Raw genomic sequence first — 144179 nt, forward strand, 5'->3', positions numbered from 1 at the left:
TTCTTCAGCCTATCAAAATACAGCGATTTATGTAAAAAAAAATTATGCATTTTTTGTAATTAATTGTCTAGAAAAGCGCATTGGGGTTTACCTGTTAGGCCTACCTAGTATATCATCATCATCATCATCATCATCATCACCTACAGCCACTCAACATCTACTACTGGATAAAGGCCTGTCCATAACTCTTCCACTCGTTTCTAATTTGCTCAACTCTCATTCATCTCACCTTACGCATTTTTATAACTTCGTCTACCCATCTTCCCTGCGATCTTTCTTTTACACTTTCGCATTCTCTCGGGTACCCCTCAAGCACGTCTTTTGTCCAAATTTTGTCAATTCTTCTAGCCACGTAGCCCGACCATTGCCATTTCAATCTCTTTACTCTATCCAATATCTCCACTACCCCTGTCATACTTCTCACCCACATCTTTCGCTTCCTGTCTTTCCTCTTTATACGCCGAGCATGCAACATTCCATACTTATTTGAACAGCTTACCTACTTAACAGACTAACACAGCTATACAGGGAAATTAGGAAAGTAGGATTAAAAATGTAAATAAGACCAAACTAATGTTCAATAGTTATTGCATGATTGATAGCATCTCATAGCATATCTTGATAGCATAGACGATAAACCAGCAGAAGTAGTAAGCAATTTTTTTTTTATATTTAAGTCAAATATATGACATGTCCAGTAGTAAAGATGAAGAGATAAAGAGACGTATGAAATTAGAATGGAGTGAATTTGGCCGAATGAATGCGGCTTTTAAATCAAAAATTCCACTCTGCCTAAAGAAAAAGATCTTCGATCAACGCGTTTTGCCAGTGATAATGTTTGAATGTGAAACTTGGACACTGGACACCTGGTAAAACATAATATATAATTTCGAAAGAGACTTTGTATATATGTATGTATGTTTGTTTGTTTGGTTCGTAGAATCCGTGACGTTCAATTTACTAAAAAAAACAAATGAATACTCAAATAAATTTCGTAAAATGTTTACTATTCGACTGTTCATGTTTAAGCGGTTTATATTATATACATATGTAGGTCAATATCGAGCGAAGCCAGGTAAAAACACTAGTTAAAAATAAAACAAAAGCGTTGATGATTTTTTTTCCATTTAAAGAGTCAACCGGTCGCTGAAAATTTGGCAGTGCACTGCCACCTACGTACGATCCACTGCCTCCGATGAATTTTTGCCTATACAAAATCGTATAGCATGCACGTCGACGGATGTATGTATGTATGTAGTTCTACGTCAAAAAAAATCTTTAGAACAATAATGAGACTGTTCATGTTTAAGCGGTTTATATTAAATAGATAAATACCGAGCGAAGCCGGGTAAAAACACTAGTTAAAAATAAAACAAAAGTGTTGATGATTTTTTTCCCCTTTAAAGAGTCAACCGGTCGCTGAAAATTTGGCAGTGCACCTGCGATGAATTTTTGTCTATACAAAATCGTATAGCATACGTATAGACAAAATCGCCTGATAACTCAATTATCTTTACGGAAACAGTTCAAAACTGCTGTAGAGATAAGAAAAGAGATTTATGATCAATTTTCAATTGAAATTAGTGATGTAACCTTAAGAAGACGACTCAGAGAAGCTGGACTGTAAGCTCGGAAACCTGCGAAAAAACCATTACTTACGAAGAAAATGGTGAAAAACCGATTAGAGTGGTCGAAATATCACAAAAATTGGACGACATCGGATTGGCGACAAGTGATATTTTCTGATGAGTTGAAATTCAACTTCTTCAGCTCCGATGGTTTTCCGTATGTTCGAAGAAAAGTTGGAGAAAGATTCGACCAAAAATGTACCATGAAAACAGTGAAGCATCCCCGAAGCCACATGGTTTGGGGGTGTTTTTCTTATTATGGAATTGGTGGAATACAGTTTCTGCAAGGTTCCATTAACGGAATAGCATATAAAAAAATTCTAGAAGAAAGTTTTATCCCATCAATGGAAAACCATCTTTCAAATTCTGATGATGTCATATTCCAAGATGACTCTGCCCCTTGTCATCGAGCTAAATTAGTGAGTATTAATTTTATTTAATGGTATTGAATGTAATTAATAATATTTCGGTCAAAATACTGAAATACTTTTGTTGCTTTTTTTTAGGTTCGGGTTTATTTGCAGGAATTGGGTGTAAAGACATTAACATGGCCTGGGAATAGTGTCGATTTAAACCCAATTGAAAATTTATGGATGGCTATTAAATATAGGATTAGTAAAACAAATGTGTCTAGCCATCAATCATTAAAAGAGACCATTGACAAAGTATGGTATGAAGACTTCCCCATCGACATTTTAAGAAACTTAATAGATTCTATGCCTAACCGTATAAAAGCCGTCATAAAATTAAAAGGAGCCGCAACAAAATATTAACTAAGTTTTATAATTTGTAAATAATACCATGTGACTAATAAAATTAAAAGTTTACGCTCAACTGTGTTTTTTCATTCAAAATTTCATTCAGCTGTGGAGACTGCGTTTGGTCATAAAAACCGGCTCTAACTAAAATTCTCCCTAACTTTTTTTTGTTGTTTCTTTTCTTAACGATTGTCGTTAAAATAAAAGACTATGATATAATCTACCATTTTAATAACTTTGGGTGTTTATTTTATTTAATATCACTGATATTTCACGCAAAATCACATTTTTCTATGGTGTTCCGGTTTCTGAAACCGCGACTGTAGATAAATATCGAGCGAAGCCTGGTAAAAACACTAGTTAAAAAGTGTTGATGATTTTTTTTCCCATTTAAAGAGTCAACCGGTCGCTGAAAATTTGGCAGTGCACTTTCCTTCGATGAATTTTTGTCTATACAAAATCGTATAGCATGCACCTCGGTGGATGTATGCATGTATGTAGTTCTACGTCAAAAAAAATCTTAACAACAATAATGAGACTGTTCATGTTTAAGCGGTTTACGTTATATAGATAAATACCGAGCGAAGCCGGGTAAAAACAATAGTTAAAAATAAAACAAAAGTGTTGATTTTGAAAATTTGGTCGCTGAAAATTTGGCAGTGCACTGCCTCCGATGAATTTTTGTCCATACAAAATCGTATAGCATGCACCTCGACGGATGTATGCATGTATGTAGTTCTACGTCAAAACCAATCTTTAGAAAAATAATGAGACTGTTCATGCTTAAGCGGTTTACGTTATATAGATAAATACCGAGCGAAGCCGGATAAAAACAATAGTTAAAAATAAAATAAAAGTTTTTATGATTTTTTTCCCATTTAAAGAGTCAACCGGTCGCTGAAAATTTGATCGACTGCCTCCAATGAATTTTTGTCTATACAAAATCGTATAGCATGCACCTCGGCGGAAGTATGCATGTATGTAGTTCTACGTCAAAAACAATCTTTAGAAAAATATTGAGACTGTTCATGCTTAAGCGGTTTACGTTATATAGATAAATACCGAGCGAAGCCGGATAAAAACACTAGTTAATAATAAAACAAAAGTGTTGATTTTGAAAATTTGGTCGCTGAAAATTTGGCAGTGCACTGCCTCCGATGAATTTTTGTCTATACAAAATCGTATAGCATGCACCTCGACGGATGTATTCATGTATGTAGTTCTACGTCAAAACCAATCTTTAGAAAAATAATGAGACTGTTCATGTATAAGCGGTTTACGTTATATAGATAAATACCGAGCGAAGCCGGATAAAAACAATAGTTAAAAATAAAATAAAAGTTTTTATGATTTTTTTCCCATTTAAAGAGTCAACCGGTCGCTGAAAATTTGATCGACTGCCTCCAATGAATTTTTGTCTATACAAAATCGTATAGCATGCACCTCGGCGGAAGTATGCATGTATGTAGTTCTACGTCAAAAACAATCTTTAGAAAAATATTGAGACTGTTCATGCTTAAGCGGTTTACGTTATATAGATAAATACCGAGCGAAGCCGGATAAAAACACTAGTTAATAATAAAACAAAAGTGTTGATTTTGAAAATTTGGTCGCTGAAAATTTGGCAGTGCACTGCCTCCGATGAATTTTTGTCTATACAAAATCGTATAGCATGCACCTCGACGGATGTATTCATGTATGTAGTTCTACGTCAAAACCAATCTTTAGAAAAATAATGAGACTGTTCATGTATAAGCGGTTTACGTTATATAGATAAATACCGAGCGAAGCCGGATAAAAACAATAGTTAAAAATAAAATAAAAGTTTTTATGATTTTTTTCCCATTTAAAGAGTCAACCGGTCGCTGAAAATTTGATCGACTGCCTCCAATGAATTTTTGTCTATACAAAATCGTATAGCATGCACCTCGGCGGAAGTATGCATGTATGTAGTTCTACGTCAAAAACAATCTTTAGAAAAATATTGAGACTGTTCATGCTTAAGCGGTTTACGTTATATAGATAAATACCGAGCGAAGCCGGATAAAAACACTAGTTAATAATAAAACAAAAGTGTTGATTTTGAAAATTTGGTCGCTGAAAATTTGGCAGTGCACTGCCTCCGATGAATTTTTGTCTATACAAAATCGTATAGCATGCACCTCGACGGATGTATTCATGTATGTAGTTCTACGTCAAAACCAATCTTTAGAAAAATAATGAGACTGTTCATGTATAAGCGGTTTACGTTATATAGATAAATACCGAGCGAAGCCGGGTAAAAACAATAGTTAAAAATAAAATAAAAGTGTTGATTTTGAAAATTTGGTCGCTGAAAATTTGGCAGTGCACTGCCTCCGATGAATTTTTGTCTATACAAAATCGTATAGCATGCACCTCGACGGATGTATGCATGTATGTAGTTCTACGTCAAAACCAATCTTTAGAAAAATAATGAGACTGTTCATGTTTAAGCGGTTTACGTTATATAGATAAATACCGAGCGAAGCCGGATAAAAACAATAGTTAAAAATAAAATAAAAGTTTTTATGATTTTTTTCCCATTTAAAGTTCATGCTTAAGCGGTTTACGTTATATAGATAAATACCGAGCGAAGCCGGGTAAAAACACTATTTAAAAATAAAACAAAAGTGTTGATTTTGAAAATTTGGCAGTGCACTGCCTCCGATGAATTTTTGTATATACAAAATCGTATAGCATGCACCTCGGCGGATGTATGCATGCATGTATGTACGTATGTATGTATGTATGTATGTAGTCCTACGTCAAAAAAAAAATCATATAAATCATCCACACGGCATACTCCGTAGAGACATACATACACAGACGTGTACGTGTATATTACGTCGGGGATAGTCGGTGGGGGCGAGTGGTTGGCGCGAGATGAGTCTCCCCGCCGCGTATAATGAATAGAGCGTAATCGCGTAAATATAATATCCGAGAGAGGTGCGCGCCCTCCGCCGATAGTGCAAGTGAGCCGAGCGTGTCGTCACAGCCGAGAGCCTCGACTCGAGCGGGGCGCGGGGGTGGATAGAGGGAGAGAGAGAGACATACATAGAGAGAGATGGGACGAGAGGGATAGAGAGAGAGAGGGATGAAGGGATAGAGAGAGAGAGGGGGTTGAAGGGATAGAGAGAGAGGGATGAAGGAAGAGAGAGAGAGAGAGAGAGAGTTGTAGTGATGAGAGTGCTAGAGGCGATGGGGAGGAGGTCGGCTAATTATAGCGGCGGCAGCTGCGAGCCGCTTTGATCGATAGCGGGCTGGTTGTACGCTGGTCGACAGGAGAGTGCCCTGCGGATCGTACTCCGGCCGGTGGGAGGGATGTTGGGAGGGAAGGAAGGAAGGCGGCGTGACAGGGTCGATAGGGTCGCGCGCGCGCACAGGGCGCCCGCTTAGAATGGAATTTAAAAGCATGCGGGGGCGCTTCGGCGAGGTCACAGTCTGGGCCCAGGGTGGGTTCGCGTAGAAGGGGGAGGGCGGGCGGGCGTACATGAGGTCCGGGGTAGAGACGGGGTGCGTCTCCGGCTTCTGTGTACCTCGGCGACGGCTCACATCGCCACAGGCGGCGGTGGTGGTGGGACGTGTCCGACATTTTCCGCTCCGGAAAACCTACCCCCCCCCCTCCCCCCGTCCCCGCTCGACGAAGTCCGCTCTATGAGAGGGCGCGTGTCAGATTCGATCACGCGGTGATGCTGCGCGCGTGAGACATGGCAGCCTGCGGCGCTGCGCTGCTCGCGCTCACCGTGGCCCTCCTGCCGCACGTGCACCGGGGGCCCTTCGTGCACGCAGGGTGAGTACCCGCCCACCATATACAACTCAGTGGGCGTAGCCCTTACTATACACACAACAGACCCCCCCGCACCTACCCCCACAACTCCGAGGCTAACGTCCGCCCACTCGATTTCAATTTACACACATTCCGAGCGAAAACAATTCTAAAAGCGCGAAATAGCCGAAATCGACGCCGGACGAATTCGCTCGATTCGTACGACATGTACAAAAATATAAGTCGAATTTCCCGAAAGGGCATATAGTGTCGAGTGTGTAATTAGTAAAAATTAGTAAAAAAAAATATCGAAATTTTCCGAAACTAACTGCAACCAACTTGCACCGAATGCGTTCAATTTGTATGAAATTATTAACAAAAAAAAAAAAAAAAGTGTTCAGTGTGTACATATAGTGTTATAGTATTATTGAACTTATCAATGAGACGTTTACTATTTGATTATTTCAACGCCTACCCGTTATTGTCGGCGTTAGTTTGTATGTAGCGTAAGTGTTGTCGGTTCGCAGAATTCGTGACGTTCAATTTAATTAGCAATTTAATTTAATTTAGTAAGACATTTCCCATTTGATTATTTCAACGCCTACCCGTTATTGTCGGCGTTAGTTTGTATGTAGCGTAACTGTCGTTGGTTCGCAGAATTCGTGACGTTCAATTTAATTAGCAATTTAATTCAGTAAGACATTTCCCATTCGAGTATTTCAACGCCTACGCGTTATTGGCGGCGAAAGTTTGACATAACGTAAAATGTAGCGTAACGTAACGTAACGTAAATGTTGTTGGTTCGCGGAATACGTGACGTTCAATTTCATTTACAAAACAAATGAACATTCAAATATTTACTTTTAGATTGCTACATGTTTGAGCGGTTTATAATACATTATACGGAGCGAAGCCGGGTAAAAACACTAGTACCACTATACATGTAGTATAATTAGTGAAATTTTGTTTAAAAAAAAAAAACACACACACACACACACACACTTCGAGTGCTTCAGTTTGTATGTATGTATGTATGATGGTTTTTAGTTTTTTTGAGTGATTTGGACCGTCTTGCGACCGGTTCGTCGTCATCGGTTGAACCGGTTCGTGTGCGATTTTTATCGTTGTATATGTGTGTGTGTGTGTGTTATGCGTACCTCGGTAGTACTGCGGAACGTTACCGGTTACGCCCACCGGTGCTCTTTCGCGGCGATCTCTCGGATCATATATACATATATATATACATATATACATGTATATATATATATATATATATATATATATATATATATATATATACATGTATATATAGTACTTTGTATTATTATTGTTATCGTCTTCGTTGTGTGCGGAGTAAAAACAATTTTTTTAAACAGAAATCATGCGGAAATTTTGTAATTTATTTTTTGTTTGAATTTTTTTTTCTTTCACAATGCAAAACAATTCTGTATAATTATTGACACTCAATGAAGAAATTGTCAATTTGTCATATTTACTTTCATACAAACAATACATTCCATCATTTCATTATTGATATTTTTATGTATTTATTATTGTAATATTTATTAAATCATATGTAAATGTATAATATTAAATACTGATTATAAAGCCAAATGAGACTGGTTTTATTCATTATTATTATTAATATTATTATTATTATTTACCTGAACATTTTTTATTTATATATATATGTATGTTTGTAGATTGTATGTATTATTATATTATACTATATTCACTTCAATTTCTTATTGTGAATGTTAAAAATTAAAAAAAAAAAAAAAAAAGGAAATTTCTATAACATTTCTCTTCTTAAATTCTAAACGATTAAATTCGATTATATCTTATGTACATATTTTATTGAATCATTATTAAATCGAGTTTGATCGTTGCACTTACTATATATTGTATTGGTTATTTTTATAAACATTTATTATACATGAATCAAAATTTTTATCATCATTTCGTCTATTAAAAGCATTATTTATGATATCATCTTTTTATTTTTTCATCTTCATTATCATCTTCACACCATTTCCCGTTTGATCCTTTCATATACCTTAAGAGAATAAAAGAAAGCGTTGACGACACAAGTATAATCATTACAAGCATTGAAAAATTCTCACTTGATTTGTTAACGTATATGCAATCATAAGAATCACACATTTCACAATCATAAAAATCATTTATTCTTTATACATGATGTTGCTGATACACATAATCATCCATTTGAGACAGGTTTTATACATATATTGTATGTATAGAGCGAGTATTGCGGCAGATTTTCCGACGGAAAACACACCGCTGCTGTATGTAATAAATGACTTGCGAATATCGGCCAGGTAGTCGGTTTGGTTAATTAAACCGGTTTAAGCCGGTTCTGTTAACGGCGAATGCAACTGTCCGATAACGATGCACAAAGGCTTTTCGCCGGCTGACATTTCCCGGAAAACACAAACCACCCCCGCAACAACAGAACTTGCAGATATTGCGGTTCGCTTTCAATAGAGAGTTTTCCCGCAAACAAGAAAATCTCGCTAGAATTTTCCTAGCGACAACGGCGAGGCCGACAACAACGACGATAAAGGTAAATCAGTTTTCCGACATGTAGATCTACACATGCACATATGTGCATTCTGCATTTGCACACATCAGTTTTCATTCGATATCGCATTCTTTCGTGCGAATCTGATTGAAAGTTGGACATATTATACATACATACATGTTAATGTACATATAAATTTGAACTTACATTTGCACGAATCATTGTAAAAGATCAAATTGTAAAACACTGATGTGTGTGAACTGTTTATATACAAATTATTATATGAAAATACGAACGCTTACTCAATGTTGTGAGGCTTAGATGTTTTCACGGTGAAGAGATCAAAAGGCATACGGTATTGTGAACGAATTTCTATTTTATTCTGAGAAACGTATTCAACTTTTTTCTTTATTTATATAAAGAAAATAAATATCACATTTATATGTGATATTTATTTTTATATGCCCTAAGCCTCTTTTTCTCTAGACGGGGGAAAATTTTATTTACTTCGTTGTGATTTAAGCAGTTCCTTTAATAATAAGCATCGCAGAAATGCTTTGATATTGTGTCGCTTTTGAACTCATTCAATGTCGATGTAATTTAAATTGAGACTTTTACAATACAACCTCTGAGCCCACATAATGGAATTGTACAATTGACAACTTTTTCTTCTCGTAATTTATTTGATTTTGAAAGGCTTGAAGTTTCTTTGTCGCGTATTTGAAAAAGCGAACGTAAAATCGAATAAAAATCAAACATATACTCTGTTTACATGTTTATTGGGGCGGTTATTATTACAATAGATTAAATATATTATCGTAAAATTTGGTTGATTCATGCAAACGAATCTTATTTTAGATATATATATATATATATATATATATATATATATATATATATATATATATATATATATATATATTCTATATAATTACAATTTATTGAAGAGCTGGTGGTTTATAATTGAAAGATAAATACCTTCAATGGGCTACACACGGCCTTGCGAAATACGTCTGATATCTAAATTACGATACCGGTAAATACAATATAAAATTCGGCAGTCGTATATTTCTAAGAATTTGGAATTGTAAGCAAACAAAAAAACGTATAAAAGCTCATTTTTTGTATAAAGCTGGCATAAAGCTGGCATTTATCGGATGAATGAAAGTTGAAAAAAAATCCCACGACTTCTACGACGCGTTTAAAATTTAAATTGATAAACAAAATTTTTCATTTAATATAAACAAACAAAAATTAGTTGTTTCGTATACGATATTATTTTTAGATGAATTCGTTTAAGATATTTTCCCAACTGATGGTTAAAAAATTAGAATTTGACTCGTATTATTTTGTTGAAATCTTAATAAAATCAGCCCAATTTTTCGTCTTTCTGAGCGCGTTTTTATCATCTTGAATGTATGTTTGTACATATATAAGTACATATATGTATGTGTGTGGATATAGATTTTCCGCGGCTATAGGCGCGTGCGAATTTTCCCGCTATGTGGGCGTAGCCGTTCGTTTTGATATATCGCGGAAAATTCGCCGAGTTTTTCCGCATTAAAGAGGAGAGAGCTTTTTGTACCGCGGTCACGTCACCAGGACGGGGACAGTGGGTGGGTGGGTGGAAAGGGGGAGAGCTTTTGTGCGCAAAGCTCGACTTATTCGACCGAATTTCAATAATTACGCACGAACGTACGCGCACGTTCCCGGCCTTTTCACTGTCACTGACGACTACTGTCTGAATCTTGAACGAAATTTCCAATCGAATGTGACTTATAGAATTGCGATGATTTGGCGAAAAAAATCAGCCGCTTTTCGACAAAGCTTTTGCCAATGGTGGTGAGGGCGAGATGAATGTGGGGGATCGATAGGTTTCATTTGAAAGATTTAATTTTCTTCTTGGGAATGTGTTCTGATTATATTTATCTACAAATTAGAATGCACAACGGCAAGTAATAACACTAAGATGTATGGGAAATAGAACATTTTAGTCTAACGTCTTATTTATGTTCAAACTTATTATAAACTTCAGGCGTTGATAGTATGTAGAAAGTTTTTGAGAATCACAATAACTATTTTGCCGTGGAAGCAGATCTAATTGACGTTTTATAATTCAAAGTAATTCAATAAAGCTATTGTAAGGTAATTATATATATATAACTGATATGATCTAGTAAAGTGGATCTAGTAGTAAACGAAAAATACATGTGTACATTTCGATCGATCTGTACTAATAGTAACAAAATTATAAGTAAACTCACATTTCGGTTGAAATATCTTCATCGTGTTTTTCATATCGGTTAGTAATAAATTTGATAGACTGAATATTTCAAAGAAAACCATGAAAAATTTCACATTGAAATGTCATATATTAGAAATAGAGCTTTCATTGCCACTTTACGTATACATAAAATTTAAATCAACTATGAATGTTTGGTTTAATTTTTAATAAAAATGTTTGTATATAGATGACTATACCGGTAGGTATAATACAAAGAAGTTGATATTAACTGTTTGGACGAAATAAATATTATATATGTGCGTGAAAATTTTCGCAATCGGATTTTTTCCGGCAAATATAAAATCATTAATTAGTCAAAATATTTTTAATCCGGGAATTAGAAACCCTTGAACGAGGAGGGATTATTATCGTCGGTGGAAATTAATTCAGTATTTCATACTGCTAATTTAATCATGGAAATCCGCCGACAAAACTATCCCTTTGTATAATATAATGTCGTCTGTAAGAAAATTCATTCTTTCAGCACGCACATAATATATTCGCATTTTGCAATAGGGCACCTGAAAATTTCAGCGTAAACAACGGTCTATTACTTTTTTATGCGGAAAATTTAATATGAAAACACAAACAAATTTTTATTATTAAACAGTTGAAATTTTCACAAGAATTTAATAAATAAATTTAGATGTTAGCAAAGTAGGAAAAAAAGATCGATCAGGCTGACGGGAAGATGTAACGAATTTTTTTTTAATTTAGATTTAAACGGATCGCTCTTTTAGCTTAAGCTGGGGAGGATTATATAACGTAAACAGTTTACGAGGGCGTTCTTTTTTTCAGGAAAATTTTAATTGAGGCGTTTAAATATTAATCAAAATTAACACTCATCCGTACGAAAAATAAATGCTGCTTCTTATTAAATAAAATGTACGAATGTCCAAAGGTGATAAAAATGTAAACAATTGACTATACATACATATTGTACATAGTATTGCCTATGTATTCGGTAAGATTTCAAAACTGCTTACTGCCTTGATAATTTAATTTTACGATTAAGATGCAATTTAGTAATGAAAAATCTGAGAAATTTTGATGACGAAAAGCGGAAAATCCTCCCCACACGGCCAAATTGAATTTATTCAACATTCTCTAATAAACGAAACGACTCTAATGGATTGCATTAACATAAAATCTCGCCACGAGCGTTCGAATCATAACGAAAGCTTTCAAATTTGAACCGTAATAACAAACTTCGTTTATGTTTAACTTTACAGCGTGTAATTTAATCGCATTTCGTTAACCGCTGCGAGCGACGGCAATTTCGTTTATTTGCCAAATACAAATACATAAATTAGACATTCATACTTCATATGTATAATATATACATATGAATGTACGCGCATTGATAAGAAAAGCTCGACATTTAAATACGCGATTAATTTCGAACGAGATGTGATCGCAAAATATATTCATACATCAGCGAATTTGATAATAGATATAACAAAAATATATATTGAAAGCTAAATATAATAATAAAGGAAATAAATTATAAATCAGCAGTAGACAAAATACATTTTGAAACACTGTCTTGGGTAATATGAATATATTTCTTAATCAATTCAAGCGCAAACCTTTATTTATCTCGAAACCAAAGGGTTTTCATAAATATAATATAATGACGAGAAATAAATTATTTATTTCTACCAGTTTGTAATGAAAAAGAGCATCGCCGAGAATATGAAAGAATATTCGGTAATTTTTCATTTTTTAACCTCAATTTAAAATCAAGTGTCAATGATCTTTTAGCAATTTGATCTAAAACTGTATGCTTCTCTATACTTTCATTTGAATCGAACTCATATTTGGAACGGTAAAATTTCCAAATGATTTTATTTGGATGATAAAAATAAATATTTAGGTCAAAAATATCTCGTGGGATTTATTTTTGTGGATTATGCGTTTAAGCGGAATAAATCATTTTATATTCGCAACTCGAAATAAAAACAAAATTGATTATTTTTATGGGTATACCGTTTTAAAAGTTCAAAACAGATTGATACACTCTAAAAAACATTATTATTTCGCCCACGGCGTGAAACACGAAGCTGGGGGGAAAAAATTGTTTGCGTGGAAAAAAATATGAAAGCTTCACGTGGAGAGCTTTTTTCAGATGTACTGTATACATATGTACACATACATATATTTATGTATGTATACAACATGCCAGTGCGAACGAGTGAAATATAAGCCACACACGTTTCGTTGGAAAAAATATTATTTACGTATTTTACTTACACGTATATATGTACGTACGTTTTATTATACATACAATATAATACCACGAATGTTAGTCTGGCAACTAGTGAACATGTATCATTTTTGTATTAAAAATAATATAATGTTGAGGTAGTTTAATTTCGTCATTATTATATGAGACGACGTACTAGTCTCACTCACATTAGATAGCATTTAAAATCTTATAAGTAAAGCAACAAAATAATATGAATTTACTAGGGAAAATTACAAAAATCCAACTCATGTTGATATTAATTACATATAAATAGACATTAGGTAAAATGTAAATCTATGTACATGTGTAGATTTATATCTTCTGGTGATTTTTGTTATGAACCTTGTACACCACCAAATAACTTCGCAATTTTGGTTTCCTCCCGCCGATAAATGATGAAATATAATGTATAAAATATTAACCTTGCCTGTAATCAATGATGAAATATATGTAATTCAATGTAGGCACTGCGCAATATACATATGTACATGCGCATGTGCATGGTGCATTCACGCTGAGCACAATGTGCAGCGCGCTGAGCCATAAGTACTAAAAATACATATGTACATATTTTTGAACAAAAATTTATTATGCTGATTATTATTCTTATTACCAATAACAATTTCGTATATTTCTGCCTAAAAAACGCACATACAAATATCTCATATTCATTTCAAAATTGTTCCGGGAAAATCTTAAATTAAAACGAGTATGAAAGAAATATTTCGCTTTATGAAAAATGTACTCGTGGAAGCCGGCAATTTCAATACTCCCGATTTATACTTTAATATAAAGTTACAAAGCGAGTTTTAATATCGGACGCTATTGTAAGTCAATATTAAAATATTTCATATTAAAATATTTACATATAAATATGTATATTAATATATCTACGTATTAATATCGTGCGAAAAAGTTGTATCATTTAAACCATGTCTGCGTGCCGTGTCGTATAACTGTGTACTAATTTCCAATCGATCAAAACTAAATATATATATATATATATATATATATATATATATATATATATATACATATGTATATATGACTTATATACTTACCGCTTACTTAAATAGAATCAATCACAATTTCACGTGTATTCATCGAAATAATTCATATGGGAAATATAATACAAACAAAAATTACAGTCTAATTGAAGCGATTTTCTATCATTAAATAAATTGTATACGCAATTGCAACTTTTACAAACAAGTCAGAATGGTATTAATGCTAATTTGTTTGCTTTATATTATACATATGTACTTCATTTAGATGCCTTTGAGCTTGTCGGGCTTTTGTTGAAGATAATTGCTATAAAGAGATACAAAAGATAATTATTTCGTGGGTAAAATGAATAGTCAATCGACTCCTTTACATGGAATACAAGTCAGATATTGTCAAATAATTAAAGCTTTTGAGAAAATCGAATGGAAATTTGGCACATAGGAAATTAAGATAGAAAAGATAATTATTTTGTGGGTCAAATGAATAGTCAATCGACTCTTTTACATGGAATATTTGTCAGATATTGTCAAATAATTTAAGCTTTGGAGAAAATCAAATTGGAATTCAGCGCATAGGAAGATACTTTTAATCAGTTGATCAAGCATTTGAAGCTTAAAAAGATCTACTAACCTATAATCACAGAACGATAAATATATCATATTTATTTCTTAACGTTTTTTAAAGGCGTTTGAGATTAAATGGCTTTACTATTATCTTTACTTTCTATCATTTATAATGTTTACAATACAGCTAGGTCTATTTAAAAGACTACCGTTATCTATTTTACACATTTTTGATCGGATTTATAATATTATCTTATTTTAATGTTAGTATTTGAAGCTAAGTTTACAAGATTCTATGCCTTGCAGGTTTTATCATTACGCTTACTTATAAATCCTAAATTACATTTTATTCAAGAGAAAATGAGCTGGTAGCGACTATTGTTTAATAGTTTTTGGATTTATTTGAGAGGCGTATTATTAAAAGTTTTACATTGAAGAATTCAGAGTTAATTAGAAGAAGATTTACGATGTGTACAAATGTTATATATGGATTCCGTATATCAATGCAGTTACATTTATAATGCATTTGGAATATGCTATATTTAGTTTCGTGTCGGTTTTATCTCAGCTAGACGTGCAATTGCACCGGAAAGAGCAAAGGTATTCCGAGACGGGGCGCGTCCGGGGAAAATCTCGGGAAATCATCTCTTCCGCTATCAAAGCTAGCTTTTCCGCTATTTTCAATTTTCCGAAGGCGCGCGTCTGTGCCCGCCGCTCGGCCGGAAGCTCTTCTGCTCTTCGAAAAGCTCATTGCGATTTTTCCCGTCGACAATAAGTCGATAAAGCTTTACGCGGGACTTCAAACGTCACATCCGGAAACCGAATAGCTTTATCATTTACCAGTATTTAACTTCGAATTATTTTCTTAAAATAATAAGGACCGTTTTATGTGAAATATTTTTCGGGAAAATTCGGATTCGGGTACATTTTAACTATACTTCCATTTAAGCAATCGTTTAGATAGCCAAACAAACAAACATTAATCTTTATACAATAGATACTGTCTCGGGCTGAAAAATCAATAAAAGTGAAACATGGTAATTTCAAAGTTATTGAAATGATTAAAGTTAGAGTAAAATAAGATACTACATACATTTATACCAAATTTAGTGGTTCTGAAAAGGGTGGTTACAAAGCCTACGAAAAACAAAAATTTATATTTTCGGAATATTACTAATTATGCAATACTAAATGTGACCAACCCACTTTATCTATGTATTTGAGGAATATAAGAAGGATAAAAAGCAAAATTCGGTAATTAAACATACACACATACACGTTCACACATACCGACTATGAAGGCATTTTCGATACAAATTGATTGCATTGTAGGGAAATTAACACAAGACAAAAGCTCTATTTCCAGTTGTCGGATTTTGTTCAATTTTTACTTACCTCTTATTAATTTATTACTTAAAATCAATATAAACATTAATCATATTAAATATCAAAATAAAATAAAACTTCTGATTTACAAATTCTGACCAAAACTTTATCAACTCTGAAGTTAGTAAATAAAGAATACAAATATAAATTTTTGGCTTGATACATTAAGGGGTGTGGAAAAAATCTTGCAGTCACAACATTTCTTAGGAAAAAAGAGGAAAAATCCCACTTCGGGTTTATTAAATTTTGTGATTTTTTTTCATCACAATACAAGCAATATTTAAGGGGTCGAAAAAATAGTGGAAGAAAAATCCAACAAGAGTAAACTGCCACTTCCTGTTGATAGGTGCTCACCAAATTTTATACATAACTTAGTATTACGCTTAAACTTATAGATGTGAAATTTCAGTTCAATAAACCAAAAGGTTTCTGAGAAAAACACAAAAAAACCTCGATTTTCTAGAGTAATAGTACTTACTACTCCCGGTTGAGGTAAAAAGATTTTTAAAATATTAGAGTATAAAATTTATAATTTCTATTACAAATAAAATTCTGATTTGGTTAGCGGTTTGGGAGAATTCAAAAACGTATACACCTATAAGGTACCATTTCCGGTCAACTTAGAGATTTAAAAAAAAATCACGTTGTATCGATAAGAATTTCAGTAACCGATACTAAGTTTCAGTACGATAGGATGAACGGTGTTTAAAAAATCCCTAAAATACACCCAGATACACACATTTACACACAGGCACACACATTTGGTCTAGATCATGAAAACGTGATCAGTGATCGAGTCTGAGTTCGAATCAGTCGAAATCTCGAGTTCGAATTTTCGCATCACAAAACTTCATCTTTTGTTACTACGTACATAGATAAAGTAAAAAAATTTCTATTACGCATAGTAAAATGTGTCAATACTTTCTAATAATGTTTAAATTCAGGAAGATTCGTCAACTCGGCGTGAACAGAAGCCATTTAATTTTCTCCGCAGTGAAACCGTTCACGTCCGAAATTCCGGTACATAAAATAAAACTGCAAATACATATTTACGTAATGGAAATTCCAAACCATGCAAATTTTACAGCCTATCGGAAAAACACTTACTTCATAGCCGCCCGTATTTCTACCGCACCCAGTGATGCGAACATCGCCTACAATACAAAGTTTCCTTTTATATGTATGTACGTATGTACATAACATACTGCGATCGATATTTAAAATTCCATCAGAATCTTAATCATCGCACGAATCCGATTCTAATTCTTCACTCGTTTATGTTTTTTATATATATATATATATATTTTTTTTTTTTTTTTTGCCCCATTTCCAATCATTAAAATGGTGATTTTTACCCCGGTTAATTTAGCAACCTTGAAGCTCGACCATGCGATCTATGCACACACGCTCATAAATCAAATATATGTACGTGAAAGTATTATTAATACGAAAATAATTCAAATCGTACACACGGGTATTATTAAAATGAAAATCTATTATGCGCGAATGTGGGCTTTTACGTGTTAACGCTAGGAAGCGCACACCCATAAGCTAAGTATGAAACACAATTCATCATATTTGCTGAGCTTTTGCAATACTTTGTCACTGTCACAAGTCAAAATTTGTGACACGCATACATGTACATAAATTTTGAGTGTATGTAATATCGCACCGCTATCTAGATGGGAAAAAATCGCATCAGGGCGACGAAATAAGCTGTACGATAGAAGTACTGCACTTAACGACTGAATGATTGCGTAAGTTGTAAAATAAAATAATAAAATATATGGAGGAATGGTTCGTTAGTATTTCTGCGAATTATTATACAGTAAAGAGACGTGTGCGGACGTTTGGCCAAATTGACAATTGGTCGGCAGACGCTTGGACGAACGGTCACTAAGCCAAAAGACGTTTGGGTGAACGGACATTTGCTTTAGTTTATTTATAATTGTTTTGTTTTCCAGCCACTACGTGGTAATATGTCATACCTGTCGTTACTGGGACAGTTGGGGCTTTATATCCCTAATAATTATGTGCATGTTAGACATCAACATTTGATAGTTGTACCCCCTGCTCGCACAGTTCTTTTTCGAATGGCTCCTATTCCAAGATATATTCGACTTCTCAATAAATCGTTGCTCCTGAGTCTAAATTTGATATTTTCCACCTTAGTGAGGATAAATTATCGGATATTATTCTAACATATTAGTCGGGTAGCCTGCGCTCATCATTATTTTCATAATTGAACATGTTGTATGAGTGTAATTTTCTTCTTAATTTTCTGATGTTTTGTTTTTGCAACTGGTTCTGATTTATTGGATCTAGCTGTGTAGTCAGAGCAAGACATTCGCTACTGTATATTTATTCAAAACTTAATATAAATAGATAAATTATTCTGAAATCACTTCAACGTATCATAAAAATGTGATATTTTAGACAAATTTAAGCATTAAAAACTTCATTCGGCCAAATATCCGTACGGCCTAGTGTCCGTCGAATATAATATTATATTTCCAATAAAAAATAAAATACATGTATGTACTTAATTTATTTAGATATCGTCTTTGCAAAAGATTTACTATTGTATTTTACATTTACTTTGTTAACACTATCGGAATTGAAAATAGTTTCATTTATTATGGTCGTTTGCAAAACTTCGTCATCAGTCTTGTTCTTTCTAATGATAGCGTTTGTATACCATTTTACAAATTGGTATACAAACATATGCATACACATATGTAGTTCTTCGTCAAAATTTTCACAAAGAATTGTCGGTCAATAGAAATATTTTAGTAAAAACAGCAGTTGAGTAATAAACAAATTTTATTTAAATATGATAATACTTCCACTAATAATCTTTTCAACGAGAGTTAATCGTCAAAATGTGAGAGCCAGGAATCCTTTTGAGACTATGCTAGACAGACAACCCCATCTTTAGGAATGTACCTATGCGTTATATAATATTATATATGTTCATATGTATAACGAACGCCAAACTCGTGTCAAAGAAATTCCTAATTATAAGCCTACTTTATATAAAGCCTAGAAATTTGAACCTCTAGCATAACATCCCTTTTGAAAGCCTATTGTTTAAATCAAACCTCGCATATACTGTATAGATATATTAATTTGTCAAACCTCTTATGGATCATACATCTATTGCATAAATACCTGTATATAATCTTCGTATCAGGCTTTTCAATTTCCGAAGCGGTTAATTTGATACTTCGATTGTATGCGGTCTTAGAAAGTGTGAAACCCATACAAAATTATCTGAAAACAATTTAAATCGTTTATTATAAATTGTAGTTTTATCGTGTAGTAAAAACGTACGCTATAATAAATATCGTATTTTTAGGGCTGCAAAATGTTGCCTTTACAAAATGAACACGTACAGCTAATGAATGATATATTGATTACTTATACATGTACATAAATAATGTAAAACCGAAAAGAAACAAGAAAAGCGTACCACATTTCAGTATTTCAAAACGAAATTGATAATTATCGTGATGAATTATCAAGTTGACATTGTCGGTTGAAAAATTCGTAAAAAATACACAATCGTTAAATTGAAGTCTCGAAATTGTGACCTTTTGTTGCCGAGTCACTGACAAATATGCGCAGTGTGTACACGCAAATTATGCAATTATTCGAATTAAATAGAATGTACCATAATGAAATAGCGAAATTAGCGTTCCCATTGATTAACTATCGAGCTATGTAATTGCAAAATTTGTCGCGGTGAATACCAACACAGTTGTACTTTTCGTATACAAATATTTTATATACGAAATCGAATATGATGCAATATTTTAATTGAAAAATGTATATTTTTTAACGTTGATACACAGCCCTAGATATATTTTTAGTGTGGGTTTATGATTTATGACCGCTCTGACCTGCGTGATCCCTAAAGTTGCCCACTAATGGAGAGATTTGTCTGCAGACAAATCGGCATACATATTTATGGCGATTTGTTTATCGTGGCTGTTTCTCAGCAACGAACTTTGGAAGGACTTTGTTCACAATTGCGATCCTTTTTTATTATTAATATCATTAAATAATTTAGCATATTTTATTGAGCAATGAGCTTTTCTATTTTTAATGTTATCCCATTAGGCAAAAGATTTTATGTTCGAAGACGACAGATTTGTATTTTATATCTGTTAGTGTTTCTACCAATATTTTCTTCAAATCAGGTAGCCAGAGAAACTCGGGACAAGTTTAATGACAAAAAAATGAGTATCCAATTTTTTTTAAATTTAGTTTGACATATTGTTTGCAAGCTTTTTATTAGTTTCACTAGAAGTTTGTTAGCGAGTCTATGTGAATTCGTGAGTCTATTTTAAACTACTTCCACTCATGATCGATTCGAAACTTTGCAAGAATACGAAGGTTGGCTAATAATATAATAGGCTAATGAGGCTACACGCTAGAGGAATAATAATCATGAACATTACATCACAATTGTCTGTCACATGACATTCTATTTGCTGAACGGTACGATTAAAAAACGTTTTAATATTGTATTAAGTTTTGAATAGTTAAGTTTTTTAATAGTTAATTAATAAGTCGAAGAAATTAAATTTAATTATTAAAAAAAATCCAACTTGTTCAACCCAAACTTTTATATATATTACCTATGTATATTCAGTCGTATAAATAAATTCGTTTAAGACAGCCATGCTTCCCAGCAAACAAATTTTGTATAAGGGCGAAAACACACAGCACGGAACGTGGCACATGGTTTTTTTTAGATACTTTTAAACATCCGAAAAAAATGTGGCATGCCCAGCACACACCATCCCAAAATCACCACCTGCAGTGTTTTCGATAAAATTGTTTCCTTGCTTGACAGTGGTCGAAAACTGTGTATCCCATATTTGAATAAATGTAGGAGAACCCACATAGCGGGGAGTCAAGCACACGAAGTGCCGTTGTTCCCCGTGTGATTATGCCCTAAATTTATTTATATCAATATTTATCCCCCACGCTAGTATAAATATTTACTATATATAAGAAAATTATTCTAAATAGGATAGTCATTTAGGCCGGTATTATAATTATTTTTTACATTTTAGAATATTTTTTAATACTAAATATTTTTTATTTAATAATAACAATAGCGAGTTTTTGAAAAACTATTTTACTATAATTTAAAAATCAAATCATTCGACCATAAATGCTTACGCGATAAGCATATACATATGAGCCGCACAACCAATCAGCGTGAAGTGGTCCACGTGGACTAAAACCATTGACCAATGGATGCATTTTAAGCATCCGCTATAGTTATGCCGATAATTCGTGCGCATACATTAAATCCATATTTGAAATTGGCGAAAGTCCAATTTTCTTCGTTTCGACAAATATCTCGCAAAACATTTAAAATAATGTTTTGTGTTTAAAATTATTTAAAAATACTGGTGACCTGGCCTGCCTTTTATTCCGTTTTTCCGAGATTCTGGACATATCGAATTAAAAGTGATAACAGTTTGTGAATTAAACCAAACGGAAAAAGCATTTTTGGAACTGAAAATTGAACTTTCAAATATAACGGCTCATATCATCATCATCAATTACAGTATTTAAGTTGAAATATTTAGTAAAGCAAGAATTTTTCGGTACTATTAATTCGCACCCTTGCAAAATATGTACATACATACAATTAAATTTTCAAATAATTTACTAGCTTTTGTATGAATGTGAGCGAATAAAAAACTTTAATATACGTATTTACATAAAATTAACAAATTTAAATAAAAGCTCGACACCATTACTTCAAGCACGAATATATTTAAAACAGTATGTGTTTAAATTATCAACAACAAAAAAACATATACATATATAACAGTTGTATATACATATAATGGGCATTAATAAAAAAGGCAAACTACTGATGCCGCCCCCATTTTTGGCAAAGTTGCTGAGCGCCCCCTGCGATCGTCCGTGAGCCTCGTTGGCCGGCACGACCCTGCACGCCCTCACACACCCCACACACACACGACCCACCATGAAAAGTGTGATAGTGTATTGGTCGCGTAATAATGCACGGTAAATAAAGTAAGGGCGGGCGCCCAGCTTACATGCAATTCACGGGAATTTGCGTGCCGCTTAATAATTTATACACGCCATGAAAAATTATACACCGCACACCTACTCGTATTTTAATTAACGTATTAAGTTTGATAAAGGCACACACACACACACATTTAAGTTGCAAATTTATTATATGCTATATAATACAGGGAGCGATGTGTGCCACGTTGCAAATCGATATCGTTGAATGTGCAATTAAGTGGCAATAATAAACAAATTCATTGTGAGCTGGTCAAATACTTTCAGTCGATCGGGTATTATAAATTTATATGTAAAAAATGTCACTTGGGCACGAGCGATCTAATTTGTGTAATGGTCTATCAGATTGGTTGGATTCGCGCTAATGACTTGACTTGTCGGTATGTGTGTAATTTTCATTTGGAATTTGTTCTTATCAGTCGCGTAGATAGGTTAATCAGTAAAGCGTTTTGATGTTGATTGAGCCTCATTAGTAGTATTGTAGGGAGTTGTACGATTATATCAGATGTATGTACATATGTATGAACATTTTTATTTTTGAATGATTTCAAATACAAAAAATGGGTATTGAATAGCACAATTTCAATTTAACAAGGCACGACAGGAAACTAAACATTTATTTTAATTTTATTTTACAAAATCAGTTAATCAAGCACACTCGTCTAACAGATTGCTCCAAAGCGACGAGTGTGCTAAGAGGTAATAAGTAATAAGGTACATAAGAGGTGTAATAAGATTAGCTGACGTAAATACATACATACATAACTGAGCGAGTAAAAAGATTGGAATTGCAATGTAGCTAAAAAGAATGGATGAAAAGTGTTCAAATTGCACCCAAGAGAGTGTAAAAGGGTGCAAACAAGATAGGCGGGGTTGGGATCGTGAGTGTTGAATAGTGTTATTGATGATGATATATTTTTAGAAATATAATAGAAACTTTAAAGCTTTTCTTTGAAGACATGTGATTATGCTTCTACGTGCTAAAGATATATTGTTTCCGAATTCAATAAGACGAAGGATACAATACAATATAATCAAAACGAATCTGGCTCATCTTATGTATTTGCCTCTTCTTCTTGTTCCACAAATTTGATTTGTAAAATTACGAATTCGATTTGTAAAATGACAAATTTGATTTGTAAAACGACGAATTTGATTTGTAGAATGACGAATTTGAAATGTAAAAACTGTAATATTATGTATAAATATACACAATTCAAACATCAAATGTACATAATTACTAGATTGCGCGCAAAAATTCTAGAAATACATACATATTTCCTACACGATACAACCATAAACGTTAAACGGCATGTTAAAGGACATTTCAATATTGTATTGAGTATTAAATAGTAGTAGTTGAAAATCTATTGTATTTTCTGAGTGGCATGATTAAAGAACATTTTAATATGTACGCCCCAAGGTTTTATTAAGCCTTTATTAGTCATACAAAAGAAATTCTTCTAAGACAATAATGCCTGTCTGCAAATAGGTTTTGCACATCGTTTACTATTTAAAATTTATACTCCACGCTTATATACATACATTTATTTATTTGATTTATTTAAAAAAAAACGGAATAATAATAAGTTTAAAAACTGTAGGTATACAAACCACAAAAAAATCACACGAATAATAAAAATAATGCAAGATTGTTTTTAATTTGTAAGAGTGCTTCTATTGAACGTCTGCGGTATCATTGTGGTTTAAAATAAAGTTTTAGTTTGCGGTTGGAACTTGCGGTAGTAACCTATCTACCCATTTTCCGAGGAGGATTTTCAGCTCGTCGTAAGTTACGCTGTCGCAGCACGAAGGTGACGACGCCGCATTTTTATTGCCCGTCGGGTGGTTATGGCCGACTTATTTATGAGCGGAAAACCATCGGTCGCCGAGTGAGGTTTCTCTATAAAATTTATTATTGATGGAATAAAATAGAGGGCCCGTTTTCCCACCGTCTTGATTATGTCCGTCCCTAACGCATAAAGATCACGTGCCGGCCCTGGACTGCCGGGTTAAACGTTCCCGTTGAATAAAATAAGCGAGTCTTTCTTTCTCTCTCTCCTCGTCTATCTTTCATCTCCGTTTTCCTCTTTGTATACCACATATATGTAATACAACAGAGCTGATTTCAAAAAACAAAATGGTGCGTCAAATTATTCAACCGACCCTAATGCGAAAGTTCGGACGGACCAAAGGGTACGAAAATATAACCCACATTTTATATTATACATACAGTCGCGCAAAATGTATTCAAAATATTTATATTTGAAATTTTCGTAGTTGTGATTCCTCAAATTTTGAATGATCTATTATATTCGAGCAATTGACCGTACAAAACCGTATATAGACTTTTCCGGACGGATTATGGTAGATGGAAATATGTTTCCTATTCAAAAAATATTTTGCTTTTCCCTCAAAAGGTGTTATCAAATAACCAACTGCGAAACATATTATATTTCTAATATGAAATATTTTTTATATTAAAATGAATATACATACATATGTACATATGTATAAACGTTCACTATTCAAATCCAAATGTTATATTAGGTACACCAAAGTTGATATATTAATACATGGTATCTTTACTTACAGCGTTAACATTCAGCATTCCAATATATGCTTAAAATCAAAGTTATAGTTTTTCTTTTAGTAGATGCTTTTATTTGAATTAAAGCCACTATAATTATAGCAATAGTATCAGAGTAACAAAAAAATCACGATATTTACTTACAGGGAGCATGGGACTAAACAATCTTTACTAAGTTTTACCCCCTGAATTCGAATATGACAATAATATTGACATACAGGGCTTTTTTCTCGGCATTTTACATGTTTCAAATGAATATTATATATTATTATTATCCATGGCTATATCCTAGTGTATTCCTATTAGCACTTTTTTAAGCTATTAAATGGGATAATACACAATCCTCAGGTTCTTAATGAATGTAAGTTGTATGCACCTAGTAAATTCAGGGACCTGAGGAATCGTGATTTGTTTTCTCCTCCTGTGGCTCGCACAAACATGTTGGCAACGTCTCCAATATCTCGAGCAATATATCTGCTCAACTGGGTAGCTGGTGAAATTGACCTATTCTATGTAAACTGTACCAAACTGGTTGAGTGGTTGTTGAGCAACGCCAGCGGTTGATTTTATCAATTATAAATGTCAATGATTTTTCCATCAAGATATAACAGGTTGTTATTATTATGATTAAGGTTATTATTATTATGATGTTATGATTGTATGACTGACCACAGTGACGCGTTAGAGCTCTCTGCAATATCATTGCGGCTAATATTTCAAAAATAAAAAAATAATATGTATAATGTATAATATAATTTGAATATAATGTTTTCTAATAAAAAATCTTGACACTAAGTAAGTTCTGGCACATTTTTTTTCAAAAAAAAGCCCTGTTGACATAATATTCAGATAAAAAGTCAATCCTTATAAACGTGTATAGTTAAAAAATGAACGAAATAAGCTCATGATATTACGGAAAAAAAATGTATATTTTTGAGTTTTAAAATGTGCTAGATAATTAATTATAAATATTTGTTTCAAAGCAATAAAAAATCTGAATCATTAGAAAAAATATGTGACTATTTTTTTTAATACTCACTTTTGGCACGGCAATACTAGATTTTGAATTAAATACTGCAAAAGCCGAAAATCTGTAAAAACTTAATATTTTTTTTAAACACTCGCGTCTTTTAAACGAGAGCAAGCCAACGAAAATCATTGTCATGTTTGAATTTAGTGCGTCCCACTTAGTACAGATTAATTAGTCTCCGCTCCGATATATTTACTTTATTTTTTGTTTGCTCAGCGTAATTGAAATCAAAATCAAAACAAATATATCGTAATAATATGATTCTGTTTTGATAAAAATTTTTTAGCTGAAATTAATATACATAAATAAAACGTTCATATTTATTTTTAACATTAACATGCTATTACTGATTCCCGAAACTGTACACGTTGTAATATTTTTATACCGTCATTCATGGCTATTTTTATATACCGATTTGATTTAGAGAGCGAGTCTGATCCTTTTGAAGTACCAAACGTATTAATAGTATAATAAAACATTTCATTTGACATTTTCTTTGTATAGACTTTTAGGGACGAATATTAAATTAGGCCGTCGATAAAAAAAATACACCCGCCTGAAACATCTCCCGACAAAGAAATACGATATATCTGTGTATGTAAATATACATATACATTAATATATACGGAAATAATTTCATCTCATATTGAATTTATATACTTATGTTCATATGTGTGTATATATATATACACATTGGTGTATTTTATCGTGCAAACGCACACATTCCGAATTATAACATCAAACGGAGTCATAAATCAACCGAACGACGATTCATGACAAATCGCAAATCAGATAAACATGAAAGTACAAATCTACACATCAACCGATTTGATTGATCGTCTCTGTATGTGTGTATGCATATGTATGTATATCGCTATTAAACGCATGGAGGGCGATTTCGCGTCAATGCGCCATGCAATGGTGTTCGGAAAGTTATGCAACCGTTTATTTCTCGAGCGTCGCAAATATCGATATAAGAGCTTTGAATGTGGTGAAGATTTTTATCACGATTAATTAAAAATGTAAAATAGCCCGCTGCATCTGAATATTTAAATAGATTGAGTTTTCTTGAAGAATATTATATACATATAGAATCACTTATTTCATGGTCGCCAATATTATCTTTTACATTTACTTTGCGAATTTAATCAATAAATTGTATTCACTGAATGAAGTCATATATGTACATTTATAAGACTAAGAACATTTTTGGAAATATTTTGACTCAAACCTGCAGACTGACTATATGTCACTAAGCCAAATAAAAAAAAACATGCTCTATTCAACAATATTTGCATTTTTGCAACGAAAAAAATAGTCTTTGAATTATATTAATTTTCATTTGAACAAATATTTAAAGAGTAACTCAGTAGCTAAAGCTTTGATATTTGAAATATATTTTTGATAAAGTTTGTTTCATAATTCATTTATTTTGTTTTGTAACATATTTATTGTAATCATTGGAACTGACAATAGTTTCACTTATATCGATTATTTACGTGATATCCTACAATTTTCGATACATTTTTAGGAGCATTTCGATTATGCATTAGGAGTATGCGGATTAACTGTAGGCTTATTTATTTATGTTACGAAGCCTGTTCTAAAAGATGATATAAGTATCATTGCCATCTGATATATGATCTCGGATTTATGGTAATATTAAAGACGATGCGTATTTGTATTATATTATATAACCTAAACGCTAACCAATGGACGAATGTAGTTGCATATAAAAGTTCGTTCGATTTTAAAAAAATATTTGAATGAATTTTGAATTCAGTAAGTTGTCTGAAAAACGGTTACCGGTAATTGAAAAAATTCGATTTGTTTTCGACACGCCATTCGTTCTATCTCTGGATTATACATATTCAGGTGTCTGTCAAATTTCGACACACGCCTATTACACTGTCGTATGCATGTTCACGTCGAAACATCGAAGAGAATACTATGGCACGCTCGGGAAAACCACCGTAAATAGGTGGTATAACTCCGATATACACCAAGCCGATAGATATTTTCCGATAAAAGCCAGTTGAATTATGCATGAAAAGCTTTTCCGACCCGAGGGGTTGAGGGAAACGCTAGGGAAAATGGTCGGGAAAATGCACTGAAGGTATTTAGCACGATCGCTCCGACGTATGTACATCGACAGCGATTAACTCTTTCCCATCTGAATTGAAAAGTCGGCCGGATTTTCCTACTATTTTCCTTTTTTTTATCTATTTCCGTAGATATACACTGCGATGCGGCGGATGAATAGACGAGGAGGTGTCTCTTTATTTAGCGCGAAACGTAGAGTTACGACATTGAAAGTCTACGTGCCCATTTAGAGGGATCTTGTGTTGATGCCGGTTTACTTTTTGTTTTATAAATAGATTTTCTGTTGGATTCTTTTCTTTTTCGTCATAAAATACGGTAGTAAAAACTTGTGCAGATCTTTAAAGGAAGGATGGCGGAATTCTGCACCGCCGTCAGCTTGTCAAAGTTTGCAAAAATTATGTACCAATTTTTATTTTCATCAAAACTATACAAAAATGTTCCTCGAACAAAAATGTATAACTTCATTTCGTTTGTAAATAAAAATGTAAATAATTAAAGTAGAAAAAATAAATTTCACTCATTTTGAACTGTCTAGTAATGACAAATTTTCTCTAATGAGCCTCTAGACTTACATTCTAATTCCTGTTATTAATTAATTAATTGTCACATTTGGTATTGAGATAAGGCGCAAACAAACATGTAATTAGCTCGTTGTGTATGAACAAGCAAACATTATATGTAATTATGGGGGATAATTCCGTTTGTTTTTATATATAAAAAAATGTAGGTGTAAAAATCGATTAAATTTACACTGCAATCACTTACACACAAATGTGTAATATATCAATTTTATAATGTAATACAAAACCGTCACAACTTTATAAAACAAAATGAAATTATGAAATTTTTCTGGTAAATAAATTAATTTTGATTCCATGACATTATTACGAGACGACAAAAAATCATTCATCCATCAAAAATTATACACAATTTTATATTTATATTAAATTAACGCTACTGGGACTTTCAAATTTCAATTATGCTCATTTATTCATTTCAGTTGCTAAAATTCACAATCTAAAGCGGGTATATGTAGTTATTTGCAAAAGTTAACACAATAAATAGTCTTGGAAAAATAACGTCATGGATTATTAACCAAGTTTTCACCTCACAAAGGTACATAATAAAAATTATATATAGCTGGTTTTAAATGTAAAAGTAAACTGTATTAATGACCAATCTTTTATAGTGAGTAAATTTACGGAGACTTTTATATATGGAATAAAACACACTTCTCTTACTAGTGATATAAAATATGTACGCCGTCGTACGATAAACAGCGTAATTTGTTTTCAAATTCAAATCTTTAACTTTGATTAGACGGCTCAAAAGTCCACGAAACAAATTGGCCCATCATACATGTACATACATATACATATACGTTCGTATATATTGTTACGACCCTTTTCCGGCGAAATTTCATCGCATTTCCAATTTCGAGAATCCGCTTTTGTATTTTCTTTATCCTCTCCCTCTCTCTGCCTTTCCGGTATTGCACCTTTTCGATTCGATTTTGCGAGGGTACGAATCTCCACCTACGTATACATCGAACGTATCGGTCGCCAGTCAAATGCTCACAAATTCTTTACTTTTTTTTTGCCACGTGAAAATATATTTTCCTGGAGAAAATGGAGGCGAGAAGATTTAATCGAGACGAGCTTTCTCCCCTTAAAGCTCTAAAGGGGCGTCTTTAAAAAATTCACTTGAAAAGTCTCGAACGCTTTTCAAACCATCCCCACGCACTCGAACGATCGCACCCTCGGGTTACTCTCAAGTACCGCAACGGCGAAGAACAAGCAATACTCGAAAAATATTATGGCATCCGATAAAGGAAAAAAGCTTCGAGGATTTTCCAAGCAAGCCTCACTCACCCCTTTCCCAAGTTCGACAATAACAATTTGAGTAATTAATATGCTTGCACAAGATTTATCACAATATTTCGGTGCCCCCGATCGGCCTATATTGCATACGAACACGCCACACACACACTCCATACGCGCGCATTAAATTAACCCTTTAAATGCCCCGCCTCGGTAATACCGATTTGCAAGGTTAATTAGGTAATAGAGAATGAAATTATGCGCTTAGTTTTCAAAAGGAAATAATTTGCGTTAAATTTTAACGGCCAGTTTGTGCTATGGCGTATTTTAAATCGAGCGTTGCGGCTTTGCCTTGTGATGGAAATTTTTATAGTGTATGACTTAAAAGAAACTTGATGATATCGCTTTTTCATTTACATGATTTTAATGTTCAATTTTAAGACGTATTCAAATAGTTTAATGTACATAAGTTCTGATTCTTGATTAATTTATGTTTTAACCAAGCAAACATTACTCGTATAACTCTTACTGTATATATATATATATACATATGTATTTGTAAAAGGCCTTTTCAAAGAGTCAATTTTACTGTCGTTTCAAAATTTGCGTTCACAAACAACAAATTAAATTATATCATGCTTTAATAATAAGTACAAAGATATAAAAATAGCCGTTTAGAAGCATATTCTTCAATTGTGTCGTAAATGGGATAGTGAATTAATACTTAATGCGTGCTAACTATTGATAGGTTGAGTTTTTTTATTAAAATTTGTAACATTTGTTGCCTCACAATGCAACTTTTTAAGGAAACTGTTACTAAGTGGGTTCCCAAAGTCGTTTCCAATGGTAAGAAAATTTTTTTTTTCAAAAAAATAAGTTTCGTAGAATTTCAACTAAAGAAACCTTGTCAAAGGTGAAAATAAGTCTAGACTGAACTATTAAATATAATATTTAACTTAATAATTCAAGGATTAAATTGTGATACGTTAATAAAGCCGACATTTTAGCAATTAATTATAATTATAATACCTTTTTGGCAGTTCGAAAACTCCCTATAAATTTGAAATACCTTTCTAATAATAACGTTCTTATAATAAAGTGAATTTTAGAATTGATGAAGGCATCATTTTGAAAGGAATCTAATTTTATCAAATTAATAATTCCAACAGATTCGATGACGTGTTCGAACAGACAAAAGCTAAAATAGAAATTTAATTAAAATTCACATATGATTGAAACATTCCAATTGGAGCGAAAATTAATATGAAGGATGATATGAATATAACACTTTTTGAAGCTAATGTGAATTCGAAATCCGACAAGAACTGACAATTTATCCAATTATCTCGATGTAAGTCTAACTTTAGTACTGTGACGGTTCCAATCTAAAATTGACTACTTGCTCATTACTCTCACGAATTCAGCTCTTGGCTTTATACTGTTGATGAATATTATATGACAGCGGTTTGATTATAATTTGGATACATTGCTTTAAATAACATGATATGTATCGTAATATATGTATGTACACATTTAGCTAGCAAACTAGTAAAGCCAACTGATCAATCAATCATGCACACTCGTATTAACAGACTGCTCCAAAGCGGCAAGTGTGATATACAGATTAATTATTAATTATATGTTTAAATTAAACACTACTTCTATGGTTGAACACTGTACAGAAGTATTGTAAGTATTATACAAGCAAATACAAACAACGACTAATATCCACAAAGACATATTTGGAAAAATTGCAGCATTTATACAAATCGGTAATAATGTGAAACGTAAAGGAGGTTTGTAAAAAATCGAGATGCTGAATAACTTTAATTTTTGACAGGGATGCCAATATGTTGGAACCGTTTCAATAAAATCAAATAAATTGGCAAACTCTCATATGAAACGATTGGCTTTGGAGTCACGTACACAAAGTCTGAATAGTAACACACAGCAGGGATAGAACCCGTGACCACATAATTGAAAGCATTATATGCTAACCATTAATCTGTGCTGCTGGTTAGTAAAAGTAAAATAGTAAAATGTTTAACTATCGTTTTGAAACGTACAAGCAATGCATTAAGTGGTGTAATTGTCGAATTGATACAGCTGGAAAAGCGTTCGACTTCATTTTCAATAAAAGCCGCTTATGTATATTCGATAAACAAAAACGCAAGCCGCGCTGAACCGGGCGAATCAAATAGCTACCATTTAAAAATAAACACAAACAATCAAATATTGAATTTTGTCGTCGCGTTTGGTATTTGTGCGGAAAACTACCCGAGTCGATTGCCGTGATTTTTCCGTCGCGTGTCACTAATGCGTCCTCGATGGCATGTTTTTCCGAAAGTCGTGTTTTCAAACGTCCTCGCTAAGTGCGAAGGTTTTTATGTCAGCCATTTTCATTTCTTTTCTTTTTTTACTGTACTTTTCACCTTTGCATATAAATACATTTCCTTTTGAAAATTCGTCGAATGCGACTTTTTTTCAGGAGCTTTTCCGAACGCTTCGGATCTAGCGTTCACCTAAATAAACAAACTTGAACTGTTTCGAAAGTTTTTCCTACGTTATTGAAGAAAAATAGCTTTTCGACACGCTAAAACCATCTCCACTATAGTAAATGCACCAAATAATCAACATTTAAAACCATACTAGGTTTGAAAGAAATTCATGTTAATTACTTGTCTATGTCTGGTTAATATATTTTATTAGATAAACTTTCAGACCTTTTATATGAATCCAAAAAACAAAAAGTATTTTTATGAGGGAAAATTTTATTTTGATCTGGATACAACAAATAGTTTCATTTTTATTTATCTCTTTTTAACATATTTTTTTTCCTGACTACACAACTACTAAATATTATTATTTGCTTCTCGCTTAGTTGCAATATGCATACATATGTATGTATATCAAAAACTGTTACAATAAATGTTTGCCGGTTAAATCAAACAGTTTTATTCAAACAATACATAGGTGGAAGCTATTTTTTCGCCGTTTTTATTGTATAACTTTTATCCAGCGTTTTCAGTTTTATTTTAACAGTTACGATTTTAAATGTTCCATTCAAATATTTGTTTGAAACAGTACTGCAATAAACATTGTCTGTGACTAAAAGTAGATTTACGAGATTGTTTGTTTTTCTTCTGCCTACTTTTATACGATCGCAATATTGAATCAATATCGGTATGAGAACATTGATCACATTCGACGAAACGCGCAGTATTAAATCCTCATTTTCTTTTAAAGTGGACTTTTCGGTTTTTGGAATCAGACGATTCAATTTCGTCAAATGCGCAGAGGCGGAGGAAATCAAATACGACCAGGAAATGAATCTGGGCGACCGCGTTATCCAAAATAGAAGCATCTCGCTCACTGGCACAGCGAGACTAGCTATTTTCCTTTTAAAACGAATGCCGTTATTTATTTTGATATTTTAATATAGCTAGATGGAGTTGGCGTTCTAGAAGTTTTCCCAAAGTCCACGGCGCACTCGCTACAGCTGAGGGATGAGGGACGGTAATAACGTTTCGAAACGGCAAAAACTTGTTCACAATTCGACAGAAGGGGGTTTCAGGAGAGCGAGGGGTGGTGGGAACTGGGCAAAAGGGGGTGGCAGGGTGGGTTAAATCGTGACCGAACACAATAAAGCGTACCGAGTTACGACCGCAAACTTTTTTCATATACACAGAACAACAACAATAATAATATACGCGAAATCGCCGAGCAAAAAGCGACCCTCGTAACCGACCCTTGCTGAAAATTTCCCCCGACCCTGGCGAATAATATCGAATCGGCAATGCGAAAAGGCTGCATCGCGTCGCACCCTCTTGCGGATATTTGTATGTATGTACATATGTAAAATATGTATCATGCATACATACATACATATATAGATCTCTCTCCTACGCTTTAAAGCAGGCCTTTGGCCTAATTGGCAATATGTACTCACTTTGACTTGGTTAACGGATTGCATAAATGCATCAACGCTGGTACGAGCTGCCAAGGACTATTTACCGTTGAGCTGAATATCGGATCATGATATCGGAGCTGAATTTCGAGGGAAATATTTCGTGATGGTAAATTTTGTTAAGCCCCAATTAGTAACGATTTTCAGATTTTCTTTGATATGACAGAAAAATTCGAAAAGCATTAAATAAAAATATTTTTAGTGCAGTTTTATATTTACAGTATGGCCTATTTTTTTAATATGGATTTCATCTTTTCAAAAGAAATGCATATTTTATATTGACTTGGCTTCTTTTTGTAGACTAGCCACGTTAAATTTTAGATACATATATATTATATTGTACGTTAAAACTACTTAAATGTAGTTTTTAAGGAATATTCTTATTGCCGTCTACAACGAATTGAACCTGAATATGATATTCAAATGAAAATTTGTATGAAAAATATCAAAAATAACGCAAGTTACAAATTTATAGTTATTAAAACTTGATACGCGAATGATATTCCGAAAAGTAGACAATATTATCAAAAATATACGGATTCTAATTTAATATTTCAGATTGTATGAAAGTGGTTCATGTTACGAGTGTCGAAATTATATTTATACATGGTTAAATTAAATCAGTTGCTTCCTGAATAATCTGAATTCTCCAAAATTTAATTATGGACAACGTTCAGTATAACATTTCATGAGTATATCAAATATTTATGCCATACATTTCATGAGCCTAATATAAATTATCAACACGTTTCCGAGTCTGAATATAATTAATTAACATCGTATTTGACATTCGTTTGAACTATTTACACGGTAAAATTAATTCTATCGAAATGTTGTGATGTTGATTTCGAATTCCAAAATGTGCTAATTCTGAATTCGATATATATAAATATATACATAATTGCACTTTTGTCGGACTTCCCGATTAATCATGCTCGTCAACTATGTACTATTGAGGCTGATATCATGATGACCTCTTTCCTTCAGTATTCACGCGAACCATTGTGGGTTGGTTTCTAAGGGTTCTTAATTTATCTGTAGACAAATCGGCAAACACGTATCTGGCATTTTGACTATCGTCGTGGATTCCCAGAGACCAGCAACATGTCTTCCAACAGATATAGATATTTTTAACATAAACTTTTGTTCAAAACACAATACAATCGATAGAGACTCGACTTCCATTACATTTCTACCTGCCATTTTTTTCTACACTTGCCTTACTGTGCTAAAACAATCTTCTAAGCCACTATACTATGCTGGACTCCAAACATCCAGTTAAAAATGTGTGTTTTAAATTAAAATAATGCAAATTCTTAAAGCTTAATTTTTGTAATTAGCTAATTAAAATCGTTTTATCGAGTATTTAAAGTTGAATAATTTAAAATAAGTGCAAGAAATAAATAAAATAACAGCTAAAACAGAGTTTTCATTTTAATGCGGATATTATTCACACACAGACCGTTGAGAAAATAATTATATCTGTCGATATTGGTCGATGTTTTTATTTCGTAATAGCATAATTCAAAATATATAGGGTTTGATGAGAAATACATAAAATATGGAGACCAGCATTTAGTATATTTGGAAAAATAAAATAAAATATAAATCCTCGCTATCCATCGCAGGGTGGCAAGTGTTAAAGCTGTCGGAAAGGTTCTGTCGGCAAACAAGTCTGCCGATTATCTGACGAAAGACAAATAGTCAATTCTAAAAACCATTTGATCGAACAAAAAATATTTTTTCGATAGTAGTTTTATTAAGATAAAAAAGTGTGTATTAAAATTTTTTCAAACGATATAGCATATTTTGTAAGTCAAGTGTTTGAAAGGCAGTATAATCTTTTGTAAATATTACACCCCAATTACCTGATAGATTATGCCATATTGTTAAAAAAGGCTTAATAATTGACAGATAAAGTCGCTTAAAGTTTCGCGATGGGAAATAAATTGCTTTTGTAATCAGATATTTATCTATCAGTTAATAGACTCCACTAGACACGTCCAGAGATGATTAAAGTATGAGGAAGCAGTTTGAATTTTTTACGTTAACCGTTTCACGTGCACGAATGCACCGTAATTGCTAATTACACCGACGAACACAATTAAGGAGATGTTCAATTTGCACACGGGCCATAAACTCTTACCTCGGTTCGGTTAATAAGCCCGGGTTCGACATGATGAAATCGATCCACGTACAGGTTATTACTCATTTAATTACCATTTAGAGCGGTAAATTGGGGATTAATATACATATGTATATGTACATATGTATGTATATACAGGAAGACAGCGTGAGGAGAGAGAGATGGAAATATCGAACCACGACGATTGATACCTGTCTACTCCCGTCTATCCGCAATATTACAGAAGATTATGGTTTGCGGGATTGGTTATTGTGAGCGTGGACATTGATTTATAGACTGTTCGGTTGAATGCTTTCGGTCGTCGCTTATTCGGTTTTGGGCGAGTTTCGGGTGGATTTGGGGCGGGTTTTTAGCGTGGGGGTGGGTGGGTGGTGATTAATTCAAATTACACCTGCTCTTGCCTGCTGACAGGGCGACCGGTTCGCATTCGCAGTCCTGTTCACTAATAATAATAATATAATAAATATTTTGGACAGCCCTGGGGGGGTTTCGGATCGGTCTTTTAAACGAACGTGTACCCACTCGTTAGTAGGGCTTCGAACAAGCTTGTCGATTTCGGATCGATTCAAAAGTTCTTGGAACCCATTATGGGCTTATTCGCTCACTTGAGTACTGTGCGAGAGTATGCCACGGTGATTGATGGGGACTATACCCTCTTTACGTCGATAATACGGTGTATTATGTAGGAGTGGAATAAGTCCAGATTTCTAAAATAATTGAGTTAAGCTGTTTACAAACAAGCTTAAGTTTTAACGATAAGCAAATAATAGCATGTTGTTCATCCTTCGAATCAAAATCAAAACTCACAACATATTACATATGTACATGTAATACAGACGTACATGGCATCGAATATAAAAATAATTGACCGACTATTGACCGAATAAACACTTGGCCGACGGGCACTAGACCGACGGACGCTTAGCCGAACGAACATTTGGCCAAACGGACACTAGGTTGATATTTGACCGAATAAAATTTTTAATTATTTAAATTTATCAAAAACACATTAAACTTTATTGATGTCAAAGTAGTTTTGAAATATTGTATCTGTTTTTAGTAATTACACAATTTTGATACATAATCGGCCTAATGTCCGTTCGTCCAAAAGTCCATCGACCAAATGTTCGTTCGGCTAAGCTTCCGTCGGCCAGAAGTCTTAAAATTGCTACATTATAGAATAAGAATGGCGTTTCGTAACAATAGTAATAAGTATCCAGCAGAATAGCTTGGTGGTTGCGTCAATGCTAACTATCGAGAAATTCCCGGGTTCGAGCCCTGGGCTGACCCCTATTTAAAATAATTTACTACAACTATTTTTACAGTTCTGCTGATCAGAATTGGATATTTGTGACTCCAAGTCCATCGTTTCCTATCAAAGTTTGTCAATTCAATTTGATTTCATTGTTGAAGTGGTTCCTCAAAAAATTGGCAAAAACCATTCTACTTACTATTTGTCACCACTATTTGTATATGATTTCAAATTTATAAACTTTAAATTTATATATGTATGTACAAATTTAATACCATAGGTGTCGCTCAGGGGCGGCCCGTAATGGCTTTGTGGTATAATATAAATTTAAAAAAGCCTGATAAATTACAGTTTTGTACATATGTATTTACATAGCTCTACGTATAAGTACATTGGTCGAATCGACTTCGGTTCCGGTAATTATTTGAATATATTTATGAGGTATGATATAAAGCTATCGCTTGGTGAATAATTCATTATACTATTATGGAAGTGTAAAAAAAATATTAAGCCGTATTAGAAAATTCTGACATAAAAAGCTATGAGTCCCGTGGGCTTGTTTCCTTATTAAAGTGAGTGCATATAAATTTCGATCTCAATCAGTATAAAATATTGCGATATAAACGTTTGCTGATATTTTCAAATAAACGGTAAACACAAATGTTACATTTCGTATAAATTATTAACGTTAATAAATGGTTACCTTTGGTATATTCAATTTCAAAAGCTGAAAATTGGATTTGGCGTGTACATTTCAAAGCACTCTATTCCTCTCACTGTATTTACCTTTATCGAATGTTTGCTGAGTAGGCTTAAATAAATATGCAGAATGCTTATTGAAATATCTACGCTTTTCATCAAATATGAATCATGCAAATATCAGTTTTAAAATGCGATCCTTTGAATAGAGAGAGCATTTTAACAATTTTGTACACCAATAATAAAATATAAACAATACAATCAAATATGAGTTGAATTAAATTCAAAATTGACAAAAATTGACAAATAAATTTAAATGATAACCTACCAAATCATTAGTACAAATACTAAAATTTTCAACTTGATGTGCATACAGGATTTCCCACAACTGCAGAAGTTATAGTTATATAGCACTGAAAATCGAACATCTAAAGATTGCGTTGAAAATCAATACAGCGAAAATTGCATCCTGCATCTGCATCCTCTCGATCTCGACATTACAAATCTGCATCCTCTCGACTTTACGAGTGATGCAGTAAAGTGCAAAGAATATGATTGCGTAAGATTGCAACGATAGTTTTATTACAGCTTCCAACTGAAGTCACATATAAACATATAACACATATGTATATGTATATGCAATATACATATGTACGTATAATACACGCGAAATAATAACTTGGAATACTTACTATTTTATATATATATATATATATATATATATATATATATATATATATATATATATATATATATACATATATATATATATATATACATATATTATAAATGTGTACAGGTTTCCTTGATCGTAAAGTCAGATTGTATTCGTCACACTTTTACTTTGTTCCAAAGTCCAATTGGTAGAGGAACGGGGGTTAAAAAAACATTAAAAAATCCAATACCCCTACCCGCTATTACGAAAGTCGCACGAATTCGTGACGCTTTGTTCTACAAAATGAATGCATAGGCGATTTTGCACGTAGATATGCAACACGAAATGGCGATAGTTTTATTATTATTATTTTTGTGTCGAAATGTTGTCGTTTGGCTTAATTTATAAAAAAAATCCTTTTTATTTATGTATATATTATACTATAGGTACGTAAAAGTCTTTGTATGATGGCAATGCACTCGTGTTGATTAAAACATAAATACAAAATTCATACTATATATAAAATCATCACGTGCCAAAGAATTCAAAGAGTATAATATAAATATATTTTACGTATTTTGAAAAGAAACTATATACTTTCTACTATTGCTAATGCTTCCGTTTGATGCATTTGCCTCCTTCAATAGAATGTCTCTATTGCAGAAATTCAACCAAATAACTTATAATCTAACAAATAACAATTTCCAATTAAAATAAGTTGTCTTATTTCCAATTAAAATTACTTAGTCTTATTTTACTCTTCTTCATAAATGAACGGATTTCCGTTGAGATATTTTAATATGAAAAACATATCTACATACCTTAAGAAATCTGAAATATGCTGACTTTTCTTTTGACTTGATTTTCTCTCTGAGGCTAAATCATACACAACTTATTTGTATATGTAGATGTGAAAACAATGCTTTGTGTATTCAAGCTATTGTTCTGGTAATATTCAAGTTATTATTCAAGCCATTTATTATTCAAGGTATTCCCGTGCTCAAGCTATTCTTCTGTCAAACTATAGTTTTCAACATCTAGTGACATCGTCTTTCACGAAAAATAGTGATCGACAGCACTTAAATATTTTGTACATACATAAAAAATCGGATATATTTCATGTATTTGTGTTTTAGAAAAAGCAACAATAACAAACTTTTATAAATTTCCCTATATATTTTTTCCTTTATACGAATGTCAAAACAATGCTTTTATATTTCTATGTATTATCTCGACCGAACTATTCTTCTGTCTTTCATCTGTCGAACTAGTTGTCATCATCTTTCACGAAAAATTGTGATCGTTCGCACGTTGGTTAAAAAAACAACATCATAAAGACCTTTTAGAAAACCCTATATAATAAATATCCTTTATATGAATGTCAAAACAATGCTTGATGCTTCTATTCTTCTGTCTTTCATCTGTCAAACCATTATATTCGTCCAATTTATTATTTCAGATAATGAAAGTCTCAACACTAATTTCAGCCGTTATTAGTAGCGTCGAATTGTTTTTTTCATATAATGATTGACATCGGTTTCTAGTATAATACCCTCTCTATACTGTGGTGGATTATATTCTAATTATTATATATAGTTTTTCTTTTGGCACCCCCGTATTAAATATTATCGCAACGAATTAAATCATGGGAAAAACTCAAGTGTGTATAATAACAAGTATATTAAAATATCACACGATACGATCGTAGTTTCGAATTAAAATGGCGTCGTGTAAAATATGCATATGCGAAAATAATAAAAAATCGTACCCGTTCTGGTACGTACGGCTAACGTTTCGCGTTCACGAAAATCGCTTGATTTATACACGGATCGTACCGGTTAACCGATTAACCGGTTGATTGACATTTTTAAGCGTTAAAAATATGCGATCGCGTGCAAATTTCATCCGATTAAATTTGAATAAAAGAACATTTGTTTAATAATTAAACGAAAACAAGTGGAAGTGTGCTTGCGACTTTCGAATGTGCACGCTCTGTCGTGCTGCTTTCGCTTTAAAAAGATTCAAAATGCACGAAATAAATCGTGCTGGATAAATCGAACAACGTTTTCACCTCGGAGACAAGCTCGGGTACAATCGTAAATATAATTGAACATTTGCCGAGACCCTTTTTATGCGGAAGAGAATACGCCCCTTTTAAAAAAATCTTGAGATATCAATGTATAATGAGATATAAATGTGAAAAGTTTAATCGACGTCTTCTACATAAATATGGTTTTATAAAACCATAATTAAGAATTGGTTTCGTCACAAGAAAGTGGCTTTTATAATTTCCGTTTCTGTCATTTTCTTAAATGAAGTATATCTTTTTAATTAAATAATGTCAAAAACACGAGAATCGAGTGAAGGAAACTAGGCTAAGATCATTTTTATTCATCCTGCGTTGGGATAGAAAAAAATTTCAAACAAAATTAATACGACGTCCAATCGAGATTAAAAACATACAGTGAGATTGGTTCTATAAAAAAATCCATCAAAAACGGGAAGAAGAGGGAAAAAAAACATTGTCAAGATCTCGTTCTAACGATCATGTCTTTGAAAATTCCGAAAATGTACCTTCTGAGCTAGCTGGAGACGAGAAAAGGCATTGAAACGCCGAATTTTCTTCACGAACCGTAAGAAGACGTCTGATGGAAGCTTTCAATATGTTTTAATCCTGTTTATGCGTTCTTCAAACATAATATTTTGATTAAACTACTACTAATTAACATTTATTGAAATACCAAAAATAATACTTTTTACATCAAAATGAACTCCAATGTACGCATTAGGTATGCATATGTATCGTCGGAATATTATATGCTGTCCATCATTTAATATAACCATTTCAATTTAATATAACCCTCTCATTCCGCAGTGTTTCAGACAGATCTGAAGTAAATATTACACGGTAGAATACCGCCAAAATCAACCCACACAATTTAACAGACCTCATCTTGGAAGTTTCAGATGAGCTCCGAGTTCCGAACACGTCAACAGACGATTAGTTTGAAAACTCTTCCATCTCGTAATCTCTCGCTTTAATATTCGCAATCAAGAGTAGATTTCGCACGATAGCGTGTACGTGAGTGGATGCGTTCATGCGATCTATATTCTTATATACGTTTATATGTGTATATGTATAATATATCTATTCTTGCCGAGACTCTTTATACCTTTCACGCCTTAATTGATTTAGCTCCGTCTAATAAAAACGTTACGAACCATCGCGTTTAATTTCCCATTTCGCACATTAGGCGATCGTACAAATTGAACCCGACTCTATAAGAGCTCGTTAAAAACGGACACGTTCGTAAATCTTTCCAGGGTGGGGAAGGTGAGCTCGAAAAAAAAAAAGAAAAAAAGCAACACGTAAACAAATAGACCGGACGGATAGGAAGGGGCTAAGTTCGTAATCGATGAGGAACGGTGACATAATGACGGCGATTATCGTCGAACAGAAACGACAATTAGGTGGAAAAAGGTTGTAAAACAAACGAAACGACACGCGAAATGCGACCGTCACGCGATTTTCGCATTTCGACGCGACATTTCGCGTTTCGAAATCCACTTTCGTCGCAAAAACGAGTCATTTTGATTGGCGCGATCGATCTAATTTTGTTTCTATATACATGTATGTATGTACATATGCTGTAAATATATTGTGCATACACGTAGGCGTGTTTGTGCAAATGTGCGATAGTAATATTTCCACGAGTGTTCGACACGCTCGTATGATTGCTAGGTTTAAATTTTGATCGCGAATCGCGAATTCCGGATGGAAAGCATCGAATCATTTCGATACTACTCAGTTACAATAAAGATAATAACAGATTTATTAGGTCAGTGCCTAGCACAACAGAAAGAAACAGCATTACAGCGTATACAACCAGCAGCGTGGCTCGGCTGTGTTGGTATTAAGCACCGAGAGAATGTGTCGGGTTCGATTCCATGAGCTGATCTCAATTGAAAATAAATTATTTTGAGCGAAATCTTAAATGTTGCTGGTTAGAATTGAATATTTGTGATTCCAAGTCGATCGTTTCCTATCAGAGTTTGCAAATTTTACTGATTGCATTGCTGCATTCAAATTGGCAAAAACCATCCTACCCACTATTTCACCACTATTTGAATAAAATTTTAAAAATATATATTATCTCTATCATTCTGTAATGTCACTGTGGCAAAAATATGTAAATAAATAATAAAACATTGACACTGAAAAAGTTTCTATAGAATAACAATGAAAATAATACAATAAAAATAAAGAATAAAAGCATTGAATAATGCTACGTATGTATAATATAATCAAAGAAAAAATATCAAACAATATAAATTTAAGCAAAAAAATAATTTAAAAAAGCAAAAGAACAAAAAGGATCAATATGAGGGAGAATATTGTTAAAAGTAGAGCAAGATCTACATATGTATGTATATGAAAAGCAATTACAGGAATAGTTGGTAGAACAGGGATTAATGTGAAATAATGAAGAATTACAGAGAGATCTGATTGGGCATAAGAATAGGATCTTACTTAATAAATAAGGAATATCAATTACATAATTCAAAAGCTTAACCAAAAATATAAATATACATGTATGTTTATACATATGTATTTACAAGTAACTGAATACATACATATATATACGTACAAATATTATGCACATGCTTATTATAATCAGCTTTATGTATGTGTATTAAAAATAGCGTGTTTGTAACGTATATGTAAAGAATGGTTCTCATTTTGTCGAAAAAAAAATTATTTTAGTTTTCCAATAGGTACATACGAGTTTGCTAGTGGAAATTTCATAATCTAATTTCCACATTATATATATATCATCGTCATCATTATCATTTACACTGCTGGATGAGGGCCTGTCCAACATTCTATTTGCTTCCATTTGCCTCTGTTTTGCCTAACTCTCGACAATTTCACCCCACAAATTTTTCTAATTTCATCTACTCGTCTTTGCGGCCTTCCTTTCACCCTTTTACAATCTCTTTGGTACCATTCTAGCACTTATTTTTTTCATTGTTCTAGCTATGTAGCCCACCCATTATCATTTCACGTCTTCACTCTCTCCATGTCTTCACTCTCTCCACTGTGTGAACTACACGTGTCATACATCTCAACCACGTATTCCGTTTCCTATCCCTACTCGTTATACCGAGCATACACCCTTTCATACTTCTTTGAGAGCATTGGTCTCTGTATTTATTATTTTTTACTTCTAGACATGTCTATTATTTACCTTTTATCCCTAAATATAAATAGTTATTGACTACTTCTACTATTTTATCATCTAATGAAGTAAAAAATATTGCGTTCTTGATAAATTTCAAGATTGAAATTTCGACTGATTTGTACTTGGTTGCAATCTCTGTTACGATTCTAATGACTTTTTTAGACAATGATTTTTATTATATTATATTAGGAATGTAGAATAAGTTTCCATATTCTACATATGTATGTATGTATGTACATATATAATATTATTACAAATTTATATATTTTATATTAACAGTATAAATCTTGATTTACTTTTACGAATACCAAAAAATAAAATTCGCCCTTAAATTTAAAATAAATCCTGTGGCTGGAACACCCCCAAAACATTTTAATATGCCCATGCAAACATACATACATATGTACATTTTTATGTATTATTGTATATATAATTTACATAAAAGATATCTTATTTATCTCTCGCAAATTCGAGTTTTTAAGTATAATCATATTATAGAATGGTACCCACTCTGTCTCTATGAGACTGTATAATCGTTTGTAATTGGCCAGGAAAGCGCATTGAGGTATACATATCTGCTAGGCTTTCTTGACATGTACATACATATATGAATAAAATAAATACATAAATAATAATACCTCTCACTGCTAATAATTCAGAATAATAATAATAATTCAAATGAAAGGTTATTTATTGAACCATTCAATCAAAATTAAACTTTAATCGCTGACTCGCCCCAACACGTTGTACATTTAATTCATATACCCGATGCATCATAATTTTGACACCGCGCTTTAAACAACACGTCTCGTTTATCATCCGACAAATTGGCGCACTTTTGACCTGTCAATTTATCTGCATTACGAAACGTACACGATCGAGCTGACCGCGTCAGTAATGTCGGGATTAAACGATCACTCATTTGTAAACCGCACTGCCCAGCGCTAATAATCCATCCGATTCAATGTGTCAATACCGCACTTAATGATTGATTTGTCAGCCAGAGATCATGGGGATCATCCACACTATCGCATATCTGTTTAACCTCACGTAAATACATACATATGTACATATGAGCCTTTTGCGGGATCTCCGCTTGTACTGACTCGTGTGGATTTTTTGACGCTAAGGGTGAATGAGAATGTACATATATATATATATATATATATATATATATATATATATATATATATATATATATATATATATATATATATATATATATATATATATATATATATATATATATATATATATATATATATATATATATATATATATATATATGTATATATATATATATATATATATATATATATATATATATATATATATATATATATATATATATCATATCTATTATACATTTGTAAGTATAAATTCGACATGATATAAGTTGATGGTGTAATGACTGTTCGTTAAAATTTACTTTAAATTCATCTTTTGATATAGCGATGTTTGTCATTCCAATGCATCGTATCGGTACGATTGTCAAGATGGACCTGAAATATGTTTATTTGATTTTCGTTTTAGCTTTAACAGAATCAAGAAGATTTATAATTACTAGGTATGTAATATATTCAAACTAGTATCGACTAGACCCGATGAAATAACATCCGGTGCATTTTTGTAATAATAATTATGTACATATGTATAATTATATAAGAAAAGAGCATACATTATTTACACTGAGCAACAAAAAATGACGTTTTTAATTACCGGAGTGGAGACTAATTCAAACATAGCAATGATTTTTTCTGTTTTCTTCTCGTCCTCTGAGATATGAACATTTTTTACAGTTTTTAGCTCAAAATCTAGTATTGCTGTGCCAAAAGTGAGTACACATAAGAATCAATAGTCAGATGCTTTTCCTATTGGTTTTGATTTTTTATTGTGGCAAAATACTTATAATTAATTATCTAGTGAAAGTCAAAAATATACATTTTCAAAAATATATATTATATTTTAAAAGTCAAAAATATACATTTTTTTACGTAATATTATAAGCTACTAATATTTGGTAATTTTTCATCTAGCCACGTTTTTTAGAATTGGATTTTTTATTGGATTATGTTATTATATTTATTCTACCTCTTAATTATAATTATTTTCCGATTTATCTCAATTTCTTCAATGGATATTTTAATTTAGTTTTGTAGAATTGGATTTTTTATTGGATTATGTTATTATATTTATTCTCTACCTCTTAATTATAATTTTTTTCCGATTTATCTCAATTTCTTCAATGGATATTTTAATTTAGTTTTATAAAAATATGTAGATCAAATTAATATGATGTTTTCCGTTTTAAAACTGGCGAAAAAGAAGCCATATAAAAATTGCTAAAAAAAATAGTCATTTTTTTAGCGAAAATTTTAATACTTTGATCTTCGGAATCGACTTAAGATTAATTTCTTTGATATTACATTAAAATGAGATGGATAAACTAGACTTATTTCAAGTACTTCAATAACATTAATTAAGTGGTTATTATTTTTTTATCGAACAAAATCCGGATTTCTTTTACATTTTTTTTTTACAAATTTTCTTAACAAGGTTTATAAATTACTTTGATTTCGGACTTTTGGAAAAAATTCCAGTTTTTTTTCTTTCTTCTTGGAAAATAAAATAAAAAATTGACGCTGTTATTAGATTGAAGTTTTATTTTTAAACGAAGACAACAAGAATATCCATTACTTCCGCTTGTGTACTTATAGCAGTAATGAAGCATAAGAGCTCAAGCTTTAACATTTTAAATGAAAGTCATAATAAAATAGTTTTATTCGCAATTTAACGGAAAAAGCCAACGAGAATTGGGTGGGTCGTGACGACAAATGGTACTCTTATCTTTGGTAAGATAATTTGATTGAATTGTTAGGTGGGTTTTTGACACCGAATCCGAGCGCGTCACGGTTGTTAAAATGGCCAACGTGATGTGTAAAAAATACAACCCAAGACGGGGCCTTACCGGGATTAATGTGCCACGGGAAAAGGACACGAGGGTGCGTAGTGATAGTGGATAATTTTTCAGTCCAGTCCTGAGCAGGACATCACGTCGTGGCCTTTTCAGCCGTAACGTCATTACGTACCCTAATTATTCGCGCGGACATTACGTGCGGCGCCGCCGCCATCTTGCTTTTCGTTCAAACATGGCGGCACACGCCATCCTCCCGGAATAATTAACCCATTTTTACCGCGATACATATATCGCACGTACGATTCTGCTTTGGCAAAATGCTCGATTAGCCACCCATTACATAATATAGTACCTACACTAGACTTTGCGGTTAGCCCAACGTATGACAGTGAATGCAGCAAATATACTGAAATAAATTAATAAGACAACTGGCAGTAAATTAAAACAACTAAATTTTGACCAAAAACATCCATTCAATTTGAAAAAAAATGTTCTTAGGCATTTAAATGATTTTTCGTCTTGGCAAGATTTTGATATTTTCAAGTTTCATGACACAATTTTCCTATTTCATTTTAATCGGTTGGCATATCTGATGTTAACAGATTGCCTCCGTAAGGTTTTGAGGCATAATACCGCATGCTATTTTAGTTGATTTCAATAAAATCATCATCGTTTATTCGATAAAAGTTTATCTATATTTATAAAAATCAATGTTTGACTGTTTGTCTGTCTGTCACGTATGCGTTCCTAGACCATTCAACCGATTACGATGAAACTTACAGGAGTTATTTTTTGTATGATTGCGATGGTTTCTGTAAAAAAAAATTCCCAAAAATGGGAACGGAAACGGGAAAAACTGGAGTGAGTGGCATTGCAACGCAATAATTTCAAATGTTTTCGCGTAGCCACCTACGTCGTTAGGGTAAAATAGACAAACAGTTGAATAATTTCAAATGTGTTCTCCTTCTGCGTTTTTCCACTATTAAACGCTGAATAAGTCAGATTACCACGACTTTAATTAGGGAACGGGAAAAACAGGAGCGGGAACTGGAACGGGAATTGCATGCGTTATTGTGGCATTGTAACGCATGCCGAGTTCAGCTAGTTCTAAGCCTATCTATCTATCTTGAAAGGTGGTACTACGCAAATAGTTTTATGATTTTAAAAGTATATTTACACTATCACAGCATTGCATGGAAAAGACTACTTATATTCATAGTATACAGCACCGCTCGTATTCGTTCATGCTTGTTTTGGACGAGTGAAATGAAAATTCGGCTTACATATACATTGCAAAGTGCGACGATATCGCGCAATATTGCTTGCATCGTATCGTCGAATCAATATTGGCACAATATGACGCTTCTGAAAATATTTATATGCGCACGCGCATTTTCGTTAGTATGAGTCACTATGCCCCTATGACGTCACGTCATGCGTGAATATTTACACAGTGGCCAAAGAAATCAAGCCTTACTTGATACGTTACGGTGACATGTACTTCTGTATAATATGAATAGAACATATGAATGTTTACATATAGATTGTACAAAATAATATTTTTCGTACGGCTGTTAAAGTTCAGTTACCGGTGTGTATACGTGTAGATTCCAATATAAACAGACATTATTAATGAATTGATCAGGCAATGGGAAAACAAAAACGTATTTTTCGCGTGTTTACATTGATGCTGTTCATTCATAGAGAGAATGAACAGCATCAATGTAAACTATGTGAACTGTTTTTAGAACAATGGCGTATGCATTTTTGAATTATTGATAGCTTTGCACCTAAATGAATGTTTGATATACATATATATGTATTTCAAAGCCAAAAATACACGAGCACAATTTCAAAATCATCCTTATACCATTCAAATAATTGATGAATTCAAAATAGGAAACCATTATCCCCTACGTACATATTCAATAGCAACGTCTCTCAAAATGGTCACAATACAGATGCCGATTCAGTGTTAGTGCGCAACATTTCTGTATCTTCTGCATCTTGGCGTTTTTCCCATTGCATTGTTTGGATATCACCTTTTCTACGTCACGTAATCTCTCCGTATCACATTTGAATGGTAGCATTCTTCTAAGAAAAATGTCTTAAGAAAGAAGTCGTCTTCAAGACGATTTCCTTCCAGCTTGAAGATTTGCTATAACGACTACCACGAGATAAGTCTTTTCATTCTGTCTTAGTTCAACAAAATCTTTGAAGCAAATTTTACATTAACCCACTACTTCTTCATCTCTTACACATGCTCAAAATTAAATCTGGCAACTAACATCGTGAATAAACCCATTTTATCTTAAATTACTACTAAAGCCTACTACATACATAAGTATAGGTACTTCTAATAGTTTTCCTTTTTAATATAAAGAGGTTGTTTAACCAATTTATAGAGATATCTTTGTTATTTGTGTTAGCTCTCTCATTTCAACTATGTACTTGAACTCTGAATCTGACACATTATTTTTAACTATAAGTACGCACTAATCTTAGAAAACAATCTTGACGAATTTAAATCATCTTGTGAGTTTCAATCATAGCAATTAAATCCGCGACAACCGAACACGACCGTAATACACATTTAATTACACTGATTCGATGGCTTTCATCGTGAATATTACATTACAACTGAGACTAAACTAGGTGGGGTTGGGAGAGATTTGGGTTGGGAGGGATGATGAGGGTGGTCAGGATCGATAAGCCGCGACGACATAGAAGCAAACAAACGGATACTAGTATTTATTTTCATTATTAAAGGCCAACATAGTGGATCAGGGGGTGGGATAAAGGGTGGTCCGTCAGTGAGGGTGGAAAATAATAGTACGACGAGAGTGAAAGCTTTATTTCCCGATCGGCTGTCGGATTTGGAGCGGCTTAAAGTCCACGTGTTGAATCCGATATCGAAATAGTAAAAGGGAAATTGTGTACTACGCTAAATAATAATAGTGGGTGTTTGATCGATCGGAAGCAACCAGTAGCTGGCTACATTTATTTATAATTTCGTATCGAGTGGTGACAATTACAACGGCTCCACGTGTCGATTCAAACGAAAGGGAAATAGAGAGAGAGAGAGAGAGGTAGCTCCGAATGACAAGCTTTTCGTAAACAATGAAAGGTTTTCACGCTCGCTTACGAGGAAAACGTGAATGGGAAATGCGCTCTCGTTCGAATAATGTATACTATTGATTTTCACGGTGCTTTTACGTTAAAAATGCGCCATTTCATTCAAAACATGTAATTTCATTTGAATGGCGTGTTTTACCCGTTGACGATCGACGCTTGTAATTTTTCTTAGTGTGATGACAAACGCTTCTAGTAATGATATATAATTTAAGATCAAATTACATGTCACTTTAAAAGTGGGAAACCTTCAAATACAGACAAAAGTCTAAGAATGTATATACATATGTATCTATAATGTGTGAAGATAACTTTGTCATTACTATTTTTTTTTATACTTAAAAGTACAAACTTTATCTTGATATTTTAAAAGTAAAATTTTACACATTGCTTTCTACGAATAAATATCGTAATGATTGTAAAAACAGATATGTGATACTAAAATACGTTGAGCTCTTGCCAATTTTACTATGTATGTACATATGTATGGCCCATAAATTTCATACATGTATTGGCCCATAATATTCTTGCGATTATATAATATTAGATGTAAATTATATACATATGTATGTATGTAGGTTGTTACTAAACGTTGGGTTTTAGGATCATACACGATCCTTAGCTACATAGTATTTATTGCTCACAATGTATAGAATAAAAAGAGCTAAAAAATTAATATTAATGGAAATGTGTAGTGTGTACATCAGTGTACGCCACGTGGGCTCTTTTGGGCGTAGTGCATTTTTTCAGTATTATCCTTTTGCCCTATGTTTTATCTACATATAGATACAGTTGACATAAGTTTTCAATATAAAATGTATTTTAATAAAATAAATCACAATTTAATAATTAAACAAATACTGTCTATTGTAGTAAAATAATCAATAACTATTTTCTTGTTAAATATTGTAGATACAATCCGTCGTTTCTCTTTTCTTTTTGTTGGGGAGGTTTAAACCTACTTTTATATTAAAGCATTATTTCCTGTTTTAAACTGTTCGAATCCTTTGAGAGTATTATTTTTAAATAAAATGAACATCCCTGCTAACAGCTAAATAATGTGTTGCTTAGAGAAAAATAAGTATTTGCTTAACAGTAACTTCATACAAAAATAGTCTCAATGAACGGGTATAGCCGATACTAATGTGCTACAACTATTTATTGCAGTTATTTCTTTTCAAAAGATGCGAGAACAATACATTATTTTTTGACTGGAATTCGTCCTTTATTAGTAAAAAAAAGGTTCACGTCCAAAATATTATATAAACTACGCTTGAAAAGAGCCCGCATGACGTACACTGGTGTACATAGATTACACATAACTAGACCTTATTTTGTTTGTTTGTTTGTTTTTGTCTTACAAATTTTATTTTTATCGGGTAAAAGTCAGATTTTATAATTAAAAAAACGTTGTATATCAACCCCAAAAAGATTTCGCAATATTTGTCAGAGTATGTATTTAAAGATATTAAGTTAATAAAAAATCGAATTATTCTTCATCCTCAAATTGAAAATACAATCTCAAAATTTAACGTATTGATACTTCACATATATGTAGATAAATTAAAAATAGACTTTGAGGCTTTTACTACAAAACTTTAGCTTATCAGCAACTCTCACTGGTAGCTGCTGGCCAAATCTTGGTTTGTGACTCCAGGTCGATCGTTTCTTATCAGAGTTTGTCAATTTTTCTGAATTTAATTTAAACGGTTCCTAAAAAAATCCTTTTTATTGAGCGTCTTGAGGTTCGCCGATTTGTATAATAAATGCTGCAAAAATTTATCCGTAGATGTCACTATGTATGATATTTTTATGAATGCTCATTGTATAAATGCTTGTATTGATTGTATTGTATCTGGATTGGTACACTCGTCACTTTGGAGTGATCTGTAAATGCGAATGTACATGTTCGATTGAAATAAAATAAAATTCGTCCAATTTGGCACTAGGTCCAATTTCTTAAGCAACGACACGACATTACAAAACCATTAATAACCAATGCAAGGAATGAGCTTTTAATATCTGTAGCTTTTTACAATTTCTCACACACTACTATATCACATATTTTAATAAAATCAAACGACTATAAAAAAAACTGAATACAAAGAGTTACAACAAACATTTTGAATACAGTTTTAAGGGCAACACGCACGATTATTGGCATCACATAAAATTTTATTTGAAACATACATCATTCCATTCACGCAAACACACGTTCAAAAAATGAAGAAAAAACAGTAATCTAAAATAGGCAAACATCATCCAATATTGGAACTATGATTTCTATTGATACCAATACTGATGTTGGTTCAATGCGGGAACTTATTTCATTTGAAGCGGTTCTAGCACGCGATTGCAAGCCCAGTACAAATAACTAGTAATCCATAAATTCGCTTATTCCACCTCACCACCACCCCCGCCAACATACACAAAAGGATGCGGGGCAGAGAAGAGGAGTCAGGGTGTAGGGTGAACCCCCCAATCGGCAATAGGGGGGTCACCCTATAAAATTGCGGCAGCACAATTAGGGTCCCTGTCACGAACGGGACTCACCGGCGCTCGTAAAATTTTATTTCGGTAAAAATTTATGTGCCCGCTCGTACACGGCCCTGTCTTATCACATTGGCATTGGCGAAACCAATTTTCATTATGTTTACGATTGTTCAAAATTTACCCGACTCAATTTGACTCGTTATGCAACGAGAATATTCTCACTCGCATCCGAAAATCGAATAGTTCATCTGTCACTTTTTTTCATTTTGCTTTGTTACTAATCTATGTACTTATGACATTCAATATATAATTTACTTTATCGTTGTCCGTAGTAACAATATATGAAGTTTTGTGATCATGCGAAAATTCGAAATTTTGACTGATTCGAACTCTGGAATCAATTACTGATCACGTTTTTATGACATGTGTATGTGTTAATATGTTTGGATGTGAATTTTGAAGCTAATTTGAATACTATTTTTTTCTAACTGAAAATTCAAAATGTGTCATTCCCTGATTTGGCGTTCAAACCAGAACTTTCTCATAGCCGTTGTATGTATATATGTACGTATGTCATTATTGAATTGTTTTTGACACTTTTTATATTACTAAAATATGTACATAAATAAAATCATGGGTTGGTCACATCCATTTTTTTTCTTTCACAAGCACTTTTCAAATAAACATTAATAAAATTAATATCTCAAATTGGCAAGTCATGATTATTTTTTACCTATCACACCGTGGTAGATTTTCCCTTTTTCTTCTATAAAATATAAACTTAATCTACCTAAAGCTCCACATTTGTTTAGGTTCAAATTTATATATTTATACATATTTATGTACATATGTCTAATTTGATAAATCCAATTTGACAGAATTCGAATTAGTGTTGAAGTCAAATTTCATATTAGATTTACTTATTTGCCTTATTTTATTCATCTTCTACTGATCAAATCCAATGTACATTTTGTTACAACTTTTAAATATATCAAAGAAATAATTCTGTATTTTTTTTTTGTTTCTGTAATATTTGGATCCTACTCTCCTTTAATACATTTCTTAGTAAATGTATATTTAATCTAGTTAAAGTACCCATGTATCCCTGCTTAAGTTCAATTTATTATTCACGTAAATAATGTGACAAATTCAATTTGACAGACAAAAATTACACACATATATCTATCTTAAACTGGCAAGTCATGGTAATTTTTATATCACAGTAAAACATTGCGCAACGTATTGCCTACACGTTTACCTTTTACCAAATATATATTTAATCTTGCTAAATTACCCACCTCTGCTTAGGTTTAATACGATAAATTCAATTTGACATAAAGACATTACTTGAATTGAAATTATCGTGACCGCACTGGGCCCACACTTGCCTAGCATTGCCCGAACATAAGACTCTTTTGACCCTGGGCTTAAACCCCTTTCAAAAACTGACACGACATCATATACCAAATTCGCTGTTGAAAACGATGAATTTTCACAGCGGAAAAACACACATACAAACCCATCAGATAAACAAACCTGGATTTGCTCGAGCGTTTTTGACCCCAAATATTTTGATCTGCAGATTTATACAACGGAGATACAAATATTCAAATTTGTATAATACATACATAGAGTAACCGAAATGCTCGACATTGCTGCAAAGCTTGGAAAAAGCCGCTTCAAATACCTCCGAGCTGTTTTTAAACCCACCTACGATTTAAGTCGGTGTACCACGAGATGGTATATTTGTATGTATGTATGAATTATATAATATATATCATTAATACAGTTTCAATGATAAAATAACACCTTTTTGTGGGGAAAACATTTTAGAAACATATGTACATATGTATATAGAATATCACATTGTTTGACTTACCGACAACGTTGTAATATGTTACGTCAACACATTTGCAAGGTGTGATTGTTTGTCGACAGTCGAGAGTGCACTCTTAGTGGGGGGGCTATCGGTCGCCAAACAACATCTGAGAGCCCCTACCGTCCTTAAACCCCCAAAGGGAGGCTTAAAGGGGGTTATTCGATAGACTCTCGACACAGCAGGGGTGACAATTAAAATGTCGTGAAGGGTGATAGAAATCGCCGCTTATGAGCAAGTGGTGCTTCATATGAGAGCGCCTCAATCTCTCTCTCTCTCTCTCACTCTTTTGGTCTATGTCTCTGGCCATCGAACAACCTCCCAAACAACCCCTACCTGAAGAGGTTTGGTAGTGAGTGGATCAAGTCCTAAAGTCTTGATTTCTCGTAGACTTTCTGTTGAAAAGCCTACTAACAGTCGTACATTTTCATCAACGAATAGTCGGAACTAGAAAACCATGTGTGGAAAATCGATGACATTAAATATTTCTGATTTCTGCAATTCAAATGGACGTGATTATTCATTATTTGAAATGTAAACGATAATACAACAATTGAAGCGTATTATGATAATATTGACATTCCATAAATAAATTTACATATTTACATATAGTTCCGAAAAAGTGCATAGATATATTTGTATGTGCATCTTTCTCCATAGAACAACGTTATAAATATTACGTGGTAGGACGTTGCTATGTAAATTGAAATGATTAAAATCCAGAGTCGTAAGGTTCGGAACATTTTAAGTCGTTAAAAAATCAGCCAACTGAGATATTTTTATTTTATTTTATTCATAGTATTACGGTATGTGTCAACTAGTCTCCAATTTTATTGAAATTCACTTATAAATTAAAATTTAAAAATTATTTATGATATCATAAATTTAAATTATGTGCATCTAAAATATAATTTCGAAAAAGATTTTGTAATTATGTAAGTATTGTTGGTTTGTAAATGAATATTCAAATGAATTTAAATAAAATAAAACTATTCAAATAAATTTAATAAAATGTTTACTATTAGATTGGCCATATTTAATCGGCTTATATTACAAATACCGAGTGAAGCCGGATAAAACCACTAGTTATAAATAAAATCGATGAATTGTACGTATGTACACATTATAATGAGGTTCGTTCTATGGACTGGCGCCAAATGTACCTCATGAATACTGGTGATGCTGTTGAATTTTTGTATAACACACTATATAATATTTTTGACAGTTATGTTCCTCGGTTCATCAGTTATCCTAATTTAGAACTACATCGTCGGGTTTTTCCACCGTGGTTTGGGTCCAAACTTATAACTGATGTTCGTGCAAAATGGTTGTCTCATAGAAGATGGAAACGTAGCCAATCATTTCGTGACTATGAGAAATTTCGGATTCTTAGGAAGATCGTGAAACGTGGTGTGAGTGAGCGTTATACCCTCTATCTCAAAGAGATGGAGAGTGCTATCGCTAGTAATCCTCACCACTTTTTCAGATTTATTAAGAGTAAGCATATTTCACATGGCCTTGAGCATTCGTTCTCATTTAATAATAAAAGTTGTGTCGGTCCTGAGATCGCTAAAGCTTTTGCTAGTTTTTTTAGCTCTGTATTTGATCAGAGATCACCATCCCTTGATGCTAATTTGGCTTCCCAAATTGGTACTGAAGGTGTTATTATAGACATTCCGCGGGTCTCGCTTGGAGATGTTAGGATAGCAATTTTGAAGCTGAAAGGGTCTGTTGGGCCTGACGGTGTGCCCCCTGACGTATTAAAGGCATGCTGTAATTCGCTCTTAGAGCCTCTTCAGTTTATTTTTAACCTTATTCTGGATTCTGGTAATTATCCTGATAAATGGAAATTATCTAGAGTCATTCCCATTCATAAAAGTGGCTCTAAAAATGAGGTTGAAAATTACAGACCTATTGCTATCATCTCGGCTATTCCCAAAATTTTCGATAATATCCTTCACCGTTTGATTCTTTTGCAGTTCAAAAGATTGTTGTGTGATGAGCAGCATGGTTTTTCACCATGTCGTTCCACTACCACTAATCTTGCCTGCTTTTCATATTATACCATGTCTAAAGTTGACCGTGGACAACAAGTTGATGTAGCCTACTTTGACTTTCGAAAAGCATTTGATCTTGTCAACAATGACGCTCTTATGATCAGATTAGCTGAAGTGGGCTTTTCTCCACGTCTTCTTAAACTCTTTGCTTCTTATCTTAGTGATAGGAAGCAATTTGTTAGATATGGTATTTATGAATCTCCTTCATTTTTTACGCGATCTGGTGTAACTCAGGGGTCCACCTTAGGCCCTTTACTATTTACAATAGTCATTAATAACCTCCCAAAAGTACTACGCAATGCTTCATGTCTCTTGTTTGCTGACGACGTTAAACTATTCTTTGCTGTTAAGGATGAGAGGCAAGCCTCTCTCCTTCAAGCTGATATTAACGCTGTTTTAGAGTTCAGTTCCAGTTTAGGGCTTGAACTGAATACTAGTAAATGTGCTATTATGAGTTATGGACGTGCGAATTCGCTCTATTGTCACGGATATTCCATTGGATCCGTATTGTTGAAGCGCGTGGAATCAATGGTCGACTTGGGTATCACTTTTGATCCTCAATTCACCTTTCACAACCACATCAAGACAATCGCTGACGTTTCCTTTCGTCGACTTGGATTTGTCTTGAGATATGCTAGATTATTCTCCAACCCCTTGTCTTCTCGCTTGCTTTTCAACTCGCTTGTTAGAAGTAAGCTAGAGTATAATGCAATTGTGTGGAATCCGCACGAAGCAAACTACTCTCTTATTATAGAAAAAGTGCAAAAAGCATTTCTTCGTTTTCTTTATAAGAAAGAGTATGGGTACTACCCATATCTCTATCCTACTCCTTTCCTTTTGGGCATGCTTGGGTATAATTCCCTTGAACTTCGGAGAAACTTCTCGTTAATTCGTTTCGTTCTCCAGCTATTGCGTGGTAATACGTCATGCCCGTTGTTGCTGGAACAGTTGGGACTTTATGTCCCTAATAATTATGTGCGTGGTAGACATCATCATTTAATGGTTGTACCTGCTGCTCGCACAGTTCTTTTTCGAATGGCTCCTATTCCAAGAGCTATTCGACTTCTCAATGAAATCGTTGCTGCTGTCCCTGAATGTGATATTTTCCACCTTGGGGAGCGTAGATTGTCGGATGTTATCTTAACATATTTATCTGGTAACCTGCGCTCATCATTACTTTCTTAATTTGAATGTGATGAATGAGTGGAATCTTAATCTACTCTCTTCCATTTGGGCCTCGCTGTGATTTTATTTTTTATTCATATTTTGTTTTATTTTATTTTATTTTTTCTTTCTCTTTTGTACATTTTTATATACTATTTTAATTTTGATCAGTGTAAACAAAGAATGGGATTTATGGATTTTATTTTTAATTTTTACACTTTTGTTATTTTTTTTTTTTTTTCTCTCTGAATGATGTATTATTTTCCTTTTGTTACTTTTTTTGTAATTTTATTTTACCATGTTTTCTGCTTTTGCTTTTTTCCTTTATTTACAGTTTACTTGTTTTTATATCATGTTTTTATATATTTTTCAAATGTAGGCCATTGTGGCGCATTAGGTTCTTCCTGTAATGCCACAATGGTCCAAAACTATTAAATAAATAAATAAATAAAAATGTACATATTTTGATGAGTTGTAACCAAAACCGAATTTTTTTTTTATTCTCATGTTTCTCTTTGATTTATTTGTATATGAAATTAATACACATATATTATTAATGGACTTAATTTTAGGTTATACCTATTTAATTACCAATAATTCAATACATTGGATTACATGTCAATTTTTAGTAATCTTCTTAATTCCTTTAATTTTTTATATTTTTAAAATTGCTGTTATTTTTGTTACTAACAATTTTATAGGTTGACAAAAAAGTCGATCTTACTAAAATAAAGTCGGTGTCGGAGTCGCTAAATTTGTAACCGACTCCACAGCCCTGTTGAAATCTTATCCATTTCTGGAAACAGTGTAATATTGGGGTAACCTGTAAAGACACTGTGTATTAAAATAAAAATAAAATAACAGCCCAGCCTTAATTGTGTCGTATTTGAAGTATGTATCTGCAACTATCATATTTACATATACCGCAATAGATTGTAAACAACAAATTTTAATATGACGCTTTAATCACAATTCGGATTCTTGGTTACAATGTTTGTTATAATTGATGAAACTACAATTTTATTTCAAAATTCATTAGCCAAATAATATGTACATTTGAAGGATTAAAAATTCATTACGAAAATACAGTAAAACAGATTTCATTATCACACAGATAAACATGCAAGGATCCTAAATACGTAATTATTTACCTATGTACATATATAAGGTCAGTTATTGTACAAATACATACGTATTATCAAATAAATAATATATCAGCCATATACCATTCGCTGATAGATGAAAATATTTCTATTGTTTCTTATATTGAGATGCATTCATCCATCAGACTCACTTCAATGCACTTGTCTATTTGCTTCTGTCATCATTCTGTTGATTATGATTTGAGTGTCTCACTCGTCATCTTCTATGACGTCAATCGTTTCACTACATATTCTGAACTTTTCATCTGCATATTTGTCTCCTCAATATAACGAGCATGTACTTGAGTTCATTTTTAACGAGTGCACTCGTTATTATGCAGCATCAATGCTTCAATTCATAAAGATTCGTAGGTATTCGTCATTATGAATAGCAAAGTAGATGAATTAAAACTAATATGATAATAATAATAAAGCATTCACTTATCGTTTGTAAATCAAATAATTTCGAAAATTTGTGAAAGGTATATTTGCGTGTGAGTATATCTGTCGATTAAAACTCCATGCCTGTATAATCTACCAACTAGTTTGAAAGTTTTGAAGAAGACAACGTCAACGGTTTCCGTACAGTACTTAAATTTAATAAGAGCTTATAATGCTTGACTCGTGCATGAGCTTAAAGTTTTCCACGCTTGGTTGGTTTTCCCTCGATTTTCCCCAAGAGGGAAAAGTTGGTCGTTTATTAACGTCATTCGCAATCAAATCCGGTTTACTTACGAATCAGACTTTTTGTTTTAAATATATAATTAAAGGCTCTCTCTCTCTTTCTCTTTCTTCCGAATGGTATTGGTGTAGTTCTGGAATAAAAACGCCTGGAGTTTCCATCGGAATTAAATTTTTCCCCTCCTAGTTGGCTAACAAACTATTTCGTTAAGAAAGGACTCCCGCATCCCGTTCTTTCAAGTCGAAGTTTTCCTCTGAAAACAAATCTTGTTACAGAATTTCATTCTTCGAAACAATGCTAATTACCGTCGGTGAAAAATTTTTCCTCTTATTTTCTCTTTTTTTACTCTCGCTTCCCCCTAGGCCGAAAAGTTCGAATCATTTGTGGGGTTTCTACATACACCTAGTACTAGTAACACACTTTTTCCTAGTAAAATTTAGCACACCTTCTAATGCTTGTTTTTTGTTTGTTTCTTGTTCACAGGAGTGGTGGGGGTGGCATGTTTGGTGATGTCAACATTTCCGCTATTTTGGATTCTTTTAGCGTCAGTTACGACAAAAGAGTAAGACCAAATTACGGAGGTAAGTCGTCCAAATCTATGTTGTCAAAAATATATTTAAAACTAGTACTATTTTTTCCCACCTATGATTTTATTTAATAACTGCGATTAATGTTCACTCTGTTTTCGATGATATGAAACGCGTTGACATTTAATTCGTGACATTTTTAAGCTAAACTTTGAAAAATAATAATGTCATGTGTTGAAGTTTTCAACGTCATATTTTACAGACAAATGTCAATCTCGCACGAAGTATTCGTTACATCTCAATCAATCAAGCTTTCGCAGTTTAATACAAAAAATACACTCAATATTATACACATATCTAACGAGTTAACCAACTCAAGAAAATTTCTTTTTATATATGAAGCTTTTCTTTATACATGCAAAATAAATTGTAAAAGTTTTATATTACAAAGAGTAAAATCCAAACTCCGACTTGTTTCATATTTGAAAGTGGCTGAAGTTCAATTTTCAGTTCCAAAAACACTATTTTCTTTTGAATTAATTCAGAAATTGTTATCACTTATTTTAATTGGATATGTCCAGAATCTCGTAAAAGCAGAAAAAACGTATTGCAAGCCATCAGTATTTTTAAATATTGATATTTCTAGACATGAAGAAAAGTGGACTTTCAAATCTTTCAAATATAACGGCTCATATATAAATTTTTAACCCTACTAAGAGGTCATCTTTAGTTCAATGAAATCGCTCAATTTTTCTCGATGAAAAACATATTCTATCAACTAATTTTTTACAAAACGTTTTTATAAAAATTCCTTGGATCAAATTTTCACTGAAACACTTTCAGAATTCGTTTGACCGTTTTTTTTTATATTATATTTTAAGGCAAATATTAAGGTCATGAATAATTAATCTCTGCAATATATTGATTAAATAAGCTTTCCTTGAACAAAAACAAAAAGATTTGCAATTGAATGTGTCGTTTGCCCTGTTCATTAACACTATTTCAGACATGGATTTCCATTAATCATTTTTTTGATTAGGAATATTAGTCCGAATTATTTTCAATTAGAATATATGTATGTATGAACATATGTCTGAATGTACCAAAAGCTTTTCTTTCGAAGCGAAGTATTATTTAATCTATAGCAAGATGAAAAGAATATAACGAAATCCTGAAGTCCATTTCGTACCTTGTACCAAATACTAGCATCTACCTCGCGAAATTTTCACAGCGTGTGACGAGACTTATTGATTTTGGGCGAGGGGTAGGAGAAAAGGTGAGGAAGTAGGTAGGGGATGAAGTCGGTGGGAAAGAGGGGCGGTGAAAAAGGGGCGTTCACCGCGAACACATGACGCGACACACAGTTTGTTTACCGGCGAGATGTTTACCAGAGCACCCGAAAATCTGACCGCCGGCTCCGGGACACCCTGTATCGATTTTCCGCGAGGAGGTGTAGCACTCAACCCCCAGGCTCCCCTTCTCAACTTGTCCTCTTTAGACCCCTCTCCACCCAACATCGTCGCTCGTATGTGATCTCAAAGAGATGTATACCGTTCGTAGGACTGATATTTTACCATACTTGGAAAGTTTCATCGAAACTTGCTCCTCATTTGTTTTCAACTCGTCAAAATAGTGCTTTTTATTTCTTCGGCTTGTTCCCAATATCACCGCAGAGTTCGTTCAAATTTACGTGCATCAACCTTTCAGCTAGTGATTTAGTCTGTAGACGAAATTTATGTAGTCATTTATAAATCTACACATAAGTATACTATACTTTTGTATAATCGAGAATATTCCAATAAACTGGCTTATTTCTGAATATGCCTTCCCACAATCTAGTCAATTTATACTGCCTAACTGATCTCACATGGTCTAAGGTTTTTCTACTTAGATAAACCAACTCACACTTCAATATGACAGCAGGTTTAATTTCTTTTTGCATATCTTTGAATTCAATTCTACCCATTAGATCCGGTCTAGATACATATGTATGTTTAGTGATTTGAGTATGGTACCCAACACTTAAAATTATAATGGCAAGGATAATCCAAATCCGAAGCCATCTCATAAAATCTAATCTAATAAATCAATGTCTCCAACTTAATCTTTTCTCTTACGATTGAGGATCGTAATTATGTAAATCTCCAGTAGTCCGGTTAATCCGGTGTTTTCTTCTTATCCCCTCTACGCTAAGTCATTCACAATAAGTCATTGATACTATCCCACTCTTCATAAGTTCTGTCAAAAAGTTGAAGAATTATATTATACATAATATAAATTCCACCCTTACCTGCCTCAACTTTCGAGTTACAATATAGTCTAAAATTACATTCGCCTCTTCCCTTTATAGTACTATTGAATGAATTCGTAGAAATTTCGCATATTTATAGCATCTCGCCGTACAATTTGTGATATTTTTAGTATTCAAATACTCTCGTCTCTTTGATACACGCGTCGAATTCCCGGAACGTACAAATATGAATGACGGCTATATTCAAATATGTATGTAGATACATACACATGTCGAATTACGATTCGCAGATGGGTCTACAAATTTGTGCTTAAAAATCATATTAAAATAGAGCACATGTGAAACGATTAATATACGAGAAGACTGATTATATAATAACATTGAAGGTGTGCGAGCAATTTGCGTGGTCGGAATATCTAAATTCAAACAATGTTGTATTTTACGGTAAAAATAACTACATTAATATATATGTATATACTTTGGGGGTATTTATACTACATATTAATAATAAATCGACTAAAATAACGTAAATTTACTATTATGGCTTTTTATTTTGTTTTTGTAAATATAATATTATACATATGTACATATATATGAATATGAATTTACTATATGCGTGTATAAATTATTCAATGAGTTGCCGATTTTACGTTCAATTGTAGTATTTTGTTGATAAAGATTCTATCCAATGTTCTACATATTTTATAACGGAATTATTTACCTACATTTTGATGAGAGTTGTTTATTTTATTTTTAATATTTATTCACACTCGTCTAACAGATAGCTCTAACGCTGGATGGTATGCTGTGCTATACAGATTATGAATTATTTAAACAGGTATATAAACCCATTTATTAAACGTGACAGCTAAGGTCAAACGAATTATAAATTTTTCAATTCTAAAAATTAACAACTGTGCCACCTTAGACATAGGCGAATGGACTACTGTCCAAATGATTTGCTTAGAATAGTATCTCAGAAACATATTCTTACATTGTGTTAATGTTTATTATTATGTCAAACTTTCAGGTGTCAAAATCATCCAATAAAACTTATTTTCATGGTTGATGGAAGTAGTAAATTACCAGAGCTGAAGTATTAAAGCTTAGAACTATATGTATATACTTACCTTGACCTAGGATTGTTTGCAGAAATATTAATATCAGAGTTTTTGCTTGGAAAAAAATCGGTTGACGGACAATTGGCTGAATGGACACTTAGCCGGCGGACATTTGGGCAACGGAAATTAGTTGAGGTGATTTCTGAATAACGTATCTGTTTTCAGTAAGTTTTGAGTAATTTAAATACACGATCAGCCAAATGTCCTTTAGCCTAATATCCGTTCGGTCAAAAATTGGTTGGTCTATTGTCCGTTCGGCCAAAAGTTCGCGCACGAAAAAATCATTAACGTTACCAATTAAATTATAAACACCTACGGATATTAATTACGTTTTTATTTTCGGTTCTTACGGAATTTAATAACCATCTATTTATTTAGATCTTGCCTTCAGAAATACAAGTAAAATCATCGAGAAAATCGCATAAACTTTTTCGATTCCACTGGGATTTGAACAAACGGTAAACAATCACTTTAACCGGTGAGCTACGCTGAGTTGGACTTATTTATAAAAAGTTGGCCGTAGGATTTGTTCAAATCTTTTCGTCAATCAATCAATCATTTTTTGAACAACTTCAATGCAATTCTGCGGATTGACTTAAGACTTTCAGTTGACAATAATTATTATCGGAACAAAGCAAAGCAACAAATTATTATATAAAGTAGTATACAAGAAATCTCAAATCGTGACTTTTTCTCAATAATTTTACAAAGATACAACAGATAGATTTAGTCAAACAATCAATTATTAAAGTTACAAAACGCCACCCTTCCTCTATTCAACGATGTGAATATTACTGCTTTGGTAGATATGATTTAACGAATAGACGTAGGCTCACATCAAAGAAATGTAATAAAATATTCAAAGAGTCGTCAGATGTCTTCACAATCACGATTCTCTCTCTCGAAGGGTTCATACCTAAATACGTGGAATGCGTACCCAAATCCCGTACGTGGTAAATTTCCTATAATAATATATGTAGTAGGTATGTATATATATATATATATATATATATATATATATATATATATATATATAAATATATATATATATATATATATATATATATATATACATATATATATATATAGATATATGTATACGGAATATGACTGCGTCAATGGCACAAACGGCAAGTGTTCGCGTAATTCGGCGTCAGAATTGTGACGCATCGCGCCACGCCGGGGTAAATATTTATACGCGCTGGTCTGGCTTGAGCTCGGCAAACGGGGACTATTATTGATTTCCCAAGGATGTTCAGCGCCCGGGGGCGGCAGTGGGGCAGGAGTGGGTCGAATATGGGACATTACACCCCCGAACATCTGTGTGGTGTAGCTGGCGAGGAGCGTGACGTCATACCGGAACGGGATACGCGCGCAAGGAGGGTTAGGGGAGTGGAGGGGAACCCTAAAACCCCACCTTACCCCGTGCGGCCTTTTGACTTACCACCCCCTCGTTGGCTTGTCTTTTCCCGGTATCCCGACTTTTTGTCGGTGGGCTGTTCGCCAAAGGGATTCTCCTTGCTGGACGTTTGATCGTTGGGATTACGTCCTCCTGAATGGAGTTTAAGTCACCAAAGAAGCTTCAAACGTCCAAATCGGCTAAATCTGCTCTCCTATATACCCATATGCGTGTGGATCATATATGCCAGAATGCCATGACAGGACACCGTACATATGTATATCGGCTTATTGTGTTCATATCCAAACACATTATATTATACAACGTACATAGGTATACAGATATTTATTATAAACCGCAGGCAAATATATGATTGTAACAATCAAAGAATTTAGACTAGCCGAATTTGCGATAGAGTGGGTTGTCAATTCCATTGGAACCGTCACAATTAATTTTAGATAATTTGGAAAACCCTCACAGGAGACGGTTGATCTGAATTTAATAACCATCCAAAACTCCCCAGAAGCAATAGACATATCTACTATTTTTTATTTATGTTTTAAGCAGGGAAGACATCATTACAACGTATATATTGTACATAGGTATAAAATTGATACCAAAGAAGTTCCTGAAAATAAATAGCAACAATGAAATAAAATAAAAACATTGAACGGTGATAGATATGGGATATACAATTTAATATGTAGCTATGTGATACTAAGAGTACTGATCAAATAATTACATTCAAAGCAAGAAAGCAACAAAACGATCAATATAATGGGGAATATTGTTAAAGAAAATTAAGATCTATATAAAAAAGAATAGAAGGAATAGTTGGTAGAATAGGAAATATTTAATGGTATTAGATTTGGGATATATGTATGTATGTATGCATGTGATATTAAGAATAATTACCTAATAATTAAATTTAAAGCAAGAAAAATACAGCAATATGAGGGAGAATATTGTTAAAAGGAGATCAAAATCTGTATAAAAAGTAATTGCAGAAATAGTTGGTAGAATAGGGATAAATGTGAAATAATGAAGGATTACAGAGAGATCTAATTGGCCATCGGAATAGGATCTTACTCAATAAATAACGACTATCAATTATAATTCAAAAGCTTAGTGTCTAAAATCATGGCTAAAATCGAATATTTTTTCTAGTAAACAATCTGTGTTTAAGAAATTGTGACTATAAGATATTTTGAATCTTGTCAGTCCTTAAGAGGCTCGAGATTTATCTTTGTAATCCCTAATTTTGACAATAATAATTAGTATATGTGTTTGTATGTAGAAGGGTGTTGTGTTAAAATCATTTTGAGAATAGATACTTAAGGTATTTTTCAGAATTTAATGTCTATCTGAGTTCGAGCCCTGGATAGACCTCGATTGATAAGAAGCATACGTTGTATGGTTTTAAGTATTTATGCGGTCTTATGGTTAGATTTGAATACTAGTGATTTTCAAATTAGATACGGCTCGTCACAAATTGGCTACCTACAATTTATTTGTCACCTATGACTATAATTTCAAATTATATGTACATAGTACAAAAATTAAATAAAAAATGCTCTGTATTCGTTTCAAATACAAAAATAAATGTTAGATCAAATTTTCTTTTCAAAAAAATCTTTTGTAGTCTGTTACTATGTACATTGGCTGTTTTTCTTATGCATTTGAGAAAAAAATTTCCAATATTTGAACATTGGAGAGGAAACAAGTTTATGTTCCTTCAAAATTTAAGAAAATATGCCTTTTGAAATCTTTTTGTGAACTTTTCAATTATTTTTAAAAGATCAACTGTTATTATTTATTAAAAACAGAAACATACAATATGTCCAATATGTTTACATTGACACCGAAAAAGGTTCTATATATTTATTTATTTATCTATTATATATTAACCCCAACCATGTGCCACTACAGGTTGCCCAAGATGACACCTATGCTCAAACTTTTATACATAAGTACCAAATACCATCATTGCACATGATGATTATACATAAACATGAGTTGAAAACACTGTGCGACAATCCTTGCCACTCAACTCTTCTACTGCTGAAGCCGCTATAGCAGCTCCGTCAAAGATATTCCTCTTCCCAATTAATCGAGCAAAACTAAAGAGCTAATTGCATGCTCCACTCAATTCAACCTGCTTCACTCAATTCACCTACTTAACCCAATTTAACCAGTAAGGTCGACTATCCCGAGATTATATCATCATCGACATCACCCAATCTTGCAAATAGTCCGTCGATGGCAGCCAAACTGCACTTTGCAGCTGTTCTTGCAAAAATGTTGAGTTGCGAAACACGATTTTATTCAATCTTACGACAGTATATAATTCGTTAGTCGAATTAAGTTCGTTAACCAAGACATGGAGACCTGAAGAGAAGAGTATTGACCATCAATACGTATCACAGTTAGAGAAACATTTGTGGCATAGATGCTCAGTAGAGACACCTTCATTGATGTGATAATTGTTTAAAGTAGACCTTTCTGTTTAAAATACCTAATTGATTTGAAACTTGCTAAAATAAACGACCGAATTGAATAAAATGTATACAGTCATAGAAGGAAGAATTTTCTGTGATGAATATGATGCAATGAAAGCAAGATAATCGTACATTATAATAACTATCTATCGCGATTACCATTTAAAAATTAAATACTGTGTTTTGAACTATATGCTATGTATCTATATGTTTCGTGATTTACCTTAGAAAGCTCTTCGGATACCAAACGACGAAAAGTCGGTCGTTGAAAAGGTAGAGATCTGGCTTATCACCATAGGTGATGGTAAAAAGGCAAATCTTCTGGAGTAGGGACTATGTGAGGGGATGGACTCAGCTTAAAGTGAAGGGGTGGAATAATCGTTACCTCGCCGCAACTTACTCTCCGAACAACCCCATGGGGAGTTTGAATATATGTATGTATGTATGTATATGTAGGTTCGTCGTTGTATCGACCGAGCGACATTGACCCGAAATTATTTATAAGCGCGTGTGTGACACGCGCCCGCCGTTAAAAATTGACGTCTCGCGGTTTAAGGGTCACTATGTCTGTGTACATACTCATATGTAAGTTTGTGTACATATATATTATCTACAGGCGTCAAACGAAAGAAATGCAGTGGCATCGTATAAAAATAAATATACATGATAAAAAATATTTTGGTATGAACTAAGGATTTTGTATGAACAAGATATACATATGTATAATATGTTGAGTACATGGTCTATGCCAATATAATAATGCGACATATTTTTCAGCCATTTATAATGTGGAAATATACTAAGCTCTTCTTACATTAAAACTTGCCTAACTGTGCTACAAAAATCCGCAAGCCACTGTACTGAACTCCAAGCGTCCAGTTAAACATGTATGTTTTAAATTAAAATAATGAAAATACCGCCAGGTTAATTAATGTAATTCGCTATTAAAATCATTTTATCGTGTCGTCCAATAATATAAAATAAGTACAAGAAAGCTTAAGCAGATTCGTCATTCGTACTGACCGTTGAGCGCGGCGCGTACTGAATTCCCCCTCTCTTTTGCATGTGTGAGGCACGTGTACAAGTGTTGTGGCATAATTCGAATCATAGAGGTTTTGATAAGCCATACATAAAATAAGAAGCCCCCCCTTTTAGTATATTTGGAGAAATAAAATAAAGTGTAAGCCCTGGTCACTCGCTATCCATCACAGTGCGGCAAGTGCTAAGATCCAGATATACCTACATACGTATATGTAACTTTAGCATCATCATAAATTTCGTCAACTTTAGCATCATCTCTATTTTTCCGATTGTAAAATTTGTATTGCTTTCATGAATATAGTTTAATATGCAATATTCAAATTGAAGTTAGCCTTACTCTGATGTGCTTTGTCCGTTACTCGCAATTTCAATTTTCTGGTTCATCGTGCAGGATAGCCGTGAACGTATCGATAAACAATTTGATGTATTTACATATTTGAAATTTAGCGTCGAATTTACAAATTGAGGTGTGTTCATGGTTTGTCTACCTTCATACATAATATAGGACGTATCGAGTGACTGGGTGATTAATATTCATTGATTGTTATGTACACATTCAATTACCGTGAAAATTTGCATTTTCGAAATACGCGACAGGAGGCGGTTGATCTGTCTAGGGACGGGCCTGTCAATTATTTCCTGCATAAACAATTCAGGTAATCCGAAACTGTTAAAATTTATGAGTTTCACAGGTGGTATCCTCTATGTATAATATTATGAAGTTGGAATAATAATGATATTGGAGATTTGAACCGTTTTTAATTTGTTTAACATGCCGAAATTTTATAAACAATTGATTTGCGTGTAATTTCTTTAGTATTGAAAGCAACTCCTAGTTCATTGGGTGAAATTCGTTTATAAAACGAAATAAGCCTTTTCAAAGGAAATTATATTCAAATTTACCTCCGAGATTTTCGGCAGCATTTGATATGATTTCAAATTAAAATTACGATAAAATAGCTTCGAATTTTAATTCAAAGAGCTAATTAACAGAAGCCTGGAAGTCCTGGAAAATTGAGAGATCCGATAAAATTTTACCTCGCTCACTATACATACATACATAAATATAATATAATAGATGAAACTCGTCTAAATCGGACTAATTCTCGGATTATCCCTGGGGTGCCGGATAATCCCGAAATTAATCAGATTGCGGGATAAATTGAGCCTGGAGAATAAATCTCAGCCTTAATCTATTATTCGATTCGATAAAACAATAATCACAATCGTCTTTGCTATGGGTATATTAGTATTTGCATATAAATGATATGCATACTGAAAATTATACATACATATATCTAATAAACATAAAATATTCCACACAATCCATTTAAGACTATTATCTTGAAAATTTAAATTCTAGTTAATTCCCAAATCCTGAAAGTATTATTTTAAGTCGTTAAATCGTCAACGACAGTTGATAGAAGTGGTATTTACATAATATTGATTCCCAGAAAAGAAACAAACGTCTGGATTGAAATATCATAAATACGAAATGATCATCGTTTGCTTGATTACTTTATAAGTAATCATTATAAATGTGTATGATTATGTCATGTTTTTCTAACTAAAATGACAATTTATAAAACCATGCCAATATAAAAGTATTTTATTATCAAATATTTATAGAATAGATATGAAAATTTAAATTGAAGTGGAGCGTCACTGTGGCGTATTTATTTGGCTCGATCGTGTTTGAGTATCGCTGGTGAGCCCTTAGCCTTCCAACCCCTACATAATGAAGGTCAGAGACATAATGAGCATCACCAGGGGTACTCAACTAATCTGTTAACAATGGACCGCACGCAAAACGAGAGAGAGGACAATTCACAAATAGGCCCTTTGTTGAACGCTATCAATAGCCCGATGCAAATAGTTACGTTTCCATATAATATGTATGTATGTACATACATATGTAATGGAGACTGCGTATATATGTATATATACACAATTCAAGGTAATATTTTCAATTGAATTTCATTATACATATGTATATATATTTGCCAGTTTACATTTGTCATTTGGAAAACATCATATGTGGATGATGTATTGTTGTGTATTGAATGTAGGTATCGGCTAGTGAAACCATAGAAATATTCATATACATCTGTTCTGTATTAAATATATGTACGTATTCCATTCCGTATTTATGATATTTCAATCCTGACGTTTGTTCCTTTCCTGGAAATCAATATTACTCTGGAATTTCTAGAGAATCCTCGAGTAGTTTGCCCTAATTCGTTTCAATGTAATTACAGATTACGAGAATTCGAAATAATTTTGCTACTATTTCTTTTCTATTCCGAACAATTATTTTCGGAATAATCTTAAAGCCCTACAAGCTGCTTCAAATGTTAAAATATCAATTAATGACTTGTTTTTTTCGTCTCAAGGCAGAAACTAAATACTGCAGATTTTTCACAGAATGCCAATTATCTTAGGTCTTAAGACACCGAATACTCCAATTACCAATTTGTATCCTTTTGCGAGGATTTTACGCAGCTTTTTGAAAACATTTTATCGATACTTCTTAATACAAAATTAATTTTTCTTCGACGTCAATTAGTGCCACTTTCCTTTCTTGGGGCACATCAAATGTCTCAAGATTCAAAATTTTCGAAAAACTGAATAACGATACAATTAATGACTGATGGCAATGTTTCTTTCAACTTTTAATAAATTTATAATGTGTACAAATTTTACACAGTCTAATTTTATAAAGTATATTCCAAGCTGTCATATTATGAAAGAAAACATTTTTATCAATATTTTACCCCTTCTAAATATTTTCATTTAAATAATTCTTATCGTTGAATTTTGACAACTTATAGTTGAGAATTTCCATAATTCCAGATGTGTGTATGAATGTAAATACGAGATATGACTACACACATACAAAAATTCATAATAAAGAGAAAAAAATGTCAAGTTGAATGAAAGTTAGAGTTCAAGTAATGAAGCTCACTACGTAATGTAAATAAAAAAAAATAACGAGGAAAATTTCCCAGAATTAAATGAATAAATGGAAAAAGTTTTCCAGGAATAAACCACACAGCATATTCATAAATAAATTCATTTACGAGCATTGTGTGTACAACAGAATCTTCCTTTCTATAAATACTTTCACTTACATTTGCGTACGATATTATACGAGAGAAGCAATTTTCATTCTCGTGAAAATAAACGCTTTTACGTGGAAATCATTTGTAGTAGATTCCGGGTAATTACTACGAACGACTTTGAATTTACACGTGACTATATGCCGTCTAAATTAAACGTTTGCCCACCCACTCTATTTCGTCTCGCCGGATTCTATTATCAATTTCTGATGAATTCTCTCAATAATTCAATTGCCGGGTACACGCAGACAACACGTTTGATACAGTCTATACTATTAATGAAATGATACTCTCTCATCTCAATTCCAAATTGGATAATTTCAATTTCAAGCGTTGTTTCTTCACTTTCTCAAAAGTAGGATGTGTTTTTCAGGCAAAAAAATTCACATAAATTTTTGAGGTTGAATAATATAATACTTCATCTATTGATATGTACATACATATGTATGTATGTTTGTAGATAAAGTAAAAATAATGTTGCTATGTATAAAAATAATCTGTTGAACTCTATTCCAAATCCTTACATTTGGTATATTAAATCCAAAAATAATCTCCTTCTATGTATGATACTTCAAAAGACGATTTTTCCTTCAGAAGATTTGCAAGCTTTAACGTAAGCTTAATTCCGAGAAAAATCTGAACAACTATCCACAAAGTCCTACATATACATACATAGGTATTTTCAAAATCTGAAAAGGTCCCGGCTGAAATCTTGTTGGTTCTATTGGTAACCGTCTTATTGAGTTCTTGGTTTAATGTTTAGAATCTCATTCTTTATAAATTCTAGAGCAAATAGCTTTGGTTACATTACTTATCTATATCTATATATATAAAAATGAATGTCTGTATGTGTGTGTCTCGTATAAGCTCCTAAACCACTGGACCGATTACGATGGAACTTTCAGGATTTGTTGTATGTATGTCCGGGAAGATTACTGTGAAAAAAACCTCTTAAATATAATATTCTTAATTACGATTTTACTGACGCGAAAGTAAAGCTATCTCGCCTTCAACGCATCAAGACGCGAGTGTGACAATAATCGCGCCACGCCTACCTTGCACCCGAATGTACTGACCATTCAGGGCTGTACCACAAACACACAGCGGATGGGCCACGTCAACAAATATATCTATACCTATATATAAAATTGAATGGCTGTGGAACGGGAACAGAAATTACACGCGTTATTGTGGCATTGCAACGCATGCCGGGTTCAGCTAGTCTTATATATAATTTCGAAACAGAGTTTGTATGTAACTACTGTTGGTTCGTAAAAAAAAAACAAATGAATATTCAAATAAATTTAAATAAAATAAAACTATTCAAATAAATGTAATAAAATGTTCACTATGTTTAAGCGGTTTATATTACAAATACGGAGCGAAGCCGGATTAAAACACTAGTGTATTATATTTTCTATTCTTCAGCGTGATTTAGGGTTGTATGTATATAATTTTCTTTTCTTTGCCAGAAAAGCATGTCTATTCTTTGAAATCTTTCTAAAAATTGAACAAATCTTTCTACGTTATATAATAATGAATTGAATGGTTCAACCAAAAAAAAAAAGCGTGGCTTTGATTTTCCTCCGCTGGAGCCCGAAGCGTCTTACAGTCGCTTGCGCCCTTTTTCCACGCGCACTCACCTTTACAATTCAGGCCCCGATAAACGAAAACATTCGCCGACGGACAGACGGACGGACGGACGGACGGACGGACAGACGGGCCAACGAAAGAGAGAGTGTCTGACCTGGAAGCTGGGCTCGGTCGCTTAGCAACGCTCAACTCAAACAATCGATCCGACCAAGAGGGTCTACGCTCTCTCGCCCGCGGCGATAACGCACCCTGGAAATCCGTTTGTCGGTCCGCACCTCCTCCCCATAGAGATCCCTCTCCAACCACCCTCATTCATCCACCCTGAACCCACCCGACGTCCGCCCCACGGCGATCCAGTCTAAGGCCCCGCGGGGGCGCTGGAAATACGCGCACTTTTCGGCAATTCACTCAATTAATCCCCCCGCCGCCATCCCCTCTCCTTCACACCACCCACCCCTACAACGACCACCACCACTGCCCCTCATACCTCCAGAAGCTTTCAGAGGTTTGAGATTCGACATATCCGATTCGATTATCACCCGTCGATCGTCGACTCTCTCACTTCGGCACGTCTTGATTGGAGAAACACCTGACGGGTCAGATGCTTTCCGATCCAATGCTCAAATTTTCGACATCGAGGCCCGAAAATTTATTCCGATTTATTGATCTACCGTATTTTCACAGCATTAGTTAACTAAACTTATAAATAATCCTTTACGACTCAAATGACACGTCCAATATAATGTCACTTCGAAAGAGACTTTGTATGTATGTAACTACATATTGTCGATTCGTAGAAAAACAAATGGATATTCAAAAACTATTCAAATAAATTTAATAAAATGTTTACTATTAGATGTTTAAGCGGTTTATATTACAAATACCGAGCGAAGCCGGCTAAAAACACTAGTATAATATAGTACATAGCATTGGATTACTTAATTGCAAATTTAAAACCGTCAAAGCCTTAGATAGTAACTATAATCACTTTTAGACTGTAAAGATAAAGAAAAAATCCGTACATCTAATATATGTATAACTTCGAAAGAAACTTTGTGTGTAACTATTGTCGATTCGTAGACAAACAAATAAATGTTCAAATAAATTTAATAAAATGTTTACTATTAGACTGGCCATGTTTAAGCGGTTTATATTACAAATATCGAGCGAAGCCGGGTAAAAACAATAGTATAATATAATACATACGTAATACATAGCATTGGATTACTTCATTGCAAATTTAAAACCGTCAAAGACTTAGATAGTAACTATAATCACTTTTAGACTGTAAAGATAAACAAAAAATCCGTAGAAAATATCGATCGACCGCTTTCAAACGTTTTCAGCGGATTTTTCTCTACAAATCGTTTAAAATTGATGAAAAAATGTGAAATTGTGCCAGGACAGTAGTATCTTCAATTTCTTTTTATAATATTATTTATATAATATTTCTTCAATGCGCGTATAAGCCTTTTGGTTGGCATTGTACACAATTCCATTCAACGTAGGAAGTAAATAAGAAGATAAAATGAAAAGGTGGTCCCCTTGTGCGTATGCACTATCGGTTCTATGTAGTCCTCAGTCTTGATGAATACAGCTTTAATGTGTAACTTCGAATAGAACCCTTTCGGGTCCCTTTAAGACTCTAATGAAAGCCAAAGTCCGTGTTATACAAACATTGTACGTTTATATGCCTATTTTATTTATATTTTAGTTTAAATTAACTATTTTTGTTTACAAAGACAAAGCTGTAGAACAACTCAGTCGTTGAAAACCTTTCCACTAAACAAATCTCGATAGTATTCTAGATATATAAACTTGAATTTAAGCACTGGCGTTTTCGATTCTTACAATTCAGCAGAATCTTAACCTAAAATTTGGAAAAAACATTCTACACGCCCTTTTTCTGCCCAGCTCCTCGATTATATTTACGCTGGCGCCGGCTGCAGACTCTCTCCTACACTCTATCAACTTGCCCCCTTCAAAGACCCACCCCAAACCTCTCAAACAGCCCCACCGGGTTTTACGCATTTGCAAAAACCGTTTGACCGGGGCGAAATCTTCAACGGCAATATTCTCTTGAAAATTTTTCCAAAATCTGCCTGATTTTGAATGTTTTTCAAAAAATTATCGTTATTTGTGATATCATTAACAAAGATCGACGTTCAATGGATACTTTTCACACAAAAAATAGTTCAATTTTGTTTTTTGCTGTCTTGCTTTAAACACTAATGAAGTGGTCTATTGTTATTGGGAAAATAACCTTTTGAAGTGTAAGCCTCTCGTTGATTCGAAAGTTTATCTTATATTGTACGTTTTTCATTTACATTCACTTTTAATGAAGGATATTATATCATGGTAGTGTAAGCTTTCTCAAGTGAGACGAACAGTGAAACTCTTCAACAAACAAGAAATCGAAAGTAGAGTGAAGGGGAACCTTGCTTTCTGCTTTCTCTACCTCGTTGACGCCATATCATATATGTATATCCACATACATACATATGAACGTATTTTACTTTTATTCAAATTTATTCACCAAATCTTTAATAGTCGATACTGAAAGCTTGATTGATTCTATACTAACATACAAATATATACATGTGTTATTAAATTTTTATATGATTTTAAAAAGTGTTGATCTTTTCATAGGTGGGAAAGTGTTTTTATTTTTGAGTGACTTTATTCAAGTTGATTATTTTTTAATTTATTTTTTCATAGTATATATTTAATATAGTTATTGTGGTATGATAGCGATGATCGTTGTGAGCCATAAAAGAGAGCTAAGGACCGTGTTTTGGGCCTAAAAAGGGCCTCAGAGTGGATAAGACGTCATATAACATTTCAGGTCCGCCAGTGGAGGTCGGTGTCACCATGTACGTGCTGTCCATCAGCTCCCTGTCCGAAGTCAAAATGGTACTACAAAAATACACTCAATGCAAAAAAAAAAAAAAAAATAAATAAGCAATTAATTAAAAAAAATTCTAAACGTAAAAAAACATACACAATAACACATTTTTCTATATATATCACCCCCTCTTCATCATCACCCCACCCCTCTTGAACTTGCTCGTCTAAAAAAAGTGTAATCCTACCTTTTTGCTTCATGTCTGCTGTGTCTCGTTTATTTAATATGTGTGTCAATGTCCCCAAATAATATTATGTATTTATAATATATTATTCATATAAAATATTCTGCTATTCACTATTTTTCCGTCGAATTGATATTTACCGACATATTTCAATACAAAGAAAAAAAGGCTTCTTTTCACAGAACACGCGTTTTTATATCTATTTATAATAAAACATGGTATTTTTTCTACGTACTCTCCGATTTTTTCGCTTTTATATACATATATACAAAAAATAAAAAATACATACACAAAATACATCCAATTGTGTACAATTCCTTTCGAATGTGAATCGACTCGAAATTCTATACATATCATACATATAAAAGCCGTGACTAAATTCTCGATATTTCATTTTTTATTATTCAAAAATCTCATGTGTAATCAATTTACATATGATTTTCTTTACAAATAAAAATTTAAATTTAAGAAATAAATTTCAAACGTACACAATAAATGCATTGTACATCATCTTCAATGAAAATTCGCACGATTTTTTACATTTAAATTACAATAAAACCCGGATGTTATACTATATTTATCCAATGAATTTAAAAAATTGTTTAAATTCAAAAAGAGCATTCACATTTTAAAGGACCTATACACATATCTCAACACGTTCGCACCTGCAGATCAATTAATGTTGAATATGCGGCATATTTAAAATATTCGACCCCTCTCTAAATATGGAGAAATTTATTCGTTTCAGTGAAGATATTATTTTTTATCTGCAAATATGAATAGGGGGGTTATTATGTTATGCGATGTGTGTTTGGCGTCATTGTTCGAATTGGCCTCACAATATCTCATTCGAGCAGAAAACAATGTACATCGTTTCACAATACGAATCCTGCAAAACCCCCTTCGTAATCCCCCATAAACCCCCATCGTTAGGTCTCCCTCAATCCCATAGAACACACACACATCAACCACGACGTCACAATGGCTGTGCTCTTCAGCTGAAAATCGTCCATTTAAAATCAAATGCGTAAACTCATATGCATCATTTTTTTATTTTGATTTTCAACATCATAAATATATTCCTGATAACTCATATAGCATTATTACTTTATCTATTTTCTTTTAATTTAATATGTGTGTGCATATACCGTAAGTATATCCGCACGCATATCTCCATACATATTTTTATATATAATAGAATTTATTTTCATTTATATTCATATATCTTTGAAACTGCATATACTTAATAGAAATATTTATACGGTAAAAGCATCCATATTTTTTTTGTTTCAATTCAAAAACATAATAAATCAATATATAAGTAATAATATACGTAAGCATTATAATCATTGAATATGACATGTTCGGAAAAGGAAAACTGATAATAATATAGTATATTTTGTAAGTTTGTATTTGTTTAAAATGTTAACACTTCCGATCGCAAATGACGAATAATCAAAATTAAATATATAACGTTCTGCTCGGTGGATTATATATTTATTTTAAATCGGAGAATGATACAATTATGTACCTTGAAAGTCACTCTTCTCACTTCAATTCAAATTTATTTGATACATTTGTTTTCTGAACGACTTACTTCAGAATTCAGTCGATAATTCGGAAAATTTCAAATAGGAAAAATTTCAATTTATTTCCTCACTTCGTTTTCGATTTGCATAATATCAACCTTGAAAACGCATTATATGCAGCTGTTGCAATGCAATTTCGCAATCGATAAATATGTACATATATACATATATTAATCCTCACAATTATGCAATAAATAAATCATTTTCAATGTACGAGTATGCGAATTTGGTCAAAACAATTTAATCCTCTTACTGCAAGTGCTACGCAATTTCGATTCAATTATATTAAGTGCATTTTGATTCCTCAAAGTAAAATATAAAATTATCGGATTGAAATTTTGTTTTAATATATACAATTTATATACGAATTTCAAACGTATTGAAACGTTTTATTGCAATTTTCAATGTACGAGTATGAGAATTTGATCAAAACAATTTAATCCTCTTACTGCAGATGCTACGCAATTTCGATTCAATTCTATTAAGTGCATTTTAATTCCTCAAATTAAAATATAAAATTATCGGATTGAAATTTTTTTTAATATATACATACAATTTATATACGAATTTCAAACGTATTGAAACGTTTTATTGCAACTTAAATGGACATTTCCACGACAAAAAGGTATCTTCACGATAATTTTTTTTTTACGTGATTGGATCCATTCTAGGTGTTATTTTTGACGGCTATTTTATGCTACTACTATGTGCGTATGTACATATATGCTTATTATTAATCGGTTTTCCTTTTCCCGGGCGCCGTGAGCGTAGAGTTGCTGCATGCGCCTGCTGCCCTCGGTAGCCGCAAGTCTCGGTTAACATTTGCTCCGGCAATAGCCGCCAACCTTTTATTTTACATTCTTAATTGACGAGTCTGTGTCCGCAATTGGGTTTATTTTCATTTCGATTTTAATTTTATTACTTTTCGATCAAGCTGACCTATCGATCTAGCATATCTAGAAACTTTTCAGGAGATGCTATTGTTCAGAGCAGGCGATGGGCAACGTCACTGTCACTACTAACGTCTCAACACCCACCCCAGATTTACACCCAGCCCCTCCACCCCCACCCAAAAACCCACAGTCGACCACCGTCACCTCATCTGTGCGCTTTTTGATTTGGTTTTCATTCGTCGGAGGTTGTCGTTGTCGGAGGCGAGGCGAGCGCCACGAGCGCAGATTGTTCGGCGAGATGAAACCGACCCACAAAAACAGCCAAAAAATAGAAAATCCCACATGTACAACAAGACGATTATGCTTTTGCAGGTCCTCCGGTGGAAGTCGGCGTCACCATGTATGTGCTCTCTATCAGCTCGGTGTCCGAAGTGCTTATGGTACTCATTCAATACTCTCATCCCTTCAACTTCCATATATCTATATATTATTATTATACGTATTTAAAGTGTGTGTCGATGGTGCGCCTAACCTGTCACATCTATCTGTGAAAATATACATACATGTATGCACACACAAACATATATATAAATTTATATATGCATATATTATATACACGTAATGGCTATCGGCCGGCACCGCTTGTTGTAAAACTCTTATTTACATATATTATATATATTTTTTCCCTTGTGACAAGTTACGCGCTATTTTATTTCTATCCTTTCGATCTAATTGTACTAAATGTGATCCCGAACACACTTTATTTTCTTTCAATGTCGTACTCGACGTCATGTGATTGTTGGCTGTTGGATAATGATACCCTTGTTGAAAAGATATATTTAATATATGAGTAATTTATATATACAATATGATGCGTTGCGTCACAGTGGCGCAAATGCGTCAAATCGATCGCAAAAAAATCATCAATCAATTCATATATGCACTTATTTTGCATCCACTCAAATACCTAATTACAACTTTAAAATGTGTGTTCAGCAAAATTTTTCCTGCGGCAAGTCTATCAATAAGTCTAAAGTTAATTAATCGAGTTATTGTTCACCTAGTATCGCTCTGTGCAATGAATCGTATCAAATCATACAAAAATTAATTGATATATTGCATTTTACACTCATATGGATACATGACGAAATGAAAATTGTCTATTTTAAATTTCGGTTAGTAGTACCATTTTGATCACACTGGTAATATATGTATTATGTGTATAGGTATAATCATTGACGATTTTTATGAGGTTCTGCCGATCGAATTGTACCATTCGCTCCACTGTGCGATGCAAGGCATACGGCTGGAAGAAATTCCTCGTTAGATGTGTGTGTTTGAATGCAATCCCAAGGGAGAGAAAGAGAGGCTTTTCAGGAATGCAGACGCTGATAATGGAGAAGGGAACCTTACTGCGTTCCCCATCGCAGTCCTGAATACGAGACTGTGTGCATGGCCACACTCTTCTATGGCCCCCATAAAGACTGTGTCGATTAAGCGCGATGCATTTCAACAACGAGGGGGGGAGCAAAATGGGGAGACACCTATCAGACGAGACGCGCGATGATGATGAAACTTTTTACGTGAAAAAATGCCGCAAACTCTCGAGCGCTTCGTCTGAACATCCCCCCTCTGTCAAAAATTTAATTTTAAATTTTTGGAATTTTCAAATGAAAACATTTTTTTGTGTTCAGTATGTATGTATATCGACAATGAAATGCAACGTTAAAAATCAGGTCACATATTTGTGTTTCATTTCAATGTTTTCTTTCTCACCGAATGACAAAGATAATAAAAAATGTTTATATATTGCATATGCTCCAATACAATAAAATCAATTGAATATTTCGTTTATGTGTGGTAAAATCTATAAAGTCTATTCTTTGCATACATATGATATATATAAACATATTTTTGTTTTTGTAATCTTGATGTGGATTGTATAATTATTGTATTGTATTTGCTGTACATTCAGTTCCAAATTGACTTGGAACACTGAATCGTTGTTTATTTATCAATATTTTTATTTATCACATATATAAAATATATAAACATATATATTTATTATATATAAATGTTGTCATGTGTTGGACATGTCGATGTTGAGTACCAAGTGACCCTTGGTTACTGGTTGTACACTCGCGGTCTTTCACAACAAATTAAATTCAAAGCAACACGATGTTAAACCGTTTAATGTCGATTCTATTCACATTATGTATTTTATAAACATCAATGTGTGATTTCATTTAATTCAGTTTATCGCGCTTTTCTTATTATTTGTTTAGTTTTTTTTTTTTAATGGAACCATATCGATCGGTGTTCCAAAATTTGTAACTGGATGTGCCGCTTAGGGGAATCTCGTGAACGACCCCGAGTGGAAACCAAATCAAGGTCTAACAAAAAATAAATTATGAAATAACGTCAAAAATCATAGATGTAAGATCAAAAAAATATATACCAAAGAAGGTCACAGTATGACGTGACCCATTGCCCGCCTGCCATCACCACTATATCGAATTAAACAAAAATAAAATAATATACAAAAAAAAACATATAAAATAAAATCTAAATATCATCACGAGTGACGAGCGAAAAGTGTATTTTTTAATAACTTAAGCAGCGGTGCCGGCGTCAAGATGTTAAATAAAAAAGTGTACCCGATTGGCATCTTGACTAACCCCCTGCCCCCACCGTGTGCGGTTCTTGTGATACAAATTTGTATTTATTTTGATTTGTATATTAAAAAAATGATAATTTTTGTTTACCTTCAAGCGGCACCCCCCTTTCCATCCCCTACAACCCGAGGATATTTGGTAAACTTTTACCCCATCTCCATAGAAACATCTCCTGTTGCTTTTTTACTATTATTATTATTATTATTGCTTATTTTGTATTCGAAATAATTGACTTTTTATACATAGTATGCTCAAAATTATTATTAAAATACTTATATACATAGGCAGCGTTACGTATTAACCAAAACTCTATCTGAATGTTTGAGGGTTGTGGATCAAAATCTTCCAAAAAAAAAATGTAATTTAGAAAAACCGTATCTGATTCTACAGCCTCTTATTTCAATATTAATCGATGTCTGTGATTATTTTCATTAATATAAAAAATTCAAATCACAGCATCGTCAGTCAAAAGAATAAAATAAAGAGAGAATTTGAACCTAATTCGGTTTTTGTTTATTTGAATTTTCTCCTTTGATTCTGTCTTTTTTTCATCTTACTTCATCTTCCACCATTACAAAGCTGTGGAACGACATTTATTTTAATTAAAACAAGTTTTAAGAATTCAAATAAAATCAATTATTGCAAAAAAAAGCGGAGCTCACTTCGACTGAGGCAAATAGTGCATGTGTGTAAATGTAAACTGAGGCTTTTGTGTTTTACAGCTTGATGTAGTTATTTATTTATTTTTATTGTTATTTATTTCATTACGTATTCAATTGATGATTTTTCGTCGTTGTGTACCTACATGTCTATGTGCTTTTTGTACAGAAAATAAGCTTGTGTTTTAACAATGTGTGTATTTACTTATCATATACTTGATGTCGATTTGCTTTATTGGATATCTATGTGTAATTTTATTAATATTATATACATACCTACAGACATTTCCCACATCAAAATTTATCTACAACACAATATCAATACAATTTACAATATAAAACACATTTTTTGAGTATCGAAAACACCTTAATCGCATAGCAAATTCGTAATATAATCAAAGAGATAAAGTTAAATACGTTTGACCCTTTTAACATCAATTTGTAGATAGAAACAAAATTTTCATTTAATAAACAGATATTGTATGTATAGGCTAATATATAACAGAAAACTATAATTTATATTAATTACAATGTTTAATTTGAATTTGAGTGAAATGATAAAATATATTTTCCTTTTCAATACAAAACTTCCGAAAAATCTGCTCTTATAAAATTCGCAATCGAAGTAAGATTTCACATTTTATATCATTTTTATTAAAAAAACGTGACTGTTGGAATTTTCCGTCTCTGATCTTCAATATTGAATAGCTTCGTCCACTCGTGCAATATTCAATAGAGATGAACGAAGGGCGATGTTGGAAATTGAATTGCACGGAGACAGCATATTTTTGAATATCAAACCTGGACAAATAGTTCCAAGTTCGTAGATATAAATACTAAAATATATATGTGCATATGCATGTATATAATCCGCTTCGTGTTTAATTCGCTCCTTTGATAAGAAACTCAATCTAAAATATTACGTACCTGAGAGAGATGCTTTGAGAGCATTCGCTTTTAAAAGCACCGTCTTTGTTATTGACACTGTCTTTGCGGATGTCTTTTGATAGCGAACGATATCTAAATTGCCTCGCAGACTATTATATAAATATATTTATTGTATTAAAATTATGTAAAAAGTGTTGCCTTACAAGGAGAATCTTTTCTATTTAAAACTCGTATTTCTAATATTAGATTTCTTCGAAGCGAATGAAATTTGCTTGCGGATTTCCCGTAGGTATTCAATCGAAAGTATTTTATTTTAATACAAATCTAATCAATTATTCAAATACTCCAATACATTTTCTTAAAGTGGCATAACAGAGTTATAAATTATAAATTTGCAAATAAAAATTCTTCAAGCTTGGCATTGAATTTCTTGTTTACCTGCCTTCGTCTATAGATTATTAATGGAGAAGTTTGAAATTCAATCCTTTTGAACAATTCCAAAGTTGCTCGCATTATTTGATAAATACTTGTGAGATTTTATTTGAATTTAAGATGATTCTATAGAAAAATTTGCATCGTCAAATATTAATTTTGAGCAACGGCATAAATTAAAGCTTCCTCTTATACAAAATATTTTTTGTAATGAACAATTCGCATTAAAGCCTTTTGTCTTTTCGACAGGATCAATGCGTTCAAGAATTCTTCAAACACGTCTCAAAAATATTATCTTGAAAACATCTCATTTCAATGGATGAGTAGATCATCGCCATCCAACTAAAAACAATAAAAGCGCTTCGATGTCTTTGATGTTTTCATTTATTGTAAATGAATTTATGTATATATATATATATATATATATATATATATATATATATATATATATATATATATATATATATATATATATATATATATATATATATATATATATATATATATATCAATAACCTACGTTGTATTGTAATGTTTCTTTGAAGATTTCATTCAAGACAAAGATTTGCCCGTTTGATCTGGCCGCCGTAGCATACCTATTTGAGTGGCGTAGCGTCGTCTGATCAAGGTTAAACTTGCTTCTAAATGACCTCAGAGAGATCACGTTCAATCCAGTCAACCGGTCCGTGTTTGGAATTCGGAATTGGCGCCAAAAAGTGGCCAGGTGTGTCAACGCATGCGCCGCGGCCCGAGCTGGCGCCGAGCCAGAGACGCAATGCGACGCGGCCCCAGTATCGGAGGCTGGCCACGCCCACGCCCCACCTCCAAGCCTGTCGTAGCCCAATGGGAGCCCTCTACGCACTCCCTCTCTCGCCTCTACAGCCAATCACAGCGCGCGCTCCTCCCGACTTGCTCCCGGATTGCCGCCAAAACACCGCAACGAAGCGCGCGAACAAAATAATGCAACGTCGATGAAAATGGTCCATGGCGGCTTTACGGCGCTTCGCCACTTCACTTCAATGCGACACTCCTCTACCACTATTATATGTATATATGTATATATATATACATATGTACATAACACACTTAGACATCTCATGTTGAAATATTCAAAATTTTAATCAAATCTTCAAATCTTTCAACCACTCCCCCTTTACACCATTTAATACTGTCATTGATTAATTCGATGCATATTTATGATTCAATTGTTGAAACGATTTCTCACAAATTCGGCTTACTTTGTCTCTATTTGTCACCGCTGTCTAATTTATAATAATTTCATCGATGCCGAGAGTCGTGGTCATCGATGTCATCTTGAATTTGATGGACAGTCTGCCTCCACTCGTCCCGGTTCTGTGCCATGTTGAAGGACTTCAATCTTCAAGGGAGCTCTTTGAGGATGGAGATGTTCGTGCGTCTTGGTATGTGCAGCATCCGTCTCCAACTTCTTCTTTCGTAATAGAGAGGTTCTTCCATATTTTTTACCAGACTGATCATCGCCGTTTTCACCATTCCTACTCTTCTGGAATTTCCGATTGGCATCCTCCTTCCCTTGAGATCAAAGTCCCTACATAAGTAGATAAAGTCGTCGACTTCCACATAGTCTTTCAGAGCGTTGGATTTTATGAAAGTCTCAAATCTGTCAACGAATAGGATTTTTGTTTATCTCTAGAGTCTAGACCCAGGTGTCAACTCTCCATCTCTATTCTACATAGTAGTTCAGCCATTTCATTCCCATTGTTGGCCATTATATATACATATATACATACATACATAAGTTTACATATATTTAATGCGCTTATGAAAGAAATGAAATTTAAAAAAAAATATTGTATTGAAACACTACTACATATGTATTTTTCATCATTTTTTTCCAATTTGAACAGTATCAAATTCCAATATAATTCCACTGAAATTTTTCTCTTTATATACATAAGTATAATTCTCAAAAGTTTCGTCTCTTTTTTAAGTAAAAAAACTATCTAATGCACCATAGCTTATTACTGATTCTTCTGAAATTTTATTATGCATAGGTTGAATACTAATAAAAAAAAACAATTACAATTGAATGTTTTACAGTATCAGGTATAATCAAATTCACAAAAATAATCCGACTTATTCAAATGGGCTAAATAAATTCTTTAATAACTTAACATGCTTTTTTTCCTCGTGTCAAAGAATTTTCTCGAATTCAAAGTACGTAACTTCTATGTTTTCATAGTGTAATTTGCCGAAACTGAGAATATCAGAATAATCTCTATCCAAATACAAAGCGATTGTGATAGTCACCTATCGAATTTGTAGGGAGTATTCATTGTTCAAGCCCCATGTCAATTGATACGCTTTTAAAAACGACCTAGTCTCGAATGACACGTGTGAAAGAGGGAGGGCACTGAAAAGGTTGATCATTGCAAAAAGCGATGTGTCCCAATTTCACAGTAGAGTATGGCGTGACATGTGACAGGCTAAAAGCACTTTACGATACGACAAGTAGGTGCTTATTATATAAATACTCTTGTATGAGTACATATAAACCCACGTACAATTACGTGGGTGCAATATTTTCATAAACGTGTACTAAATAAATGCAGTAAGTGTCCACTGAAACCAAAAACAAATAAATAAAGTGAACTTTTCCCCGCTTAACATTGCTGTAATGCGGTTTTCCACATTGCAGAATCGGCTTTGAATTAAATCTTGAAAGCCCTGGATGTAGATACATCCACCTAGTTACAGTATTTCGGTTTCCACGTGTCCCCCTGCATGGGCCCACACGTTTTAATACTATTGATTCGGTGCGATTTAATCGCCCAAAGCCGTGAGTCATGCTCGCCGATGACTTTATTGCATTCACGTGCACTTTATCGCATTTACGTATTTAATCGACTTAAGCCTTTTAGTGCAGTTACGTAATACCGCATCGAAATGCACTTAGTGATGTTGTGGCTGTGCATAGCATAGCCTCGGTGACCTTTCAATTTGATTTAATTCTGTGACCATTTCAGTGTGGTAAAACAGAGAAAATTGAATTACAATTTATAATTGCATTTTAATCGCAAAATAATCTAATGTTTTGATTGTATTACTTTTATACTTTGAGTATATTTGAATACGCAAACACATCTACATATGTAAAATATTAACATGCTACTGAGCAAACATTTTCACATGAGAATATTTTTGATCTAATTTAATTTTAAATAAGCTAATTTAATTTTAAAAAAATCAAAAGGTCAAAAACAAATTCTAAATTTGTTTGTTCAATTTCTTACCTCTCATAATATATCTTTCACGAATGAATATAATCAGAATCTAATTTTCACGTATTACATTTGCGCAATCTGCCGAAATGACACACACATAGATTCGAATTGATCTAATGTACTTGAAATCCTAAATACCCAATGTCGTTAAAACACAAGTGATATTGCTTTGAAATGAAAAAAAAACATTCCATAAATCGAATATACATAGATGCATGTTAAATCACATTCATTGCACGTATCTACATATGTATTAAATTTATTCTTAAGAATAAAATATTGCGTTTAAATCAGCTTATTCTTATCGTTAGTGAAAATTGCTCAAAATATCAAATTTATATAACAAATATTCTCGTACTTAAATGTGTATATATGTACAGCGTAATTTTTAACATAAGTTTTGATTGTTGAATTTGTTTTTGAACATTATAATTAATGAGTTGGAAAATTCTTACCGGGCTTGGTAAGAACGCATAATATCATATTTTTTTATATATACATAGATAGTGTTTTTAATATAAAAAGGCATGTGTGATAAAAATAATGATCAACGTGACAAAGATCGGTTATCAATGTTTATCATCTAATTTAAATGTGATAGATATTATATTTAGGCTCGTTTGACAGTTGAAAGAATTTCTTTCAAATGCGTAAATAATGTAAGGTTAATTTTTGCACGAATTTCTATCAAGGTTTAATTTTCAAATTTAATACATTTAATAACAAAATCAAACACTAATTTTATCAAGAAAATAAAATAAAACACACATTTAAACAACACAAAAAAAAGTGAAACACATCTGTTTGCATGATGCATCCAATTTGCACGTTTGATGTGTCTATTATTGTGTATTACATATATATTTTTGCTGTTGAGAAATATATGTGTATATTATAAATGTTACATTTTTACTGAATCCCCCCCTTAGGCAAGATTTGCGATTAAGATACGGTAAGTATATTTCCGACTTTGTTTCTTGGAATATATACAAGTTCACAATCATATTATAAAAAATTTCAATACTTACTTTGAAATATATATTTATATATATATTTTGAACAGTTTTCACTGGCAATCCATATCTATTATATAAAACATACCTCAATCATTGTTATGTCATGCTGATTTTATTATATATAACCTTAGTCATTGAATGTTAATCGACTCACTATCTATTATATGTATATATATATATATATTATATATACCTTATATGTATTATATATGTATATTATATGTAGCAAACATTATCCTGTGTTTCGTTCCCACTTTATACTTCAACATCAAATACATATTGATGAAATTAATATTAGTATGTTTTTGAAGTTAATTCAATCACTCTCATAGACATTATTAGATTGGATATATCAATAATAATATATTATTAAACACAAATAAAATATTATACATTATCGCTAACTGTAATCGTTGATAATAACATTGTTTTCTTGGGGGTGTCTTTAGGACTTCACGCTGGATTTTTACTTTCGCCAATTTTGGACGGATCCCAGACTGGCATACAAGAAACGACCAGGTGTCGAAACTTTGTCTGTGGGTTCAGAGTTCATCAAAAATATTTGGGTGCCGGACACGTTCTTCGTCAATGAAAAACAGTCCTACTTTCACATCGCAACCACCAGCAACGAGTTCATCAGAATACACCACTCCGGCTCAATCACGAGGAGTATTAGGTAAGTGATCTATTTTATTATTTATTTTTACAAAAAGTCCATCAGACACCATAAGAGTATATTTTCCAATGTAATTGACAATAGAAAATTCGCTGTTTGTCTGTCATACATGCTTTAAACCAAGTCGATTTAATCGAGTACTTTGCTTCCTATCCGATCAATATATGTATATGTACATATGTCTCATTTTCCAACTGTAACCATACCGTGAAATTTCAAACCTTCTAATTTTCTGAATATAAAATGTATGAGTGTCACGACTGACACACATTCTTATATATTGCAAAATACGATGAATATTTTCATATAAATATTCTAGCAAAAATAATCTTATTAGCTCCTTTTAGTCTAAATTTGTTTACTTAAGTGTCTCGCTTTATTGAAAAGATCCTTATAAATTTTTTCGTAAGTCGGAAAATAATTATGTTTAAGAGCTCTCCAAAAAATTATTTTCAAGAAAATAAAATAAACTTTTTCCATTTTCCTTGTAGAGCTGCTTATTGGCATAGTATGCCGATAAGTATTTTGTTGTTTTTTTTGCGTAAACAAGAGCTTTTCTGTTGTTTCGATGAGACTACTTTTGTATAGGCTTATTATTTATTTGTCTTCCTATATTGACTTTATTTTCGTTGTAGGTATAAAAATAACGAACAGATACTTTTTCCACAATTTACAGTTTGATTTTGAAGTGTAATTAATAAAATAATTTGATTAAAAATGTGCCACAATTGATATAAAAATCTTTTCACTGGTGGGTGTATGTGCTTTTATTACAAATCAAATAAAAGCACAATAGTAGGTATATTATTATCATAAGCTTCATAGCATTTAAAAAAATTACGATACGCATAATTCAATATATTATATTCACGTGTACAGAGACATCAATAAAACTCCAATTCGCGTTTAAATATCTTCGATTTGGGTGAAATATTTTATTCAATTCTATTCAAACCCATTCATCGCCGATTTAAAAAAATACGAATGCGAATACAATAGTACAAACGTATCTAAGCTTCATGTTCATGAAATTGACAATCAATTTTCCTAGAAATTCAGATGAATTATTCAAGCGCATTTATACTACATGTGTATATATTAACATTTATTGTATTCACCAGAAATTTCGGCGATACAAAGCGGCATTGTAAATAATTGATAATAAAATGCTTGGGTTGACAAATTTATCGAAAACGTGAATATGTCAATTCTATTCGATGTTTAACGCACATTTCGCATGTTTTACACTACCTACATATACATAATTTATGTTTCCATATCAAATAGTATAAATTCAATGAGATTTAAATCTCTTCGTATAATGAGCTAATAAAAAATATACAATTTATTTTGTAGACATCCACAACACGATTCCTTTAAAATTGACTTGCGATATCTTCTAATTGTTGACTTCTTAGTTTTAGGTACTTAAAACTATTCGAATTACATGATTCTGAATTATGAGTGTAAGAGTTAGTGATAAGTCACCTTATATTCTCAAGACACAATTTCATATTTGGAAGTTCATTAAAAAACTTAATTATTTGAATAAATGAGACGTTATATTTAAAGTTGGTTTAAGTCCACTTTTCTTTCAAATATAAAGGCTCAAATCACGAACTGTACATTGAGTAAAAGCTTAAAAGTAAACTCTAGTAAGTCCTCAAATTTTTCCTGAAAATATGTTTTAATAATATTTTCCTTATCAGAATTTAAAAATCAGAACTATTTTTTGTTCATTTTCATATTGAATGTGCATTCAGAACATTTCCAATTATCTCGGACGTACGTCGGACGGAAAAATGTGAAATATTATATTCATTGTGTGTTTCCATGCAGTGGATTTACGAAGTTCACGGTCAAATCCTCTATTTTGAAATGAATACACTACGGATCGTTATCGCTCGTTAAAAATGGTTCGATCGGAACCCTACAAAATAAAAAAAAAATGATTCGCGATTGTTAACTATTCAAATGAAACATACAGATACATATGAACATAGATACATTGTAGGTTGAAAATACGTACGTAAATGGCGGATTTCTCATTTTCAAAGCTTGCTTTTGTCAATTTACATACATATGTATGCTTCAGTAATAAAATGACAGCTTAAGTACATTTATTAAAATGTTCTCTTATATTATATTAGATTATTATTTCCACTATCAATATTTGAAATTAAATTACAGTTCAAATTTCTTCCAAAACTCATAGTATAATTTCTTGGTCAATACTCGGCCATCGATTAATTATATTTCAATCGAAGTGTTCATTTGCAAGTGACTAATCATCCAACCGTTTCCTCCACACCCTATGAGTGAATTAATATAAAATATTTGTTCCGGTCGAAATTTAAGCACGCATCATCGAAAAAGGATGTGACATGTCTATCCGTTACATTTACATACACGTGTATATAATAATATATGCAGACACATATTGCGTAAAATCAGAGGCACGTTAACGGTTTTCGGTGACATAAACGCGCCACGTTAAGCATTATGAAACCGGAGCTCCGTGCGTCATTACGATTTTATTGCAATAGCGGATATCCGGGAGGCCATAATCGTAATCCATCATCTCGGTTCGGTGTTGCTGAGGCGAATCTTATAATACGAACCCCCATCATGCCCTCTCTCTCGAAAAAAAATAAGAAAAAAAACACCTAACCCACTCCTTCGCGGTCGTACAATAGGTTATATATTACTACATACATAAATCCACGAAAAAACGTTATTTCATTTTTTAACGTTTCAAGTGTGATATGAAAAATACGTTTAATGACTAAATTATTAATTGAATTTTATAGTCAATATACTAGTTCATCAATTTTAAAGGATTACATTAATTATATACCTATATACATATATACATATATGGTAGGTCTTTATTTAGATTTGTCGCTTTTTTGTAAGAAATCTTTTCCTACCAAACAGGCATAACAAATTCTTATACAACACCCCTTTAATATTTTAAATTGCGGTTATTCATAAAATGCATATAAGCCTAAATCAACTTGATTTAGACCTTCCAATAAAGATGACTCAAGGATGAATGCTAAAGATTTTTCATACACTCTGTACATTACGTAGGTTTTCTATTCTACATATATGTATGTAATATAATCATCATTCATAATATTTCTCTCACATGTTTCATTGGATATCCGAAATTAATATCCTTTATATTGAAAATTGAATCCAAAGTAATCAGAATATTTTGCGTTAGTGTATGATTTATGTTAGATTATTTATTTCAAAGATAGCTAATTGGAATTCGCCTTTATTATTATATGCTTTTTACCATACATATCTATCTGTGTTTTAAATTTCCCTTATATAATGATGTTGGACTTACCATGAAGGGCATCTAATAGAATTTTCACCAAACGAATGTACGATATATTTTTACCAAACGAATGTATGTATGTACATATAAACAAACGTTAAATTTAAATATAAATGTAAATTCTCCAAATTTGGGAAAGAAGATACTACTCAAATGTTCGAAATTTCATTGAATAATTAACGTGAGTTTCTCAACTACAATGTTTCAAAATTCTAATCAACTTTGATTGCTAAAATTGCTCAGTGGACAAGCTCTTTGAATTTTTCAGAGTGCACGGGAATCATTCGAACAATCAAAGAAAAATTTGATCAAATCAAACGAAGCAGAAGAAACGCATTTGCTCTCACGAATAGTAATAATCAGCGAGACGAGAACCCCTCTCGATTTCCTCCATCTTCTTTTACACTTCGCGCCGTCGAAAGCTTGGAAAAACGAGAGGGTGAAAGTAGAAAATTGAGGAACGAGGGGGGAGAAAAGGCGACGAGACGTAGAATTCGATGTTATGGAAAAACGCGCGCGCAAAGGAAATGTCGCATGAAAGGAAAGAGAAAAAAACCTAAAAGGGGTGACTTGGTGACATTTTCAAAGGGTCAGACAACAACGACCCGCGCACTGCATTCGTAATGATGAAAAGCATGTCGCTGCTTTTTAAAAGCTTGACTACCACCATCCCAAGTCCACCTCATTTTCCTCCTTCCTCTCCCGGTCCGCCTTCTAACCCAACTGTATTCAAACGTGCCAGGAAAAACTCTGAAAATCCATTTCACTCTAGTGCGATGATGTATTTTTTTCATTTCATTGATCCGATGTCATCCCGAGAGAGACTCCGGGACATTTTCATTTCGTTTTTAATTATCATTAACTACATACATACACATCTGCAGCTATAGATGGAGATAGATTTTAAAGTTATTAATACATTAAAAAATACTGGTTTACAAATATTCAAAAAGCTACTATTAATATTATTAATGTCATCATTTGTCAATTTCATTTGACTTTATTACATTGAGCAAGCGTTCCTTCCTAGGATTATTTTATATCCTCTTCAAAAAGCTGAGAAAAATTACCCACTCTAAAGTGGATTCGCCGGATGTAGAAGTAGAGCGGATTTTTCTCGGAAACAAAAATATCAAATTTGCCGCTTTATAAAGATTTGTGTATGTAATCGTTATTACTATTGCCTCATATATTTTCTTTTGAATTAACAAGTTCCATTTATTATTAAGTTTATTTTGTTGGTGCTTAAATGACTTGTACTTATATTTCTTCTTCAATTATATTTATTAACAAATCTTCTTCGGGTATACTGAATGTTTTCCTTTTAATTTGAGTCAGGACTAGACTATATACGCTAGACGGCTCTCCAGGCACTATACAGACACTTATCCTATCCTAGGCTGACAACCTTTCTACATCAAGCACCCTCGTGTCTCACTATATCTAAGATATTTATATGCACACATACATACATATATTATGTGGTAGCCCCCGGCGTCTTTTGTCTATTTTTACTATTTCATAGAAACAAATAGTAAAAGAAAATTTTGCAAAAGTTTTCAACCATTTATATTTTAAATGCTAATTAACTATTCGTATGGGCGGTAAAGAAAAAAATAAAATAAAAAAAACATCGTAATATCATATTATTCAACTTAAAGTTTTTCTGCTTCACTTCGGCAAACAATTTTACAGTCTTCCCTGATATAAAAAGTTCTGAAAAAAAGCAATTCATCCGTATTTTTTTTCATTTAGAGCCAAATATTTTGTAGTATCGATGTTTTTCTTGGAATTTTATCTCGGGCCGAGAATCGTAAATATTATAATTTTCAGGAAAAAAACATATAATTACCAGCGCAGTTTAAGATAAACGATCAAATTTCAAATGTTCTGTATACTACATTTATTATACACCTATAAATTGATGGTGTTTATCGCAAAAAAGAGGTTAAAAAGACGGGTGAATAGGGGTTGTAACAGCACTGCGTACCTAATCTACGCAAAATGTTATGAAATAGTCATCAATCATTTCTCAAAGTTCGTCAAAACACGAGCGTGGAGATGAAGGCGTTGAAGTGTGCCTCTATTTTATATACATACATACATACATATGTACACACATTCATACGTGAATATTAAATTTCAAAAATAAGTGAATACAAAACCAATATCATCATATTATTTATCTAACATTCATAGTGAAGCAATTATAAAATGATGCTTTATAATAAAACCATACGTCTGAACATACATGAAATCGACTAATTAGAAAACGATACTGATTGTCATCCTATTTTGAAAAAATTGATTTAAATATTTTATCAAATCGAAAGCGTATGACAAGTTCGAGTCTTTGCTTTTCACATACAATATTCTAGATCATTTTAAAATTATATTTTAAGCTACAGCCGAGTCTAAATGAACATTGACGAACAAATTCATAGCCCATGCACATTATTTAATCAATTCAAACCAACAGATTGATAAATTTTCTAATAAATTACAGTCCTAAGTATGTACATATACGTTTTTAATAATATTAAATTTATCATAAATATAATATATTATATAAGAGTATTAAGGGTGTGATCCATATATTACTTTGATCATATTTATCGATAGATAAAGTAATGTTTTGTTAGTATTGCTCAAATTTAATTACATTACAGACATGTCAGATTCGTCTCATTTTCAATTTTCAAAAATAATTAATATATGTCGTCTGAGACTTAGCGCACGATAACGAGCTTCTTGCGGATTTGTGGCCGCGTTATACAACGGTATCGTTAATAATTAGTCTCCTTCTCATCATCAGTCGACCTTTAATTTTAATAACGAAACGCGATGTGGGTTAACGGCGTCGTCACAGGTGAGCGACGTCGTTAATTGGCAATTACGACACACCCGCACATTCTCTTACACTCGTTCGAATCCGATCGAAATTCGTATTCGCAACGATTCAATCTTATTATTGTTTGACTAATGATGCCAACCTTACTACGTCCGCCTACAAACATCTAAAGCCTGATTAATTTAATTTATATACGGCCCGTTTTGTACAGGTACATATGTATGTGAAATAAGCCCATTTTCCAAACAAATTCGACTCACTTTTTCTGAATGATATTAAACGAATGAATTTCAATAAGCTTAGCTTTGATCTACGTAGATGTATAATATTACATTACAGTAATATAATAATTAAATTTTACTTTTATCTATGTATACGTAGTAACAGTAGATGGGGTTTTAAGATCATGCGAAAATTCAAACTCGAGATTTGGACTGATTCGAACTCAGAATTGATCGCTGATTACGTTTTCATAGTCTAGAAAAAATGTCTGTGAGTGTGTGTGTACATATGCATGTGTTGCTGTGTATTTTGGGGATTTTTTAAACACCGTTAGTCATATCAATCTGAATCTTGGTATCGGTTACTGAAATGATTATCGATACGACGTAAATTTATTTCAATTTTTAAATTGACCGGAAGTGATATCTCCTACTATAGGTGTCCTCTTTTTTTGGATTCAATTGTCTCCTAAGAAAGTCAACCAATCGCACTGAAACTTTGTAACATGTATAGATATGATAAATTACATACATATGTATGTTAGTTAATATTTTTTAAATATTTTTACCTCAAGCGGAAGTAGTACTTTTACTCCAAAGAATCGAGGCTTTTCAAGCTTTACTCCGAAACCTTTTAATACATTGAACTGAAATTTCATATCTAAAAATATTTTAGCTTAATACCTAGTAATATATACAATTTAGTGGAGACCCGTAAACCAGAAGTGGCAGTCAATTCGGTTTTTGTTCTATTAACTATTATTTTCCATCCTTTAAATATGTACATATATGTATGTACACTTCGCGAAAAATTTCCAGTACTATTCTTGCATCAATATCATGTAAATAAATATAAAAAACAACACGTTTCATACACTGGAGTGGGATTTTTTCCTCTCAGAAAAGTAAAAAATGTTGTGACCACACGATTTTTTCCACACGTATCAATCCTGAACGTATCAATCTGAAAATTTATATTTGTATTATTTTTGTACTCACTTGGAGTTAGTAAAGTTTTGGATAAAATTCTTAAACCAGAAGTAGTAATTTTTTTAGAACAATGTTTCATTACTTTATCTTGATCTTTAAAACTATCCCAATATTATAGATATTTTGCGTTTAAAATATTAATGGTGATATTAAGCAATAAAAAAAAATTGAACAAAATCCGACAACCGGAAGTAGAACTTTTGTCTTGTGTGAATTTCCTTACATTAGCGCTCAAACTTTTCTCATAGCCATTTTCTCAAAACCCAAAAAAAAAATTCTCATAGCCGGTATATGTGCGTCATTGTTGAATTTTATTTTTTATACTTATTATATTCCTTAAATTCCTTAAATAATAAAAAAAAATCACTGTTGGGCACATCCGATTTTTTTACAAGACTTATTTTATGTTTCACTTCGTTAACGATTATCTATTCCTACAGTCTTCCAATCGTTTTGAAACTTATTTCATAAATATGTACTTACATAGTACATAGTATGTATGTACATCTAAAATATACAATTGTAGAACTGTAGAAATGTATATGTATATATGTACATATAATATTCAGTTATCACTGCATTGTACCTAATCAATGCAGTAGTGTATGAAACTTTCGACAATAGATAATTATTCAAATGAACATGAATAGTTCGTCGTCCAATATTGCATTGGTTACATTCGCTGCAACGTATTTGCAACGCGAACGAGAAATTCCATCTAACTGCAAATCTATTGTTCTGAAGATGCGACGAATTATAGCGACCTTTGATATTTGATACATTGTGTATAAAATACGTATGTATTTTATGTGTTATACAGCTTTTTTCGAATCTGAAAATCCACTGCACTAGCCCAGAATATAAATTGAACAGAAACGTTATCGTCAAAGAGTGTTTCTCGACGTTTCGGATCAAATAACCATTGCACATTGAGTTTATTTGTGCTGTGAAAGCTTTCAGTGGCAAAATCTCTGTATCGGACACTTTTGACAGTTGTTTCCACTGCAGTTTCGTATTACTTCGTTCGAAACAACTCACATACGAAGAGTATAACGTAAAATTGTTACATTGTTTCAGGTTAACCATCACGGCATCGTGTCCAATGAATCTTCAGTATTTTCCAATGGATCGACAACTTTGCCACATTGAGATCGAGAGTTGTAAGTATTAAATGCTTTTTTTAATACATTTTTTCTACTTACTATATACATATATATATATAGATTCATCAGTCATTGCGCCATTTGTTTTGATTTGATTTTACTTTGGACTATTTCATAGATGATCAATCATTTTTTGGCTGAAATCTTAATGGGTGTTTGCACGTGTGCACATTTCCAATACTAGCAGGTTCGAATCCTGCGAATTTAGCATTATAATAAAATCAAAATCAACATACAAAAGTGCAATTGTTATTAATTACTTTATATTTTAAAGTAGTATCAAAAATTTTACCCATATATAATTAATACTATACAAGAGAAGGCAAATGGGAAAATAATCACACGCATTATTTTTGTACGCTTTCAAACAAAAAATAATAATATGACATATATCTGAGAAAACAATGTATTTTATTTTGCTTATATTTTTGCTAAAGTGAAATTGTTTTTTGATATTTTTTTTGTGTTCGTCGTACACACACGCACACGTGTATGTGTATGTGTACATACACACGTTGACGTTGTTTGTTTTTAATTTTATTTCTTTATTTGTAATGATAAAATTGATGTTGCACCTAAACGTGTGTATGGATGCATTTAAATGTATGCTTACACAATTCCAGCACCCGTTCGAGGGGAGTGTCACAGCAATGTCAATAAAATCACTTGATCTGTTATCCCAGCTGATATTTCTTATAAATAAAAAGCACAGACCGGTCCATTATTTCCTTGAAATACATTCAAAGCATTGTTTTCTACTTTGGATTATTTTCCTATTGGCACACATATTCAATAAATGTTTTCATAATATATTTTATAATGATACATACGATCATATCATTTTATGTTCGTATACATAATTTGTTTTGTTTGATTATTTTTATTTTTATTTTTTTAATCAAATTACGAGATACAAATATTGTGTAATAATTAATATATAAGAGCTTATTTATACGACGAGTCACGCGTTCGCTTCGAACACTAGCATCAATTCGCATTCCCAAGTGATGCATAATTAAAAAACAATCATGTTGCCACTTATCAGTATCAAATATCACCGTCGATTGTGCTTGATTGGCAATAGATTGATAGGTAACATTTATGTAACTTTGTTTTTAAGTACATTAACACAGGTACGTGCAAGCACGCGATATCCAGTCTGTGTATGTAATTACTTTTAAATATTTGAGCACTTTTGTCCCACAAATAGCTAAAGCCGAAGTACTTGATTGGTTTATGTACATACATATGTATAATATAAAGTTCATATAATTGAGGTTAAAATCGTGACGTTTCCCAGCGGAGCGTATTCTGTGAACTTTGATAGAAGTTTCAATTCAAATTAACTGAATTACTGTGAAATTATTCGTGACGATTGAAAATTGTTCAGACAATACATTATTTGTGTCCGGAAAACAATTCACCAAATTGGAAATTCATCATACGCGAAATACCGAACATTTCATTTAAGATAAAAACCAATTACAATTTACATTTTTTTTATTTTAATTTTTCAAAAATCTATGTATTACTTAATACATACATATGTATGTACACGCAAAACTTAGGCGAGATTCCACAGAATTATTTACTTATACGAATCTTTTGAATACACAGATAGTTAAATAATTTTCTGTCTCCATATGATACATATTATCGGTCTACCTGATTCCACTAACTTGAAATTTTCGAGAATCATTTGTCTGAGTTTTTGGTGTGTTTCATCATCGAGCTTGTATAGGTATACATATGTATGTATTCAATTTTTTTTACATAGTAACATACTTATTTTACGAGATATATATTAACTATAAAAAATATAGTGAAGATTGATTTTTAAATGCTTTTTTTTAATATTTGAAAGGAGCGTTAATGGCTTAAAAATCTATAAATTATCACAATTTGTCTCGTATATTAAAGATCTTACAAACATGTATACAAAAAAAAATTGTTAACGATAAACAAACTCCTGTTCAAACAGATGAAAAATTGAGAAAACGAGTCTTGAGAAATTTCAAATTGGTAGAACGGAGCATGACGGATACATATGTTGACAAGCAATTTATAGTTAAGTTTAAATCAATCCGATAAATATTTAGTATTTATTTATTTATGAACAATTATTTTAGCGAATATTAATAATTATTATTTGTCTCGATGTCTAAATGATGTCTTGCAAGATACATTTGCACTCAATCAAAACTAGTGTTTTTTTAATGGGTGATTTTAAAACAAAATTTGTACAAATTGTTATATTTATACGAACGTAATTGATCCTTAAATTTTAAATTAAAGTTCTTATTTATTATAGACTTGAACGCTTAATTTTCAAACTATTGAATACATATAAATCATCAGAGTTCATAGTCAGATCTCTGAATTGGACAAAAAAAAGATGAATTTCGACTTGGCCGAATTGCCTTTCGCGACTCCGTTCAAAGTCGATACGCCACGCAGGTCGACTCCGAAGTGTACAAAGCGATCGTGTGACTCCGGAGGCATATCAAGCGGATATCCGTTAGTTAAGCCTCCCCCTCCACCCATCTCCCACATCTCCTCCACTATCGCTAGTACTCCCATCTTACGCTACCTGTACACGATGGTCATATTATTTTATTGTACACATGTCGATTTCTTCTTTTAATTTTTAATTTTTTTTCGTCACCATTTTTAATTAATTCAAAAAAGAACCATATAGTGTCGGGGTCTCCTTCTCGAATATACAGCACCAGCGGAAGGCAGACTCCTCATATATCTTATATACATATATTATATATAGACAATGAATAGCTGTGTCTGTGTGACCACTGAGCGGTACAACGAATGATGTGACATTCTTGCTACACTTAACAAATAGCCCCGTATACAGCTCTCTCGCCAGGCTCTCTCGAGTTCGACATTATACGTGTATATATAATCTATCTACATCTCAATCATCTATATATATAATAATAATAATATATATATAGTTTGTGTGTGCTAGCCGACCGAACCGCGGCGCGGTCTCCGGGGCGCCGGGCACAACACCCCTAAATCCGGGATCGTGGGTCGGGGTCCTGGCCGTGACCGTGTGTCCCTGTCGGAATGATTTGACATCTCATAATTATATATATATATATATATATATATATATATATATATATATATATATATATATATATATATATATATATATATATCATCATGTTTTGCATGCACCGCTCCCCCGCACGCTTCACCAGCCCCATCCCCCTCGACTGTGTCTCCCCGACATATCCCATACACGTGCCCTCTAAGCCGAAAGAGTCAATTCAAGGTCTTTGAACAGTTAACCCTAATCCAGAACGAAGTCAACTATCTTACTTATTACTCAAAATGGCATTTATTATTTTGAATTAAAATATATTTTATTTAATCAATAGATATAATATTATGACTTTAATAATCAATTATTCTTTTTTTAAAACCATAATAAACAATAAAACATTTAAAAAGCAGGCCAATATACTCAAAGGTGCACCGTATCGGTTTGTGTTAGAAAATCGTTATATCCGTACTAGGGTTAAAAACAGTCAAAATCTTTGAATTGATTTAATTACTTGACTATATTCCGTGTTTCTGTTTAAGTATGGTCAGTTTGTGTGGGGTCCGATTTTCTCTAAGTGACCATCTACGTAGAATTTTGTTTGTTGATGAAAATTGTATATACCTACTCCAAGTAAAAATGTAACGTTGTGATTTGAATGACCACTCCAAGTTTTATTTTTTTATCAAAGAAAGCCTTTCATTGTTTACTGATGGATGAAAGAAATGTATATTCAAGTAGCCATCGACCCGTAGACGTCTCTCGTAGGGTCTCTGGCTACGACGTACAATACATCGAAGCAATAGACTTATCTTCCATTGTTTAATAATATTTTGAGTCCTTGAAAGACAGCGACGAAAACTACTTAGATCACCCGACCGATTGTATTGTATCGTGAACAAAAGCCTTACCGACAGACAAGTTGTTGATCTTGAGAAACTTTTTGTCTGCAGATAAATCTATATGGATGGAAACCTGTTATGTCATGTACTCGTGTCTTTTCGACCCGCACTTTAAATATCTTTTCGGAGTAGATTTCTTTATAACATTCGGAACTTTTTCCCTAATTGTTTTTCCATTTGAGTGGTATCATAATGTTTTGACAATGATGGTTTCATACTTTTCGGAATAAGATTAATATTCAAATCTTGTATATAATATAATACTACCAAATACGCCTAGCAACCTTTCTACTGGATTAAATTTCTGGAAACCACTCAAATTTTAACTTTACAAATCGGGCGATTCTCCCATCAAAAAAGACATGGAAAGGTTCTCCCATCAAAAAAGACACATCATATTAAATATTGATAAAATTAATTCTCAATTGAAATAATAATATCAATTGGTATAAAAGGCACCTCATGTCGTCTGAGATACATAAGTATTTTATTACTGTCAAAAAACTTCCTCGTTAATGTGTGATTTTGAACTATTTTACTGGCATTTGCTAATATTGTGAAAAATACCGTCCCAAAAGAGGAAGCAGAATGTTATTTATTTAGGCAAGCTATGATTTCCAATTTATTTTTATAGTGGGCACAAATAGCCTGTTAGCTCAACGAATGCACCGATAATTTTCACAATAGAAAGCATTAAACCACTGATCTATGTATGATTCTGGTTAAAATTCAACAGAAATATATTTATGTATTGCGGAATTTATTCGTTCTAAGGAGCAAAGTAATTTTTCTAAATGCACCGTAAAATTGTACCCTTTTACCACTTTCCGATCACTCACGCAAATACACGTGAAATAAAAGTGTACCGTTTCAGGCATTCCGTATATGCACGTGAGATCCTCTATATTGAAACTCTGCATTAATGAAACTAAGAAAAACCTTGAAAAAAAACCTACAATTCTGGATACAAACACAAACACGCGTGACAACTATTTTTTTTCGTTTCTACACAAGACATTTTTTTTTTATCGCATTCACTCTGTCAACACACCAAAGCAAATAATTATACGTGATGTACATTATGTTAAACGTCACATACATATGATGTGGAGCATTTTTATTGTAAATAAAATTCTCAAAAGCTACTTACATATAAAAAAATAATTGGTTTACCGGGACTAAAGGTTGAAAAAAAAATAAACAATTTTTTTCGTGAAAAACAGATTGTAATATTATATAATCAGTTTATGTATATTATCTTATACATATATGTATGTGTATATATATAAATACATATAGTATAATAATTCAATTATGCGTCTGAGCTTTCTTGTGTGCTCGTTTCTTACTTTTCCCGAAAAGTGTACGACGAAAATAAAACGTAGAAAAAAACACTTGTTGAGAAAAAAATACAATACTTTGAGCCAACAGAATGAGTTGAAATAAATTTTAAACGATCACTTACCTAATATTAACACACCATATATTACATGAAAATTTTCAAGAGTCATAACAGAATTTCTTTATTATGATATTAAATAGCACGTCATACGTAATGAAATTTAAAAATACATAATATAAGACTGAGTTTTTAATCGGTTAAGGTGTGATTACAAAAAATATGATATTAATATCTAACTTATATTTTACGTAAAATAATAGATATATAAAAATTAATTTGTTACAAGGTTTTTCTTAGTTTCACTTGTGCGTCGATAAGTGTTCCATTCCTAAAACTCTTCCGATCGCTTTGAACCTTTGCCATTTTGCGAGGTTTGGCTCCCGATAGACATTTCAATTGTGTCCGCTGTCAATCGTGAAATATAATCGCAATTGACATATTTAAAAATTCAAAAAATCTCGAGGCGAAGACAGCTCTCAACTATGTTCGGGTGATTGGCGATGCATATTAAACTTCACTCTACATATACCTCTATAAACGCCCATAACTTTATCTTTTTCACACTATATCTTATAAAATTTGCATTATAGGCTATCACTATCTCTTTTATATATTTTTACTTCACTACTAGATTATATAATGAATGATAAAAATATGTTTTTATAAAATTGAAATGACCAATGGGGTGTTTGTTATTTGGACAAGATGTTCTCGCCGCTTCTTTGGCGTCTTTCTTTTTGATCTCATATATGTTTTTTGTTTACAACTCTCTGATTTCTACTTTTTCGATTGATTTTGGACTGAGAGCATTATGTCGGATTTTATTATTTAAACGCCTATAACTTTATCTTTTTCACACTATCTTATCTGGGGTCTGTAATTTGTTTCTGATTGGCTAAATTGGTCAAAGACGTTTGTGATTGGTCGGTCGTTAAATAATATTAATATTTCGATTCAAATTAATTTAATTAAACAACAAATGAATGGTTCGACTGTATTCTCACTACTAGACTGCATTTTCATTTACCAAGCGAAGCTTCTATAGTCGATCTATAGAGACTTACGAGAACCAAGCATGAACTCAAAACGATCAATTGACGACACGATTAGAGGAATCATAGATAGACCAAACATACATACATACATAGACTATAAAAATTTGGTCCCTATTTCACAACTCTTCGCAACTGCAGTAGTAGATCAGTCAAAATTTTCACCACTCCACTCCCAGCCAGCTCTTATGATCTTTGATGATCTGTTTACGACATAAATTAAAAGTGTCTGACTAAGAAAACTTTTCTATGATGATTGCGCTCATGGCGATTAAGTGGATAAGGGCGAAATCACACAGCGGCGAATGTGGCACGTGATACTTTAAAACATGCGAAAAAAATAATGCGTGCCATTCAGTGCCATGCCGGCCATTCATGGGACGCCCGGCATTCCCCGCCCCACAATGATCCTTTGGACCTTTTTCGGTCAAATTGAATGCTTGTATTTATCCTTGCTTGACAGTGATCGATAACGGTGTATCCAATATTTTAAGAAATGTGGGAAACCACCCACGACGAGGAGCCGTGCACGCGGTATGCCGTTCATCGCTGTATGTTTTCGCCCTAATGCGCGAAATCAGACAGCGGTCAATGTGACACGTGGTTTTTTTTTAGATAGTTTTAAACTAAAAAGGATAAATACTACCATACAATTTCAACGAAATAGGTCGAATGTGTACTTTTGAAAGGACTATTTCATACACGCGGCCCATTAACTGTATATGTTGAAAACTACATATCTAAAAAAAACCACGTGCCACATCTGATTTCGCCCAATAAAATTTTTATTTTTCTGCTTAGAGGAAACGTTGCCTCCTAGTTCCAGCAGTCTCCGAATCCGGTAATTGGATTATTAGTCACATTGCAGTGGTCACAAAGAAACTTTTTGCCATGAAAAGCGCAAATACGCAATATTTGGCACTCAAGTTCTCGTTAGTATGATAGTTATCGTTGGTATGATGGACTTTTCGGCTGCCAGATGTTCCGTTATAGAGATTTTAGTGACTTTGTGTCCAGTGCTTTTTGACCAGTAATCACCGAACCTCCGAATCCATTCTACCATAGCATGGTTTTGTTTTATTTATTTTTTTTGTTTTTTTTTTTGTGGCTGGCTATACATATGTATATTTTGATTCTACCTAAAGCTTTGTCAACCGCTTTGCACGCTGAGTGAGTGGTCACATTGAGCTCGTTATCTCTGTTTTAAAAAAAATAAATAAAAAAGTAATGATGTGAGTTTGTCGTTTGGCAGCGCGAGAGGAGAGAGAGCGAGTGGTTTTTCCGTAGCGTTAAGGCGGAGGCCGGGGGGCGGCGCGGCGCGGCGCCCCCGGGCCCCATCTGAGCTGCTCTCGAGACGAGACGGTGTTGTCCAGTGTTGTTAATGTAAATGACGGCATTTTGTGTTTGCTCTTGTTTGGCTCTGGAGTCGGATACACAATGCGCGATATCCGCTACTTCTGGCGGGACGGCCTCAGTAGCGTGGGCATGAGCAACGAGGTGCAGCTGCCGCAATTCCGAGTGCTGGGGCACAGGCAGCGGGCGACAGAAATAAACTTGACGACAGGTACCGAGCGCTGGTGGCGGCCGGATGTCCGGGGCGTGCGGTGACCGGAAGTCCGGAACGAGCTGCCCCTTTGGGCACTTTGGGCAGTGGTGGGCAGTTTGGGCAGTTCGTCTGCGACGTGTGGGCAGTTCGCCTGCGACGTTTGGGCACCGCACGCTCACCCGGCCGCCGCGGCCGCCCGGCTCACGACCCGGCCCACAGCCCACAGCCCACAGCCCACAGCCCACAAGCCCGACCCACTCCGACACTCGGTTACTTCGGCTTTACTTTTCAACTCTCAAAAAAAAAAATATATAAATATATATATACATATATAAAAACAAGCAAAATAAAAAAAATATACATGTATATATATATACCATTATTTACAAACGCTGCACTTATGTACCTTATCTACTTGTACCCTCTTTTTATTATTATTATAATTATATTTCTATCTTTGTTTTGACGTCATTATATTCCATTATACATAAAACATCTGAAAAAAAACTTTTCGTTCAGTTTCTTTTGTTATTTTGTTTTATCGTTTCGTTTTGTTTTTGGTTACGAAAATATAAATAAGGTAAGTGTAGACCCCAAACCCGATCATACATTCGCAAAACCCACTAAAATGGGTCCGGGGTTATTCATTTTCTTCAAATATACAGTCGGCTACACCATGAGGGATATCCGCTATAAATGGAACGAAGGCCCCAACTCTGTGGGCGTATCCAACGAGGTGTCTCTACCCCAGTTCAAGGTGCTGGGCCACAGACAGCGCGCCATGGAGATCAGCCTCACTACAGGTAAGCAAAATCCAACAAACCTCCACCCCCACCTTTTGAAAGTCCGCGATGGAATACCCGACTAAGTCTAAATTCAAAATATAGAAATAATATTCAGAATCAAAAGAAGTTTCGATTTGTTTGAAACGGTAAATGGATTATTTCGCACATTGCCACGAAAGTCGCAGATGTGGAATATCTGGCACTCGAGTTCTCTTTAGTATGATAGTTCTATGGATGGAATTTTCGAGCGCCAGATGTTCCGTGATCGAGATTCCTTTGTGCGGAATAAACACCGAGCCGTCTGAAACGTGTGTAAATGCATACATACCGTAAGGCATATGTGGCATCATGCCTTAACGTTTCATTTAAAAGTAACATTCATTTTCACAAAAAAAAATCTCAATATTCACATTGGAATAACACAAAAACAATATATGGTAAATATAGACACGTTGCATTTAATTCATAATGCCTCAAATTTACTAAACTGCCATACCCCTTTTTAACAATAGATGAAGTTTCAATTCATATAATATCTAGACCTTGAGATTTTAACTGATTTGAACTCAGAATCAGTCCCATTTTTACTTTATTCTTATGCGGTGGTTCCTACCTTTTTTTAAATTATATACTCTTTAGCAGCCATTTCTATAAATTGTTATAAATAATTTAACTACTGATGAACAAACGCCACAATTTTTTTAAATACTTCTTTTTCTAAAAAGTCAAAATTAATAGACATAAGGAACCATTATATATGATTTTTTGCCACAAATGATGGTCGCAATGTTTTAACAGTTGGGAATCACTCCATTGGGCTATAAATTAGAATTCTCAATGTTAGAATCTATTTCATATGTACATATATGTAGATCACATTCTATATGTGAATTCAGAGAATATTCGCTTTTAAAATAAAATGCCAAGTCGCATTCTTAATTGAGATATGTTAAATCGATACCATAAATTACATTGTATGTACATATATAGATATATACATACAATATAATATATTAATTTGGTGCTCTCTTGAGTGATATTCCGACTCAATTTATTGTACATTTTGTACTGAAATGAACATTGCTTCTTTGTAACAGTCGTGAAACATCCCATCGCGGACTCAAATTTACATAATTAAAGACTTGCAGATTTGAATTTAGACAATTATTTTTATTGTGCATTTCGGAAGTACTCTCGAAATCATTTTTTCAATACGAATACGACATCGTATAGCAGATCACGTAAGTGGCTTCGATGATGACGTTTGCCACTCTCTTATTTGGACGAGCTTTAATTTTAACAGTTTGATTTGTATTTTTTTTTTTGTCGTTTTTACTTTACATTTTTTGTATTTAACTCATATCATGTGGACTCAAACGACAGATGCGATGCGCTGTAAAACGAGCTTTATAGTACATAGTTCTGATCGGCGGGAATATGTCTAATCTTGAACATCTATTCAACTTAGTTGCTTATGTACTTCTCATCGAATATTTCACATTTTATATTTTAGTTTTAATTTTGGTTGTTTTTTTATTAGTCTTGAATCCGAAAATGCGATAATCATACGAAGCATTATCCAGAAATATTTTTCTGATTGATGAGCATGTAAATTAGCTTTCCTTTTATGAACGAATACAATAACGGATACTTCAATTATTGTTCATTCGATATTATATTATAACCTATATAGATAATGGTAAATTTGAATTACTGTTTTTATTATTATTACTATTATTATTATTAATTATTGAAAAATTTTCATATTCATATACAATATTATTTTGTTTTTATTCTCATTTATTTATTTCGATTAAATATACTAAACAAACGATCCTTTCGATTGACTATAATTATATTATACTTGATAGGATCACCCGCCGTTTTTTTTTATTATTATTATTTGTTTTATTATTATTTTGCACAATTTAAGGTTTATAAACCTTCAATATTATGGCTCGTTTATACAATATAAGTATCTTTATTGATAAAATCAACGATCGATCGAATTCCACGTACGTATTTAATTTTTTATTATCAAATATAACTTTAAAAATCCAATATAAAATGATCAGAATTTTACAATAACACCACAAGTGTGAACTGACATATAGTTAACCAAAAAAGATCCCAAAACCTAGCAATTGATTATACGGAGCTTTGAAAAAATCGCCAAAACTCGATGCACAAAAGCACATATCCCCACACAAAAGCTTTTACCAATATGTGCTTTAAAAGTACACCTGCATAAAATAATTTAAATGTTGTGTACAAAATGATTTATTCTAATTCTAAACAATAATTAACCAACAAACATATCGCAACTTTAAAAGAGTGCAAAATGCGATAATTATATTATATTATAATATAATATATTAATATCACTTGTGTGTTTACTTCATGTCTGCACTTGTTTGTCCCGATTCTTTATAAATGTGTTTTTTGTTCATCGCTTAAAAAAAGTTAAGTCTCACTCACACACATCACGCTTTTGATTATTATCCAAATATTGCTTTTTCATATTATATATTGTATTATATAATAATAAATTTAATACCTGTTATCATCGCACGAGCGATCACACGCAATTTTCACAATTGCGTCGAATCACTCGCGTGAAACAGAGAACATCCAAAGATGTTTAATTTACAAAGTGTATATATGTATGTACCTATATACATATACATATATTACGAATATACAGTTTTATTTAATGAATAAATCGGCTATGAAAATCCCATAAAAACTAACATTTTTTAAGTGATGGATTTTTCTTATAGTAATATATAATAAGTATATAGGCATAGAGGATATTTACATAAATAAATATATTGTTAAAGAAAGCTAAAATTTTATGAATAAGTTCATTTTAAATGCATTCAATTTAGAGAAAATATATAAATTTTACAACCAAAATAATTTTTTTAAGAAATATTAGTAAAAAACTCTTTTAAATATTAATTATAAATACTGTTTGAATAATTTTAGATTAATTTCGAATAATCATAGTATATTCTATAAATCCGTAGTGTATATGTAGATATGAGTGTTATGGGAAACGAATTTATATGCGTTTTTGTTGTTCTGCGCGCGCACAGGAAACTATTCGAGATTGGCGTGCGAGATCCAGTTCGTCAGATCGATGGGCTACTACTTGATCCAGATCTACATCCCATCAGGGCTGATCGTCATCATCTCTTGGGTGTCCTTCTGGTTGAACAGGAACGCGACACCAGCCAGAGTCGCGCTCGGAGTCACCACTGTGTTGACGATGACCACGCTGATGTCTTCGACCAACGCGGCTCTGCCCAAGATATCCTACGTCAAATCTATCGACGTCTACTTGGGCACATGTTTCGTCATGGTCTTCGCCAGTTTGCTGGGTAAAAATAATCAAAAAAACCAAAAAATATCCACAAACGTAGTGCTTCATGCACTGCACTGCACTTACCATCTTGTACTCGCGCGCGGAATTGCAAATTTATCCAAGTCCGAACCCTGGTCTCCGATTGGTCAATGCCAAAATGGCGTAACAAAGCTGACCAATTAGAGAGCACCTTTCAAATATTAAAATATCAACTGACATACTTTCAGTTTTAAATTCATTAAAAAAAAATACATGATTGATTATGTACATTTACAGAATACATTTAAAATATTTAATAAAAATATGTAACTGTTCAATTGATTCGCTCGTTGTGAAATTTTCATCTTATCGTTCAAAACATTTCATTTTATAATATAACTGCATTGAAATGGTTAAGTTAACCCTTTTAGTTGTAGGATAGGTTCAAAAGCGCGACACATAAATAATGTCGGTCTAAGGCTACTCATGGACCTATGATTCAGAAGGACGATACCATCACATAGTGTGTATATAACGGTCTGTCTTTAAATATCTGAAAAGTGCTTGTTAATTTGAAAGCACTTATATGATAATATAATATATAAATACATACATGTTAAATTTTTTTTCCAAAAACAAAAAAAAAATAATAAACAAGTGTAAATAGACTTGTGATCAGGGTCTCATGATTCGCCTAGATCCAATGTTTTCGCATTAATTATTATTTATTTTTATAATATACTACTATATCATATTGTACACGCTGCAATTTTTACACATCGAGCTGTGTATTTTAATGATTTTTTTATCTGAAAATATATTTATATATATTTGTTAGCTTGCGACACAATGTGTGAACATAATATTTGACTAATCGCTGTTTATTAACGCTTCTGTTTTGATCCTCGCCGCCATTTTGTTTCAAATGTTTATAAAATTATTTATATAATATATGACACACGACGGTGATTTTGATATTTTGACCGACGCCTAAGAATTAAATATATCCATACAGAAGAATTAAACATAGTATAAGATTCCCTTCAACTCACACAGGTCCATGAGATGTTTTAAATTTGACAATGAACTCGTATACGTACGTTTAGTGAGAAAGTTCGGAAAATTTGCTTTGTGAGATTTTTCTTTTCCGATTTTTCGATTTCTGTCGTTTCTTTTCGATCGTATCGAGAATGTCCGTGTGGTTTTTGCAGAATACGCCACCGTCGGCTACATGGCCAAGAGAATTCAGATGAGGAAGCAGAGATTTTTGGCCATACAGAAGATAGCCGCAGAGAAGAAGATGCAAGCCGAAGGTCCCCCACCTGGAGATCATGGACCCAAAGGAGGCACCATGAGTCGACAAGGACCACCGGGTAGGGCATCTGTAAGTATATAATGAAATTCTAACCAATCACATTATTTATTTTTAATTTAATAATAACTGAATCACACAGCGCAGCTAAGACTAGTGAAAATTAAACGAAAAATAAAATAAACAAAAATTTACGAAGCAATTTTTGTATGAAATTCAGCCAAATCAGTTTAAAATCTTTGATATATTAGACTACATGAGAAATTATACCAATTGTAGTGGTTCTAAATTGTAAACTGTAGATTTAAATTGTAAATTAAATTTTACAAAAAATAATAATTTTATATCAATGATAAAATTGATTCGAAAATATATAAAAAACATTTTTAAGCTTGTCCAATATTATTGAAAGTCACTGAGCTTAAACTAACCATTATTCAGTTGTTATTATCAGAAGTAGAAGAAATTATCGTACTTTTCTTGTGAAAGCTCAATAAAAATCGTAAAATTATCAAATCTAGAGTAATATATTAATTTATATAAAATGTTTAAAAACATTTATATAATAGAAGTCGCCAATTTGGTTATTGCTATTTGATATTGGCCTTTTCTATGAACACTTAAGAGCAATCTAACTAAGATTGCTTGCTAATTTTTTAATTATTGTATTAAAATATATCAAACAAAGCAAAATATCTTTATACAACTGCTGAGGAATTTTCAAATATTAAAAATTGACATTTATGTATTAAATTTCTTCGTAGCCCTGTCTATATATAATTTCATTGAAAATATCATTTTTTTTGTTTATAAATCTTCAAATAAGTCAATATCATATCCCCTTTCAATACCATATTAATTTAATTTAATTTAAAAACATGAACATCGCTGGAATGCCAAAATGAAAAATCATATTTTTCCAGTTAAAATAAACTTTGAGAACCGTCAGTATATTAAAATTCTTTAAGAATCACCGGTGGGATTGGCAATATTAAATTCCATCGAGCGAACGTCTGCTTCGTTAATTTGAATTTTCCGAACGCTTTGAAGATTATTCGAAAGATTGAGCAGCGCTGCTATTATTATAACTACGAAACGGTAATCTGTTATTTTTGGAAGCACCCGAGATAATCAAATCATAGCTTAGTACTACATATATTATTTTATTAGACACTTGTTTATAAATGAGTGCTATTTATACACAACCGTATCAGGCCTCCCACAGTTGATGATTTATTTAATTATGATTCAACATTAACTTTTGCACTGTGGGTACGGACGGGGGGGCTCCGGACGTGTATAAATAGGCCTTCGCACCGCTAATCGCGCATCCGGTCGACGTTGTCGACGGGATACGCAGATACTTGTTAGTGGAACGCTTGTTCCAGGAGGTGCGGTTCAAAGTTCATGATCCCAAGGCGCATTCCAAAGGGGGCACCCTGGAGAATACCATAAATGGGGGGCGCGGAGGCGCCGAGGAGGAGGCTCCGCCCGCCCCGCCCGCCCACCTCATCCACCCCGGAAAGGTATACCCCCCGAAACCCACATCCCAAAAAACCCTGAAACCCCAACCCCAAAACCCAAACCCCATGCAAACAATCGATTCCGTACCACAACTTCCACGATTCATACATACACTAATTTTATTATCATCAAACTTACTTCGTAGCCTCACCATTGCATATATAGATATTATAATAACAATATAATATCCATATAATTCTCTGCTCTGTTAATTTATTAACAAAAAAAAAAAAAAAAAAAAAAAACCTTTTTTTCTCAACTTCTATATTTTTTTGTAAAATTTTCAATGATTAAAATGCCAATAGCTAATATATTTACATGAAATAAATTTCCGTGGAAAGAATATTACATTATATTTGGCCTTTTTTTATTTATTTTTTTGGCGGCGAATCAAGCTTCGGCCGCATGTCGATTAGGATGCAAACGTTAGTGTATTGTGAACGATTGGATATGGAAAATTAAAATTCACATAAACAAATAATCCCAAACTTTTTACCAAAACCAGAGAAAATTTACAAAAAACGTTTACTGAATTTTATGTAAAAAAAAACGCAAATTTAAAATATCATTTTTGATTTACCTGTTTGTAATCTATACATATATTATATTACATATCAATTTGAAAGAATGGGCAATTCAGTTTTAGGTTCGGTCAAAATATTAATTGATGCGAATTTTTTGGCAATTGCGATTTTTTTCCTTGCCAGTGCGAACTTTTTTTTTTTGATTTACTAATGCTGCGTTTTGTTTCTTTGTTACTTACAGCGAGCGTTTTTATTTATCATTTATTGTACAAAGTATTTTGTTATTATTTTTGAGTTTAGGTACAAATTAGATTTGATTTTAAATATTTTCCCGAACGAAAAGAAAACCATTCATATATAACGAATGAATATGGCCGATTTTTTTTAGCGACTGTATGATTGTGAAGCGTTTACATCGATCTAAAACATTATGCTCGATAACGTCGAGAATTATTAAATTGTAAATATACATATAATGTGTGCGTTAGTGTTACTTGCAACTGTGATTTATTCTCAATGTGCGCCGTTGTAAACGATTCATTACAATTTCAGGAATGCTATCTCAACTGTGTGGTGTTTTTTTTTTAATTTTGATTATTTTTATTTTTATCATTATTTTAATACAACAATCAAAAGGTCAAATATAAACATATATTTGTATCTTTAACAATATGCGAACATTATAGTTTTGTATTAATTATTCAAATTTTATTTTTTATGACTTTTAAACCCAAAAAAAATAAAATTCAACATTAGCCTGTTTCAGTTCAGAAATGTATATAAAACGGTAAGTAAGGAAGAACGGAACAGGTAATATTTTTCAATTATATTTTAAAACACAAAAAATATTTATTTGCTACTTATTCAACAAATACAAAATTTATATATACAGTTAAACAATGCTAAATACAGATAAATTCAAATTTATATATTATATTATAGATTTATATAACATTATTTATATATATATATATATATATACTTATATATATGAACAGTAAATTTTATATCATTGGCATCATATATATATAATTAATTGTTGCTAAATTGTAGATAAGCATTTATTGTATATTGACAAAAAAAAGTAGAAAATATATTATTGCAATTTGTGATCAGATTTAAACATGCCAAGTTAATTGCAATTTAAATTTAAAAAAAAGCCTCACAGTATATATATGTATATAAAATATATATTATATATATATATATATATATATATATATATATACAAAATTGTAATATTTGTTTATATATTTTAAACAAAAAAAAAAAGATTTGTTTTCAATATAAACTTATTTGTTCTATAGAAACGATTTATTAATATTTTTGCATATGCATTTATGTCAGCATAATTAACCGTTAAAAAAATAGCGCGATGTTCAATGTTCAAAATCAAGTTATTATAAAATTTAACAACTCATTTTATTAATAATTCGTAATACAAAAAAATCAAAAATATATATATATTTGTCAACTTAAAACTGATACTGCCCATTCAATTACAGGTAAACAATTTAGTTTTAAATAGATTGTTTTTTTTGTTCCTTTTTTTGTTTTGTTTTACTTTTTTTCTGTTATCATTTTTAATCAAATTCAATTTCATTCAGACTCCATAGGTAAATATTCGACCAAACAATTTTTTTTTAATTCAATTTCGTGAATGTCTCATTGTTTATTTATTTATTTGGGATATTATCATTGATTTGCTAACTTCAGCAAGTGCCCTACTTCTACTATCTGTAATACTATTCAATGAAAATTATAATGTTAATTTTGAATCAATTTTATTTTGCAAATTTAGTTGTTGTGGCAAAATTGGAAACACGAGACACTGTTTCCAAAAATAAAAAAGAAAAACCAAAACCAATATCCAATCCTTGTTTTTAAAAAGAACCAATTTACGGTGAACCAAATCATTATCCTTGAAATGAAATAAAATAAAAAATATATACAAGTCACTCTGAAATTTCAACCCTTTCCACGTGGAATTATGGTTTTTATTTTTATTTTTGAATAGCTTTATAATCATTGTATATTTACCAAAAAAAAAACATAATCTATTCTTATTATTATTATTGAAACACATTTAATTTTTTATCTATATATATACTGATCATACACATAATCTATGAATTATTTTTAAATGTGTACATCAATCGATTGATTAGCCACGCCCAACAAAAAAAAATTGCGCATTTGTAATATGCAATAAAAAAAACTAAAAATAAAACTAAAAATAAAATTACAAGAAAAAAGAGGCAAAAATTTGCGACGAAAAACTTTTTCGTTCAAAAAAATAATAATAATAATAAAGAAAAAATCATTGAAAACGAACATGTGCAACCGTGTAGCAGTGGTGCGTAAGTAACGTTGACATATTATATATATAATAAATATATACGAATCTAAGTCCCCTGGTATGATGCCACATGGATTTCATCAATTTGTGATGAAAACTATCAATCACTGAGTGTCAACCAACTGCTGATGACTAGATTCCGTTGGTTTGGTTGCCGCAACAGGGCCGAATTGGATTTTATTTCAATAAACTTAAATTTAAAAATAAAAAAAAATCCAATAAATGATTTTATACAAAAAAAATCAAAAAAAAAAAATTAACCAAAAAAAAACTACATAAAATAGTAGTATTTGTATATTATTTAACAGATACATCGGTAACGTATAGGCCAGATACAATTTAAGGTACACGCACATTAGTTTATTTTGCTAGTGAATGATTACATAATGATATATATTATTATTATTATTGTTGTTATAAAAAAAAAGTAGTTTTATATATATATAATATACAAAACAGACACATCAGGGCTGCTCAACTCAAATTTTCAAGCGGGGCCAAATACAAATTAAAGGTACACGCACATTAGTTTAAATATATATATATATAAATATATTTTTAACACATTAATAAACATTATTAATTAGCTATTATTATGTAATTGTAGTGCTTGTGGCCTTAGAGCGGTTAGAGTCGTGTCGTCTGATGTCGACAGATGTCGCGGGTTCAGATCCGACCGTTGTCGTCTTCGAACGTTGCGACTTTGTATACATGCATTCTTTCGTGAAGAGTCGAATCCTTGGGAGGGGGAGGGCCATCACACCATCACGACCCGATGAGAAGAAATCCAACCAACAGGACAATCACCGAGATCTTCGACTCTACACGCTGTATCAAATCAGGACCTATGCAAAGTCGCAACTTTCACGGCGACAGCGCGAGAAAAAAAAAGTTAAAAATGATAAAGACACCTTGAAAAAGAGTAATCGGGGTCGAGAGCCCGTCGGAGCGAAAACGTTTCATTTTTTTTTTTGGTTTTTTTTTTATTAATCCTTTTTTTATTGTAAATTATTAGGCTGCCGTCACACGATACGACCGCTTTCTTGAAAACTTTCATACATTGCATCAATTTTTTTCATTTTCATTTATTTTTTTATTTGTTTTTTTTTTCTTGTCTTTTTTAGTTTTTTTTTAATATGCATGAAGATTGTGCGAGTCGTTTGTTTTCACACGAGCGACTGCGCTCGTTCGGGCGTCCGATCGGAAGCGTCGAATTCTTACACAAAGTCTATGTAGATTCAATGCATATATCTATTGAATGTACATAGAATATCCGCAAGTGTTAGTAAAACAACGCAACCAACTGCTCAAAGCAATGAAAATATGTAAATTCGCGTTGTTTTTTTTTTAATTAAAAGCAGTTGCGTTACTTTACAAACATCCGTATGTATACTCAACGCCTTCTATTGACGCTTTTCTTTATTAACGTACAATTTTCAATCGCGAAGTCGCTCGTGTGATGGCTCTAGGCCCCAAAGCCTTAATTTTCACCCAACCCCTCGATTTCCTCAGACCCCCTCCCCCTCATTGCACGAGCCTCTATTTAAGGCTTTTAATTTTGAGGGAAAATAATTGGTTTTAATCGACGACTCGATTAGAGCCAATTATTCACATGATTATTATTATTTTATTATTTATTTTTACTAACTAACTATATATATATATATTTATAAAAATATTTATATTTTATTATTGAATTGCTTTCTACGCAACGCAATATAATTATTATTATTACATTATCTACATATATACATACGTACATTATATTGTATGTATGTATATATGTTTATATTTCTATATATACAGGGGATGATTCAAATGACAACGTCGAAATTCCGAATTCAGATATAAAAATATATATATATATATACATATGTATATATATGTATATACGAAATTCCGAATAAATCATTAAATTTTGGCAGCGCCTCCTTACATATAACATTTTTTTGATCGCGTGCAATTTGAAGCTTTCCTCATTTTTAAATTTAATTACACCTCAAAACTAAAACTTATATTAGATTAAAAAAAAAGCTGTACGTTTATCGAAAATTTTTTTGTTGAAAATCAATTTTTTTAGACATACATTATAAAAAAATGATTTTGAACAAAAAAATTCGCATAAAAGTATGGCCAAAAATATATAATATGTATATTATGGCTGCGACTATCTGTATACAATTTCCATAGCATTCAATCAATTAATTACGTAGACCGATCAATTTTTTACAGAATTTGGGTCATAATCTCAACAGCCAACATCCCAAAGTAAGATATTCCAATTTATAAAACACAACCTAATTCTAAATTTGACATGTCGTGATTGTCTAAACATTTCATCTTATGTTGTATAGGATGCGGCGGGAAAACCTGACGATTTCCATAAAAACACGTTGAAAACTTTCACAGTTTCACTCGAAAGGAAAACATCGTTTAGTTTAGTTTTGTTTTCTTTGACGATCAGTGCCATGAGGCGTGTTGCTTTTGTTGCAGAAACGTTTTTGTTTGCAAGCATGGAAGTGAACGCGCCATTACCACTGCGCAGAATCCCACGGGAGAAAACACTTCTACGGCAAAAGCACAACACCCCACCACCCACATCTGCATCGAAAATTAAATTAAATTAAAAACAACGCACATTTGGCCGTCCACTAAGCTACTACTTTGAGTTTTCACTGTGTTTTTTCAGATCAGACTTCCAGCCTCATTCTATATTTTATTTCAATTTACTTTTTAGAACAAGATTCGACATTTTGAAAAATATGCGCCGTGCGCCGACAAGTACTTGAGCGCCTTTTTTTACATAACATCCCAACAAAACGCAGTCGTGGGAAGTTATCTCATACAAAAGACATTCAAGCGCCAGTCGACGCTCACGAGCATGGCACACGCATTATCTGATTTCGAAACTTCAACGGTTTTATACGAATCACTCCCTGTAATATATTTATATATTATATGATTTTTTTATATTTATATTATAAAGTAATTAAGTCGAGTTAAATATACTTATGCTGCGCGTTGCCGGCCGGCTCTGTGTGTTCTACAAAACACGTTACGGCAACAAAACCAACGAAGTCTTGCCGAAAAATATACAAAAAAAAAATCGTTTCGTATTCGGGGATATGTTTCGACTTCCGACCAGCCGCTGTGTGGTATGTACCGTGCCTAAAAGAAAAAAAAATGAAAAAAAAAAAAGCGAAACACGCCGCGTGGAAAGGGTTACACGTCACCGCAGTGTACTCGTCGACGACTGATCATGCTCGTTTTTGGCCTTCACAGGACATCAACAAGCTGCTCGGCATCACGCCGTCCGACATCGACAAGTACTCGCGCATCGTGTTCCCCGTGTGCTTCGTCTGCTTCAACCTGATGTACTGGATCATCTACCTGCACGTGTCGGACGTGGTGGCTGACGACCTGGTGCTCCTGGAAGAAGACAAGTAGAGGCGCCGGCGCCGCCGCCTCCCCCGCGGCCGCCGCTTCTGATGCTCACGTGCTACCCGACCAAAAAATATTACCACCCCCAACCCCCAAAACCTCCCTAGTCATCCCCCAAAAACCCCTCCCAAAATCCCTCAAAAAAAAAAAAACCAAAAAAAACCAAAGCCCCACCCATACATCGCTCCATTGTCTATATGGTTTCTTAGTGACTTTGTGTGTGGTTGAATTTTGCCGCCGAGCATGACCGTACAAAGCTTGCACACTTTGGGGTACACAATATCGTCGAACGGTTGCGTTGGAGAGTGAAATTGTAAAAAAAAGCAAAAAAACACCAACGGTGCTACGCAATCGCGTAGGGTGCAAGCGACATGTAAACATATCGATCAAAATTCAAACAAAAAATTTGATTATTAATTCAAAAATTCAAAAAAAAAAACCAATCCACTAAAGACTCAAAATACAATTTAATTTTCCAAATAGAAATACAAAAAATTAAAACCATAACATTAACGGGGGCCGAAGGCCAAAGTTCAAACATATTTTTCATTGTATACTTTAGTTTCTTTTTTACAAAATTTAGCATAAACTGGCTGTGACTCACCATAGATTATTATACCTGAACCTTAATGTAAGCAGTGTCTATGTCATATTGTCACTTGATGAAAAATGTGTCGCATTATTCTATTGTACCTTACATTTGTTTTACATTGATTGATTAAAATATGATCATTTTAGTTTGCTTAGTTTGAATTTATCAAATTTTGACAAAGGCAATTCTTACATTGAGTTCCAGGTATAAAGCGTGACTTTCATTTGATGTGTAGCAATTTTAAAGGCCGAATTTGTACTGTTCTTGTTCTTCGTATAGAAATAGTGTGAATTTACTAAAACTATAACGCTCTATCATCACAGCTGCATATGCACTCAGTTGAATTAATTGAAAAGTTCTCCATTGAAATGAAATGAATGAAAACATAAATGAATCGTCTGATTCGCGCATAAAAAAATAAATCTCGGATCGGTTTGTTTACATTTCATTTGCCGACTACGCGACCAGAGCAAACAAATCGGTTTCACATTTCCATGTGGACTGATATACATATATATTAAAAAAAAAAAAAACAATATAATGCAGTAATTGGAACGCATACTTCAGACCGTTGATTAATTGCCGACTTGTGGATAATTTAAAGCAGCAAATTGAAAATATCAGTTCGACAGCACACGTATTGAGTTTCATACTATTTTGGGTTAATCGATTGGAAGATTCTTAGTTGAAAAATTGTACTGTGTGCGTAGCATCGTTCGATGGATCATCGGAAAGTTGTTATCTTAAAGTAAAAAATTAATTTTGCATTTAATTTCTGCGAGTATAAATTCAAAATTGGACTTAAACCGACGTGTGTGTGAACATATGATGCGAGTCGTGCACAAAATTATTTAAAAAAAATCCAAAATAGGAATAGGACAAGCGAATTTAAAACGATACGTGTTAATTTCTGATTAGATAGACGAAAAAAAGAATCAAGTAGAGTATTAAGAATTTTAAAATTTAAAACTATCGAGTTTTTAATTAATTTCCTCGTCGATAGAAATCTATTGATAATTTTAAGAGTAATGAATAAATCTTTTTATTTGACTAAAAAAACCTTTGAGATATAAAAGGGGGTGAATAGTCAAAATCGGAGGCTGTGGTAGTCTAGTGAAGATGTGACGAAAAAAATTATTAAAAAAGTGTTATATACCTTGTCAATTAAAAAAAAATGTATGTAATGTGTATTGGTGTATAAATCAAAATAAAATACATTTTGCATACGAGCACGTGCATACATTTCGATCGATTACATCTTAATTCTTAACTATAAATACTATTTTTAAATTTGACTGTTAAAATTTATACGAGTATAAAAAAATAAATATATATATATATATATGACGAATGTGAATGTATTGTGTACTCCAGAGCTTTTTTTTTCGAGTAATATTTGGCATTAATAGAGATTCTTTTCAGTTTTTTCATTGTATTTTCTTTATCGAACTGTTGAATATTGACATTTCAGTAAATTCAGCCAATGTCCGTGTTTTATTTTCTCTTTTTATATACATTATTATTTTATTTGCATGAAAAAAAAAAAAAAGGTTTAATTGTACTGAAACGTTGATAATCAGCAGTGGCTAGACTTAATATTTTTATTATTATTAATCATATTGTAACTGTAAGTCTTGTGATATTTGATTGATGATTATTTTTATTATTATTTTACAACTTTATTAAGGGCTGTGTTTCTTTGCTAAGTTATCTACATACAATATATTTTATACATACATATTAGTTTAGGCTAAATTGTAGTACTGTCATTGTTGCCTAAATTGCCTAGTCTAAAAAATGTAGAATCTTCAATTATAATTGAATGTTTGTTAGTTGAATAAAACTACATTGATTTTTCTTATTATTTGTTTACGAATATTTGTTGATCCATCTTTGTATTCTTTATTATAATTTGACCAGCTGGTGTCATATTATAATTTTACGTTATACTTTTAATTGATCAAAATCACTATCGAGAAGTCATCTATGAAATTGTACGTAATGTAATTTATACCTTTTCAAAGTATTGAAATTCCATTTTTATTACTATTATAAAAATCAAATAAACAACAATCGCACAAATATGACTTCTTGCTTAGTGCTGTTTTGTTATTACTTCATTATTGTTTTTTATGTGTATATATTTACTTATGATCATTGTTTCACAACAAATTTTTTAGCATCATTGTAATGAAAACTGTGATTTTTTACATCTGTAGTTTGTAGTTTTTAACATATTATTTTTTGTTGTTCATTAGTCGTTTGATTTTACAATACAAAGCTTATTTCATATTGAAAAAATAGCAGAATTCGACTGATGCGAGTCTAGCTGAGCTCGGCGAAATTTAAGATATCGTCTAATTATTCGTTTAATATTTTAATTAATTTAATTACTATTTAACAATCTGCAGTCTTTTGCCAAGTGTCGCGAGGGTTAACCGTATAGTCAAACGAATTTTTAATATTTTTAACTATTTAAAAATTAAATTCTTTCAATTCAACACGTAATATCATATTTTATATTTGTATCACTATATTTAAACTGAAATCACCGAAAAAAAATTGATTTTGCATAATTTTACGTAATTCAAATATTAATAAGCCGTTGATATATTTTGATGGTAACATAATCATTTAAATCAATGTATGGTATTAAATTGGAATTGATCCGCTCATTGAGTGGATGAGACGATATCTCTTTGAATTGTTATTTCAGCAAGCTTCATTTTTGCACACAAAAAAATGCGAATATATATATTATTATATATTCGTAAATAATATTATCATTCGCGAACACGCTCAGCTACCCTTGCCTCGGTGGCGCGATCTGGCAGGTGCCCTTTTTCCCCTATTTACCATTTTTACTTTGTGTGTTTTTTACCATTTAGTGTTCATACATGTTACAATAATAATGCATGGGCAACAACCCACAAACCCAACCTCCAAAACGCCGACCAAACCCTCAACCCCAACCCCCTCAACCCACCCTTGAACCCTGAACCCTACCACCAGCCGGTGATACGTTCATGATTTAGCATGGCATTAATGTCCTTATCTGTGGTAGATACGTGTCAAACCCAAAACCCTATCTCTCTTGATGATTAAATTTTGTGAAATAGGATTTTAACAAAAATCGGTTAAACATGAGCATTGGAAGGACTGCGCGGGCTGACCTGGTCCGCCCGTGCAGCCGCCAAGTCTCGAACCTCGGACCGGCAGGAGTATCCTCGTCTGCCACCCCGGCCAGGCACCCCAAACCGAGGTTGTGTATGTACCAAAAAAGAATAGACTGCGAAAAAAACAGACCGCAAAAAATAATACATAAAAAAAAACACAAAAAGGGTGACTTTCGATACGGAAAATACATCTCATGTGACGCGTATGTGCGTGCGCTTGACAACTGAACGCAACAGTGGAACGAAACGACCCAACAAGATCGAATAAATGACACGACGAAAACAACGTCAACCCACTGCGATGCGTGGTTCGTATGATCGTCGCACAAAATACCAAAAAAAAAACATTCGACTTTGCCTCAAATTCACAACAACAGCTGTAAACGTGGTCTTAGCCCACTACTGCGTCTAGGTCTGCACGCTTATTATTCAGACGCGCACATACGCGAACGGTTTTTTATTATTATTAAAAAAACTTTCCCATTGTATATTTTTGTATAAGAGCGAAGAGCCTCTGATTATGAATTTATTACTATTATTATTATTATTACACTAAAAAATTTTTTTAAATGTGTTACGTTATTATTATTATTATTATGACATATATATTTTGTGTTAATTAACTAAAAAAACTTTGTACATAAAACTATATTTATATTATATTTGGTGTGTAATTATTGAGGCGACCCACGCCGACAGATCAATCTGTGCGAACGAATCAGTAAACGTTAAGCACGGTTCACACATGGTATACTTTTATACGCACTGATTAATTTAGCTAAATATATTTAATCAAATTTAATTGCAAAATATTCAAAAATTATTGAATATTTATTTCAGTTGTTTTCTTTCTAATTTATTTAACATTATTATTAATAGAAAAATTCTAAAAATTAAAATAGCGTTTACAATCGCATAAATATTATTGTAATTTTAATTGTGTAAAAGCTCAATCTTAGTGTGTAGCAGTGTGTGTAAAATGCATTTACATAGTATACAAATCATTTGAAAATATGAGATTGATCGCACGTCGGCATTTAAAATAAATTATATTTATACAGAAGGGCGTCAAAGTAGCGCGAACATTTTTTTATACATATTATATTTATTTCTTTATTTTATTTTATATACACCGCCGTTCCCGTTTTTACGTTCTCTCTTCCGTATGTAAAGAATACGAGTGTTTTAATATTCAAAAAAATTATTGCATACACTCTTGCCTATGTGATAAATCGGTATGTATTGCAAATATGTGAAAGGTCGCGTTTTTACGAATTGCCATTATATATTATTATATTATTATTTTAAAGCGTTGCGCATGCGCACGTTCGCCGCGTTGCGACCGTCAGACGGACGCCGCTTTAATACAAAACCAAAAATTACACAAAACACACACACACACACATACACCTATATATAGCATATATATGTAGGTGTATATATACACCTATACATTGATAGATTTTAAAAATGAAAAAGAAATCCTCGAAAAAATGTAAATACTCTTTAAAAATATTGTAATGAATGAAATTTTATACTATATTAATTAGTTACTGGACTTATCCGCTGCGCTCGCAGTTCTGCTGCGCAGTGTATCAACCGTACGATGCACCTATACCCATTATTTTTTTAAAAAATTAGCTTAGATCTCAAAAAAAAGTTTTTTTTGTAAATATTTATTATTATATACATATACAATCATTCGGAACAGACCGTGAAGGGGTATTCTAGGGGGGACTAGGGGGAGAGGCGCTCGGCCTCCCGTGCCAATCCTCCCGAAACTCTCAGAAACCCCCCCCCCCCGCAAATACACTAAATCACTAAAAAAAACACACACACACTCATACACACACTCCTCACATCTCACCCGCACCCCATTGTCCCATATTTGTACACCAACTCTAATGTTTGATATTTGTAACGTCATAGAGTTACACACGTGGCGGGTTTGAACGGACGGAGTGATTTGTGATACCCCGTTAGAGGATGTCGAACGAAACTCGGCACGTCCGTTCGCACCCCTCGAATCAGTGCTTTTCGACCGGGTGCGTAAAATTCGCGGCATGTACATGTGCAAATTTCAAATCTTTCATAAGGGAGGGCTCCAACAACCCAATATATATATATATATATATATATATATATATATATATATATATATATATATATATATATATATATATATATATATATATATATATATATATATATATATATATATATATATATATATATATATATACGTTCTTGCTAAAAAACAAACATAAATAAAATCAATCATAGTTAAATTTCATCATATGTAAAAGTGATTTGAATATATGAAAACACATTGAAAAGAAAGAAACAATATTCCTAAATCGTTTTCCAAATCATATACTTCCAAATTCAGACGAATATTTCATAAACATGCATAGTCTGAATTGTATAATATATAATGAATGAAAAATAAAATCAGTCAAAATTTAATTTGGTCAACATAACATACATATTTGAATCACTTTTTTTTACAAAATAGATACTGTTTTCAATTTTTTTTTTGCAAACGTGCCGCGATCCAAACAACAAAAACGATTGAAAAGCACTGGCCTTAAATAATCGTCACATGTGTAACGGAATATATAGCTCTTTGTACCAATATAACTGGTGTATATCTTCACGAATAGAAATATTAGTGAAAAAAATTTATATATATAAATATATATATATGTATATGTTTAAAAAATTATATACATATATATATACATATAAATATATAATAATTGCACCACATTTCTATGATATCCATTTCTGTATCTAAACTAGAATATCCACTAAATGAATTTAAATTAAAACTATATACATAGTTGAAAATATTGCGGAAGATGGCGTTGACCGAATTCATTCATTTGCAAAAAGAAAAGAATTATATTTAAAAAAATTAAATAAATTTAAATATAATATAATGAAATGTATTTAAATAAATAATTAAAAAAAATGAAAAAAACCTTTCCGTAGCCAATTGTTTATTAAGACTGGCATTTAAGATACGTGGACCACAAAGTCCATAAAGCGGCCTTCACTGAATTGACTCTCGAGCACTTCATTTGTTACTTTCGATAGTCATTTTATACTTAAAGATGAAAAAATAACACTCATATTTCAATTCCTTTTATATATTATATACATACATATAAAACGTGCGTATATATTGTTTGTATTGTGTAATAATAGATCGACGTTCGACTCGTAAATGCAAAAAAAAACCGATCGATGTCGGTATTTATTTATTATTATTATAATTATCATTATTATTATTATTATTATTGTTATTATTATTATTATTATTATTATTATTATTATTATTATTATTGTATCATTATAAATACGTATGTATGTTTTTTCCCGCTTGTTCCCGTATTGTTTCGCCGGTCGAAGCGCAAAACGCGTGCAAAACCGGCGCTACATCACATCTTGCACTTTGATTTGCATAAAATGAATTCGCGTTCATTGTCATATAATTAAAAATACTTAAAATCCAAAAAAAAGTATATAGGTAGGATACGAGTCGCGGCCGGGAAAGGTCACGTGGGGTCAAAAACCAACCCCACATCCGACCTATCCCGAGCCCAACGACAAACACGAAATTCTAAACTGATTACTTGATATAAATAAATACATATAAATATAAATATATATATAAATATAAATATATATATACATATATATACATATGTATATATATATATATATATATATATATATATATATATATATATATATATATATATATATATATATATATATATGCATACTTAAGGAGATTAAAAAAACTCATAGGACTCTTATCGATAAGTGAAGTATTATATAGTTAGGCGTACGTAGAAAACATGACAAGTGTATTAACTATCCTCTATATTGTTAACTACATTATCCAAGGAAATAATGTTTAAGTGTACAGACACAAAAAACTATATAGCAACAAAAAATCATTAAAAATTCGGGACGATTGAGGTGGTGGAAGACCCTCGTCCGCAGACCCGGGAAAGAACCACCAGGCATCGGCGGAAGGTCTGAAAGAACCTCGACATGCCACAAAACGGACTTAAATAAAAATAGTATATATATATATATATACATATACTACCTTAGCGTATAGGTATACATTATAATATATATATATATATATATATATAAATATATATATATATATATATGAAATTTTTCTAAAAAAAAAGTATAAAAAAAATACTTAAATAAATCTTATCGCAGAAGAAAAAACGATAAAAGAAGCTATCTTTACTCTGTTAAAGTAAATGCTGTCTGCGCAGCTAGTTTTGCTCAACTGTAAGGTCATTTTCGCTCATACACCCTCGACTATAGGGGTGCGTCCTATTGAACACCCCTGTCTTCTTAAAAAATATATACATATGTATATATACATATATATATATATATATATATATATATATATATATATATATATATATATATATATATATATGTGTGTGTGTCTGTATATGTATATATAAATATTTGTATACATTTAAAAATTAAAAGACTAACCGATGCGAAACTCACATACTCAAAAAAAATCAAAGTTTTCGCAATGTTCGGTGATAGCTAACCTTGTATTTAATATATACAATTAATTGAAAATATATATAAAATATGTATAAAAGTATATAATTGAAAAGAGAGACCGAAATGACAGTTACTAAAAAATTATAAATGAATAATAAACTTTAAAAATTTAAAAAAAAACTAACAGTTTATTAAAAATAAATGTAAGGAACCATAGAGCAATACTAATTACTTTTATGTAAAAAAATGAATAAATAAATAAAAAAGCACACTTTAAATATTAATCAAAAAGAAAGGTGGTCAGAAAATTTTAAATAGTTTTAAAGAAAAAAAGTAAATTTAAATTCCCTTCGTTTTTTCGTACACCTACATAATATTATATTATATATACATACGTCGAACACCGAAATGTTTTCTCTTCTCGCTTCGATCACCTTCATTTTTATTTATATTATAAAATACATTCAAAAAAATAATAAAATCTAATGATGAAAAACAACCCCTTTTGGATCATATATTCATTTTACAACGTTTATTTCTTTTTTGTTTTTTTCATCGGATTGTATCACCATTGTATTATTATTATTATTATATTATTGTTATAAAGGCGACAATATTATCTAAAAATATATAGCTTATATTTAAAATCTTTTTGTACAGTCAAAAATATATTAAAAATATATATATATATATATATATATATATATATATATATATATATATATATATATATATATATATATATATATATACATATGGCAAATTAGCCCTCTTGTACAAGCTTCGGCCACAAAGCGACTCCCAAACGATCGTATTTTAATTATTTTTTTTATCAAATTTATGTAAATCAATATGTAACTAAGAATTCAATATGTTAAAAATAGATAACAGGATCTTGGAAATATTTTGTAATACTCCAAATTATGTCTTACATGTATGTAAAACAAAAACACGTTCAAAAACAAAAACGGCGTTTTGGGAGTTAACATAATCACGCTTTGACTCTTTTAAATACATAATGGATTTGTAAAAGGGCACATTGACTGTTAAAAAAATATACGTGTATATGTATATATATATATATATATATATATATATATATATATATATATATATATATATATACACATATGCATATACATATTTATTTGTGTTTAAAAAAAATACATATATTGTAAAATCATCGTCCACAACACAGTAAGTACACTAAAAAAGCACAGTCAGATTTCATAATTCGTTATACTCACTTGTAATATTTACTATTCGTGTAATGTGATCCCATAACTACACATTATTTAGTGTTTCAAAATGTAGATGCACATAGATATATTCAGATATATGTATGTATATATATATATATATATATATATATATATATATATATATATATATATATATATATATGTATATATATATATATATATATATATATATATATATATATATATATATATATATACATATATATACATATATATACATATATATAAAATGTAAAGTCATTAACAATTTATTAAATGTAAAAAAAAAACCACAAAGATTATACATCATTGAATCACAAATTGCAAAAACAATATTATTTTACCTGATGCAAAAATGAACAAACACAAAAAGCAAACTGGTTGCCAATCGCTGAATATGAACCGATAGATGGATTATATAGTTGATTATTATAAATGTGAAAATCAAGAAAATATCTATTATATACATAATACATTGTGTTTTTAAATATGTTTTCGAAATGTACAACTTACATATATGGCTATCCCGATTTTTTTACTACTCAGTCAATATGCAAAGTCGGATTCGTGTGTGAATCCGACTTTAGATTTTCAAAATGTTGTGAAAATTAAATCGTCTGTGTTTGATACGCGCTATAAACCACTTATGTATTTCCAAATATACACCTGCATAGCAGTGGTGCTCAGCCCGACCGACCGGAGGCATCAAGATTATAAATTTAACCAATAGTTGATAGCCACTAGTATATAATATACAATGTAATTATTCCACCATAGATGTATTTTATATAACAATCACAAGCAAACATATTCTAACATTTGTGTATTAAATTTAGTCAAACGTATTGAGAATTATATCTAAATAATTTGTTTAGGCTGAACATTTGACGTTCCGAATGCGCCTCTGTAGGGAAAAGTATATACGAGAAAATAATAACTATTATAATGTCAATCTATCTCGTGGATTTGATTTCATTTGCAAACGTTATGTATAATCGTTCGTTTTACAGCGGCGTACTCGGTTAGCGTACGGACAGCCATAGGAACCCTCATCGATTCTAGGTACAAATTTTGCTTTTGCCTTTTATATGTATTTATATATTATATTATATACAAGATATTGTTTGTAAACTATGTAGCTTAGTGTGTAGGCTATTCAAACACAGACAGGGAACGAATAGCATTTGTAAAATGGTGGTTTTAGCGAGATTAGATCAAAGGGGTGCTTATAAGGTTAAAAGAGTAACAAATATATACATATATATGTATATGTATATATATATATATATATATATATATATATATATATATATATATATATTCATATATACATATATATAGGATGATGCAACCACCATCATCACTTTCTAAAACCGCTTTTCTATCCGAGGGAAATAACGGCTAGACAAACCAGAACATGATGCAGTTTTAATTGTTACAGTTTATTTTTCTACAATTCCAATGAAGAAATGTAAAATAGGTTTTGTGAAAAAAAAACATACAATGTTACTTTATATGGCAGATAACATCTTTGAGATTTTTCAGTGCTGTACTCTTTCAATGGAAGGGCATGAACTGTGCCTTAGTGTACTTAGATAGGCACAATTCATGTATAATTGTGAGTTTATTGCACAGACTGCATCTTCAAACTCAGTTCTCAAGAAATGTATGTAGAACAAGTCGGGAGGAGTTTAGGACTGAAGGATCTTACTAGCTTTTTAGCGTAAACCTCATGTTTTTTTTTTAATATTATTTGAAGCTTGTCTTCCACATCAGCATTGTGATTGGCAAAAATTTATCATGACAATTAAAAGTGCATTGTAGACTGTTTTCAGAATTAAGCTCATACATCAACGCCTACTCTTCGGACAGCGGAGAGTTTTGTTAAGTGAAGGATGCTGCACCACCCTATACATACTATATATAAATATAAAAATAAATATATATATATATATATATATATATATATATATATATATATATATATATATATATATATATATATATATATATATATATAAATATATATAAATACATATATGTATATGTATTGTACAACACATTAAAATATTCTAAATTCATGTAAAGCAAACAAGCATAGCCCAGTGACGTAACGACACTGAAAAAAAATGTAATGTTTATAGGTTTATGAAACATGAAACGATACATTAAAAACTATAGAAACATGATAAACTAAAATAATAAGAGTTAAAATATACCATATTACATAATTTAAACCTGCTGTTTCATTTCTCTTCCGCACACATGCAAGATGATTGGAAATAAAATATGTTGTGTATGTATGTTATATAATGTATGTAATTGTATTTACCAATAAACTGTATTTGCACATGTATGTATTTTGAACTTATTTATTTGATGCGAAGTGATTTTAAATTAATTAATTAAATAATTTAAATATTCATGTACGGACATCTGCGTATGAATATATAAACTAAATTTACTTGGATTGCTTTGCTCATAGACTTTATAAAACTCACATAGATGTCACTGCTTAAAAAATGAGCTATTTGAATTATTAATTAATTAAATTAATTAAATTTAATACAAATTGCAGAATAAAACAACGCATGAAAGTCAAACTGTTTCATTAGATTTTATATTATTCTAGAAAAGAAATCCAAATTAGGAAAAATTTAAAATACACCACAAAACAACAAAATGAAACTATCGAATTAAAATCAAAATTTTTATATATCCACGTACTCTATGATGGCTTTAAAATGAAATTCCAATATATGAGTCATACATATTAGTAGTTCCGTGCAAATCATTCACCGTACGCTGAAAACTTAAACACGACCCGATATTCGCGTATGCAATTTAGTGCAGTTGCACAAACGAAACACAAGTAAGCGATGTGCGTGGCTGGAATTTAAGCGAAGGAAAAAATTCAATCGGCCATTGTGTGAGAAGGTAACAATCATGTTATTGTAGTTTAGCCGTTACACCTGTGCGCGTGCGCATATGCGCAACCGGTGAGAAAACCGGTTCTCGTGACATACCAATTTGCGATACATATACAGATCCTTCGGTCGAATGCCTTCCCAAGATACCCAAGAATCGTATTTGAAATAAAATCATTTAAAAACACAGTACAATACTAGTCACCGTCTATCCAACAAAGCTTTTATCAACTCACTCAGATAATTCAAAAACTTTGTATAAAAATAACGCAAAATAAAACAAGAGTAGTGACTCAAATATTGGGGTTTGGTGCAAACGATCGAAAAGCGCCAGATAGATTGAACCACAGATTAACTGGATGGCTGCTTTAAACGCAATTCTCGACTTCACGAATGATAGATTGCACATCAGATGACGAGTAACCTTTCGATGTGCACAGATGCAATTATTAAAATGGTAATATTATTAAAATTGAGTTGGATCTTTCTGGCGAGTTTTTAATAATTTAATAAGAAAAAATTCGGAACTTAAGTATCAGAAGCACAGAATGTATACAGGGCAGGTATGTCGGGACTTCGGGTAGATTTCGCTTAGTGTAAGTGCGAGCAGTGCGCACGCATAAGGTACACGTGTCGTTAATCTGTGGTTCAGTCTGTCTGGCGCTTTTCGATCGTTTGCACCGCATCGCAAATATTGATAGAATATTGTATTGTCATCGGAAATCTGTACGTGTTCCAAATTTCAAGATAATCGGCTGAATCTAAGGGTGAAATCATACAGGAAGAAACGCGGCACATGGTTTTTTTATTTACTTTTAAACATGCGAAAAAAATGTGGCATATTCATGCACATATTCAATGCACATATTCGTGGCACACCCAGCACACGCCGTCCCAAAATCACCCCTGGAGTGTTTTCGGTAAAATGTTACCCTTGTATTTATTTATCCTTGCTTGACAGTGATCGATAACGGTGTATCCCATATTTGAAGAAATGTAGGAGAACCCCCACAGTGGGGAGCCAAGCACACGACGTGCCGTTCTTCCCTGTGTGATTTCACCCTAAATGGATTTAAATTTGATCTCAAGTTTTTAACCACACACACAACTATGTAATAACTAGATTTAAGGCGAAAACACACTGAATCGAACGGCATGTTCTTAGAGTATCTCTTAATTTTTTTCAAATATAGTGTTCACTAGAGGTAGGACCGGAAACGTGCCGTTCTTTGTTTATTGTTCGCCGTGCATTGTTCATCTTTATGATGAACTTTTTTTTTGCACTCTAGCTTTGCAGTTTGCTCTATTTCTTGGAAAATAGACCCAAAATGCCGTTTCCTGGAAAAAGCACGCTTCCAGTCTTACCTCTAGTAATCACTGTCAAACCTATTTATTATACAAAGATTTTAGGCTTGAGTGCCATAGGATAGCTTATACGTGCTAGCGTTTTTTTACATGTGCAAAACTATCTAAAAGAAAAAAAACCGCGTCCTGTCTCTGTGTCTGCGTCATTAGACTACTCGTCAGGTAATTGTAGTTAAAAATAGACCAGTCCATCAGTGTTCAAAGCAAGAGAGCAAAAAAGCTTGTAAAAACTTTTTTTTTTCTAAAAAATGAAGTAAATAAAGTTATGTAAGTCATCTAATGCCAATCAATAGTTCCTAAATATGGAACTAGAAATGTACATATGTATATACATAAGTTGCAAAACTAAAGATAGACTAACTATCTGACAATCCCAGAACTTTCAATTGGGAATGAATTTTGAATCAAACTCTAGTATATACATATGTATGTACATATGAAATACATACATATATATGTATGTACATATGTATATTGAATTTGTTGATTGTTTATTGTACATGTTTAGTACTTGTGTACAAAATAATATATATATATATATATATATATATATGTATATACAGTGGCGGACTGGGACTGAAATTAGTACATGCCAGGAGTCAAAGGGGGCCCCCAGGGTTAAAAAAAATTTTTCCTCCCCCCCCCCCCATATATAAAAAAAAAAATCTTTTTTTTTTATCACGCTAAAAATCTAGGGTAAAAAATAAATCAAATTTTCAAAAATGCACGAATCAAAAATAAAAATTGCAATTATATTTTGCAATTTTTATTTTTATTTTTATTAATTAGAATATACACATACTACACGTCTTACTGGCAATTAACAGAAATACAAAATGTATATAGGAAACTTTATTTACAAGATAGGACTGAACCGAGATTCAACAAGGACATACACATAAAATACATAATTATAAAAGAATAATAAAAAATCTAAAAGAAAAATTGGAAAATTAAGAGTATATTAGCAAACGTTTGAGTCCTTTCGACGCTTGTGCATATCTGTTAATAATTTCTTCTGCATCCAAATCATCTAACATTTGCTTCTCAATAGAAAGGAACATAAAATTTTCTAAATTTTCTTCAGACAACGTATTTCTCAGTCTGTTCTTAATTATTTTTAATTTTGAAAACGTCCTCTCACATTGCACTTGTGTAACTGAGAGTGTGGAGACGATTTTGTATAATTCATATAGGTTATCATACGCTTTGTCGTGTAGTCTGTTCGACGATAAAATTTTTAAAACGCACGATGGACATGTTCTGCAAGTTTTACAGCTGCTGCTGTCATCCTCACTCTCACTAATTTGAAGTAATAGCTTCAATATATCAAAATTTGAGGCAAATGAAACCAATTCTAATTTTACATTGCCTCTTTTGATTAGTGGAAAGAACTTCACAACACCATCCAATGCAATATCATCAAGGCCTTTTTCTGCAATAATTTTAAAATTAGCTGGGTCCAACCAAGATAAATCTTTATACAACTGCTTGTGATGTATAAATCGTGATTGTAGCGATTGGACAATGCGATCCATTATAAGGTTAAATACAGTTATTCGAAAATCAGCCAGAGGATCCGAAGAATTTCCTTCATCATTAGTTACTTCATCTGCCATTCTTTTCTTCTTCCTTTGTCTTTTAACAGGCAACGCTGTTTCTATAGAATCAATTTCCAATGTTTGATTTTCATCCATATTAATCATTGAAATCATATCATTACATATTGTTACGAATTCGAAAGCCTTACTGTGAACATTATGGAATGTTCTTTTCTGTTCCATCAACTTTGTTGTTGCTGTATCTACCAAACTCCATGCAGTAAACATATCTAAACAATTTGTTTGTAAATAACTAGACAAGGGGGCTGTGGTTTCAAATATGTACAAGTAAGTAAATGCTGTCAATATGGTTTCAAACTTTTGAAGACTCTGGAGTAAATAAGTGGCTTCGTGCTTCGTTTTTGCATCAAACTTGTCTGAATCCTGTATCATTGATAAGCATGTAAGTAGATTTACGAAAGTACTAGCAGTGGGATCATTAAAATGTCCAAATATTGTTGTTGCTGCATTAGATTTTCCCGACCACCTGGTTTCACCAATTAGTTTTAATCTTTTCATCTTTTCTTGCCCCAGTTGTTTTTCAACAACTCCTATCCACACAGACATTCTCTTATATGATCCATTTATAAAAGTTGCTAAATTTTGAAGCAAATTAAAAAAAGAAACTGCAGACACACAACATTTTGTGGTTTCAGTTACTACCAAATTTAAGACATGGGCATAACACCATATATGAACATGTTGATCTGCCATGTTAGCAAGTTTACTCTGCAAACCATTATACTCTCCATGGTAGCTTGCAGCACCATCGGTGCTATCAGATATACAATTTTTAGGGTCAATATTAAGATGTTGCAACTTTTCAGTCAATAAATTAAAAAGTCCCTGTCCTGTACCATCATTACACGGCACAATTGAAAGTAGGCGCTCATAGACAATGCTTTTATGCACATACCGAATAATGATGCTAAATTGATCGATGATTGTATTATCCTGTGTTGAATCAACCTGGATAGAATAATATTTTGCTTCAAAAACTTCATGACTAATTCTTTCTTGAATCATAGTTTTCATAATATGGATTAACCTATTAACAGTTGTTTTGCTCAAGTAGGTAATTAGTCCACCACGGCCTTTATTTCCCGCCTTTCCTTGGTGCTTAAGTCGTTTCATTCTTTGATATGACTTTTTTTGCACTGCAGAAACGTGAGCTGCTATAATGGTGTCATATTTTGCCATCAACTGCACTGAAGCCAAAAAATTACCATGATTCGAAGCTTCATCATCCAGAGTATAGGCCGATTCATTTCTGTGACTTCGAAAAGAAACTGCTTGCTTGCCTAACATCTTTATGATGTCTATAATCCTCATGACAATACTTCTTTGCTTTAGTACCTTTTCTTTCTTTTGAATTAATGATGACGCAAAAAAATTATCTAATGTTCCATTATTAACCACACTGATATATTGATGAACATTTCGCACATGGGTTGTTGTCGATTCGTGCACAGCCAAGTTCTGGCTAATACGTCTGTAGTCACTAAAGCCATGTACAAATGATGATGAATCCGATTTGGGACACTCAAACGCTAAGCAATATGAACAATATAAGCACTTATTTTCTATGTTATATGTTAGCCAATTTCTTGGGACTGAATCATTCATAGTGTTTCTCTCATATAATCGAGCATCAAATGGTAGATCACTTACAGGCTGAAATGGATGTTCAGCAAAAAATTGTTTCAGATTGTCTCGCGATGGATATTGAAATATTCCAGTAGTACATTTTTTTTCTTGTGTAGGTTCAATAACATCATGTGCCTCAGAATTTATGTCTGAAGTAATATCTAATTCCTTGTCACTAGTTGAAACTATAGGTATATGCGCGGATGTTGCAACTATAGGAAATATAGTCTGTACAGATACCGGAATAATGAAGCCTGAAGTACTGGGCCTGGGTTGATTAATATAGGATGCACTTATTCTTGTCTCTATATCCAAAGAATTTCTTTCTTGTTCTTGCAACTCACTTGTCAATACATCATCGCCATGAGTATTGTTTCTTGTTTCTTGATTATTTGTTGCGCAACTGGACATTGATGCGGGAAGTGGTTGTGGTACTATAAAATCTGTAATAGATCTGCAATACTTGGCTGACTTCTGTTTTTTTGTTTCTTGGCGTTCTTTGCGTTTTAGTGATCCAGATTTATACCTTCTCTTTTCCATGTTAATAGGGGTAATATATCTGAAAATCAAAACCGATTTATATTTTTGCAAAGCAGTTTCTTCTCTTTTTGTTTTTACAGGGTTTATTATACGATTTTTTTAATTCTTCGTATTAATAAGGATTTTCATTCAATTATAATTATATTTTTAATCGATGCTAATTACAAATTCTTTATATGTAAAATAACACTGCTCTACACGAAAAATGGTTCAGAGACCAGATATGAATTTTCTTATAGATATATTTACAGTGAACCCGAATCTGGTAATAAAAAATGTTGGTTGGCCCGAGATTCGGAGATACATACATATGTATATGTGTTTTTTAAATCGCGCGATTTTTCTATATCTTGGTGTTGTTCGGTCGATGTCTCAAAATCTGTCAATTTACTGTTCAAAATGAATATTGGAATCTATAGTCGGGTATTTTATCTTTCATTTGTAGTACTTTTCAGCTTTCAAATCTCTCTAAATAGTCGTCCAGTTCAAATCAAAAGTCAAAAGTACGTATTTTCATTTGGGATTTTTTCCCATTGTTAATACTATTTTATATTGAGTATTTTCTATTGAAACATGTTTATTGAGATAGTGTTCTGGCCACACTATTTTTTTTTTCGTTTAAAAGGGTTAATCGGAAGTGTGCTGAATTTTAAATCATTTTGAACAGGAAATTGACAGATTTTGAGACATCGACCGAACAACACCAAGATATAGAAAAATCGCGTGATTTAAAAAACACATATATCTCCGAATCTCTAGCCAATCAACATTTTTTATTACCAGATTCGTGTTCATTGGGCATAGATCTATAAGAAAACTCATATCTCGTCTCTGAACCAAAAAAAAGTCGTCATTTGTCGAACATTGTAATCAACGGGACTATATAATATTATGTTTTTGTAGTTAATATATGTTCAATTCATCATCCAAGACTATTATAAAACGATTGAATCCACAATTAAATCGACTACCATGGCAGGTGTTGTCAATTGACTTTTAAATATTTAAATTATTATGGTATAGTAAGAAGATTATAAATGATGTTCAATCGAACACCTCGTATCTGAATCAAAGAACTACATAATTTTATATGCAAAAGTTACCAATATTTGAAACGAATTCAATGAATATAACGAGCCTATCCCTTTAATTGTTTGGTTTTCGGGATTAAGGATTTCGTATGGTTACAATTATTTTTTTAACTGATGCTAATTGTAAATGCCTCTAAATGTAATTTTATATTCCCCATGGGTTTTACCAAACTTTTAAAAAAAAGGGAATATACCAAAATGTATTATGGATGATCCTACTATGATGCTATCAGTTTATTTTTAAATGGCCAACATTTGCATCGATTTACCTGCTTACACAATAAGGGTGTCTCGATACCTGGAAAACATCATGTAATACATTTTTTTACGCAGCGAACAATCAACAATTAACTATAATTATTATTTAATTGTCATGTCTATAGAAAAATTTATGTTATGAATAGATGATCTTGCAATTGACAATAATACCCATGTCAAAATAACAATTTTAGCAAGTTTCATATTTATGCACCGGAAGACAAAAATGATTAGTAAAAATACGTTTTAGCAAAAGTGGACTTTTCGCTACCTTTTCGAAATAAAGGAAAAACCACAATTTCGTTTTTTACGAGATATGATAGGTAAAGTACATTTAGTCTTACTTCAACTTTCGTTGGAGACATTCATCCATTATCTGATCAAATTTCATCCGATCTGTTTTTTTATTTATTAATTCGCGACTCCTAACTATTGAACCAACTGCTACGTATACATAATAACTACGACCTGGCCGTCCTTGGATTTATCACTTCACGACTTATCTACATACATACTGGACTTCCCACTACACATCTAAAGCCTGGACCGCCCTTGGATTCATTCTTAGAGAGTGCAGTTTTTAAATAAATGTATATATGTATGTATGTATATAATTTTTCTTCTCATTTTATTATTTTGAGATTTTTTATAGTGCTTTGGTGAAATCTTAAAATTAAATCGTATTGGGTAGGATACCCAATATTAAGAGAAGCAGACTTACTTAATCGCTTTCTATTTTCAGTTTATTGAGTTTATAAATATTACAATAAATATTTCCTTTCTTTTCCCTAAAAATATTGCAAAAATGTATTACAAATGTGACGTGAGGAAATAGTTCATTAACTAAATAGAAACTTAAATCGAAAAAATGCGGCAAATAAATTTTCAATATAAAGAATTATCAAAAAAACTAAAATTAAAATTCGATCTCCGGCTCAATTTCACCGGATACGATTTGCCTTTGAAATCGAATTGAGATTATGTCCAAAAATCGATAAATAATTAAACTTTGCAGTTGAAATAGCATATCGTAGAGAAAACATAACAGTTAAATTTTTTTCAAATTAAGTTAAAGTATTGATCGATAAAATATTACTAAAAATTACTATCGTGAAGGCAATGTTTTTTTTTATTAAATTTGCTTTTCTCTAGTAAGTTGACCAAATAAATGTCAGTTAACAACACTTGCCACGATATTCGATTCCACTGCGGAGAATTTATTCAAGCATTACAATTTTTCATATTCACAAAAAAATTTGAGGCATAGCGTGGGTTGTGCAACACTTCCCCTTTGGGGTCGCTCGACGATACACGTAAAAACGTAAAGGAGGTATGTAAAAATAAAGCGTATTTAACCGCATCCACGCTTATCATTTGGAATCATTCACATCCTGAACCTACATATGTATATATATTGGAAAAACTTTGCGAACATAGATTTTATTGTATTCTATTTACATCTAGATACAATAATTCAAAATAAAACCGTCTTGGATGATGAATTGAACATACATATATTAACTACAAAAACATAATATTGTATAGTACCATTGATTATTTTACATATAAAAGCATTTATAATTAACATCAATTAAAAAAATAATTGTAACTGAACGAAAATCCTTATCAATACGAAGAATTAAAAAGTTCTTATAATAAACCCTGTACTAGATATTTTTTCTATTGATTGTAATATTTTTATGCTTTAAAATACTTAATTTTCTAGCGAATTTCTAAAGTCAAAAATACATATTTTTACACAACTTTTCCCCGTGCTGTTATGGGTTCATTTGGACAGTTTTTTTTATTTCAACACGTTTATAGGGATTGGTTTTTTTTTCTCAATATATTTTTTTTATCTAAACGTAATAATTCGAGCGGTACGTGAATTTCAATCGAATTAAAACAAACATCCGCTAAAACGTTGTCGCGTATGAGTGCGAGGGAGAAATTGAAATTCATTAACACGAAAAATGTTGTTTAAATTTTAAAATATCAACGCATTAAATAGATCAAAACTCATACTTGAGCGAATTTAAGAACACTTTTTCAGTGGCTGTCGACGACACAGCAAGTTAATGTGTTATATAATATAGGTATATCTAAAGTTTTAGTACTTTTTTTAAAGCTGTCTAAATTTCCAACATCAAACTCCTTTTTTTATTGTTATCGATAGTTTTTTTTACCCTTGAGAGATTTTATTGTATTCCGTAATTTGGTTTTCTATGCAAAACAAACAAAATTAAACAATGAAAAAATTAAAAAAATCACTTACCTTAAATCAATGTGAATTTTATAAAATAATATAAAATTCTGAATGTTTCCGCTCTCACAAACACTTTGTAATTATGCCTTGTCTGCTGTACTAGATGTTGAATAGTACTAGTTCGAAACACAACTAAAGTAAATTGTACGATATTAAGTTGCTTTAAATGTGTAAAAAAGAAAACATATGTTTTGGATTATGCCACTTCGAAGAAAATAAAAGGATAATATTGAAATTTTCGAAGTCGTATTTAGCCAATAAAATAAAAAGGTTTGCCGGAGAATCGTACAAAGTTACCGACAGATCTTTGGAATAGATTTTCAACGGTTTTAACTGGTTTCTTTCGAAAGATCGTGGGTAAAAGTCGCTTTAAAGAGTTTCGTTTTCAATTTAGGTGCAATAAAAATGGCAAAAGCAAAATAGATCTATAAATTACATTGTATATTTCGTTTTAACCCTTGTCCTAGGTAAATAGAATGCATCATAAAATAATGTGGCACAAAAGCGGCTTTTACTTTCGGTAGAAAACAATGCATAATATTTTCGATTAATATTAATCAAAACTCGGGCTTTTGAGGAGGGGGCAAGATTAGGAATAAATTTTATATTCGGAAACTATTTAAAATTGTGTATTTAAATCTTACTATATTGTCGAAGTATAATCAAATGTTATTTTTAAAGTATGAAGTAAATTTAAATCGCTGGTTGATGATGAGTATCAAAATTGTTTTATGAAATTTACTTTATTTTATTCACGGAAATTTGTATATTCCCATTTTTATTTCAGTAGGTATTTGTTACATATGTAGGTTAATAGGTATATACATAATCTTGAGGTTGGAAATGGGCTTGACAAAAGGGCCCACACAAATGTTGAAACTTACATTTCGAGCCTAATAAAAAAAGTTAACCGATCCTTGGGCTATTAAAGCAGGTATTAGTTGCTTTTGTATATCGTAAGAAGTTTCTTTTGTTGAAATACCCAAACTTTAGGTCCCGAAGTGCAATATCCTGTACATTTTTACACACGTAAAATGAAATAGTGAAAAAGCTATTTAACTTTACTGAGGGCCCCTATTTTCTAACAGATCGTGGGGCCCACGTGCCATCGGGCATGTTAGCTTGTATGGCCAGTCCGCCACTGTGTATATATATATATATATATATATATATATATATATATATATATATATATATATATATATATATATATATATACGAATTTGCGATAAACACTTGGGTAAGCATATTTTATTAAACATCAACAAATTCGATATGCGACGAATTTGTGAGAAACTGAAGCGAGATAAATCGGCAAATTCCAGCAGGAGACGGTTGATCTGAACCCATAGAATTTGAAGCCACAACCTCTCTGCTAGTTAACAATAGGTTAACCAGTAAGCTAGGCTGTGGCAAGTTGTTGTGAACAAGTTGATGTATGTTCACAAGGCCGTAGCGTGGGAGGGATAAGGTAACAATGGGGGGGGGAAGACCCGGGCGCAAGATTGAGGGGGGTGCAAAACACGGTTAGTAATCTAATATACAATTTCGAAAGAGACTTTGTATGTATGTATGTAAGTATGTATATACGTAAGTATCTTTGGTTGGGGACTTCGTAAACAAAACAAAGTTTCTATGACGACCATTCAATTGGTTTAATATTATATCTTTTTAGATTCAAATATATTTAAGAAAAAAAACAAATTAATATTTACTATTAGATTCGCCATGTTTACGCTGTTTATATTAGAAATACTGAGCGAAGCTGGGTAAAAAAGCTAGTATTCCATAAAGTGAAATAATATGCTTGATTTTATTTTGGAAAATAATTCTCGGAAAAAAATAGGTACACAGATTTATTGATTATTTTATTTGGGGATTTTTTAAAATAATTTTTAAAATGTTGATATTATCTTAACTTTAACAAAAGAGATTTATTTAAAATACAGACGAGCTCTACAAGGGGTCAATCGACCTATTTACAAAATTGACAATATTTTGTATTTGGATTTATTCGAAAATTGTGAAAAATAATAGAAAATAGTTGAGGGAGGGTGGTAGCAAGATGTTTGCCCTAGCTACGGCTCTGTATGTACATATATAAAATATAATTATACACACATTTTACCTTCGTTTAGGTCAATCTTTAATTAGAGGTAAGCACTCAAATAAAAATCAATAAAGTATGCGTAAATAATAAATTATAATCGAACAAAAATTACACAAAAAAAAACAAAATCTTTCATATCTAAGTAATAAAAACTGATCGCTCTGAAATTCATAGAACCAAAAGAATCACCTCCCCGCATAGTTTGATATCCATTGATGTAAGTATAATATAGCTCAAAACAATCAAAAACGACTAAAAAAACATCAAATTTGTAATTAAATCAGCCATATATTGCAGTGGTGGATCTTCCATGTGGGCTTTGGGCTGCAGCCCTCCCAGTATTGTACATAGACATGTTATTTTTTACATACCTCCTTTACGTTACATTACATACTTTACATTACCTGCGTTACGTTACGTTACAGTCCTATTTATCTCTGCAGCCAGGGGCGTAACTACGATGCCGCAGCCGAGCATGCGGTGCATGCGGGTCTTTTAGATTCAAGAGCCCAAAAGGTTTTCAAAAACTACTTGACATTTTCAAATAAAAATATTGGAAGTCTTCTAAAAATTATTGATATGACTAATAGGAAACACTATTTAAAATTTTATGCTCCAAATTTGATACGCAACACATTGCGTATCGAATTTTCACCCATCTGTACTCCTCACGACATTCGATAGCTTACCGTAATGGCACAGTAATAATGCATAATTGTCTACAATTATCTATAAAAACGATGTTAAAATAAAATGTCTTTGAAATATGAAATTGCATAATTTGCGACTTTGAAGGCGAGGAAAAAGAACATTTAAATTGTGTGAGTTAATTACCAATTTAATTTTAATGACAAAAATACTAAAAGGGGGTATTTTTCTAATATTTGCATGCTGGCCCAATTTTCCTAGTTACGCCACTGTCTGCAGCCCTGTCAATGTGAATTCTCACGAGCTGCCAGTGTGGCTCAAATGATCACTGGGTTCGATCCGCTATACTGCTTATTACGTTTGGGGGTATTTGTGACTCCAAATCGATCGTTTCTTATCAGAGTTTGTCAATTTTATCTGATCATCGTTGAAACGGTTCCTCAAAATTGGCAAAAAAATCACCTTTCCTGGTATCACAAATCTTCTGTATTTATTGTATGTACAATTTGTAAAAATTATGTACAAAATCTAAATCCATAGATGTCTCAATAGATTAATTCTGTAATTAATTAATTAATTTCTTGTTATTTCGTGTTCTTCAGCTTCTGGAAATACAGTGATTTATGTAATAATAAAATGCTGCATTGTTTGTAATTAATTGTCCAGGAAGGCGCATTGGGGTCCTGTCAAGTAAAAATAAAAAAATAAATAAATAAATATAGTATCTAATATATAATTTCGAAAGAGACATTGTATGTTTATAAGTTTTGGGTGAAGGCATCGAAAACAAATCAAAGTTTTTATGACGACGATATCGATATCGATTAGTTTTGTTTTCGATTTCGGTTCCGTTTCCAGATTCCTTTTTCAGTTCCGGATCCCGATTAATGTTTAAGTTCTGTATCACGATTCTTTTTTTAAGTTCCGGATGCGGAATTCTGTTTCAGTTCCGGATGCGGATTTCTGCTTTAGTTCTGGATCCGTATTCCCGTTTCAGTGCCGGAATAAAAAAAAACAATATTTACTATTAGATTAGCCATGTTTAAGCGGTTTTTATTACAAATACCGTAGTTTTAATAGGTAAATAAACAGGTATAAGACAAGACAGTGCAGTAAGAGAAAAAAACGTAGATAAAAAGGAACGTGTAATGCTATAGACGTAATAGAAAGGCGCAAACACGCTGAACCGCACGGCATGCACGTGCTCATGGTTTTCAGCTGGGAAGGACGTTTCTTCAGGCCATTAACAATTCGTACGATCTTATTATTTCTACAGGTTTCTCCTACATTTCTTCTAATATGGGAATCACGGTTATCGATCACTGTCAAAGCTATGTCAATTCAAGGATAAATACTTAACCAAAAACTAGGGGTGATTTGTCTTTAAGGGCAACCGAGGCACTGCCTACACAAATTTCTCCTAATGGAGCGTTGCTTGCCAGCCTTCCAATACCTTCTCCATCACCTGCGCCAACTCCTGCACCGCGGACGGCTTCTCTGATATATACAGTTTCTAAGTCTCCAATTCAGTCTCAACGGTCTCAGAGGCAGTCTTTCATCCGTTGCTCGGGTATTGAAGATGAGCATCTAAAAGCTGTCTCCGATAAACGTTTTATTCATTTATTCTATCTGAAACGCGAGTCTACAGAAACTCAAGTGAGAGATTATATATGTAGGAAGTTGGGACGAATTGATCAGAACTTCACAGTTCAATCACTCTCAGCTAGGGGCAGTTATGCTTCATTCAAAATTGGAGTCTGCACAGCTGACTTTTCTGTGGTTTTTGATCCTGCTTTTTGGCCGCAGGGAGTCAGGTTGCGTCGGTGGCTTTTTCGGAAGACAAAGGCCGCAATTTAATAAGACCCGAAAGGAACGGGCGCGCCTTTGTGAGTCCTTAAATGTTTACTACTAAAATGTAAGGGGACTTAATTCAAAGACCAACATTTGTTTATCTGCTGTTCTTGCTCAAGATCATGACTTAATTGCTTTTTCTGAAACTTGGATTTGCGATTCTGTCTTAAATGGCGAACATTTCGATGACCGCTATTTAGTTTTTCGGAGGGATCGTTGCAGCAGAAGCGGGGGAGTTCTTCTCGCTGTACTAGCTGCTGGTTTTCAATCAGTTCGCCTTTTTGATCAGCTCAATATCATCGGTGAACATATTTGGGTTGAACTTCGCCTAAAGAATTTTTCTATTTTAATATGTGTACTGTATTTTCCTCCGAATGAATCTCCTCCTATTATAAATTCTTTTTTTTCAAATTTGCAAAATAATTTTAATGTTTTGGCTGGCAGGAAAGTCATGATCTTGGGCGATTTTAATCCTAGGAGTTTGAATTCTGTTCCT

General features: G+C 32.4%; 2 protein-coding genes across 5 annotated transcripts; one reads left to right on the plus strand and one right to left on the minus strand.

Annotated features, from left to right (window-relative positions):
- The first annotated feature begins 5956 nt into the window (after positions 1–5956).
- On the plus strand, positions 5957–118322 carry Rdl (Resistant to dieldrin). Of its 4 annotated transcripts, none has more exons than XM_077446363.1 (10): positions 5957–6197; positions 59734–59831; positions 75645–75712; positions 87753–87979; positions 96468–96550; positions 105185–105322; positions 108403–108687; positions 109862–110034; positions 111354–111488; positions 117652–118322. In XM_077446363.1, exons 1-10 carry the CDS (start codon positions 6115–6117, stop codon positions 117814–117816), a joined length of 1455 nt encoding a protein of 484 aa, XP_077302489.1. In that variant the 5' UTR covers positions 5957–6114; the 3' UTR covers positions 117817–118322. The 4 variants fall into 4 exon arrangements, with proteins under 4 accessions (XP_077302489.1, XP_077302488.1, XP_077302490.1 ...); XM_077446362.1 differs by lacking the exon at positions 105185–105322 and adding an exon at positions 104400–104537 and having other exon boundaries at positions 5958–6197; positions 111351–111488; XM_077446364.1 differs by lacking the exon at positions 105185–105322 and adding an exon at positions 104400–104537 and having other exon boundaries at positions 5958–6197.
- Positions 118323–132624: 14302 nt separating this feature from the next.
- Positions 132625–133290, minus strand: LOC143922316 (uncharacterized). The gene has a single exon (XM_077445542.1). It carries the CDS (start codon positions 133288–133290, stop codon positions 132625–132627), a length of 666 nt encoding a protein of 221 aa, XP_077301668.1.
- Positions 133291–144179: the final 10889 nt, after the last annotated feature.

The sequence above is a fragment of the Arctopsyche grandis genome, chromosome 2 (genome assembly GCF_051622035.1).
Source record: "Arctopsyche grandis isolate Sample6627 chromosome 2, ASM5162203v2, whole genome shotgun sequence".
Taxonomy (NCBI): domain Eukaryota; kingdom Metazoa; phylum Arthropoda; class Insecta; order Trichoptera; family Hydropsychidae; genus Arctopsyche; species Arctopsyche grandis.

Coding starts and splice junctions, on each gene's coding strand:
- LOC143922316 (XM_077445542.1), bottom strand. CDS start 133,290: ATGGCAGATGAAGTAACTAATGATGAAGGAAATTCTTCGGATCCTCTG.
- Rdl (XM_077446362.1), top strand. CDS start 6,115: ATGGCAGCCTGCGGCGCTGCGCTGCTCGCGCTCACCGTGGCCCTCCTG. Junction 87,980..96,467: donor TCAATCACGAGGAGTATTAG/GTAAGTGATCTA, acceptor ACATTGTTTCAG/GTTAACCATCACGGCATCGT. Junction 110,035..111,350: donor GACCACCGGGTAGGGCATCT/GTAAGTATATAA, acceptor CGCTTGTTCCAG/GAGGTGCGGTTCAAAGTTCA.